The sequence below is a fragment of the Dendrobates tinctorius genome, unplaced genomic scaffold (genome assembly GCF_039654945.1).
Source record: "Dendrobates tinctorius isolate UK_male_01 unplaced genomic scaffold, ASM3965494v1 ptg000144l, whole genome shotgun sequence".
Classification (NCBI taxonomy): Eukaryota; Metazoa; Chordata; class Amphibia; order Anura; family Dendrobatidae; genus Dendrobates; species Dendrobates tinctorius.
This window is the reverse complement of record NW_027361811.1, coordinates 11,119,203-11,241,098: the sequence shown is the minus strand read 5'-3', so window position 1 is coordinate 11,241,098 and position 121,896 is coordinate 11,119,203. Positions and strand designations below refer to the sequence as shown.

Here is a 121,896-nt window from a genome sequence, read left to right as displayed (position 1 = left end):
TGAGTAAAATAGATAAAGTAAGTACACCCTCATCAGGTCAAAGATCTACTTAATATTGTATGCAGGTTTTTTATAGTGACATTTGTTGACTTTCGGCTTTAATCATTTCTCTGAAAGTTTCAGTAGCAATTCCTTCTTCATGTACAGCAATACAAGCAGAGGTGTATCTGGGAGGGGGGCAGCTGGGGAATGTGCAGGGGGGGCCCAGTCGAGTCGCATAATGTGGCGGGCCACAGTGTCTCCCCCTGCGGTGGCATTCTGCTGCCCCAGGACTGTGAGTCGCCCGTTCTCTGTGACGGCTATCAAGCTGACAGCCGGCACACAGAAACTGCAGTGCGCCGGCTCCCAGGGAACAATTGCACTCACGTCTTAGACGTGAGTAGAATTGAAGCGCTGACCGCCGGGTCTGAGTGTCGCCAGCTATGTGATCATGTCATGTGATCAAACTGCTGACATCACTCGCCCGCACTGCAGAGACCCACATTGGTGGTAAGTGCTCCAGTGGAGCTGAAGACACCAAAAATTAAGTGCATGGGGGTTGGAGATTTAATGTGTGTGGGGAGATTTGGAGTGGGGATGGGGGGATTTAATGTGTGTGGGGAGATTTGGAGTGGGGATGGGGGGATTTAATGTGTGGGGGACTTGAGGACATAAAATGAGGAGCAAAGGGAAAGATGCAGGGCATGTATGACAAAACAGTATGAGGGGCCTGTATTAGAAAACAGTATGGGGGAATGGGGGTATGGACGAGGAAACAGTATGGGGGATGAGTGCAGACAGTATGGTGAGTGGGGGGGATGGGTGCAGAGAGTATGCGGACACAGTATGAGTAGTGACGTGAAACATGCATATGGACACAGTTTTTGGAGTGATGGTATGGGTGGAGACACAGTATTTGGAGTTGGGGGTATGTGTGAGCAGGCAGTATAGAGAGTGAGGGGGTAAATAAGAGGAGACAGTATGGTGAACAGGGGGATGTGAGAAGAGACAGTATGAGGATGGGGGGGAATAGTGTGAGGAGACAGTATGGGGGGAGAAAAATGAGTGGGCACAAAATAGAGACTGAATAGTGGGGGTGTAGCATTGGGGGGACATTGTAAGGGATGATAGGGTACAGTATAGAGACTGGGCCCTATAGGGAGGAAACAGTGTGAGACGACAGTGTGAAAAGGGGTCCCAGTCTGGAAAGAAGAGGTCAGTGTGAAGAGCATGTACCATAAGAGGGACTGCGTGGGGTCAAATTTTGTGCAGACAATATGGTGAAAGGCAATTATTTATTCAGGGGCTCAGCGTAGGGCAGATATTTTTATTCAGGAGCATTATAATAATACTGCTACCTTTAAGGGTATCATGTGGAGATTTGCTGCAGAAGACCAAAGAAGATGGAAGTCTGCAAAGACGGCTGTGGATGAAAAAACTCATCATGGGGTCTGGACAAGATGAAGAAAAGAAGGAGAACGACTCCAGAGACGACGTCATCTATAAGGTACTTGAATGTAAATATTATTTGGGATACTGACTAATTCTCATGTTTTATTTATGTTAGGAGCAGTAAAGGGGTTGTCCAGGTTTGTGATGAGTCTTCAGTCAATCTATGTGACTGCAGACTTCTGAATTCTCACAGTGGGCACTTCACGCTGTCAGGATTCTCTTGTGCCGGTGATTTACATACATGCGGTCACAGGCTGACAAGGAATGTGTGGCCTCACTCAACAAAAATGAACTGATTGAGGCCGAGCACGTCTAGTCGGAATGTGGCCAGAAGTATACAAATAACTTGCTTGTGCTGAAATGACGGTGCACTCTTGCCACTGGCAAGGGAGAATCCTAAAAAGTGTGCAGTGCATTCGTTGTGAGAATTCAGAAGCTGCAGTGTCAGGATTCAGCTCTGCAGGTTCCAGTAGTCATCACATGGACACTTCACTCATATGTGACTTTCATACTTATGGTCCTGTGACAACGAGCTTCTCTTTCTGCTTCTCCCAGTTTTTCATTGCACATTGAGAGCATTAGGGTATGTGCACACGTAGTTTTTTGGGTGTGCGGATTTTGGAGAGAAAACCGCAGGTAAATCCGCAGGACAAAAGTCCTGCGGTTTATCACCTCATAATGGATGAGGTGTAAAACTGCAGCGTTTCTGCACCAAACAATTGACATGCTGCGGATTGTAAACCGCAGCAAAACCGCGCGGAAAAATCCGCAGCATATGCACTGTTTTTTTTTTTTTTCCCATTGAAAATAAAGATACTGTACAACACAGCAGAATCTGCTGCGTTTCCGCAGAGCCAAAACTGCTGCGGAAACGCAGCAGATTTCATTACGTGTGCAACGCAGCAGATTTCATTACGTGTGCACATACCCATAGGGAGAGCAGCTCGTCGGTACATGACTGAGTGTGCAAATTGCATGTGTGCTTGGGGGGGGGGCGCCAAAGTGAATTCTTGCCTCGGGTGCCAGAAAACCTAGATACACCTATGAATACAAGCATAGAAGCGGATGTTACAATGGATAATAAATATTACAGGTTCCATTCTGGGAGCTTTTTTTTAAATAATAAATATTAGGTTATGCCATAATAATTTGTCAGAGTATCATTTACAATGGTGAAGATAATGTCATCTAGAGTGCTGGTCTTTTGTGAATCAGTTCTGTTACAGCTGTCTGATCTGTACATGTTCACAGTGTGACAAGTGCTACATTTAATAAGTACCCCAAACTCTCTTATCTAAAATTTAAAAAGTCTCATGATTTCTGTGTTTCTTCAATTGAATCAGCAAGAATGGAGCCAACACTGGAACGTCGTGTGGAAAGCTCTAACTCAGAGATCTGTCGCACATCCCGGCGGGACAGTTTCACTGGACTGACCACAAGTGCTGCGTTATTAGCCTCTGATTTTGTTATATGGGATACAGATTGCCTTTGAAGTTTGAAAGTTTGTGATTCATCGGCATCGTCTGGGTCTTCTCCACTAGAAAAGTGCCTTCTCATTTGTCGGCGAGGTTCTGACTTGTGAGCTAAAGTGCCTGAGTTATCCCCAACAATTCTATAAGTGTTATGCTGAGATCTGGGGTCTTTTAACTTTCTACTGGATTTGCGATTTTCAAACTTTGATGCCCAGTTCTGTTCCTTAGATGTCACTGGTCCAAATTCATCTTGGTTCTGCGAGGCATCTCCAGAGCCCTCATCTAAAGAAATCAAACAGGAAAAAAATTAATGTAATGACTTCTGGGAAACCTTGGATTCTCTGTGTGTATCTATTCCAGACTACCCACAAACCCTGCGTAATCTGTCCCCTACGCCAGGGGTCCCCAACCTTTTTTGCACCAGGGACCGGCTTCAAGCAAGACCATTCTTCCATGGCCCGGCAGGGCTAAAATGGAGATGTGTCAGGGGCGGGGCTGTGGTCATAAGGGGGCGGGGCTATGGATATCCCATCCTGTATACATGACTCTGCTTCCACTCTCCCATCCTGTATACATGGCTCCGCTCCCACTCTCCCTCCCTTGTATATATGGCTCCGCTCCCCCTCCCTTGTATATATGGCTCCGCTCCCGCTCTCCCTCCCTTGTATATATGGCTCCGCTCCCGCTCTCCCTCCATTGTATATATGGCTCCTCTCCCGCTCTCCCTCCATTGTATATATGGCTCCTCTCCCGCTCTCCCTTCCTTGTATATATGGCTCCGCTCCCGCTCTCCCTCCCTTGTATATATGGCTCCGCTTCCGCTCTCCCTCCCTTGTATATATGGCTCCGCTCCCACTCTCCCTCCCTTGTATATATGGCTCCGCTCCCACTCTCCCTCCCTTGTATTTATGGCTCCGCTTCCACTCTCCCTCCCTTGTATATATGGCTCCGCTCCCACCCGTGTATGTATGGCTGGTCTCCCCCATCATACTTACCCTCACGTCGCTGAACTTCCCTCCCTGCAACTCGCGGCGCTTCAGCTTCTTTCTGTGCGGAGCGGTCACGTGCTACCACTCATTAAGATGCATGAATATGGACGCCACGCCTATGGGAGAGGAGTGGCGTCCATATTCATGACCTTAAATGAGCGGTACACTTGACAGCTCAGCGCTGGATGAAGCTGCCGCGCCGACAGGGACCGCTATGCAGGGTGAGTATCAGCTGCTACACAGCCGCCGGCTCCCCTTGTGTCCGCGGACCAGCAAGAGCACTGCAACGGCCCGGTGGTTGGGGACCCCTGTCCTACGCCATGCTGATGTCTATTTAGTAGGTTAGCAATAACTAGGAAACAGGCTAAAAGGAGTGTAATTGCAGGATCACATAGGTCTGTATAGGAGCTTTTATACCCAAAACTATAGTTTTTTATCGAGCATCGCTTCTCAGCTACAGGTCGACAAAACCCTCATTTACTTCATGTCCTAATAGAGTTATATGTGAAAAATAGCAGACAGCACTCAGTCATATCAGTAATAAATCCATACACACAAGCTTTTAAAAAGGAGATGTCCACTACTGGACAATTCCTTATTTATGACCCCAAGGTGCTGCATAAAATAGCAAAAATATATACTGCTCAAAGAAATAAAGGAAACACAAACAGCCTGTTGCAAATGGAATAGTGTTCCCTTTATTTTTTTGAGCAGTATATATGCTTAACAATCAGCCCGGCGCCACTGCTTTCTAAGCCTCTTAGCCCTCGCCAGTCTCGTGACATAAGAAAACAATGTCACGTGACTACAGTGGCCTTCACAATTCAGTCAGAGTGGAAGAACATTGTTTCCCCTGCACTAATAGACCTGTAGAGGCTTCTGATTGACTGCAGAGGTAATGTGATATTGTTTATATCATGAAACCGGCGGGGGCCACAGCACTCAAAGCAAAGGAGCGACCATGAGGCAAGTATTTATATAAGCAAATATACACAGCCGATGTCACAAGTTTTCTCATCTACAAAGAATGAAGAGGTCTGTAATTTTTCTCAGATACACTTCAACGTTGACAGATAGAATCTTACAAAAAAAATCCAGAAAAACACATTGCATGATTTTTGCATAATTAATTTGCATTTTATTACATAATTAAATTTGCATTTTATTGCATGAAATAAGTATTTCATACAATAGAAAAACAGAACTTAATATTTTGTACAGAAACCTTTGTTTTCAGTTACAAAGGTCTGACGTTCCTGTAGTTCTTGACTAAGCTTGCACACACTACAGCAGGGATTTTGGCCAATTCCTACATACAGATCTTTCAGGTTTCAAGGCTGTTGCTGGCAACATTGAGTTTCAGCTGCCTCCAAAGATTTTCTATTGTGTTCAGATCTCTCATGGACCTTGAAATGCTTCTTACGGAACCGCTCCTTAGTTGCCCTGGTTGTGTGTTTAGGGTCATTGTCGTGCTGGAAATCCCAGTCACGACCCATCTTCTATGCTTTTACTGAGGGAAGGAGGTTGTTGGCCAAAATCTTGCGATACATGACCCCATCCTCCCTTCAATACCGTGCAGTCATCATGTCCCCTTTGCATAAAAGTACACCCAAAGTATGATATTTCCCTCACCATGCTTCACGGTTGGAACAGTGTTCTTGGGGTTGTACTCATTCCCTCCTTCCTCAAAACACGGAGAGTGGAGTTGATATCAAAAAGTTCTATTTTGGTCTTCTCTGACTACATGACCTTCTCTCATGCCTCCTCTGGATCATCCAAGATGGTCATTGGTGAACTTCAAATGGGCCAGGACATGTGCTGGCGTGAGCAGGTGGACCTTGCGTGCCCTGTAGGATTTTAATCCATGAGGGAATAGTGTGTTACTAACGGTAATGTTTGAGACTGCGATTCCAGCTCTCTTCATGTCATTGACCAGGTCCTCCCGTGTAGTTCTGGGCCAATTCCTGAGCTTTGTCATAATCCTCCTTACCTCAAGAGGCGAGATCTTGCATGGAGCCCAGACTGAAGATTGACAGTCATCTTGTGTTTCTTCCATTTTCTAATATTTGTGCCAACAGTTGTTGCCTTCTCACCAAGCTGCTTGACTATTGTCCTGAAGCCAATCCCAGCCTTGTGCAGGTCTAAAATTTTGTTCCTGGTGTCGTTAAACAGTTCTTTGGTCTTGGCCATGGTGGAGAGGTTAGACTGTGATCGAGTGTGTGGATAGGAATCTTTTATACCGGTAACGAGTTTAAACAGGTGCAATTAATACAGGTAATGAGTGCACAGAAGGAGCGTTTCTTAAAGAAAAACTAACAGGTCTATGAGAGCCAGAATTCTTAATGGTTGATAGGTGATCAAATACTTACAAAAAAATGTGCTGAAAAACTTGGCTTGTACACGAGTATATACGAGATAATACCGCATTTTTTGGACTATAAGACACACTTTTTTCCTCCAAAAATGTTTTATAGTCCGATGTACCTGCTGTGGCTTTGGGTGGGGGAGCAGTTTCGGCGAGCAGCGGGTCACAGAGGCAGGAGCTGGCGGCTGCAGCCAACTCCTGTGCCCGCTGCTAAAGAGAAATATTCACTGCATTCCACGTCCATGGGCGTGGAGGGCAATGAATATTAATTTCTCTTTAATGGCATCCTGGTATGATTGGCCCCCATCCCAGTCCTGGTATGCATGGCACCATCATAAAACATTAAAAAAAACAAAACATTACACTTACCTTCCCTGCGCTCCCTCGCTGCATCCTGCTCCGATGTCAGCAGCTGCTTAATGCTTGTAAGCAGCGCATGGTAGGGACGTCATGCGCTGCTTGCAAGCTGAAGGGCAGGTGCCAGAATACTCAGTGCTCTGCATGCCGGGACTGTGTGCGCGCAAAGCAGTGAGTAATCATTGCTCTCTAGCGAGCTCAGTGTCAGCCGGAGCCTTTCTACTGCTGCCGGTGGTCACGTGTGCCGATACTTAAGAGAAATGAATATTCACCCCATTTCATGAATATTCATTTCTATTAAGTATTGGCACACGTGACCGCCAGAAGCTGCAGGAAGTCTCCGGCTGACACTGCGCTACTCAAGAGCAATGAATACTCACTGCTCTCTGCCCACACCGTCCCAGCGTGCAGAGCATTGAGTATTCCGGCAGCTGCCCTTCGGCTTACAAGCAGCAAATGACGTCCCTGCCATGTGCTGCTTACAAGCATAAAGCAGTTGCTGGCATCAGAACAGGACGCTGCAAGGAAGCACTGGGAAGGTAAGTGTAATTTTTTTTTAATGTTTTCTGATGGGGCCATGCATACCAGGATGGGGGTGGGGGCCAATCATACCAGGATAAGGATTGGACCATGCATACTAGGACCGGGATGGGGCCAATCATACCAGGATAAGGATGGGGCCCTACATACTAGGACGAGATGGGGGCCATGCATACTAGGTCGAGATAGGGACCCTGCATACCAGAATAGGGATGAGGGCAATGATTCCTGCCAGGATAGGGATGAGGGGGATCATATATACCAGGATAGGGGATATTAAGTACAGAATTGACCACATTTTTTGCTTCAATTTTTTTCCCCCAATTTCCTCCTCTAAAACCTAGGTGCATCTTATGGTCCAAAAAATATGGTAACTCTGGAATGGTTCAACATATCCCACTGATTCTGAGACTGATTTTTCATGACATATTGTATGTCATGACAGTAATAAAATTTATTCAATATGACTAGAATTTATCTGTTAAAAAAAGCTAATTTTGCCAAAGGTTTGCAATTTTCAAACTTAATTTTTATGCCCTTAAATCAGAGAGATGTGTCACACAAAATAGGTTATAAATAACATTCCTCACATGTCTACTTTTACATCAGCACAATTTTTTAAACATTTTTTTTTTGTTAGGAAGTTATAAGGGTAAAATTTCACCAGCGATTTCTCATTTTTCCAACAAAATTTACAAAAATTTTTTTTTTAGGGGCCTCATTACATTTTGAAGTGACTTTGAGGGGTCTATATGACAGAAAATAGCCAAAAGTGACACCAGTCTGAAAACTGCACCCCTCAAGGTGTTCAAAACCACATTCAAGAAGTTTGTTAACCCTTTAGGTACTTCACAAGAATTGACGCAATGTGGAAGGAAAAAACAAATATTTTACTTTAGACCCAATTTTTTTTTTTTGCAAGGGTAACAGGAAATAATGGACCACAAAATTTGTTGTGAAATTTCTCCTGGGCATGTCCACATGAGGGGGAAAAACTACTGTTTGGGCGCACGGCAGGGCTCAGAAGGGAACGAGGGTCATTTGACTTTTTGAATGTAAATTTTGCTAGAATCATTAGCTTTAGAAAGCCCCCAATGTGCCTAAACAGTGGAAATCCCCCACAAGTGACACCATTTTGGAAACTAGACCCCTCAGGGATCTAATCTAGATGTACGGTGTGCATATTGAACAGCCAGGTGTTTCACAGAAGTTTATAACGTTAAGTGGTGAGAAATAAATAAATAAAAAAAAACATTTTCCCCACAGAAATGTTGTTTTAGCTCCAAATTTTGCATTTTCATACGGGTAGCAGGAGAAATTGCACCTTACAATTTGTTGTGCAATTTCTCCTGAATACGCTGATATGTGAGAGTAAACTACTTTTGAGGCACAGTGCAAAGCACAGAAGGGAAAACAACCATAATGGAGATCAGATTTTGCTGGAATGGTTTGAGGATGCCATGTCACATTGGCAGAGCCCCTTAGGTGCCAGAACAACAGAAACTCTCCATATGTGAACTAATTTTACAAACTACACTCCCCAATGAATTCATCTAGGGGTGCCATGATCATATTGACACCACATGTGCCTCACAGAATTGTATGCCATTGAGTGGTGGAGAAAGAATATATTACATTTTTACCACTAAAATGTTGTTTTAGCCCCAGGTTTTTAATTTTTCTAAGGGCTAATAGAAATTTTTACAACAAACGGAGATCCATTTTTTCCTGAGGGCATCAATACCCTACATGTAATTAGGAAGTACTTTTCAGGCACAGTGCCAAGTTCAGAAGGGAAAGAGCTCCATATTATTAGCGCCATATTGTATGGTTATGGTTTACGGGAACCATGACCCACTGGGAGAGCCCCTGAGGTTCCAGAACAGCAGAACTCCCCCATAAGTGAGTCCATGTTCCAAACCACACCTCTCAATGAATTCATCTAGGGGTGCAGTGATCATATTGAAACTACGGGTGTGTCACAGAATTTTATACCATAGTGCAGTGAAGAAAAAATAATTCAATTTTTACCACAAAAATTTGGTTTGAGCCCCAGATTTTACATTTTCACACAAGAAGTGGGCAAAAAATGGCACCATAATTTGTCCCACTATTTCTACTGAACATGGCAATACCCCATATCTGGCAGTACAGTACTGCTTAGCCACACGGCTCACGAGGACAGAGCAAAATTTGCCTTCTGGAGTGCAGATTTTCCTAGAATAGTTTGCAGGCTCCATATACAGTACCCCTAAGTGAGAGAAGAGCAGAATCTCCCCTCAAGTGACCACATTTTGGAAATGATACCCCTTTGGAAATTTACAGGTGTAGTGACTATTGCACTGCGCGAATGATCTAACTAAACTTCCTAGTGCCTGGTAACCCGAATGTCATCATGATGACATTAGATCACCATGGCAACAATTGGGACCCTGCCACGACGTCGCAGGGTCTTCAATCAAAGGGCAGAGGGGCTTTCTTCTCTCTGCCTGGTCCTGAAATGCTGCGATCGAGTTCGATCACAACATTTAGAAGGTTAAAGCGCCCGATTCTGACAGCTGACACACGGCGGCGATCGCGCGCGAACAGTCTTCTGTGTGCGCAAAATTGCCTAGACATTTTCCATATGTCCCAAGTCAGTAAGTACCAGGCCACAGGGACATTTGGATATGTCTAAGGTCGGAATTCACACTTCAACTCTAATTCAAGTTGTCCTCATCATGATATTTTAGGGTGTTGTGTACCATGTTACTGAACTTTGTGTATGATCATGACTTATAAGAATATCTAGCCAACACTTACTATTGAGAAATGTCACATTTGCTTCCCCAATCAGGTCCCGTAACTTCTTTCTTAATTCTCGGCTGGTTGTTTTGTAGAAATAAAGCTCTTTTTCAAGCTCTTCTATTTTTGTTTCATACGCCTTTATGTTTCCTACAGGAATTACTCTGTCATTATCTAGATTGAAAAAGAAATAGGTCACAACTAATATCTGAATATAATATTCCGATAATTGGCAATCCGGCAGTTGGTATTTATCCAATGTATATTTGTACCTTCAATGGTAACTCTACTTCCAGAATCCTCACAGAATCACATGAATGGGTGCGGTGAAGCATAACATGTCCAAGTGAGGCCTAGTCAGAGCTCGAAGGTTGGGATTGAAAACCAATATGAAGTGAGCAGAGGACAAAGGAGGCGCTGTGGCGGCAGAGGGGTTGGCCTATGACCAATATATATTATCTTTTGATCCCTTTCCAGACCTTTCGATTATTATACTCTAGGGTCTGCAGAGACCTCAGAGCATCATTAACATCTTTTTGGGGGCAGATTTGATTCGTAGCAAAGTTTATTCAGGCAGAATGAAATCTTTTCACAGATTCAAGTGAATCTACCCAAAACAAATTCCTTGAGATTTTCTCAATTCTACTTTGCTGTTTTGTTTTTAAAATTGTTAATATCAAAACTGTCAAAGGCTTTTCCATGTTTTTCATACATTCAGAAACCAGCAGAGAACTATACTTCTTGTTTCACAGGCGAGAAATCTGCTTCCACTTTCAAAAATGTATTTTTTTCCCCCATAAGAAACCACAGGTATTGGATACAAATCCATGTCTACATTATGCAGAGTTAGTATAAAGAGAATTAGTAACACACAATATCCTACATAGGGTTTGGCATGCTTAACATTGCTTGTATTTCAATTAATTACAAAGCTCGCCATGTTGAGCAGTGTATCGAAATATATATACTCTCACCTCCATTAGTAACCACCTTACCGTTAAACTGCTGTAACAGAAGCTGCATCTTTTGTTCATGCTCCTTTTGCTGCTGTGTTAACCGTCTGTCGTTTTGCAACGTTAGATGTTCTATGGCCGACTCCAGCTCTCGTACCAAGTTCTCTTGCTCGGAAACCTTCATAGCCAATTCCTGTTTGTGTACCTGCAATTTCCGTTCAGTCTCCCGAAGGTTAACCACCTAAAATATAGGAGTCAAATTGGTGCCAATAACCAGAATATACTGAGGTTGGTCAGCCTGCTTTAATAGCTACTTAAAGGGGATGTCTGGTCTAAATTGATAAGTCTTCAGTCACTCAGCATGACTGCAGACTCCTGAATCCCCCAGCGCATGCACTCTGTAGTCGGGATATAACCACTGTAGCTAAAAGACAGAGACCGGATCAGCAGCTGAGAGCTTGTGCTAGACCCGGGGATGGTAAGTACGATCTGTGTTTGTTGTTTTTGAAATATGCAATTGTTTAGCCACACTTTTGTGAAAGTAAAAACCTCTGTCACGACTCTGTTGTCGGGTGTCCCAGGACCAGCGTCTTCATCCCTTTCCTTAATGATAGGGGGCACCCTAACTTGCCCTGTTCCCCGGATTACTTCTGATGTTAAAGACGCCGGGGCCTAATACCTTGCCTTAGCTCCTGAATCCTCCCTCAGTCTGTACCCTCTCCCCCCAGGGAAGAGGGGAGTAGTAGTGTACCGTAATACACCAACCAGACTAACAAGGTAATACGAACAGGGGTAATGAAAAATACCAACCGTACAAATATACAGTACTCACACATCTAACAGAGGAATGCACCGAGGAGTGGAGGATGGGTTTAAAGGGAAGGTGCCGCAATTTTATATAATTTGCAAAAAAAGAGTAAGTAACAAAACATGTTGTTTCAGCAAATGTTGTACTAACCAGGATTTATGGTTTGTTTGTAATAATGTTTTCATGTAGCCACTGGGCGCTGCCATCTTGATTTGCAGATCTGTGGAGGACTCATACAGTCTGCAAATATGGCCGTCCCTGGACATAGGAGACTGCGGTCGGCTCCCGACCCCACATTGCAGCCTCATTAGCAGTGAACTGGGCACGCCCCTGTGGGCTGCACCATTCACTGCTGTAGGTGTGGCTGGGCGCCATTTTACTGTAGCCCAGTGCTATCTGCTGAGCTCCACTTTCTGCACCGTGCTTCCTGCTCCAGCTCCACTGTCCTCCTGCTCTGTCTCCACCTCCTCACTCACACACAGCCCCAGTGATCTCCGGTAATCTGACACCTTTGCTTTTATAGTGACAGTGACATATGCAGCCCATAGTCTAGTGTATGGGGGGGGCAGTTACACCAGTGTGAGCATATCTGTAATACTGTCTCCTGTGATACTGCCTGCTGAGCCGTGTATCTAATCCTCTCCTGTGTGATACTGTCTGCTGAGCCGTGTAACTAATCCTATCCTGTGTGATACTGTCTGCTGAGCCGTGTATCTAATCCTCTCCTGTGTGATACTGACTGCTGAACCGTGTATCTAATCCTCTCCTGTGTGATACTGACTGCTGAGCCGTGTATCTAATCCTCTCCTGTGTGATACTGACTGCTGAACCGTGTATCTAATCCTATCCTGTGTGATACTGACTGCTGAGCCGTGTATCTAATCCTCTCCTGTGTGATACTGACTGCTGAACCGTGTATCTAATCCTATCCTGTGTGATACTGTCTGCTGAGCCGTGTATCTATTCCTATCCTGTGTGATACAGTCTGCTGAGCCGTGTATCTAATCCTCTCCTGTGTGATACTGACTGCTGAACCGTGTATCTAATCCTCTCTTGTGTGATACTGACTGCTGAACCGTGTATCTAATCCTCTCCTGTGTGATACTGACTGCTGAACCGTGTATCTAATCCTCTCTTGTGTGATACTGACTGCTGAGCCGTGTATCTAATCCTCTCCTGTGTGATACTGACTGCTGAGCCGTGTATCTAATCCTCTCCTGTGTGATGCTGACTGCTGAGCCGTGTATCTAATCCTATCCTGTGTGATACTGTCTGCTGAGCCGTGTATCTATTCCTATCCTGTGTGATACAGTCTGCTGAGCCGTGTATCTAATCCTCTCCTGTGTGATACTGACTGCTGAGCCGTGTATCTAATCCTCTCCTGTGTGATACTGACTGCTGAACCGTGTATCTAATCCTATCCTGTGTGATACTGTCTGCTGAGCCGTGTATCTAATCCTCCCCTGTGTGATACTGACTGCTGAGCTGTGTATCTAATCCTCTGTGTGATACTGACTGCTGAACCGTGTATCTAATCCTATCCTGTGTGATACTGTCTGCTGAGCCGTGTATATATTCCTATCCTGTGTGATACAGTCTGCTGAGCCGTGTATCTAATCCTCTCCTGTGTGATACTGACTGCTGAACCGTGTATCTAATCCTCTCTTGTGTGATACTGACTGCTGAACCATGTATCTAATCCTCTCCTGTGTGATACTGACTGCTGAACCGTGTATCTAATCCTCTCTTGTGTGATACTGACTGCTGAACCGTGTATCTAATCCTCTCCTGTGTGATACTGTCTGCTAAGCCGTGTATCTAATTCTCTGCCGTGTGATACTGCTCTCCTGAAATACTCTGTGCTGCTGTCACCCTGCTGGTTTTATGTGTGATCTACATGGTGGTATTGTGTATGATCTATATGGCGGTATTATTTGTAATCTGCTAAAAGGGGACCCATTCTAGGGTGGTTCTGGCTGAGCACCTGCACACGGGTCAGGGGTAAAAGGTGCAATCAGGGGAGGGCTGGTGAGGCAGCTGAAGAGAGGGGTCTCATTTTTATCGTTACTGTATGGCTCCATCCCCCCCCCAGCCTGCTTCCCAGCGTCACCCCGGACTGCGCCTGTCGCCTCGCTTTCACACATCGCCAGGACAGAATCTGAGGAGGGGAATGGGGTCTTTGCATGCAAAGTCTGGATCAGAACAGGCCATCAATCAGCAGAAATGTTTCCTGGATTTCTGTGCTGCTGTCTCCCTGCTCCTCCCCCATATATCTCCCTCTGTGCCCCCCATAGACCAGCGCACTGCTCTCCTGAAATACTCTGTGCTGCTGTCACCCTGCTCCTCCCCCATACATCTCCCTCTGTGTGCCCCCCATAGACCAGCGCACTGCTCTCCTGAAATACTGTGCTGCTGTCACCCTCCTCCTCCATATATCTCCCTCTGTGCCCCCCATAGACCAGCGCACTGCTCTCCTGAAATACTCTGTGCTGCTGTCACCCTGCTCCCAGAATCCTTGCTGCCTGCCATCCTCGGTGACCGAAGACCCCATTCCTCTCCTCAGATCCTGTCCTGGCGATGTGTGAAAGCGAGGCGACAGGGCCTGATATATGGTGGAGGAGCAGGGTGACAGCAGCACAGAGTATTTCAGGAGAGCAGTGTGCTGGTCTGTGGGGGGCACCCTGTTCGGTGCCAGGGATTGTACATAGAGCGCTGTGTTCTATACACATGGATGGACCGTCTTCTTGTCTGCTCCACAGAAATCCAGGAAACATTTCTGCTGATTGATGACCTGTTCTGATCCAGACTTTACATGAAAAGACAGTCAGTAACTTTGCAGGCCCCATCAAAATGGCTGCTCACTGTGTTCCTAAATGTCATCCTCTCTTTTCCCTTAGCAAACACCCAGAAGGGGAGGAGAGGAGTGACACCACACCCATGTCAGCAGATTCCACCCATACAGTGTCCATTTTAGGGCATGATCATATATCAAAATCAAACATCATGGACACTGTACGCCCATAATTACTGCAGGACAGTAATGTGAGCTAGTTGTACACTAGGTTTTTGTGCCAAACTTCAGTAGCTGCTCCCCCTAGTGTTAACAAGTGGAAATGCCAAACTTTTTAGAATTATTTTTCATATTTTACAAAATTAAAAACAAATGATAATATTTTTTAAGAAAATGTAAACATTAATTCTTTACATTTTTTCAATTGCTGAAAAAATTTTTTTGGGATGGCACCTTCCCTTTAAACCAAAGTAGAAGAAGTACAGGAATTATCACACGCTCAAAACCTAGCAACAGTCACAGATAAACCCACCAAAACTCACCAAACGCCTTCTCCTATAATAACCAACAACAATCTCCAGCCATGCAGCATAAGCTATCTCTGACAAGGAGTGCTAGCCAGGACCTAGTTTATATAAGAGATGGGAGTGGCTAACCGTCAACAGCTGAGAGCCTAAACCCCTGCAATGCCAAAAGAAATTGACACCGTTTAACATGAAGGTTAAGAGCTTCCAATAAATGCAGTAGTAAGAGAAATCAGATGCTGCGGTCTTCTGGCTTCTCTCTGTTGCGGTAAACCCGTGACATACTCCTTTACAAATAAATAAAGACCGTAAAGAAACTGTCCGGTCTTAAACTACAAGTTTGAAGTCACTCTATGTGACTGCAGACTTGGGAATCCTCACATCACGCGCATTGTGAGCTGGGAGGATTCTCTGGTGTTGGTGGTCATGTAGCTACAAGTATGCAATACTTATAATCCGTCAAAGTCCACATGAACAAAAAATAGCCTCTCTCTGGCTAAAAGGGTAGAAATAAACTGACTATGATGCAACAAAGTCAAGGGCTCACCTGCTTAGCGTCTAGTTCGTTGCTCTGGCAGGGACTGACCAGCACATCTTTCCACCTCACAACACAGACACTGAATGAGGCATTTGGTCTCCCTTAACTAGGCCATTTCAAGGCCTGGAACTTGAAGTATAGGAATGGCCAATCCCTACCAGCTCTACTGGCCGTCCCTAAAACCCGGACCCATCAAAAAAACTCTCAGCACTATATACACACATATATATATATATAGTTGTGCTCAAACGTTTACATACCCCGGAAGAATTTTTGCTTTCTTGTCCTTTTTTCAGAGAATATGAATGATAACACCAAAACTTTTTCTCCACTCATGGTTAGTGGTTGGGTGAAGCCATTTTTTGTCAAACTATTGTGTTTTCTCCCTTTAAATCATAATGACAACCCAAAACATACAAATGACCCAGATCAAAAGTTTACATACCCCATTTCTTAATACCGTGTATTGCCCTCTCTAACATCAATGACAGCTTGAAGTCTTTTGTGGTAGTTGTGCATGAGGTTCTTTATCTTCTCAGATGGTAAAGCTGCCCACTCTTCTTGGCAATAAGCCTCCAGTTCCTTGTAAATTTCTGGGCTGTCTAGCATGAACTGAGTGCTTAAGATCTCCCCAGAGTGGCTCAATGATAATGAGGTCAGGAGACTGAGATGGCTCCTCCATAACCTTCACTTTGTTCTAATGTAGCCAGTGACAGGTCTACTTAGTCTTGTGTTTTGGATTGTTGTCATGTTGGAACGTCCAAGTACGTCTCATGCGCAGCATACGGGCTGATTATTGCAAATTTGCCTCCAGTATTTGCTGATAACGTGCTGCATTCATCTTTCCTTCAACTTGGAACAAGTTTCCTGTGCCTTTGTAGCTCACACATCCCCAAAATATCAGTAGGAATAGTGTTATTTCATCATAGGCCTTGTTGACCTCTCTCCAAATTTAACGTTTATGGTTGTGGCCAAAAAGTTCAATTTTGGTCTTATCATTCCAAATTACATTGTTCCAGAAGTTTTTAGGCTTGTCCTGTGCCGTTTTGCGTACTGTAGGCGAGATACTTTGTGGCATTTGCACAGTAATGGATTTCTTCTGGCGACTCGACCCATTTTTCTTCAAGTGCCTCCTTATTGTGCATCGTGAAACAGCCACACCGTTAGTTTTCAGAGAGTCCAGTATTTCAACTGAAGTTATTTGTGGGTTTTTCTTTGCATCCCGAACAATTTTCCTAGCAGTTGTAGATAAAATTTTTGTTGGTCTACCTGACCATGGATTTATTTTTACAGAGCACCTGGTTTTCCATTTGTTAATCACAGTTTCAACGCTGCTGAATGGCATTATCAATTCCTTGGATATCTTTTTGTATCCCTTTCCTGTTTTATACAGTTTAACTACCTCTTCCCGTACATCTGTTGACAAAACTTTTGCTTTCCCCATGACTCACAATCCAGAAATGTCAGTGGCTGGATGAAAGATGCAAAAGTCTGTCTGGATCCCAGAAACTCACTCAGCTTTTATGCACAAACACTGATTACAAGAAAACAGGTCACAGGTGAGGATGTTACCTTTAGTAGCCATTCAAACCCATTTGTGTCAACTTCTGTGCATGTTATCAAGCCAAAATCATCAGGGTATGTAAACTTTTGTTCAGGGTCATTTGGATGTTTTGGGTTGCCATTATGATTTAAAAAGAGAAAACACAGTAGTTTGACAATAAATGGCTTCAAGCAAAACCACAAACCATGAATGGAGAAAAAGTTTTGGTGTTATCATTCATATTCTCTGAAAAAAGGCCAAGAAAGCAAAAATTCTGCCGGGATATGTAAACTTTTGAGCACAACTGTATGTCGTAGGCAGGCAGAAAGATGGCATCTTCTGCCGACAGATTCGGAAAGGAGTGGATGTGTTACTGAGGTACCTGGCCTCTGTCATATGTAGTGCACCGGTAGCACCATATTACAGTGAGGAGGCAGTGACCCACAAAGTTCAAACACAAAGTCTCTTTAATGTGTTATTTCACACATTAAATGTCCATTTCACACACAAGTGCATATAACGTTAGTGTCCATTTCACAACACTACATACTGCACGGCATCCTTTAAATTACAGTCACTAAACACGCCGGACTTCCCTTTGACCTCCCGTGGGCGACTGCACGCCGTGTCAATGTCTTCTACTCATAGCCGTACACAGTCCATGATATCCTCCGGATTACAGCCGGGAACCATATCCATCTGTTTGCAGCCGTTACACATGCCAGTTCTCCTTCGGGCACAGGACAGTCACAAGACCGTCCACATCCGAGACCAGTCACCATGGACGACAGCACTACTGTGTATGCTGTGGGTGCCAGGCTTATTGGCTCCGCTTTGTCCTGTGTTGCCTCACACAGGCCGTACTCTGCAAAACTAACTGCTCTGCACAGTAACAAGCACCAACTCACTCTGGCCCTGACACACCCAAACCCTTTCCTGCAGGGCTTTTAACTAAGGAACCTGTGGCCTTCAACCACATAGAAAACCCGGGTCTGGAATGATACGGGCCTGCACGACTATGATCCTGCAGTCTGTTTCACCACACAACATCCCCAAGCAGGTGTCACGCTGCAGCTATGCAGGTAACTGAAACCTCCACTAGATGGCAATAGAGTGGAAGGGCAGTAGCAAGTCTGCAAGAGCAGACCTGCAGTGCTGCATCAAAGCCACCACCAGGCGACCGCAGAATAGTCAAACAAGCCGAGTCAAAACCTAGACAGTCACGCAGTGCAAAGGGGAAAAACAAGCACAGAGTCAGTGGAGAGCCAAAGGGTCAATACCTGACAAAAGGCAGAAGTATCAGGGATCCATCTGAAATCCATTCAGATCTAGATGGATCCAATAAATTTGTATACGCTCAAACACATTGTCCACTACGGTGTATATAAATTGGGTAATGCCTTGTTTAAACTGGGTCAGAGAGCAAAATAGAAGTATTACTTAAACTTGCTAATATGGGTATGAAATAGCATGCAGATGGTATGCTGTACAGATATGTAATAGCCTATAGTTCATATACACAGTAGTGGACAAGTGTGTCTGTGCGTATACAAATGCATTGGATCCATCTAGATCTGAATGGATTTGTTCTTTCTGTATTTTATCTGATAGATTAAGGGATTTTCAGGGACTTAAGGGACAGCCATCGTGAAGCGGGGGCGCCACATCGCAAAATTAGGGTGCCGACCTCCGCTGTTCGGTAGGCCATCAGATTCCAGGGCCAACTAGGGGAAGTGTCAGGTGTATTGTACTACCTCCCAGCCCAGAGAACGCTGCCTGGATTCCCTGCATATTATATATATTTTTTTTTTGTAATATTTTTTGGCATTATCTTTTGATTATTAATGAAGTTATCTTTTTAGGGGTATTCTCTTTCTGGTGGTATTTTGGTATATGTTACCCCTCTTTGAATCCATTCACTTAGGTTTTTGATCCGATTAGAGGACCTGTAGGATACTGGTCGGCCTTGCAAGTGGGTGATAGGTCCTGCAAAGCCTGGATGTCAGGTGTATGGACATTTCTGTTGGTTTCATTGAATTACTCTGAAAAAGTTCCCACCTTGTTAAAGTATTTGATGAGGATAGATCTGGTCTCAGCAGCAGAAAGCGCACTGAACTTCTCGATGACGTTGGCTTCACTTTGTGTGAGAATCTGAGATGAGTCCTTTAAGACTTGTTGTCGACTCTGAATGCATTCATTCTTGTACTCAATGGCGGCCTCCAAAGCTTCTATTCCCTCTTCCAGCTGGAAAAAGATGTGCTCTTCCTGCGGAAGTAAGTATCGGACAATCTCAGCGTGTTTCAGCAGTACCCATTACAGAAAATATATACTGCTAACTAGATCCCAAGAACAGGTGAAGGAACAGAGAGCATGAATAAGCCCACGCTACTAATAATTATAGTAATTTGTTACATAAGTTTTTAATGCATAACCCAAACAATTACACCATATTGATATTAAATAGTGATGAGCAAACGTACTCCAGTGTTATCGGAGTATCTTGGGCACGCTCGGATAATATGTTTGAATCCCTGCAGCTGCATGCTTTGCGGCTGTTAGACATCCCCAACATATGCAGGGCTTGCCTAACAGCCGCAAAACATGCATCTGCAGGGGCTCAAACATATTATCCGAGCACTCCCGAGATACTCGGATAACACCAGAGAACATTCACTCATCACTACATGTTAAACCATCTTGTGGAAGAACTCTGCTGGCCATACACTTCCCACTTTTGCTATAAATATAAAATAAACAGCCAAGTTGTGGTAAGAATTTGTGTCATACACAGCCCCAATATCTCCAGCAATCCCAAAGATTTCATAAGAACTTCAAGGTGTAGGGAATGTTATAAAACAAAGAAATGACAATTACTTACCCTATGAACCCACTGCCATGGCTCTGGGGGGTACCGGAAGTAGCAAGTAATGTTGGTCTCATTGATCATACTGTCATATACAGCGTGTGACTGATGAGACCAATGATTGGCTGCAGCGGTCACATGAATGGATGTAATTCCATCACTGTAGGGTCAGCAGGGATTCAAGAGGTGAATAATTGTTGTGTTCCTAGTTAACATTTCTTACCTTAAGGCTAATTTTGTAAAATCAAAGAAACTCTTGTAGTCACTCTACAAGGCCCAGTACAAGCTTACCTCTGCTGACAGCACAGTGCCATTTTTAAGTTTTTCATCTAGGCTGTCTCTTCTCTGTAGGAGAAGGCCCCGCTCCTTCTGCAGGACTGTGACCTCCTCAGACACCTTCTCCTGCTCCTCACTGTTACCACTGTGCAGTTTCTTACTTTTGTCTGTAAGCTCATTCTCTAATGCATTTAGACGAGTGGATAATTTCAATATGTCACTGTTTAGAGCCTGCAAAAACAAGTGGATATTAAGTTGAGAGTGCATATAATTCACAGATGTGTATATTCATTGAGTATTAACGAAATAAGACTAGAAAAGTGCGAATCGATTTGTAGGAACTGCTCTATCAGCCACTTCAGTAGTCTGTCCCTCAGTGATGGAAGCCCTGAAAAGCACCTCCTACCTGCCAGCATCAACATCTTTTCTTTTGATTAGTCGGCCTGGCGCAACATCACACGTGCACTATGCCGAAATGTTGACATTGTGCCAGCCTGGCTAATCAAGACCCGCAAATGTTGGGAGGAACCAGGTGGTTCTCAGGTCCCGTGAAAACATGGATGTTTGTGATAACTCACCGTAAAATCCTTTTCTCCGAGACGCTCTTTGGGGGACACAGATACTGTGGGTGTATGCTTCTGCCGCTAGGAGGCTGACACTAAGTGAAAAAAAGAGGTTAGCTCCTCCTCCGCCGTATACACCCTCGCCCCTAGCAGGCGGAAATCAGTTTGGTGCCAAAGCAGTAGGAGGACAACAAAATCAGCCTTAATACAGGTACAACATGTCCAAAACACCACCCTTACATCAAACTAGTAAATGCATATAAATTTAAACAAAACAAGAGCCAACTGGCTAATAGGGTGGGTGCTGTGTCCCCCAATGAGCGTCTCGGAGAAAAGGATTTTATGGTGAGTTTATCACAAAAATCCCTGTTTCTCCTTCGCCTCATTGGGGGACACAGATACTGTGGGACGTCCTAAAGCAGTCCCTGGGTGGGAGATTGACTCACCGATCCAAGCTACATGCACCTCTTGTTTAAAGGTGCGCCACCGCTGCTTGGAGAATCCTTCTACCCAGGCTCGCATCCGCCGAGGCCTGAGTATGGATATTATAATGTTTGGCAAATGTGTGCAGGCTGGACCAGGTTGCTGCCTTGCAAACCTGTTCCGTCGAAGCCTGGTGCCGAAGCGCCCAAGAGGCGCCCACTGCCCCAGTAGAGTGTGCGCTGATCCCTGCTGGAATCGGCGTGCCTCCAATGCGGTAGGGCGCCTGAATAGTCAAACGAATCCATCTGGCTATGGTCGATTTTGAGACAGCGAGTCCCTTCCTGCGCCCTTCGGGGAGCACGAACAGCGTGTCCGTCTGACGAAAGGGTGCCGTCCTCGACACGTACCTCCGGAGGGCTCTTACCAGGTCTAACATGTGAAGAGCCTTTTCCACACGGTGCACCGGTGCTGGACAAAATGAAGGCAAGACAACATCTTCATTAATGTGAAAAGAGGACACGACTTTCGGCAGAAAAGGAGGAGCTGGTCTGAGCACCACCTTATCCTTATGGAAAGTGAGGAACAGGGCTTGGCAGGATAGGGCTGCCAGTTCTGAAATCCGCCTGATAGAAGTGATGGCCACTAGGAACACCACTTTCCAGGAAAGGTACCTCAAGGAGATATCCTGAAACGGTTCAAATGGAGCTTCCTGCAGAACACTTAGGACCAGGTTAAGGTCCCAAGCGTCCATAGGCGCCTTATAGGGAGGTACCAAGTGGGAGACTCCCTGGATGAAAGTCTTCACCTGCAGATTGGTAGCAATTCTTCGCTGGAACAGGACGGATAAGGCCGATATTTGTCTCCTGAGGGAACTTGGGGCTAAGCCCGAGTCTAGGCCCGACTGGAGAAAAGTCAATATGTTGGGGATTGAGAATCTCAGCGGAGAAACACCGCGGCCTCGACACCAAGCAAAGAACACCTTCCAGGTGTGGTGTTAAATTCGTGCTGAAGCAGGCTTCCGGGTGCTAATCATTGTAGCGACCACCTTGCTCCGGAACCCTGCCTGGGTTAGAATCCAAGATTCAATAGCCATGCCATCAAACACAGGGCCCCTGAGTTCGGGTGGAAAATCGGCCCTTGAGAAAGTAGATCTGGGCGCTCTGGCAGGCGCAAAAGGAACGTCGGCGAGCAGCTGCATTAGATCTGCGTACCACGCTCGACGGGGCCAGTCTGGGGCCAGCAGAATCACCGGGACCCCTTCCGTCTTGATCTTCTTGATGACCCTCGGAAGTAGTGGCAGCGAGGCAAATTGATATGGGAGGCGAACCTGATTCCATGGCAGAACCAACGCGTCCACAGCGATTGCCTGCGGGTCCGTGGCACGAGCGACATATGTGACATGTCATCCCCTGAGGAAGAAGTATAGACTTCGAAACGCGTTGGGAAATAAAAGTACAGTTCATAAAACCTGGAAGGATTGATTTGTCAAGCAGCGCACTTTTAATCCATAAACTTTCTCCTTTATAATCATAAGTGGGCACCTTGGCGTTCACTCTGGACGCCATCAGGTCCACATCCGGAGTTCCTCACAGCTGACAAATCCGCCGGAAGACTTCGGGATGTAGAGACCACTCTCAGGACGCAAGACCCTGCCGGCTGAGAAAGTCTGCCGCCCAATTTTCCACGCCCAGGATGTGGACAGCCGAAATCACCGAGTGGTTTGCTTCGGACCACTGCAGAACGTCCCCACTTCGCGCATGGTTGCTCTGCTGCAGGTGCCCCTTGGTGATTTATGTAAGCCACCGCCGTGGCGTTGTCTGACTGAATCCGGACGGGGCGGCCTGCAAAGAAAATGATGAAACTTATGCAGAGCCAGACGAATTGCTCGTATCTCCAATAAGTTGATCGGGAGGCGTGCCTCCTGTGGCGACAAGGGTCCCTGAGTCGTGTGGTGGCGAAACACTGCTCCCCAGCCGAGGAGACTGGCATCGGTTGTCATCACCAACCAATGGTCTGGGAGGAAAGGTTTCCCCTGGGTCAGAGAGGAACTCGTTAACCACCATCCGAGCGACTGCCTGACTTGACAGGACAGTCGGCACTGCCGATCGAGCATGACAAAAGGGCGTGCTGCAGGGGGCGAAGATGGAACTGGACGAACGGTACCGCTTCCATTGCTGCCACCATTTTCCCTAGACTCCTTCCTCATCCCGGATTGGATGATATGAGGGACTGGTTGCCGAAGTGTCCGGACTCCCTGAAGGAGCGCTAGCACCTTTTCCTAAGGGAGAATTACCAACCCTCGGCGAGTGTCGAGAATCATTCCTAGAAAGGAGATCTTTTGAGCTGGCAGAAGGGATGACTTCTTCACATTGACCAACCACCCTAAGCGGGCAAGAGTATCTAGCGTGATGTTGACATTTTCCTCGCATGCCCGTATTGAAGGGCCTTTGACCAAGAGGTCGTCCAGATAAGGCAAGACGACTATGCCTCGAGAATGCAGTATGGCCATGACAACTGCCATAACCTTTGTGAACACTCTGGGAGACGTGGCTAGCCCGAAGGGTAGTGCTACGAACTGAAAATGTAGATCGCTGATGGCGAAGCGTAGAAACCTCTGATGAGGAGGAAAAATGGAAATATGCAGATATGCGTCCTGGATATCTATTGAGGCCAAGTATTCTCCCTGCTCCATGGCCAATATGACTGACCGGAGAGACTCCATCCGGAAATGTCTGATCCTGATGAATTTGTTCTGAAGCTTCAGGTCCAACACAGGCCTGACAGACCCATCCTTTTTGGGAACCGCAAAAAGGTTGGAATAGAACCCCTGATTTTTTTTGTGTTCCGGCACTGGAACAATGACTCCGTTGTGCTGGAGCGATTTGATGGCTCCAATAGAGCCCTTGCCTGGGCATCCACTCTGGGAAGCCGGGAAAGAAAAAACTGTCTTGGAGGGTATTTTGTAACCTGAGGCCACCATTTCCTTTACCCATGCATCGTGAGCGACATTGGCCCAGACGTGGAAAAACCAGAGTAGGCGGCCGACCACCTTGCCGGTGTCGTCTGGTAAAGGCCTCGAGTCATTTGGCCGACGATCTTTGGGATCTGGATCCCCTCGATCTGGGCTGCTGAGTACGCAATCTCCCCAATGAGTTGGCTCTATATGAGACCTGCCGCTCCCTATCCTGGTTGGGGCGGCCTGAGGCGGCGGAATTGGCCGCTGTAGTACACCCGGTGTTGCAAAAGGCCTGAAAATGTGCCTGAAACGGGTGATGACCCTTTGTTGAGGGAGAAACCCGCTCTTTCCTCCTGTGGAGTCGGAGATAAGTTGATCCAACTTCTCCCCAAATAGGCGGCCGCACTGATAAGGCAGGGAAGTCAAGGACTTCTTAGAAGAAGAATCGGCTCGCCATGTCCTTAACCATAGGGCTCTTCTGATCGAAATTGCATTAGCGGCAGCAAGTGCCAAGCAATTGGCCGCATCCAAAGACGCACTGATTACATAGTCTCCGGCCATCGCCATCTGACCTGCGACCTCCGAAATCTCTGCAGGTAGATCCTGCTCCTGCGCGACCTTGTTTAATGTTTCTGACCATGATATCATAGCCTTGGCTACCCAAGTTGCTGCGAACGAGGGAGCGAGTGCTGACTCTGACACCTCATGTACTGAGCGAGCTAAGCTCTCAATAAGGCGATCCGTGGGATCCTTAATCGAGGAAACACTAGGGACGGATAGCAGGGTTTTAGTGGCTAGGCGCGAAACCGGAGGATCCACCATCGGGGATTCCATCCATCTTTTACGGAGGTCCGGAGCAAACGGATACCTTGTTTCGAGTGCCTTTTGACCCGAGAAACGCCTGTCTGGACGTTCTCTGTGCCGCTGCACTATGTCCTCAAACTGCGGGTGAGAGGAAAAAATTCTGTGCGGGCGCTTCACTCGCTTAAATGCCACTTTATGCCCCGTAGCTGCTGCGGGATCATCCTCAATCCCCAGGGTCTGATTGACGGCTTCTATGAGGCTGTCCACTGTTTCATGTGACCCTGGAGTGTCTAGGTCAAGGGGCTCGTCTGAGTCGCAATCTGAGGTCCGCTCGCTATCAACCACTGGTGACGGGGAGCGAGCAGAGCTTACGGATGCCAAGGCACCGGATGGACTGGGCGACACCGTGTGGATTCGTTTCCTACGGGTCTGTCTGGAGTGAGAGCGGCCCCTGCAGGCCGGAGGCTTTTGTGAGGTGGAGGTTCCCTCTAAGGCCGGCTAGCCATCGTCCTTGCCCCTATCTGGGGCTTGAAGGGACTCTATTGTTCTCGTAAGCGACGCCATGGACTGTGACAGTGATCGGGCCCACTCCGGGGGATTTGACACATTGGTCACGGTCGCAGGGGAGGGCTCCTGGGCGCGTTCGGATTCGCAGGCTTCGCATAATCGCTTGCTCTGCACCCGCGGAAACGCAGCCCGACAAGAGATGCATGCAGCGTAAAAGAACGTGTGCGTCTTTGCCTTTTCGGACATACAGTATCTGTCCGCTGCTGGGGATGTGGGGAGGAGGTAGCACCTTGTTTTCCCTGTAGCGTGGCCTCTCGGGCAGCACTTACCCCCAGTCCTGCGCTCCCCCTTCCTGGCTGCTTCCTTCAAATCGCACGCCACCAGCTGTGGGAGTGAGCCAGCAAGTAAAACCGCTCTAGGGGTGGTGCTTCCGTTCTGCGGCCTAGCCGCGCTCCGAAGCCGGGGCCTAAACTTCTTCGCCGCCACCCAGTACGGGGCGGGCCGCCAGAAGTGACGCGCGGCTCCAGGGGCAGGACTTCCGGCCGCGGCCTAGCTCCGGCTGCAGCCGCGGCCTTAATTTTTCTCCTACCCGACTGGGGGAGGGCGCGGTACACAAAAAGCATGGCGCCACTAACTGCGCGACGGATCCAGCCACCCTCATCTTTGCATGGCCGGTGGCTTCCGCTGGCAGGGGGCTCCAGCCCTGAGATCTTCGCAGGAGCCCTCCCAGACCCTCTCCTCACCGATGATCCTCTTCAGCCTGAGCGCAGGTATGTGAGGGGACCTTGATAAAGTAGGACGGTGCAGGCACCCTAGCTCCATCTAACCCCTTCAGGGGGTGAGGAGAGGGACCGTCCGCTACCTTGCAGCACCGCAGTCTAAGCATTGGTGGAGCAGTGGGGGCCGCACGGACTAGTCTTGTGCCTCTGTACAGCCCATTGTTTCAATATCTAGGGGTGGTCAGAGCTAAGTCCGGGATCGTGTCCCACGACGCGGGAGAGGATACGTGGAGGGACACTCGCACGTGCTTGCCCGTTGTTGATTTGGGGAAATCGGACCCTTTCAATAGGATCCGTTGCCCCTGTCACATCTTCATGGAAAAAAGAGGAAAAAAAGCAGACGTGTGCCTCCATGGACACTAAGCAAAAACCTGATTTCCGCCCGCAATAGGGGTGAGGGTGTATACGGCGGAGGAGGAGCTAACCTCTTTTTTTCACTTAGTGTCAGCCTCCTAGCGGCAGAAGCATACACCCACAGTATCTGTGTACCCCAATGAGGCGAAGGAGAAAATACATTTCTTTACCGGCAAGTACACATGATGTGCAATATAATACCTTATACAATGGCAGGGCATAACTATGGCTACAAGCCACCCTAGTGCAAGCATGGCAAGACGGAACCACATTGATGAATGTAATAATGTGCCACACCTGACTAGATCGCAATTTTTTCATCTCCAGATGGCTCTTTTCTTTCACCATGGCTTCCATTTTCATAATGCTCTCTTCCCTTTTCTTTAAATCCTCTTCTAACTCACTCAATGCTTGACGCTCCTTTAAGACCTTCTCCACCTCCTCATCAAGCCATTTCTTCTGCTCTTCCAACTTCTGAATAAAAGAAATGACAAAATTTAGAAGTTCTGAGTGTGAATGATTATATAGTTTCAGAAATGTACATACAAACGATACTGAAAGCACCCCCTGACGAAGGAAGCTCTATTCCGAAACGCGCATCGGGGCGCGTTCTTAGGCATTCCCAGGCACTCAATATCGGCTCATTAGGTATTTCTTTGCTCACTCTTAGCTCCCACTTCTCTTCTTCCACAATTGGTGGCACCGCAGCAGTGTCATCCTTCATTCGTGCACATCATCCATTTATTATTTTTATTATTCATTTTTTATTGCACCATTTCGTTTTATTGCACTTTGTATGCACAGCAGTGGTCATTATATATTTGTTGTTATTTATTATTGTATTCTTCTTTTTTGCACAATTTGATGTTATTGCACATTGTATACACTATTGTTTGGGGGCGTCAAGAAGTGTTCAGCTATTTTTTCTGTCTAGTATTGAGCCTGTTTGATACGGGTATTTATTTAACCCCTTGTTGAAGTTTACTATAATTCAACACTATGCATATATTTGGGATGCCTTTTTATTCATTGTATTTATTCTAAGTGTACACCCATTTATATTTTAATAAAGGTGTTTTTATCTATTTTCACGTGTTCTGCATATATTATTTTTATCTGATACCCTGTCGGCATCATCTTCCACCATACTCTGTGGTATTAGGTTCGATACTGAAAAAAGCATTGTCCCACGCTTTCTCACACCTTGCCGTAAATGCATGGCACAGGCACTAGTGCCAACAGGGATTATCCAGGACATTATTCATTTTTTACTGTGGGGTTAAGAATTAACAGACAGGTAGTTGCTAAGTACCTACCTGTTCTGCCCAGCGTAGATCTGTGTTGGTATAGAGCCGTCACTAACCTCTCCTGCTGGCAATTCTGTAGTTTACGCTAACTTCAAGTCGACAAAGCAGCTGCTTTTCTCTTCTGCTCTGTTGACGGGTTGCGACGGTTGATGTCACGCTGATTGACAGTTGATGCCAAGTGAATAACTGCATAAAGCCGGCTGTCAAGCAGCATGATGTCGGTAATCACACCCTGTCAACAAACCTGAAATAAAAGGAGTTGCTCTGTTGATATGTAGCAGCTGAATCACCGGCAGGAGCAGTCAATGACCGTTCTATGCCAGAGGCGGAGAGAAAAGGCGACTACTTGCCTGTCTTTTTGGCCCATAGTAGAAAATGATTTAGTTCTAGATAACCCTTTAAAAAGGCACTGTGCTGTATATTTAAGGCAGAGGAAAGGAGAGGGAGCATTACAATTGCTCTGGTTTTGTATTTTTTCCTACAATTTTGCAATTCTCAAAGAAAAAAAAACTACCGTACATACTCGTGTATAATAATGGAGACATTAAGTATAGTGTACAATAGTAATGTAGACTAAATATAAGGAACAAAATAGTTCTGCCAATGATGGACTCATTGAAGACTAATCGTCATAAACATACAAGAAAAAGAAAAAATTAGAGAAAAAAGAAAAAAAGGGGACAATCACATGGTCACAATAAAATACATAAATTTTATTTAGTATCAAAGATAAATTTAAAAGTAATGGGACACAGGTAAGGGAAGAACAAGGTGCACAAAACAGGCATTAACACTCAAGGGGCACAGGGGCAAGTGGACTGATAGCAGTGGTCACATCAGCTGCACATGATGGGCACATGGGAGGCTGTGGACTGATAACTTGCTGTACATCGCCAAGGTACAGTTTCTATGATGTGACTGTCACTATAGTACTTTTGACCATTGGGGACATTACATACAGAATCATTCCTGTTATTTTTCATTATTATCATGTGTTCTAGGGGTTCTCCAAGACCTTCTAATTGATGTCAGGTTCACTGGTGACATGGTTTCACTTTTTTGCAGTGTGTCCACTGCTATCAGTCCACTTGCCCCTGTGCCCCTTGAGTGTTAATGCCTGTTTTGTGCAACTTGTTCTTCCCTTACCTGTGTCCCATTACTTTTAATTTTATCTTTGATACTAAATTAAATTTATGTATTTTATTGTGACCATGTGATCGTCCCCTTTTTTTTTCTTCTTACACTCGTGTATAAGCCGAGTTTTTGAGCACATTTTTTGTGCTGAAAATGAAATCCCCCCCCCGGCTTATACATGAGTCAATTGTCCAGAAAGCCAGAGGAGGGGGAGCGACGGAGCAGCAGGTCACAGGAGGCAGACGCCTGCGGCTGTAACTGTGCCCTAAGCTGAAGAGAAATTAATATTCATTTCTCTTATAGCAGCGCACAATGACAGCCGCTTGCATCCAGAAAACATCCTACTCACCCAGCAGCATGCCGTTGCAGCGTCTCGGTGGTCCCGGCATCTTCGCAGCATCTCCATGGTTCCGGCTTCCAGCAGCTCTTCCGGCGAGATCACGTGGAAGGGACCCATAAGCGTGGAGGGCATTTTCATTACCTTAATGAGCGGGGCCACGTGATCGCGCCGGAAGAGCTGCTGGAAGCTGGAACCATGGAGATGCTACGAAGACGCCAGGACCACCGAGACACTGCAGGGCACGCTGGTGGGTGAGTAGGATAGGGGATGGGGGAACCATGCATAGCAGGACAGATACCGGGGAGCCATGCATAGTTGGACAAGGACCGGGTAGCCATGCATACAATGACAGGACCGGGGAGCCATGCATACCAGGACAGCGATGGTGGAGTCATTCATACTCGAGTCAATAAGCTTACCCAGTTTTCCGTGGCAAAATTAGGTGCCTCAGTTTATACTCGGGTCGGCTTATACTCGAGTATATATGGTAGATAATCAATGAATGAGAACCCCAAGTAGTCAATCAATATAGCTTGTCCGGCAGTTCAGCAAGGAGGCACAGCTCTGTTTAAGGAGCCATGTTTCCTGCACTGCTGTACAGGCTCCATGGCCGTGTACATGAGCCCAAGGTGGAATGAATCCGTGACATATTACTTGTTACCCACACGATGAACTTTCAAGTAAGCTATCACACAATTCTTGAATCTGCTCCCATTCCTTGTCAATGACAGGCAGTGGTCCCCTGAATAGAAAGCATTATCTGGAAAGTAAAGGAGGCCCTTACTAGCTGAAGATGGTCTGGAATATTTGAAGTACTCTTTCGCCGTCTAATGGCTGCAATCTCTTCATTTTTCAGTTTCAGCATCTTCTGTTGTTGCTGATTCTTCAGCTGAAGCTCCTAAATGCAGAAAAAGACATGAAATAAAGTTACTGTATATACAAGCAAGATGGATATTGTTTTACTTCAAAATATATATGTACCCTTTTTGGGGAATCATTGTGACGTATAAAAGTAAAGTAGCAAATGCATCCACTCTTTGGAGAATGGATTTTCATGCTAAAAAAATGTTCCCATTGTTGGAAAATAATAAAAGATTTAATCTGAATGGAGACGTTCATCAGGATAGCTTCCCTCTACCAATCTACATATGGGGCTTAAAGGGGTATTCCTATCTCGTACATCTATGGCATATCCACTAAATAGCTCATTCATGTATAGCAGATGCACATCCTACATCCATCATGATAATGGGACCCTGTTGTACGTCGCTTTCAGTGTGGTCAGGATTCCAGTACAAATAAATGGGGATTCTGACCACCGCTCCACTGTCATCAGCATACGATGGGATCCCATTCTTGAGATAGATGCAATTCTCATCTGTATCTACTATACTTTTATTGTATATTTATGGCATATCCCGAGGATATATAAGTTGGGAAAAACCCTTTAAGTTGTCTGACCTAAACAAAATAATAGGACTGTGACAATTTCCTTTTCTTCTCTAAAGCTTAGAATGGTATAAAATAATAAGATATTGTGTAACTGATCCCCCAATGATCTGGTACCACAGCTTCCAAGGTCCCAGGTAGAACTTTGTGTCCTGAGCCCCAGCAATGAGGTTTCGACATAGACATGAGACCACTGCAGCCAACCAATAGTTGTAGAACTGACCTCAGTGGTGTTCAGTCGCATGTAAGCGTGAAATCCACCTTGCTATAGGCCAGAATATAGAGACTGATGAGGAACCTGGGACGAGGTGTGGGGAGGGACTGATAAGATAATCATTACTCAAACTTCTACATTGGACTGGACAACTCATGGGTCAGATTTCACAGGACAGGTCATAACTTGTTCCAACTGGACACATATACCGTGGGGGAAATCAGTATTTGATCCCTTGCTGATTTTGTAAGTTTGCCTACTGACAAAGACATGATCAGTCTATAATTTTAAGGGTAGGTTAATTTTAACATTGAGAGACAGAATATCAAAAATATAATCCAGAAAATCACATTGTATAAATTATATAATTTTATTTGCATTTTGCAGTGAGAAATAAGTATTTCATCCCCTACCAATCATTAAGAGTTCTGGCTCCTACAGACCAATAAGATGCTCCTAATCAACTCGTTACCTGCATTAAAGACAGCTGTCTTACATAGTCACATTTATAAAAGATTCCTGTCTACAGACTCAGTCAGACTCTACCATCTACAACATGGGCAAGACCAAAGAGCTTTATAAGAATGTCAGGGACAAGATCATACACCTGCACAAAGCTGGAATTGGCAAAACCATACCTAAAACGATGGGCGAGAAGGAGACAATTGCTGGTGTAATAGTAAGAAAATGGAAGAAATGTAAAATGACTGTCAATTGATATTGATCTGGGGCAGCATGCAAATTTTCACCTCGTGGGGTATCCTTAATCATGAGGAAGGTGAGAGATCAGCCTAAAACTACAGGGGACGAACTTGTTAATGATCTCAAGGCAGCTGGGACCACAATCACCAAGAAAACCATTGGTAACACATTACGCCGTAAAGGGTTAAAATCCTGCAGTGCGCGCAAAGTCTCCCTGCTCAAGAAGGCACATGTGCAGGCCCATCTGAAGTTTGCCAATGAACACCTGGATGATTCTGGAAGTGATTGGGAGAAGGTGCTGTGGTCAGATGAGGCAAACATTGAGCTCTTTGGCATTAACTCAACTCGCCGTGTTTGGAGGAAGCGAAATGCTGCCTATGACCCAAAGAACACCGTACCCACTGTCAAGCATGGAGGTGAAAACATTATGTTTTGGGGGTGTTTTGTCTAAGGGCACAGGACTACTTCACCGCATTAATGGGAAAATGAATGGAGCCATGTACCGTAAATTCCAGAGTGACATCGTCCTTCCCTCCGCCAGGACATTAATAATGGTTCGTGGCTGGGTCTTTCAGCAATGACCCAAAACATACAGCCAAGGCAACAAAGGAGTGGCTCAAAAAGAAGCACATTAAGGTCATGGGGTGGCCTAGCCAGTCTCCAGTCCTTAATCCCACAGAAAACTTATGGAGGGAGTTGAAGCTCTGAGTTGCCAAGCAAAGCCTCAAAATCTTAATGATTTAGAGATGATCTGCAAAGAGGAGTGAACCAAAATTCCTCCTAACATGTGCGCAAACCTCATCATCAAGTACAAAAAATGTCTGACTGCTGTGCTTGCCAACAAGGGTTTTGCCACCAAGTATTAAGTCTTGTTTGCCAGAGGGATCAAATACTTATTTCTCTCTGCAAAATGCAAATAAATTTATATAATTTATACAATGTGATTTTCTGGATTTTATTTTTGATATTCTTTCTCTTAATGTTAAAATAAACCTACACTTAAAATTATAGACTGTTCATGTCTTTGTAAGTGGGCAAACTTAAAAATCAGCAAAGGGATCAAATAATTATTTCACCCACTGATATATATATTTGGCAATCATATTTTAGACCCTTGAAATTCATGAGGCTCAGCCTTTTCGTGTACCTTGATTTGTTGCTGGTCTTTTTGCACCGCTAACTCCAGCTTCCGCTTTATATCACTTTCTTCTTTTAGCTTTTTCTGAAGCTGTGCCTGTTGTTGTCGCATGTTTTGTACATTTTGTTCAAGATCAGATGCGCACTTCTCATTCTGAGCGGAGAGGTTTGCAAGCTTCTTTGTATCCTGCTGCTTTTTCTGTAACACCTGGTTACCAATGAACATAAAATATGGGGGGATATTTACTAAGTAAAACAGGACAGAATTCCCCAAAATTCTAAATATGCAAAAAGTATTTAGTATTTAATTAGCGACTGTTTCGGTATTGTAGACATGCATGTTTTACTTTGTGTTTTTCAGAAAGCATACAAATGCCCACCAGGGACAGGTTTACTAAGTCACAGAGGTATGTCTATGCTGGCTTTTCTCCACCCAAACTTCACCATTCGGTCACTGGCGAAGCTGCTGGGGACTAGAGATGAGCGAACAAGTTTGAAGAACGTTCGCCAATCTCTAATCCGACAAGAACGTAGCACATTCGGATTCGGGTTCGCTTTCACAAGCATTTTTACACAATGCTTTTGTTATTACTTTGGCTAAGATAGAAGTGCTGGGGGTATGGAGAGGTAAGAGGAGCATCTGAAGAGTTTACAGGAGCGGTGTGCTTTTTTTTTCCCCCTTTAACTTTATGTGTGTCGATTCCAGCAACCAATAAGAACCATCCTCAACGTCATGACACAAGGTCTTCTTTGATTGGCTGCCAAACTCACATGTCTCTGGCCACATAAAAAGAGGACATCTTGTTTTGCTGGTGCCACTTGCTCAGTGTCACAGTGCAGAGAGGTTGCTCCTGCGCTAGTGCTGAAAGTGAACTCAGTGAAATAGATAGTATCCTGTCCTATGTGAAAACGATCTTCCAGCATCAAAGTAGATTGCCACACAGTTTTTGCAGTCTCCGGAAGCCCCATTTGCTACTCATCTTTTCTGCTAAAACTTTGTTTCAGAGGCAAATCAGAAGACCAGATTTCCACTTAAAAATCATTAGGCATTACAGTGTTGTTCAGGCACACTATCTAAGAAAATAAATATTGATTGTTCATTTAGTGACAGGTGACTGACAGCTGTGGGCCTAAGGTTGTGAAGCAGCAGGGTACAAGAGGGGAAGGCTACTTAGAACATGAGTGGGAGAAAGTGAGGTCGTGGGGAAGGGGGAATAGGCTTGGTGTTCGACGTGTACATGGGTAAGGTTTAACATGCATGAGAAAGCTCAACTGAACAAACACTGTCTCGTCTTATCCAAACACCACTGACAACATCTGTTACCGGCCAGGCTACTCGACTCCCTTTCATTGGCAGCCGCACAGCTGTACATCCTGTAGATGAGGCTCAGAAACCGCATGTTCTCCAGTGGATGGCAAGCGCTGCTTCCTGTGGCCTTTCCTCCTCTACTGCCTCCTTAATATCACATAAAGTACAATCCTCAGAGGTGGCCCCCCCAATCACCCCCATTTCCAACTGGGTCAAAAATTTCCAGACGCCAAAATGACTGGGGGAGGAGGGCGACTCTCACAGGGTGATGAGTCAAAGAGAAGGCTGGTAGTGCAATAAGAGACTGCGCTGTATCAGGATGCCCTGATGAAGTGAGCTGGGACTGGCTCAGGAAACGCGTTGGCAATAAAGATACCTTGAATTCTACCACAGCAGCGCAGTCTCTTATTGCACTACCAGCCTTCTCTTTGTACCAAGTCCTTGGACCTCGTGCAGACTGATGCAGCGGTTTTATGCGATTATAGGTGTTGTGACTCTCACAACCCTATCAGGTGAGCCTAACACTTGCTGTGCACTCATCTACTTTCCATACAGACCTACGCATTGGAAGCGCCCTGTCTCCCCCTTTTCTTTTCACAGGGTGATGAGTATGACAAAGGATGACGATGAGGTTGTAGATCCCACTTGGTATGAACCCAGTGGTAAGCAGCAGAGTAGCTCAGCAGAGGAGGTGGATGAGGAGTAAGATGAGAAGGTTATGCTGCGGCTTCCCACACAGACACGAAGTGATGATGCAACCATGATAAGCACTTCATCCTCAGCCCCAACTCTGGCTATAGCCAGCACCAGTCGGAGTGTGAAGTTCGCAGGGGCGGCAAGGGTTTCCTAGCCTGGGCATTTTTTGAGACCACAAAGGATGACCCAACACGTTATCTGTCAAATATGCAAAAAAAAAAAAATTGCAATAATTTGACAAGTACATGCATGAAACGGCACATGCGTGATAAACATGACTTAGTGTAGGGATTAGTGATGAGCGAGTATACTCGTTGCTCGGGTTTTTCTGAGCATGCTCGGGTGTCCTCCGAGTATTTTGGTGTGCTTGGAGATTTAGTTTTCGTCGTCTTATCTGCATGATTTGCGACTGCTAGACAGCTTGAATACATGTGTGGAATGCCTGTTAGGGAATCCCCACATGTATTCAGCCTGTCTACAAGTCGCAAATCATGCAGATGAGACGCTTACACCGCTCCCTTAACCACCAGGTCCTCATTGAAGCTTCAGTTCCAGGCTGTAAATGCTGGGTCATACCCTGTCTCATGCATGGCCCATGCCTGCGCCACTATAAAATTTCCACTGTGGGTCAATTGTTGCCACTTTTCCTGGGGTGTGCCCCTAATTTGAGCAGCTTTTTGCCCTCCTGAAGGTGTTTATGTGTTTGATTTTGCCTCCCATTGAATTCAATGAGGTTTAGATACATTCGACGAACTGTTTGGCGAACATTGGTCCGTTCGGCGAAACCGAACCTTGCTCATCTCTTCTGGGTACAGGGTCGGTCTAGCCTGGCAGGGTACGTGGGAAATCCCCAGTGGGCCCTTGGCTGTGGGAAGGAGAAGAGGAGGAGTCATACGCTGGTAACGACGGTCGTACACTTTCCAGTATCAATCAGGACGTGAGTCGCAGTGGTTCAGGTAATGATGAGATGGGCGTACACATTCACAGCCGACCTCTGCTATGTCGGCGGCCATTTTTCCATGAGCGTGCCGACCTGCAGAGGAAGACGATGCCGCCGGGAGCGCAGGCAGGTAAGAGGAATGTTTTTTTTTTTCTTCTCTCTCTCTCTCCCTCAATCGCGGGGGTCAGGATGGATACACATACGGGGGGATGGGGGCCAGGATGGATACACAAGGGGGGTGTAAAGGGGGCCAGGATGGATACACATATGGGGGGGGTGGGGGAAGTGGGCCAGGATGCCAGGATGGATACACATACGGGGGGGAAGGGGGCCAGGATGGCTACACATACGGGAGGAAGGGGGCCAGGATGGATATACATACGGGTTGAAGGGGGCCAGGATGGATACACATACGGGGGCCAGAATGGATACACATACGGGGGCAAGGGGGCCAGGATGGATACACATACGGGGGCAAGGGGGCCAGGATGGCTACACATACGGGAGGAAGGGGGCCAGGATGGATATACATACGGGTTGAAGGGTGCCAGGATGGATACACATACGGGGGCAAGGGGGCCAGGATGGCTACATATACTGGGGGGAAGGGGCCCAGGATGGCTACATATACAGGGGGAAGGGGGCCAGGATGGCTACATATACAGGGGGAAGGGGGCCAGGATGGCGACATATACAGGGGGGAAGGGGGCCAGGATGGATACACATACGGGGGGGAAGGGGGCCAGGATGGAAACACATAAGGGGAGCCAGGATGGATACACATACGGGGGGGCCAGGATGGATACACATACGGGGGGCCAGGATGGATACACATACAGGGGGCCAGGATGGATACACATACGGGGGGCCAGGGGCAGGACAAGAGGCCCGGATGGATACAAATGGGGGGCTAGGATGGATACACATGGAAGGGCAGGACAAGGTGGCCGGATGGATGTGGCCAGGATGCATATATATGGGGACCGGGATGCATATATTGGGTGGCTAGGATGGAGTTATGGGGGGCCAGAATGCATATATGGCGCGACTAGGATGGATATATGGGGGGTGCCAGGATGCATATATGGGGGGGGGGGCAGGATGGATATATATGAGAGGGCAAGAATGCATATATGGGGGGCCAGGATGGATATATGGGGGAGGGGCAGAACAAAGGACCAGGATGGATATATGGGAAGCCAGGATGCATATATATGGTACAGCCAAGATTCATATATATATATATATATATATATATATATATATATATGGGGGGCCAAGATGGATTTATGGGGGAGGGGGGCAGGACAAGGGACCAGGATGCATATATATGGGGGGAGGGGCCAGGATGGATATATATGGGGGGGGGGGGCAGGTTGCATATATGTGGGGCCAGGATGGATATATGGGGGGCAGTACAAGTGACGAAGAAGCAAATATATATGGGGGGGGCAGGATGTATACATATGGGGGAGCCAGGACAAGGGACCAGGAAGGATATATGGGGGGTCCAGGAGAGATATATGGTGGGGCAAGGCAAGGGACATATGAGGGCCAGTATGTATAGCTGGAGAAGCGGGATGGATATCTGGGGGCCAGGCTGGGGTATATTATAAAATAAAGGGGGTCAGGCTGGGGCATATTATAAAATATAGGAAGCCAGGCTGGGCGAGATTATTAAAAGGGGGCCAGGATAAGGGACCTAATTACTGTTAGAGGGCCAGAATGAGGAACATGTTATATTAGTTTATGGTGACAAGTGGGTAACATAATTTCTTTAGGGTCCAATGAGAGACATTATTACTACTGTAATGTAATTTACTTTTTAGAAAACAGTTTTCCATGGAGGGAACAAAAGGGAGGTCCTGTTACTGTGCAGGGCGGTACTATATCGCTTTTCTTCTTCATCTAACGTAGTGTAGAAGTCAGGGAAAAAGTGGGGAAAGTGCTCTGGAAGCGATCAGCTATTGATGACTTATTTTTTGCAGAGACGAGTCCTGGCTGGAAGAACTGACGGCGGTCTGTGCTGGTTGAAGAAGAAAAGCGAAGATCAAAGACTTCAACTACAGACGTCACTGGTGAGTCAGAGTATTACATATACACGCACACTATATACTGTGTACAGAGCTTCTGTGTATAATGTCACTGGTGATCACTGTATTACATGTACACTGACACTATATACAGATCTCCTGTGTATAATGTCACTGGTGATCCCTGTATTACCTGTACACTGACACTATACACTGAGCTCCTGTGCATAATGTCACTGGTGATCACTGTATTACCTGTACACTGACACTATATACAGATCTCCTGTGTATAATGCCACTGGTGATCCCTGTATTACCTGTACACTAACACTATACACAGAGTTCCTGTGTATAATGTCACTAGTGATCACTAATCTGTACACTGACACTATATACAGAGCTCCTGTGTATAATGTCACTGATGGTAATAACAGTGTTGTTAGTATTGTGGTTTGCATTCATAATCAGTATTGTAGTATTCGGTCACTATGTGGTGGTAATTTGCGGTCTGGTCACGGTGTGGCAGTATTTCTCATTGTATGTGGTATTATTTGGTCCCTATATGTTGACAATATGTCATATTATTCAGTCACTATGTGGAGGCAATATGTGGTCTGGTGATGGTGTGGTGGTATTTGTCCCTTGTATGTAGCATTATGCGGACACTATGTGGTCTGGTCATGGTGTGGTTGTATTTCTTCCTGCATGTGGTGGTATTGTTCTTGGTATAGGGGATTGTGTTGTGTATGGCGGTCATTTGTTCTCTCTAATATTAATTAGGAGAAGATTCTTTATTTCCATTAGAGATTAAATACTTTGTCCACAGTGGCAGAAATGCACTTATAGGGGTTTCCTGTGGAACAAAGTACAGGATAAGTGATAACATATTGATTGGCAGAGGTCCAACTGCTTGGACCCATTCAGCAAAATGTGGAACTTTTTATCCCCATTAGACTGGAGTGGCATGTCCGACTTGACCACTGACCTATTCATTCCCTCAGTGACTGCACTTGTTTTCTACTAGAAGCTCAAAAGAGAATGAATGGAGCTGCGGTCAGATATCCCACCTGCCGCTCCATTTTAAAATGGGGATAAGTGTCCTATCAACGATAAAGCTTCCTCATTCTTCCAATTGGTGCAGTTTCTAATGGTGGGACCTAAGCAATCACCTATTCTGTGGAGCCCATGGATCGGTGATAATTTGTTTTAACCAAAGAACCCCATTAATGTAAACTACCGTAATTATACATCTCAGTTATGGGAGCGCACAGTAGATGTGCAGGAGCCGCCTGTGTTTTACAGCCGATGGTCCACTATAATGGGGACAACGACTGACAGATATTTGCATATAGATGTAGGGTGGGCCCCTAGAGTCCATTCCCCTGGTGGGCCCTAGACACCCCAGTGCGACCCTGTCTGGGTACGTACTTTGGGCACTGGGTAAGCTGCTGGGGACATAATTCGGTGACTGAAGAGTTTTTAAAAATCTCATACATATTAAATAACAGCTTTTTACAGAGAGATGCGCATGAGAATATAATTTCTATGATAGAAGTGTCTTATAGAAATGTGAAGACAGATTCTAATTACATCGTACCTGCATTTTTAATTTTGCAGTCTCCATTTTTTTACGGAAATCTTTCTGGAGTTTGGTTTTCTGGGCCTGATCTCTGAGCTCTTTGCTTTCCAGTTCTTGTAACAGCTTCTGAGCTTCGGCCAATTCAGCTTTTGCCTGTTCTGCCTCCTGTTCCAGCTGTGTGATCTTTAGAGAATACTGCTTGTTCACAGACTGAGCGTCATTGCCTAGAAGTCAAAGTCTTGTAATTATTTAGTTATTTTTTGTGAGAGCTGATAACAGTAAAAACAGTTGCGGTATCCCAATATTTTATTAATCATACATAGAAAAGAGAGTGGTAGGCCAGGTATTTGCCAAAAAGGCGTCTCCAGATGACGATAATGATCACATGGAGGAACACTTAGGCTGTGTGCCCACGTTGCGTTTTTTAAGCGTTTGCGCTGCGGAAATGCTTAAAAAACGCTAACAAAACGCATGACATTGATTTTCAATGTAATCCGCAATTGCTTTGCCCATGCTGCGGATTTTTCCGCTGTGGAATCGCACTGCGGTAAAATCCGCAGCATGTCCATTAATTTTGCGGAATCGCGGCGATTCCGCCGCCATAGGATTGCATTGAAACGCTCACTTTACGCATGTGGCCATGCCCACCATGCGAAAAGTGAGTGTTTCACGTGCAGATGGTATCCAGGGTCTGGAGGAGAGGAGACTCTCCTCCATGCCCTGGGTACCATATTCCTGTAAAAAATAGAATTAAAATAAAAAATAGGGATATACTTACCCTCTGTCGGTCCCCGGAGTCCTCCCGACCCTCAGCGATGCTGCCAGCAAGTTCCGTTCCCAGGGATGCATTGCGCGAATGACCTCTGATGACGTTGCGGTGTGTTTGTGATACAAAAATATGCTCCTAGCTGATTCTACAATTACTATTCCTGTGGATTTATTATTATTAGTATGTTTAGGATCGTTGTACAACAGGAAGGTGAAACTACACTCCAGTCTCAAGTCCAGGACTACCCTGCATTTAGCTCCATCTATGTTCGCATCAACTCTGACCAGCTTTCCTGTCCCTGCTGAAGAAAAGCATATCCACAGTATGATTCTGCCACCACCATGTTTGATGATGTGGATGGTGTTTTCAATGTGATGTGCAGTGTTAGTTTTCCAACACACATAGTGTTTTGCATTTAGCACAAAAAGTTCTACTTTGGTCTCATCTGACCAAAGCATTTTCTTCCACATGCTAGCTGTGTCCTCTAATAGCATGGATGGGATGCAGCATGGTCATGCCTGCCCATCAAATTCGTAAGTTATTCCACTAAATCTGGCGTACATTTCTGGAGACGGCACACACTGGGTATCAGACGCTTGATTCACTGCAATGAATGAACTGCCCCCATACTGTGTGTGCTCAGCCAACTAGAGATGGTTACATCCAAAGAGACGGAAGACAGGCAATATTCACTAGAGGCTGCAGATGGAGAGGCATGTGACCAGACCTGTCTATCAGTGGCCTTCATAATTAACACTGCACATGGCATCAGAACCCAGCACATGTGCAGTGCTATCATATTCACTAGAGTATGCAGATGGAGAGGCTTGCCATGATTATCTTTGCACATGGTAGAGGACAGCCATATCATGTATGCTTCGCTATACAGCAGAGGTCTATGAATAGTTTCCATGATATTTCCCTTATGGAAATGCTTAGAACTAAAGTGTTTACGGTTGTTTTATATTGTCTTCTGAACAGAAATAAAGTGCTTGACTTAAGAATTGGAATACCGCTTCTGTAAATGATCATTGTCCTAACCACTGAAGGAAAGATAAAACCAATGAGCACATCTCGAGTGCCTTTGATCTGTAAGTATTCAGGTGACCATCTGGATGGAAGAGTCATTTCTCCATTTATCTAGAAGGGGCATCTTCAATTACATTATTAGAATTGTAAGAGCTCAAAGGTTCTCACAAAGAATAGCATCACTTCACGGTGCCAAGTACTTCAATAAACCATAAACTATTTATGTGTAAGGACAAGCATTATAGGCTTCAGCCCTTCTGAAGAAACATTTTCACTGAACATCTGCTACAGAAGAAGACACGCTACGGCAAATATATTCGCTGGGAGTCAATTTTTCGACATCAGCATGTGTTAATATATGCATAGAAACTTAGGCGGTTATTACATTTTGCGAGTCATAATCGTATCGGAAAAAAAAGTCACAAATTTTCCGTTCTTTTTAAAATAAAAAGAGGGGAGGGTTCGGGAGGAGAGGCAGAGGCTCCTCTGCCACAAAAACAGCGTAAATTATATCGCAATCCTTCACTAGAACATAGTTGACATCGGCCAGACCTTTTGGATTGCATATAGCCAGAGATGCATTCTGTATCAGGAAGTGTGCCCCCTTAATAAATTGGATGCATCATACCCTAGCACATCTTAAATGTAGACTTACTTGTCTTTGCCAATTCGTTAATAAGCTCCTCTTTCACTTTGATGTTTATGGTCAGTTCCCTTAGTTTTTGCTTTGCCTCGGCCAGTCGAAGCTCCGTGTTTTTTAGTTTCTTCAGATTAAGACTTTGGTTTTCCTGAACCGATTCCATTGCGATTTCTGGAACATAAGAAGCAACAAGCAGTGACCTACATGTTCCATATAAATACTTTGGATTCTTTTTAGCATATAAATCAATATATTACCAGACATATCGTCTCTGATGGTGGACGATTGTTTTGTGCCATTACTCAATGCTCTGGCTTCCGGGACCTGTCGACGTGTCCATGTCCGATTGATGGAACGTCTGCAGCAAAGTCAACAACAAAATTATTCACCTTTATGCAAAGATATCACATTTTGTTACTCCATTCTCTGCATTTGTTTGCAGAGTTACTTTATGAGTTGATATGGATAAATGGGACTAACAGATGAACAGGTTGGTACACAAGAAGAACATTGAGGGGCTTTCATGAGGACCATTATGATACACTTTTAAAGATACCTGTCTCGGACCCTAAGCCTCAAAAAACGCCACCATGACACTTCAATACCATTTTCTACATTCTACCACTGCCCTAGTCACAGGCCAGCCTTTATCTTATCAAAACAACTTGTCCAGTTAGCCTTTACATTAGCCATCTTAGTCCTGCCTCATTTCTTGTAACTCAAGTCATTCCAGCAGCGCTGCACTTCTCGCGCACCCGCAAAACGAGCTCTTGAAGCACCTATTCATGAACAGGACTGTGGCCGAATGGGCATGTGCAGTATGCTGCTTGAAGCCAGCTTCACTGCACATGCTCAGGAAGGGACACTAGGGAAGGGCATTACGATCATGAGGGAGACTTGCAGCGATACTGGAATGATTTGGAAAACCGATGGGCGGACAACTCCTTTCAGCTTCTCCTGCTCTATAATGTGCCGTCTGTAGATCATACAAGAATGGGGTACTGTTGCACAGTTCTGGATGGAGAAGTGGCTGCGCATTCTCCCTTTATACATTTCTATAGGGGTCCCATACACGGCTGAGCACACGTGCTTGAACATTTTCTAACCTCCTGTAGAAATGATACCCAGATTTAACATTGCTAGAATTTTCAGTCAGTTCATCACCTAAACGGAGACTTTGGAGGATTACGCTTCAGGTTTTTATTTGGCTTCTCAATTTCCTCATCACTGTGGTCCGAAAACTTTTCATGTGAAACTTCATCTTTTTCTTCTATTAAATCCAGAAGAATCTGGCTACGTGTTCGAAAGCCTGCGACCACTCGTTCCAAGGAGTATGATGGTGGACTGGTGCGCACCTAGAATAGAACAAAGGCTAACAGTTACCCTACAGACCCCCTTGTATGAGAAACTGCCCAATCTAAAGAGGGCTGTCATCACTCTTGTCATGTCTGTCTAAATATAAAGTCCCCATGGAATAACAATGCTGTAGAGTCTTTTCTTTTCTGCTAATGGTCCTCTGTTATTCCTCCTAAAAAACAATACAAATAAATTACCAACTTGGCATTACCAATCAATAGGGGGTGCCAAGGGTGTATTGCTTCATGGCGGCCACCGTCGGAACTAACCGGACAGTATCACACCTCAGGTAGAAGTTTCTGCATCCAGTTCTGGTAGGAACAACAGAGTAGTAATACAATGCAGAGTTCTTGTAATAAATGCTATTCAATTAAGAATAAAGGTATTTACTAAAACTGACAAGTCAGGAGAGCTGCTGGGCCCTCTTTAAAGGGAACCTGTCATCGCCTGTTTTACAGTATTCTAGGAAGATCTATGAGTTGCAAACCCACCCTCTGCATAGCCCCAAATATTTATTTTATAATTTCTCCATACAGCGCGGTCAGGCCTAATGGGAGCCACTAATCCTGATATGACGTCTCCTCTCTGATCGCAAACGCAATCCTCCTGCACAGCTTCGTGTAGATGATGTGTCCTATATCATCCACACAGTGTCCCAAAATCACGCTCCTGCGCAGGTGTACTTCTCTCTGCTCTGCTGAGGTCAGAGCACAGTGATGTCGTGCACTTGTGCCGGCTTTACTTCTGGGTTATCGGTGCTCTTTGGCCTCTCCTGACGCATGGGCATTACAGTACTTTGCTCTGTGCAGAAGCGTGATGGGGGGACGGGACATTCTGTGGATGTAGGACACGTCATCCACATGGAGCAGAGCAGTGGGACGTGACGTCGCTAGATCAAGATCGAGATGCCCATCACACCGGACCACGACGTATGGAGGCATTCTAAAAGATATTTTTGGGGCTGGGCAGAAGGGGTTGAAGACTCATATACACGTTCCTAAAATACTGTAAAATGGGCGGATACGGTGTGATCAGTACTTTATATTGGGAAAAACTGGTGACAGGTTCCCTTGAAAGAAGTTTTCTTGTGAAAACAATGTATCACCTCAGAATTTCAAAATTTTTATATATGGAGGGGCAGAGAATATGCTTCGCCCACCATTTCATTTATTCTCTACGGGCTGCTGGAAAAAGCCAAGCGCAGTGCTCGGAAGTCCTATAGGGAATGAATGAACGTTCTGACACTCCATTCTAACGGGGATAAAACTTCCCCATTCTGCCACGGATTAGTGAAGTCCAGTGAAAACAAGCTGACTTCTTTATAACAGAAGCAAATGACTGAGCATTCATGTATGTCACCCTTATCCATACCTTCCTGGGCTCTGACTGCTCACTCGACTGCCTCATGCTGGAAGACAGCATCTGTAGCTGATGATTTAGTGGAACACTGTGAGGTCTCCTAGAGGTTATCTTCTGCTTCTCTAATGGACCCTGTGAGGACTGCTTCTGCGAAAAACCTTCAACCTTGTACCTCAGCTCATCAATCTGGATTTGTTGTTCCACAAGTTTATCTGTCTATATAAAAACAGTTCAGTAAATATTGGTTATAGATTTCTGGGTAGGTTTCAAGTCTTGCAGGGGGTTTTTGGGATTAAGTTTCTTCAGCCTCTCCTGCTCCAGCAATACATCCATCATATAGCATTAGGAGGTTAAAGATGCATCAAGGGAAAAATGAAAAGCATCTTGAAATGTCTACAAATAATAAAATCCATATTGTTTTAAGGCAAAACAGTCATGTTATCCACAATATTCTGATTGAGAAAAATGGGAGACAAAGTGCGGTACCTGCAGAGTCTTGATGTGCTCGGCCTCTTCTAAAGATTTCTGGTAATGCTGGTTTTCTTCTAGCAAAGATTGAATGTTCTCTTGTAACGCCTTCATCTCCAACTCCTTCTTAGCAAAGACCTCTTCATCAGCTGCAAGAGAATCCTTGAATGAACAGCAATTAAACAGTATGTTAGTCGCATGTGACCCTTCCATTATCAGTAAAAGGAAGGCCATATTCTTCCTCACCAAAAGAAGCAGATGGGTGCTGCAGGCCTACTTAGTGCCTATGAGACTGACGAAGACAGCCGAGTGCTATATCCCCGTCAGTGCTATAGGCACCCAAAGGAGTCATTCAGCTCCCTTCAATCCAGATCACACTGAAGAGGAAAACTGCAGTGGGCCTTGGTAGAGGTCCCAGTGATTGGACATTTATCGCCCATCCTGTTGATATTTGGTAAATATCTCATTTGGGAAAACGCTTTCAAGCCGATTTGCTGTTATAGGAGACCCAGGAAAACCCCTTAGAGACCTGTAACGATGTCCAAATTGGTTGTCACCAAGAAATGGCTGAAGTTTTCTAGCGATGTTAATAATTTGAGAATATACTTTAATTATGCAAATTGTCTCTTCAGAGAGGAAGAGGACTAGAACTCTAGTGCCACCTATTGGAGGTAGCAATCCTAAAAGTCAATGTTGACCCTTTAACGAGCCTAGTTACATGACTTAGGATAAAAGCCAAGCCATAATCTTCATTTGCAGACACTGTGTTTCGGGGTATTGCCCCTCGTCAGTGCAAAGTGGGAGATCTGGTTTGGCTGTGAGAGAGGCGTCTGACCGATATCCAAGTAGTATCATTTCTCCTTGCGGAGAATGACATTGTCCGCAAGGAGAAATGATACGTCTTGGATATAGAATATACTTTAAAAACTACACAAGATTTTGGGCTATGTAAAAGTCAATATATGGCTTCAACCACCAAGAGTAAGTCTCGACTCAAGCTCTGTTGCTGGTCCACGGCAACGGAGCAGGGGCAGAAAGTAAGGGTTGTCATTCTTGGCCTCATTGTATCTAAATAGATCTGTGCTACAATACCTGACATTTCTTCAGTTCCCTTCTTAGCTGTAGTATGGTGATGTGATAAGGCTCCTCTCGGCTTTCACCATCTGCACCATCTGCACCGTCAGTTCCAGACATGGCAGTGATATTGCTTCTTAATTCCTCTGTCATGACCAGCCAACTCTGAAATCTGTTCTTTTGGGCTTTTTTAAGACCAGAAATATCCTTAAGTTCATTTAGCAGCTCCAAAGCTTCTTCTATACATACTCGATGGTTAAAGCATTCCAGCTGATACTGGGCAAGCTGCTCTTCTAGAACCTGAATTCTGGACTTGTCCTGGCTCCAGTCTTGAGACGCTTGACTGATTCGACTTACCCTACTGCTCTGCTGGTTTTGCAAAGCTTCCCGAAGTGCCTTTATCTCCAGCTCCATTTCATCAATTCTATCCCAGTCAGGGTTATAATTTACAATTGGCTTGTTTTTGATATTCCTGGCTCGGTTGGAGTACTTAAGGGAATTCAAAGATTCATCAAAGTCAGACGTAGAAGGACTAATGCAAGTAATCATGACTGTTTTGGCATTTCCACCTAGGGAGTCTTTAAGAATACGAGTAATCTTAGCATCCCTGTAAGGAACATGTGCATTTTTCCTTTTTTGATCTGCAAGTGCACTTATTACATTCCCAAGAGCAAGCAAGCCGCTGTTAATTTGGATGGACTCTTTAAATCTCTCTCCTGTGTTCCCCGTTTTTGTGACTCTTTCTGAACCTGCCAAATCTACAAAGTGAAATTTTGAAGAGATCATCTGGACCAACATCTTGGATCCATTTTCTGCATTCCCTTCCCTTTGTTGGCTTATACTTATGGTGAAGATGGCATGAGAGCGGCTGGAGCGCTCATTCATCTGAGTGGTGCTAGTGTGGCGGACAGCACTGCCAGCTTCCAGAAGACTCATGACCTCATCTGCACTTTCAACTTGGCATTCCTTGGCACCGACAATAACTGGAGAGAACAGGATAAAAGATCATTTATTAAAAAAAAAATCATACACAAAAAAGTATAATGAAGAAACATTAAATAAATATAAAGGATAGATACAGTGCCTGCAAAAGTATTCACCCCCAACCACCCCACACCCCTTGGCATTTTTCGTGTTTTGATACCTCACAACCTGGAATTTCACTGGGGTTTTTTTTTTTTTTTTTTGGAGGGTTTGCATCAGTTCATGTAAAGAACATGCCTACAACTGAGAACATTTGGTTTTCTTCTTGATTGTGAAGCAAGCAACAAATAGGACAAAATAACTGAAAACGTCAGTGTGCGCAGCTATAAACCCCCTAAAGTCAGTACTTAGTAGAGCCTCATTTTGCGGCAATTACAGCTGCAAATCACTTTGGATAAGTCTCTGCGAGCTTTCCATATTTTGCCACTTGGGTTTTTTGCTCATTCCTCAAGGCTAAACTGCTCCAGCTCATTTAAGTAAGATGGTTTCCTCTGGTGAACAGAAAAAGTCTGACCACAGATTCTCAACTGGATTAAGATCTGGGCTTTGACTACACCAGTACAAAACATTTATACATTGCCCCTTAAACCACTTGAATATTGCTTTAGCAGTATGCTTTGGGTTTGTGTGGTTGGCAGGTGAACCTCCGTCCCAGTCTCAAATCAATGTCAACTGAAACAGGTTTTGCTCAAGAATATCCCTGTATTTTGCACCTTCCATCTTTCCCTCGACTTGGATCATTTTCCCTGTCCTGCTGCCGAAAAACATTCCCACAGCTTGATGCTGCCACCATGTTTCACTGTGGGCATAGTGTTCTTGTGGCAATGAGCTGTGTTTTTTTGGCACCAAACATTGCATTTACCTTTATGGGCAAAAAGTTCAATTTTGGTATCATCTGACCACAACACCTTCCACCATACATTTGGGGAGTCTCCCACATGTCTTTTGGCAAACTGAAAATGAGCCTTACACACAAAAATTGTAAGCAAATGCTTTTTTAGAATCATAGAATCGTAGAGTTGAAAGGGACCTCCTGGGCCATCTAGTCCAACCCCCTGCTCAAAGCAGGATTCGCTAAATCATCCCAGACAGATGTCCGTCCAGCCTCTGTTTGAAGACTTCTATTGAAGGAGAACTCACCACCTCTCGTGGCAGCCTGTTCCCCTCATTGATCACTCTGTCAAAAAGTTTTTTCTAATATCTAATCTGTGTTTCCTCCCATTCAGTTTCATCCCATTGCTTCTAGTCTTTCCTTGTGCAAATGAGAATAAAGATGATCCTTCTACAATGTGACAGCCCTTGAGATATTTGTAGACAGCTATTAAGTCTCCTCTCAGTCTTCTCTTTTGCAAGCTAAACATTCCCAAATCCTGAACCTTTCCTCATAAGACAGGGTTTGCAGACTGGTCACCATTCTGGTCGCTCTTTTCTGAACTTGCTCCAGTTTGTTGATGTCTTTTTAAAATGTGGTGCCCAAAATTGGACACAGTATTCCAGATGAGGTCTGACCAAAGAGGAGTAGAGGGAAATAATGACTTCACGTGATCTAGAATGTATGCTTCTGTTAATACATCCTAGAATTGCATTTGCCTTTTTTGCTGCTGCATCACACTGTTCACTCATATTCAGTCTGTGATCTATTAGTATACCCAAGGCTTTTTCACAAGAGCTGTTGCTTAGCCCTATTTCTCCCATTTTGTATATGCTTTTCTCATTTTTATTGCCCAGATGTAGTACTTTGCATTTTTCCCTGTTAAAAACTATTCTGTTAGTTGTTGCCCACTGCTCCAATTTATTTATATCTTTTTGAATCCTTTCTCTCTCATCTCTAGTATTAGCTATACCTCCTAGCTTTGTGTCATCAGCAAATTTTATCAGTTTACCCTCAATTCCTTCATCTAAATCGTTGATAAAGATGTTGAACAATACAGGGCCTAGGTCAGAGCCCTGTGGTACCCCACTTGAGACATTCTTCCAACTGAATGTGCAGCCATTTACGACCACTCTTTGGGTCTGATCACTAAGCCAGTTATGAATCCACCTAACAGTTGCCTTGTCCATTCCATACTTAGTCATTTTTTCAATAAGGATTGTGTGAGATACTTTGTCAAATGCTTTGCTGAAGTCACGATATACTATATCTACAGCATTTCCCTGATCCACCCAATCAGCTATTCTGTCATAGAAGGAAATTAAGTTAGTCTGACATGACTTATTAGTTACAAACCCATGCCGACTCTGGTTAATCAATTCATTCTTATCCAGGTACTTACATACATGTCAACTGTTTAATAATTTGTTCAAACATCTTTCCTGGTATAGAAGTCAGACTCACTGGCCTATAGTTGCCTGGGTCTATCTTCTTCCCCTTTTTGAAGATAGGAACAACATTTGCTCTTCTCCAGTCTTTGGGGACTTCTACTGTTCTCCAAGAATTTTCAAAGATTACGGAGAGGGGTTCAAAAATTTATTCTGCTATCTCCTTCAGTACTCTGGGGTGTAATTCATCTGGACCTGGACACTTGAATTCATTTAGTTTAGCCAAGTGCTTCCTCACTATCTTTCTGTCTATAGATATCCTGAATTCTTCTATTCCCTTAATAGGACAGTGAAGAACAGTTGATGTTACATTTCCTTTCTGAGAGAAAACAGATGCAAAATAGGAATTTAAAAGTTCGGCCTTCTCAACATCCTGTCTTACCATTTCATCATTTTCATCCTGTAAAAATCGTATAGCATCTTTGACTTTTCTTTTACTTTTGACATATCCCCAAAATCCTTTATTATTGCTTTTGACGTCTCTTGCAAGCCTCAATTCATTGTCAGCTTTAGTAATCTGATTTGTTCCCTGCAGGTTCTGCAGACAGCATTATATTCTTCTTTAGATATGCCTCCCTCTTTCCATTTTATAAACATTTCTTTCTTCCTTTTTAGCATGTGCTTAAGTTCTGTGTTCATCCATCCTGGTTTCCTTAAACGCTTCCTATTCTTCCCTCTTTTCGGAATTGTTAACAATTGTGCTTTGAGAATTTCATTTTTCAATATTTCCCATCCTTCCTGGACATTTTTGTCCTTAAGGATATCCAGCCATTGGATCCCTCCAATTCTCTTGCTGAGTCCCTTAAAATCTGCCTTTCTGAAATCAAACCTTGACGTCTGAGTCTTCACAGGTCTTCCTCCTCTAGTTATCTAAAATTCTAAAATAGTATGGTCGCTACCTCCTAGGGTCCCAGCCACTTTTACCTCCTCAACCATTTCCTCCCTGTTTATAAGGATTAGATCCAAGGTAGCAGATCCCCTTGTTTTCTCCCCTACCTTTTGGAAGATAAAGTTGTCAGCAAGAGAGGATAAGAACTTTCTTGACCTGTTAATTTTGCCTGAGAGAGATTCCCAACAAATGTCTGGATAGTTTAAATCTCCCATGACAACTAAGTCATATTTTTTGGAGAATGGCCATTTGATGCATAAAGAGTTCATCCATATCTTCAGCTTGCACAGGGGGCCTGTAGTAAATGCCTACAATGGTGTCCTTTCGATTGTTCTGTCCTTGTATTCTTACCCAAACAGTTTCCACAGAACTCCCAGTCTTTGAAGCTTCAATCTCTGTGCAGATATACGCGTTTCTAACATACAATGCGGCACCTCCTCCTCGTTTATCAAGTCTGTTTCTTGCAAATCAGTTGTATTTTTCTAGCCTTGTATTCCAATCATGTGTATTGTCCCACCAAGTTTCAGTGATTCCAATGACATCATATTTCTTTTCCTGTGTTAGTAGTTCCAGTTCTCCTTGTTTGTTGCCCATGCTTTGTGCAATAGTATAGAAACATTTTAGTTTGTGATTGGTTTCTCTTTCTCCAATATTTTTATTATTTAGATTCTTTTGTCTTTGTTCTTCCTTTCCACTTCTAATAACAGAGTTCTCAATAGCATTTGTCAGGTGTATGGCTTTTTCTGGCCTTTTGCTTCCCTTCCCATGTTGTTCTAGTTTAAAGCTCTCCTGATGAGTGTAGCAAGGCGACTTCCAAATACATGTTCTCTGCCCACTCTTCCATAAAGGCCACCTCTATGGCGTGTATGGCTTATTGTGGTCTTATGGACAGGTAGTTCTGGCTCTACTTGTGAACGCTGCAGTTCCTTCAGGGTTACCTTTGGTCTTTTTGCTGCACTTCTGCTTAATGCCCTTCTTGCCTGGCCTGAGCGTTTCGGTGGGCAGGCCTCTCCTGGCAGGTTTGTTGTGGTATTATGAAAACATAGCTAGAATCAAAGATAGATGTAACAATCATATTCCTTGATAAGAGATACTCTCCATGAATCATGAACAGCAATAAAGAACCTTTGGGAGATTAAATCCCTAAAACAGAGTCAAAATAAGGTGTGTATATAAATAAAGTCACAAATTCAATCTTAACCCTGCTTATGCCAAAGTATAACAAAACTTTTATTTAAATTTACCAAAACAGGGTATATAAATATACATATAAATTGCTCCACACAATATGTACAAAAACTAATAAAACCAGGTGGACAACAATATGACCATGGTGCGGCTACACAGGCATGAGGTAATTAGGACAGAGAGCCACACGACGTAATAATAACCTAAAAGGAGTATTACATGACCGAGGCTCCCTAATCACAAATGAACATGAAAAGAGGTGTTTAGAGGCCTCGGAACGACGCACAGGCATCTTTGAACATGGGTAAGAGGGTTTGGTTCAATCTCATGTGAGCACTGGCTGTTGTATTTATATTTATTTATTTTTTCCGCAATGCATGTGTCTCTGGCAATATATTACGGAACGTTTCTCTGTCATTTTGTCAATATGTGGTGTGCATACTTATTTCTATATTTGCCTTTGTTTATTTGCTAACTTTGATTGTCCCTCTAAATACCACTTTTCATGTTCATTTGTGATTAGGGAGCCTTGCAGATGCAATACTCCTATTAGGTTATTTTCACATTGTGTAGGTCTCTGTCCTAAATACCGTATTTTGCGAATTATAAGACGCACCGGATTATAAGACGCACCTCAAATTTTGAAAAATAGGAAAATGAACTTTTTTTTTTATAATAAAATGGTGGTGTCTCTTATAATCCATGCGTCTTATTGCTTACCGGGGGAGGTAGCTGCGGTGAAGTGAGGTCCCAGGGTCACTGTTGGAGGAGGCAAGAGGGGAGCGTTGCTGCAGGCTGGGATGAGGGGGTGTTCTGATGAGCGCTGCTGTGGGTGAAAAAGGCTGCGGTCCTCTGTGGTGCGGGGGGCTCCATCGGCATTTTGTGAAAGCCCGGAGCCCTCCAGCACATCCATTACTGTGATGCAGTGGCCTCCGGGGCGGTGCATGCTCAGATTGAGATGTCGGCAACGAGATCTTGGAATGAGATCCCGAGATCCTGCACCACAGAGCACCGCAGCCATTTTCACCCACAGCGGTGCACATCGGAACACCCTCCTCACCCAGCCTGCAGCAACGTGCCACACTTTCCTCCTCCAGCAGCGATTCTGGGACCTTGCTCCACCACGGGCAGTAAGGTATATCCACATTATAAGACGCACCACCATTTTCCCCCCCAAATTTTGGGGAAAAAAAGTGCGCCTTATAATCCGAAAAATACGGTACCTCATGCCTGTGTGCCCACACTATGGTTGTATGGTTATCCACCTGGTTTTATAAGTTTTTGTAAATAAGGTGTGGAGCAATTTATATGTATATTTAGATGCCCTGTTTTGGTGAATTTAATTAAAGGCTTTGTTATACTTTGGCATAAGCAGGGATAAGATTGAATTTGTGAATTTATTTATACACACACCTTCTTTTGACTCCATTTTAGGGATTTAAGCCCCCAAAACTTCTTTATTGCTATTGTTGTGGTATTATGTTCTTTCCATTTGATGATACTTGATTCGATGATGCTCCGAGGCATCATTAGAGATATCTCCAACCCTGATTCGTACTTCTTAAAAACTTCGTCCCTGACTTGTTTGGAGATCTTCTTGGTCTTCATGGTATTGCTTGGTTAGTGGTGCCTCTTCTTCAATGGTGTTGCTGCCTCTGTGGTCTTTCAGAAAAGGTGTGTATATACTGATAGACATGTGATTGTACATAGGTGGACTTCCTTCCACTAAGCATGTGACTTGCAAAGGCAATTGCTTGCACCAGAAATTTTTAGAGGCTTTATAGCAAAAGGAGTGAATACATATGCACATGCCAATTTTTAGTTATTTGATCCTATAAATGTAATGCCTATATTTTTATCAATTCACCAACTTAGATTATTTAGTGCTGAACCATCACACACAAATCGGAGTACAAAAATGTTTAAACACAGGTTGTAATGTAATAAAATAGGTAAAAAGTCAAGGGGGTGAATACTTTCACAAGCCACTCTATTAAGGAAACTTAATACTCCTTTTCGACGTTGCATATGGAGCTTGTCTAATTTTAGGATTTACGTCAAACCAAAGCTGTACACCAAAAGAATCAAAGAAACAAAATGGAAAACTATATTCAATTTTAAAGTTTTCTTCAGAGATCACAAGAAAAATATTGTAATGGAGAACTACAATGGTCATCTCAGAAAAAAATAAATAAAGAAAGAAAACCTGAATCAGGCCCCCAAACCGCCACATTATCCAGGATGGTAACAGGTTCCAAATGAAGCCCTTTTCATTTCTGGTGCAGATGAAAACCTGTATTCCCAAGTCCATATACAGTCAAAGGGGTGGAGCTGTCATGCTGGACAATCTCACTCCTTGGTGTCACCTCACAGGATGGGCATGTCATCACAAGCCATCTACTGTGGCACTAGCACAGGTGTGGTGTGCAGATCAAGCCAAGACCAGAAGATCTCATTTCATTGAGCATGGGCCAGATACAGCTTTTGACGAACTTGGTCTTCAGGACATCATCCAAGCCTGGAGGTGCACCAGCCAATTTAACTTCTCCAGACCATAGCTTCCAAAAATGACAGCACACTAGGGAATAAACTTCTTTTCTTCTTTTTCACATGTTGCTGCTCCCAGTAGAAAGTAAAAAAGTATCACTGGGAACCTTTTACCCTCCTGGATTGGGGACCTGATTCCTGATATTAACTAGAACGAGCACTGTGTAGAAGGAGCACGGCTTAGAAGGAGCACGGCGTAGAAGGAGCACGGCTTAGAAGGAGCACGGCGTAGAAGGAGCACGGCTTAGAAGGAGCACGGCTTAGAAGGAGCACGGCGTAGAAGGAGCACGGCTTAGAAGGAGCACGGCTTAGAAGGAGCACGGCGTAGAAGGAGCACGGCGTAGAAGGAGCACGGCTTAGAAGGAGCACGGCGTAGAAGGAGCACGGCGTAGAAGGAGCACGGCTTAGAAGGAGCACGGCGTAGAAGGAGCACGGCGTAGAAGGAGCACGGCTTAGAAGGAGCACGGCTTAGAAGGAGCACGGCTTAGAAGGAGCACGGCTTAGAAGGAGCACGGCGTAGAAGGAGCACGGCGTAGAAGGAGCACGGCGTAGGAGCACGGCGTAGAAGGAGCACGGCTTAGAAGGAGCACGGCTTAGAAGGAGCACGGCTTAGAAGGAGCACGGCTTAGAAGGAGCACGGCTTAGAAGGAGCACGGCTTAGAAGGAACACGGCTTAGAAGGAACACGGCTTAGAAGGAACACGGCTTAGAAGGAGCACTTTCGTTTCCTTTTACATTATATTATTCATTTACATATAACCCACCCGTGTTTCCCTTTTCATCTTCCCGGATGTGCATATCTTTTACATTTGTTTCCAGCTCCAGGAGGTCCCGCAGATCTTCCTTGTATACTTCTATGTATGACACTTTAACGGTGAAGTCGATGTTGTGATTTTCAGAGATTGTGTGGAAAAGTTCCTGAATGGCACGTGGTATAATACCCTTCTCTTCCTCAGCAACAGACGCTATAAATGCAGTGAAATGCTTGTTCCATTATGAAGGTCAGTGACACAGAAATATAAACATTTGATACATTTTCATTATTCAAGGCTACATGAAAAAACATTAACAATGTAAAGAAGCCCACAGTAAGAATTATTAATAGGTAAGAGTTAATGATGATCTAGGCCATTTGTAAGGACTGCCTATTTCTGTCCTGCCAACACCCCAAATAGCCCACCTGGAGTACAGTGGACTCACAGTTTAGGAGTCTGCGGTATTGAAACTACACAGTAAATGACACCTGTGTTGGCGCACTCTCCTCATGAGTCCACTGTATTCCATTTTGGCTAACGGGAGAATGAACTGTAATATTGATTCTGTAATAATTTGCCTTTATTTGATAGTTCCCCCACCAAAAAAATATGCCATCTGCAGGCATTATAACTGTAAAAAACACCAATCATTCCAAAAGTCATATGCCATGTTTACTTGATCTGCTGATAAATATAATCTACTAGCTGAAGAGCCTGGTGTTGCTCGGGCATAGTAACTAACTGTGGTTAGTTATAACAAATTATAATGGACTATCCTCCATCACATATACCCATCACACATCCTCCATCCCATAGTCCAGTGCCCATATACCCATTATACAAATCCATCCCATAGTCCAGTGCCCATATACCCATTATACATATCCATGCCATAGTCCCATGCCCATATACCCATCAAACATCCTCCATCCCATAGTCCCGTGCCCATATACCCATCCTCTATCCCATACACCAGTGCCCATATACCCATCATACATATCCTCCATCCCATAAACCCATTACACATCATCCCATAGTCCAGTGCCCATATACCCATCACACATCCTCCATCCCATAGTGGCGCAGAGCAGGAAGTTCCGGGAGAGGGAGAGGGAGAGAGAGATTTTTTTTTTTTTTCCAGGCGCCAGAACAGACTTTAGGGTTAAATTTCAGGCTGAGTGAAGACTTTCGGGCATGCGCAGTGTGAAGTGTGGATCCGGCCGCCCGAAAAAACGTTACATGCTCCGTTCGGGCATGTCGGCGGACGGCAACATTTTGGCGGATCCGCAAAAAAAGGATCCAACGGATGGCCGTCCGTCAAGATCCGCCGGTAATGCACCTCAATGGGAAAAAAACGGATCCGCCAAACAAAATAGCGGATCCATTTTTTTCCAAAACGGCGGATCTTGACTGATGGACAAAAACTGAAGTGTGAAACAGGCCTTAATAACAATAAGCACCCTAGATCCATAAATCTACAATGCCATAGCTAACAACCTTCCAAACTCTGTTGCCCATCCGATCTTTCAAGCTGTTGCACTCGCCTAGTTTAAGATCTCTAAACCAAAGATAGGATCCCATAAAACGACCATCCTTAAGAAACTCCCCCTAACACTCATTTACTCTATGACTAACCATTCATTATCCCCCCCCCGGGCAGATTTAAAAATATCAAAACTTAGAAGACATTTTTAACGGGACGGAATTTTTATCCTTTCAAACACTAAAAACTAAATATAATATCTCCTCGTCCCAGTTTCTCGAATACCTTACTCTTAAGGATAATATAAAAATATTTCTCGGCAAGAAACTAAACTTCACTGAGTCATCTATAAAAATACTAGATAATTGTGGTCATCGTATTTTGTGGAGTCATGGCTTTGTTTATGATAACTACAACCAAGATACGGCCTTGACAAAAAGCCCTTCAATGCTGAGTTGGGAGAAAGACTTAAACTCATCCTTCACTGTAGAAGACTGGGAGGACTCTCTCTCTCTTTATCATATCACTCCGTACTCTCCATGTCCTTGCAGGAGACCCATTTTAAGGTTGTATCTCGTTGGTACTATACCCCCAATAGACTTGCCCATATTGGGACTACGAATTCGCCTCTATGCTGGAGGGACTGCGGTCAGAAGGGAGACATCCTACATGTTTTCTGGAGTTGCCCAATGGTTAATTCCTTGTGGTCGCAGATCTCCTCCCGCATTATTAGCAAACTTACAGGCAAAACCACAACCCTCACACCTCACTCGGCCCTACTTTCCCTTAATCTAGAGGAATTGGACCCTGCCTTAAAAGATATAGTCATCCATGTTTGTCTTGTGGTAAAAAAATTCCATTGCATTCCACTGGAAGAACCTTTTCCTTCCCAAAGTTGATGATATCTTACAGTTGATCACTCAACACAGATCTCATGAGTTGCATTTCGCATTGGCTAACGACCAATTCAGTAACTTCTACAGGAAATGGTCTAAATGGGACCAAACTTTCCCTACTCCTATTACTTGAATGAATCCTTTAACACTTAGTAATCTCGATAAAAGCGGTTTTAGTTTTGCCTCTGACATAACTGATCTTGTATCTACTATTTGACATAGGGTTAGATCTGTAATGACACTCATTATGCTCATTTATGTTCTTTATTACTATTATCATTCTATTGTATAATCTTGTATTCTACGTGTTTAGGCGTTGGCAAGATACGTTTGTAAAATGACATCATTAATGCATGTTTTGCATTTTCTTTACATGTTGTCAACTTGTAATTTCCCTACTTCCCCTTATCTTTCCTTCTCATCCCCATCCCCCCCCTTTTTTCTTTCCCCTGTCTTCCCCTCTCCCCATTGTTTAAAAGAATAAAATCTTTGGAAAAGAAACACCTTTTAACCTAAGCATAACGCTTCCTTACTCCTCAATGAATTCTGGTACCTGACATAAATTCACCAGCTCAAAGTAGCCTAGAAAACAAGTAAGATAGTTTAACATACCAACATGGCCTCCACCAATTGTATAGGTCTTTCCAGATCCAGTCTGTCCATAGGCAAAAACGGTGGCGTTGTAGCCTTCAATTAAAGACACTAAAAGTGGTTTAATGCAGGAGTCGTAGACGTCATCTTGGGTGGAGCTTTTCCCGAAGACGTGGTCAAAAGTGAAGACTCTGTCCTTTCCGATGATGATTTGCTGAGTGTTGGGGACAAGCCTCACACATACTTGGTGATTATGAAGAATCTCCTTGGATAACAGAGGACGGACTCTCACTGCCACCTTCACCGGGATTTCAGCCATTGTGTTGTCTATGACAAACGTTTTCGACGTCTATCCTTCCACCTCATGACATTGTCTGAAAGAAGAACAGACTGTGACAATCTGATACTCTGTAACAGTCATGGGCGAACGGCCAGAGAGAAATGTACCAAGACCTTCACAAGTAGCCATCCAGTAAATCGCAACATCCAAACTCGGGACTTTCACCATCTGCACGCACTGTTGTCAGGCCTAAATTACCCCATAAAAATACTCCCTTTCTATAGAATCCATCAAAATACTACAACTATTATTACGGTAGTGGACATCAGATAGTCCTGTTCTTGACACTGCGTATTTATAATAAAAGTCCACAAATGGAAAATCCTAAAGGGGCTCAGCATAGATTTGGGGCCACTAAGCCACGAGCATCTCGTTATGCCACCAGGGTTTAGGTTTCCATACATGCCCGTGGAAAAACCATACGATATTACGGAGACAGATCTGGGACGTTGGTTTTCTGGCAAAGGTCCATGCACATGATGCAGATGAGGCTGAAGGACAGGTCCCTCGCTTCACTGCCCATGTGTACCATCACCAGGCTTCATCTGCTCAATGTGCCAATGGACTCCTCACTGGGCCATTTAGGATTCATTTTATTACCAATGCAGAAATACCCAGCCTAAACTCCGGGCAGATAATGACATTCTGGAGGTTTAGTGACTACCTGCCCAAGGGACAGCATATAAAATGACCTGGATAAAGTGGGCATTTTTTTCTTACTTAAATGCATGTATTTGGGACTAAAAATCTTTTTTTTTCAAAAGGGTTTCAATAAAATCTTTGCTCTGTTTGGTTTTTAGGGATCATGTTAATGTCCGTGCAAACAAATCTTCGCTCGGACCGAGTCGCATGAGCCTTTATAGGTTCTTCTTTTTGCTGCACACTCAGTTTTATGTGGCCTGAGGTCATAAATCAGTTGCGGGGAGCTCAGTGAAAAAAAGACAAATAAGAGTTTATTAGACCATCAGAAAGTGCTCACTGATCGATTCTCAGTTAACTCATTCTGCAGCCAGACAGTGCAACAGATAGGCAACAGCAGGCAAACTGCAAACATTTTTAATGAAGCCCAATTGAAAAAAATTGATTTTTTTTTTACCCCAAAATAAGTACATTAAGAGAAAAACAAATAAATATATCCCCAAAAGTGGACAACCCCTTTGAGCCACTGACATCTGTGTATGTATATAAGGTTTGGTCCCCATGACAAGGCCTGCGAGTCAGAGAAATGTCAGGGCATTACCTTGACTTCAATGTTTCCCTATCGGAAAGACAAATCCCTGATGTCCTAATAACCATGTCATCTGTATCTCCTACATGGAAACCCCAATATGGTGGAGAACGTCATCGGAATATCACGAGATTACAGGAGACATAGTACATGGGTATGGGGAGATGTGACCACGAGAGGAGTATACAAAGTATGGAGAACGCTTTACTGGAAATGGGTTTTCGGTGGGAAATCGAGGCTGGTTAGGGTTTTAACACTGTGATCAACCCACAAATGGACACTTTGGGAGATGCTGCAGGTATCAATTGTTCCAAAATGGCAAAGCTATAAAATTGGTTACAAGCTATAATCTGCTGTTCGACATCGAATTGAATATGGAAAGGCAAAACAGCAGTGTAAAGCATGGGGGATAGCATGAGAGAGGAAGTGGGTTGATCTCGGTGCTGACATGGCTCTGTAAGGGAGCAGTGTATTCGAAGTGAAGAATGAGATGTTCTCATCAGGAAAAGAGCTTTCACAAGGGATTCAATTCTTTTCTTGGCAGTGAGAGCAGCCGCCACTCATAAGGGTGTCCTACTCCGAGGTCCGGACTTATGGGGCCATTCGGGGCCCAGACCCACAGCTCTGCATTAGATTGACATTCAGTAAATTGTATGTTCACATGTAGCATTTTAGGTGTTTTTTACAGAATGAAAAATGCAATCTAAAGCCCGGAAACCACAGTAAAAATTACGCACTTTTTGATGTGGATTTTGACGCCAAGTCATTTTGAATGGGGAAAAACTTGAGTAAAAACTGAAAGAACTGAAAATCATAATAGAGCAAAAATTGCATAGGAAATAAAAACGCTCTATGTGAATGACATTTTCAAAATCCTAATCATTTTGCTGTTACTACGAAATGCTGGGTTTTTTTCTGCAAAAAAATGCACATAAAAAACCCACAATACTAAAAAGGCTGCAGAAAATAATACCAGATAGTCAGATGTGATCCAAACAACTGGGAACGAGAATTGGAAAAATAAGACGGTGCAACAGTGTTACAGAATCTGCCAATTAATCACAACCGTAGGCGAACAGACCCTTAAAGGGGTTGTCCCACATAGAAAGTACACTTTAATCAATAGATCGTGCAATATTAAAAGAACCACAATTGGCATTGTTGAAAAAAGTGCCACTTTTATGTGCTGTGTAATGGCTGTGTACTACCATGCAGAGCTGTTCCAGTTCCTGGTCATCACATACCACAGCTCCTGGCCAGGGGTGAAAGCATTAGTCACTTATAGGCCGGGATCACACATGCGAGAAACTCGGATGAGTCTCACATCTTAAAACCCGGCACTGCCGCCGGCACTCAGGAGCGTAGCATGCGGCTGCATAGAAATACATGGAGTCGCACGCTCCGCTCCAGAGTGCTGGTGGCAGTGCTGGGTATTAACATGCAAGACGCATCCGAGTTTCTTGCATGTGTGATCCCGGCCATAAGAGAATATACAGATGAAGCACCAGGGGTGTACAACTGCTACTTTCTGCGGTAAAACGTTTACCTGGCCTCTTCTATCACAGGAGTGAGTGTTTCTGCTACCGTCACCAGTCCTCTGAGCTCATCACAAATCAAGTGAGTGACATGTAAGCTCTGTGGCTGCTAGAGCTCCTATGTCACTGACTTGATTTACCATGGGTTCACATGACTGTTGATGGCGGCAGAAACACTCACTCCTGTGATAAAACAGGCAGGCAAAATTGTCACTGCAGATATGATGTGAGCCACAGCTGTTTCATCTGCATACTCTCTTATCATAAGTGACTTATGATTCCTCCCCTGGCTACGAGCTGTGGAAGTGCAGCAATCGTGATCCTCTGACAAGAGAGTACACATTACAAACATCCCAGCACCTTCAAGCTCTGCAGGGCCATTTTAGTCTGTGATCACACTTGCATGTCTCCAGACACACATGACGATATGTGCGTAGGAAGTAAAATGTCAAAAACGTACGCAAGCGTGCATCATCAAACTGTGTCTGTCTGAATTTCCAAGTAAGCATCAGTATTTGTAGCCAAAACCAGGAGTGGGTGATAAATACAGAAGTGGTGACGTGTTTCTATTAGGCTGGTTTCATACGTCCTGATATTTCCGGTACCGGAGATGACAGTGTCCGTGTGTGTAATACTTGCGGCACATGTGTGGCAACCATGTGCATCAGTACCACACAGATGGGCACCAGGGAAGAAGCGTTACAGTAAGCGTTGTTCCACGGCACCGGATGTGTTAGCGTGCTCGCTTGGCGAGGCAAGACTCCAGGAGTGGACCCTCTGGACCGTGGCACCGAGGGGTCCCCGGGCGAGCAACCAGGTGGAGCCGACCCCTATACAGGGACCGTTAGGAGCAGGCCCATGGGTTCAAATGCCACGGCGGCCTGTACCAAGAGGGGCGGCTCGGAATGAACTGGAGTAGGACTGAGTACCAAGTACCACGAGCACAAAGACAGCGTAGGGCTCGGGTGGCGAGACCGGAGTAGGACAGCAGGACGGAGCAAGGGCACAGAACCAGAGTAGAATGACAGGAATCAGGCGCGGGCAGGACGGAGCAAGGGCACAGGCCCGGAGTAGGATGGCAGGAAACAGGCACGGGCAGCAGGACGGAGCAAGGGCACAGGACCGGAGTAGGATGGCAGGAAACAGGCACGGGCAGCAGGACGGAGCAGGACATCAGGAAGAAAGCACAAGGGAAAGGTGAACACCGGGCACAGAGCACAGGGCAAGGGGAGCCTAGCGTGCAGGTAGGAACACGACGGTCAGGCGCCTCCATTACAGGAGGGCGGCCTGAAATACCTTAGGATCGGCCCCCATTTGTCCCGCGGTGCTTCCGGGTCAGGGCATTGCCGGAGCATAAGATGATGAAGGGAGAGGCGGCCGCGGTCTACGGCGCATGCGCAAAGCATGCAGTGATGTCGCAGGCCGGTCACAGGAGGACGCAGTGGTGCGGGAGCGAGCAGGTGAGTATACAAGGGCGCAACGGGGGCCGTGACAGTACCCCCCCTTAAGCCGCCACTCACTGCGATTGGCAAAAAATCTCCTGAGAATGCGGGGAGCATTGATGTTCTCCCGGGGTTCCCAGGACCTCTCCTCGGGACCAAAGCCCTTCCAGTCAATAAGGAAAAAGGGCCTCCCCCTGACTCTTTTCATGGCAAGAATATCTCTTACCTCGAAGGTGAAACCGATTTAGTACCACAGGTTTCAGGAGAGAGAAGTGGAAGGTGTTCGGGACTCGGAGCAAAGCAGGTAACCTCAACTTGTAGGCGACTTCATTGACGCGTTCAAGAATCTCAAAGGGACCTATGTACCGGGGACCCAGCTTGTATGAGGGCAATTTTAGCCAGATATACTTGGATGAGAGCCAGACTTTATCCCTGATGTGAAACGGTGGAAGATCCAATCTCCTCTTGTCAGCGTGATTCTTCATCCGCTCACTGGCTTTCTTGAGTGCTGTGTTGGTCTCGGCCCAGATCTCGGAAAATTCCAGGGATAAGGAGATGGCTGCAGGTACCTCGGAAGCAGGGGCTACAGGGAGAGGAACACCGGGATGTTTGCCAAACACCACAAAAAACGGAGACTTGGTCGAGGACCTGCCGGTATGATTGTTGTAGGCGAACTCCGCCCAAGGAAGCAGGTCAACCCAGTCGTTCTGGTGGACGTTGGAAAAATGACGCAGATATCCAGTCAATGTCTGGTTAGTTTGCTCCACTTGCCCGTTGGTCTGTGGATGGTAGGCAGAAGAAAAATCCAGGGATATATCCAAGAGTTTACAAAGTGCCCTCCAGAACTTGAAGTAAACTGGACCCTCGGTCAGACACAAGACGTCGAGGTAGACCATGAAGCCTGAAAATCTGATGGATGAAGATTTTGGCTAGTTTGGGCGCTGAGTGGAGTCCGGTCAGAGGGATAAAATGTGCCATTTTGGAAAAGCGATCTACTACCACTAGAACCACCGTACAACCGGATGAGCGGGGCAAGTCGGTGATAAAATCCATGGTGATGTTTTCCCAAGCTACCGTAGGAACCGGCAGTGGAAGCAGCAAGCCTGACGAAGGCCATCGTGGTACTTTGTTTCTTGCGCAGGAAGGACAAGAGGCAACGAAATCCGCAAAATCTTGGCAGAGGGTCAGCCACCAGTAGTACCGAGAAATGAGAGCGAGAGACTTCTTAGTTCCGGCATGGCCTGCCAGTCTGGAGGAATGACCCCAAAGTAGGACTCTTCCTTTGGCATCCTCAGGCATGAGAGTCTTGCCTGGGGGTGGAGAAAGCAGATTGACAGGAGCCACGGTGATAATTTTGATGGGTTCGATAATATGAGATGGTTCCTCCCCAACCTCGGACGGCTAGGAGACTCTGGATAAGGCATCGGATTTGGTGTTCTTGTCACCAGGGCGAAAATGGAGCTCAAAAATCGAAGCGAGTGAAAAACAAGGACCACCTAGCCTGTCGAGGATTGAGTCTCTGGGTGGACTGAAGGTAGGCCAAGTTTTTGTGGTCCGAGTAAATCACAAGAGGGTGGACAGCCCCCTCCAGAAGGTGACGCAACTCCTCCAAGGCCAATTTTATGGCCAAGAGTTCACGGTCGCCAATTGAGTAATTGCACTCGGATGGAGGAAAGGCCTTGGAAAAGAATCCACAGGGGCGTAGGCGACCAGAGACGGTTTTCTGAGACAGTACAGCCCCGGCTCCTGTTGAGTAGGCATCCGCCTCTAGCACGAAGGGTTTGCTGCTCTCGGGACGGGACAACACTGGAGCACTGGAAAATGCCCGTTTTAGTGTCAGAAAGGCCTCTTCAGCTTCCGTGCTCCAAGAATTGGGACTCGTCCTCTTTCGGGTGAGGGCAGAAATAGGCTTGGTGATTGAAGAAAAATAAGGAATAAATTGACTGTAGTAATTGACAAATCCAAGAAACCGTTGGATAGTTCTTATGCCGACCGGATGGGTCCACTTGAGAATGGCGGACAGTTTCTCAGGATCCATCCTCAGTCCAGCGTCGGAGATGATGTAGCCCAGAAATGGTAACGAGGTTTGTTCAAACAGACATTTCTCCATCTTAGCATACAAGCGATTCTCTCGAAGACGCTGAAGAACCAAGTGGACACTCCTTCTATGATACGAAAGGTCTGGCGAGAAGACAAGAATGTCGTCCAAGTACACTACCACACAGGAGTACAAGAGGTCCCGGAAGATCTCATTGACGAACTCTTGAAACACAGCGGTGGCATTGCACAGACCAAAGGGCACGACTAGGTACTCATAGTGACCGTCTCGAGTGTTAAAAGCGGTCTTTCATTCATCGCCTGCGCGGATGTGGATCAGATTGTAGGCTCCTGTGAGGTCCAACTTGGAGAAAATCCGCGCCCCTCTGAGGAGATCAAACAACTCCGGAATGTGTGGAAGGGGGTACCTGTTCTTGATGGTGAGGTCGTTCAAGCCCCTATAGTCAATGCACGGCCGCAGAGAACCGTCCTTATTTTGGCAAAGAAAAAACTGGCTCCTGCGGCAGAGGAGGATTTCCCGTATGAAACCTTTGGCAAGGTTCTCCAGGACGTACTCGGACATAGCTAAGGTCTCTGCAGGAGACAGTGGGTAGATCCTACCCCGAGGAGGGGTAGAACCGGGGATTAGCTTGATTGGACAGTCAAAAGGCCGGTGCGGGGGAAGGATCTCCGCTTCCTTCTTATCAAAGATGTCTGTGTAGCACCAGTAGGCTGAGGGAAGCCCCGAGAGATCAGAAGGTGGACGTGAGGGAGCAGCAGGACGAATAGGGTTCAGGCACCGGTCATGGCACGAGTGTCCCCAGCGAAGAACCTCCCCAGACGACCAGTCGAGGACTGGCTGGTTTGTCCGTAGCCACGGAAGCACAAGTATAATCGCGTGGGAAAGATTAGGCAGCACGTAGAAGGCCATTCTTTCACGGTGTAGGACACCGACTTGCAAGTCTACCTCCTCGGTGACCATGTTGATGGATTCCTGTAGTGGTCTGCCGTCCACCAAAGCAATTAGTCGAGGATTCTTTAGAGTGACCACACGAATCTGGTACTTGTCCACCTCTTCACGCCGGATGAACTTACCCGCTGAGACCGAATCCATGTAGGCCACCACGGAGCCATGCCTCTGCCCCGAAATCAAAAGAACAGACATCGTAAGAGGTTGAGAGGAATCATTAACACCTAGGGATGCCTCTCTTACCTGGCCTAGGTGGAAGTTTCCCGGTCTCTCAGGACAAGAATGGATGAAATGCGAGGCTCCTCCACAATAGAGACATAGACCTTGCGCCTGCCTCTCTCTCTGACGTAACTCAGCCAACCTGACACGGTCAACCTGCATGGGTTCGGAAGGAGTATGGGCGGCCCCGGCTGGGCGTGGACTAGAGGACCGATTGGCGGAAGGAACTGGTCTGGTGGGTCTCCTGTCTCTAGCCGACTCCCGGGCGCGCTCCTGAAACCGGAGATCTATGCGAGTGGCCAGGGAGACAAGGTCCTCAAGAGTGGTGGGGGTATCCCGACCTGCCAGCTCATCTTTTATCCTGCCCGATAGGCCACACCAGAATGCCCCTACCATTGCCGCATTATTCCAACCTAGTTCAGAGGCAAGCTTGAGGAACCGGATAGCATACTGTCCGACAGTGAGGGCGCCCTGGTGGAGGTTGAAAAGAGACTCCGTAAGAGAGGCTAACCGGCCTGGCTCATCAAAGACCCTACGAAAAGTATCCAAAACGACCGGAAGGTTCGAAACCAAGGGATCGTCCCTCTCCCAGAGAGGGTTTAGCCATGACAGATGGGACATAATAAAGGCCACTTTCGCCTTATTGGAGGGATACTGGTGAGGTAGCAGCTCAAAGTGAAGGCTACACTGGTTTAAGAACCCCCTGCAGAGTTTAGGGGACCTCGCGATTAAACCGGGGTGGCTTGGCGAGGCGATGAAAAAGAAATGGGACCGGGAGATGAAGTAGATGCTGCGGCGGTGGACTGGAGAGCAACCATGCAATTGTCGACAGAGGCCATATAGGTTAAAATATGGGCCTGAGTGTCACGCTGCTGGCCAAGCTCCTGCTGGAGACTGGCCAGCTGAGTAGCATCTCCCGGATCGGCGGCCTGAAGGGCTGAGAGGCGAGAGTCCATGGATTTCATTACAGACATTATACGCCCCTGGTTCTCTCGCAAAAAAAAAGAGCAACTCCTTTTGAGCAGGAGCAGAGGTACCGGCAGAATCCATGGCCTGACCGTACTGTTAGCGTGCTCGCTTGGCGAGGCAAGACTCCAGGAGTGGACCCTCTGGACCGTAGCACTGATGGGTCCCCGGGCGAGAAACCAGGTGGAGCCGACCCTTACACAGGGACCGTTAGGAGCAGGCCCAGGGGTTCAAAAGCCACGGCGGCCGGTACCAAGAGGGGCAGCTCGGAATGGCCTGGAGTAGGACTGAGTACCAGGTACCACGAGCACAAAGACAGGGTAGGGCTCGGGTGGCGAGACCGGAGTAGGACAGCAGGAAATAGACACGGACAGCAGGACGGAGCAAGGGCACAGGACCGGAGTAGGATGACAGGAAACAGGCACGGGCAGCAGGACGGAGCAGGGCTGCAGGAAGAAGGAACAAGGGAAAGGTGAACACCCGGCACAGAGCACAGGGCAAGGGAGCCTAGCGTGCAGGTAGGAACACGACGGTCAGGCGCCTCCATTACAGGTGGGCGGCCTGAAGTACCTTAGGACCGGCCCCCATTGGTCCGGCGGTGCTTCCGGGTCAGGGCACCTCCGGAGCATAAGAAGATGAAGGGAGACGCGGCCGCGGCCTACAGCGCATGTGCAAAGCGTGCAGTGACGTCACAGGCCGCGAGCCGATCAGAGGAGGATGCCGCGGGTGACGGGAGGAGACAGGCTGCGGCGTGGGAGCGAGCATGTGAGTATACAAGGGCGTGACGGGGGCCGTGACAGGGTGCTGAAGATAGCTCATCATTCTCCCCTGCTCTGCCAGCGATTGGCGCGAGCAGGGGAGAATGATGAGAGTTACATTCAAGAGAGAATAATGAGAGCAGGCAGGGGCTGATGGGACTATTACTGCCATCAGACTACCCCTGCTGCTGCTAACAACAGTGACAGCAGGAGTAGCTGATGAGAGAATTCCTCACAAGCCGCCTAGGCTATAAATAAATAAATTAATGAATGAAAAAACCCGGCATGGGTTTCCCTCTATTTTCTATAACCAGCCAGGCAAAACTCTCCGCTGGGGGTTGCAACCCTCAGCTGTTAGCTTAAGCAAGGTTGGTTATCAAGAAGCTATAAACCTGACCTTCCTTTGAGCTAGTTGAGAATCTGGAGCATTAGATTTGTTGGTTCCATTAAACTCTCAAAATAGCCAGAAAAAAAGAACTTTCATGTGAAACTCGACAGTCTATTCTTGTTCTTAGAAATGAAGGCTACTCCATGCGAGAAATTGCCAAGAAACTGAAGATTTCCTACAACGGTGTGTACTACTCCCTTCAGAGGAAAGCACAAGCAGGCTCTAACCAGAGTAGAAAGAGAAGTGGGAGGCCCCGTAGCACAACTTAGCAACAAAACAAGTACATTAGAGTATGTAGTTTGAGAAATCGACGCCTGGCAACTGGCAGCTTCATTAAATAGTACACGCAAAACGCCAGTGTCAATAACTACAGTGAAGAGGCGACTCTGGGATGCTGGTTATCAGGGCAGAGTGGCAAAGAAAAAGCCATATTTGAGACTGGCTAATAAAAGGAAAAGATTAATATGGGCAAAAGAACACAGACATTGGACAGAGGAAGATTGCAAAAAAGTGTTATGGACAAACGAATCCAAGTTTGAGGTGTTTGGATCACACAGAAGAACATTTGTGAGATGCAGAACAATTGAAAAGATGCTGGAAGAGTGCCTGACGCCATCTGTCAAGCATGGTGGAGGTAATGTGATGGTCTGGGGTTGCTTTGGTGCTGGTAAAGTGGGAGATTTGTACAAGGTAAAAGGGATTTGAATAAGGAAGGCTATCATGCCATTTTGCACCACCATGCCATACCCTGTGGACAGCGCTTGATTGGAGCCAATTTCATCCTACAACAGGACAATGACCCAAAGCACACCTCCTAATTATGCAAGAACTATTTAGGGAAGAAGCAGGCAGCTGGTATTCTATCTGTCATGGATTGGTCAGCGCAGTCACCAGATCTCAACCCCATTGAGTTGTTGTGGGAGCAGCTTGACCGTAGGGTACGCAAAAAGTGCCCATCAAGCCAAACCAACTTGTGGGAGGGGCTTCTGGAAGCTTGGGGTGAAATTTCTCCAGATTACCTCAGCTTATTAACTGCTAGAATGCCAAAGGTCTGCAACGCTGTAATTGCTGCAAAGGGACCATTATTTGACGAAAGCAAAGTTTGAAGGAGAAAACTATTATTTCAAATAAAAATCTTTTTTCGACCCTTGTCAATGTCTGGACTAGATTTTAAATTTATTTGGCAACTCATTTGCTTAATAAAAGTATGAGTTTTCATGGAAAACACAAAATTGGGTGACCCCAAACTTTTGAACGGTAGTGTAATTTAAAAAACGGAGTGGGGTCCCCATCATTTTGACAACCAGCCTTGCTAAAGCAGACAAACTGGGGGCTGGTAAGGGGCCATGGATATTGACCCCCCCAGCCTAAATAGCAGCCCGCAGCTGCCCAGAAAAGGCACATCTATTAGATGCCAATTCTGGCGCTTTGCCCACCTCTCCCCACTTGCCCTGTAGTGGTGGCAAGTGGGGTAATATTTATCGGGTTGATGTCACCTTTGTATTGTCAGGTGACATCAAGCCAACAGCTTAGTAATGGAGAGGCGTCTATAAGACAGCCGCCTGCTGTCGCTGTTATCAGTTGAATATAACTCATCATTTTCCCCTGCTTGTGCAGATCGCCGGCAGAGCAGGGGAGAATGATGAGAGCCGTCTTCAGCACCCGGCGCCGGGGAACAGCGCTTACTGTATTGCTTCTTTCCTGGCGCCGGTGCGTGTCACACGGATAACATCCATGTGTGTTATGCGTATGCACGTGTGCTGGATGTTTTGCGGCCCGTGCTGACGGTAAAACGGACATGTCAGCGTGTTTTGCACACGGACGCATGGTCCGTGGAAACACACTGACATGTGCACAGACCCATTCGCTGGAATGGGTCTACGTGTGTCAGTGTATCCAGTATGTGTGAAAACTGTCATCACACATACCGGAGACATGGACGTGTGAAAAAGGCCATATACTTTTCCTCTGATTGTCCCACTCCTGGTTTTGGCTTACAAATACTGATGTAATACTGACCAAGTGTAGAGCTCATGGGAACATTGGACTGAGTTAAAAAAAAAAAAAAACAAGAATTGGTCATTGTGTGTGTCTTTCTCAGAGTTGCATTAAGGGTTAATGAGAATATCTGAAGACTTACTGGGCAGAAGTGAGACGCCTGGATGTGGCTTTTTCTGAAATTTCTGGCCCAGATGAGTGGAGGATGCCGCAGGAAGGAGGGGGGGAGGGTATTTCTCCGGAACATATTTAACCCTTGGATCCAGGACTCTCTGCGCAATCTTATCAAGAACTAAAGGTTTTCACGTCCCACCCTCCCCCTAGCCTTATTCCGTCGCTCTGCTGTAGGGCGGCGACACCCGGCCCTCTAGCTGCAGGTTTATGATTTTTATGAATAGACTGAATGATCGGCTTAGGTCAATTAAGGACGTTCTCGGCAGGGCTGTGGAGTCGGTAAGCCAAACCTGCGACTCCGACTCCTCAATTTCCCTTACACCGACTCCAACTCCGACTCCGACTCCACGACTCCACGACTCCCACACATATTGCTTATATTTAAGTGAAAAATTTATTGTAGTACAACGTGAACCTCAGACATTTAATCATTTTTATGATCCAATAATCAAGATATTTAGATAGAACAGAATATATATTGGTGTACTACCCGGTTTTCATTCTTTTTGGTACAGATGCGATATGGATAGACAGATATGGATAAATGGATAGATAGAGCAGATTTCTAATCTGCTTTTGCTATTGAAAACATTATCTATGAGCTCAAAAACCTTTCAGGTGATGCAGTTTTTTAAAAAGATGATCTGCTTTTGCAACTGAAAAACGTATCCTCAAAAAACACAGGAAAAACGCTGTGTGTGAATGTAGCCTTAGATCAGGAATAGAACAGCCATTTATAGGACATTTCATAACTTTCCCAAACTCCTATGAAAAAATATTCAGCACATCCTGCATTGAACTACTGTACCCAATTTATTATATATTTTAGGAGTCGGAGTCGGTCCATTTTATACCGACTCCAACTCCGACTCCACCAAAATGAGCACCGACTCCGACTCCACAGCCCTGGTTCTCGGACCGGATTTATGCTCTGGTTTCATTGATTCAGTTGAATTCACTATTTCCCCCTAATAAAGCATGGCGGCCTGCGTTATCCTCCGTGGTGTCATGTCTTTAGTCAGGGTAGCCCGTGTATTCCCATGTGTGACGTGGCCTTACAGCCGCACACGGACTGACGCGCTGAGACACCTGTCAATATGTCTCCCATTGAGAAAAATGGGGGGAAAAAACGAAGACGTCTTTTGGGGACGAGAAAAACACAATTCGACACAAACGCGACAAAATATAAGAAGAACATTTTTGTTACTCCGTCTTGCCCCCTTTAGTCCACGGATCGCCTCCATACACATCTGAAGGCAGCGGCCAGCACTGGTAACAGGTGATCACTGCGGGGGGTCCGCACACGTCATTAATGGGGTCCACAACCCATCATGTGAGCGGGGAACGAGTGATGGAGAGCTATCACTACAGCACATAGGGACTGACGGGCCACCAATGCCAGGCTCTGACGTGCATCACAGCTAGGCTCATCTGTGCTCGGACCCCATAATGGAGGCTGCAGGAGTGATAGACCACCGCAGCCGTCACGGCACTACTCACCGGCCTCACAGGATTGGCAGCAGCTCTGTTTACTTCCGGCCGTGATCTCCTGTTCTGTTTCCACTCGTTGTCTTGGAGACGGCGAAGAACGTTGCGAACCGCCCGCTCCGCCGCCTGTGTCTACGGGAGCCTCATCTGGTCAAAAGTTACAAAAAGCGAAATCCCAGTGCACAGCGCCCCTAGCGGTCATACCGAGGTACCGCTGATATGTAGTAACGATTGAGGAAATAAGCTGCCTGTTACACGGGTGACGATGATTCGTGGGGTGGAGTGGAGATGCAATGGTATTATACCACGTGTCCTGCTGAAACTGTGGTGAATGTACTATGTGACCATTAGAGAATGTGTACAGGGTCCTTGGCCAAACGGTGCTGAACTTGGTTTCTTATTCGGCAGTTTCTTATTCTTATTTATTATTTATTATTTATTTCTTATTCCACTTTGATGCCAGTTCTGATGCCCAGAACCCATTTGTGCCAGGCTGGATTGACATGAACTTGATGTGTGGCATCGCAAGGTATGTAAATCAGGCGTCAGATCAGTGGCACAGAGCCATTTTAACCCCTTCAATACCATACCTCAGTGCCCACTTTGATGCCCATTTTGTGCCAGCGTTCTATTTTTTTTATCTGTTTTTAAGTTTATTCACTAAACGACACATGATTGCATATTATTATGTACTTAGAATGTTTTATTTTTATTGAAAAACCTGAAAAAAACAGAAAATAAAAAATAGACGAATAAGAAACTGCCGAATAAGAAACCAACTTCAGCACTGTGAGCACCGTGACAGGGGCCGGTCTGCCTGGCAGAGTCCTCCCAGACAATGAGTCAAAGAGCAGCAGCTGCCGCCACCTACTGGAGGAGGAGAGGCCCAGCAGCCAGCACCGGTGCCCGCAATACAGTCACCGCACACCGGGGGTATACACTGTATACAGTCACCGCACACCGGGGGTATACACTGTATACAGTCACCGCACACCGGGGGTATACACTGTATACAGTCACCGCACACCGGGGGTATACACTGTATACAGTCACCGCACACCGGGGAGTATACACTGTATACAGTCACCGCACACCGGGGAGTATACACTGTGTACAGTCACCGCACACCGGGGAGTATACACTGTATACAGTCACCGCACACCGGGGAGTATACCCTGTATACAGTCACTGCACACCGGGGGTATACACTGTATACAGTCACCGCACACCGGGGAGTATACACTGTATACAGTCACCGCACACCGGGGAGTATACACTGTATACAGTCACCGCACACCGGGGAGTATACACTGTATACAGTCACCGCACACCGGGGAGTATACACTGTATACAGTCACCGCACACCAGGGAGTATACACTGTATACAGTCACCGCACATCGGGGAGTATACCCTGTATACAGTCACAGCACACCGGGGGTATACACTGCATACAGTCACTGCACACCGGGGGTATACACTGTATACAGTCACCGCACACCGGGGGTATACACTGTATACAGTCACTGCACACCGGGGAGTATACACTGTATACAGTCACCGCACACCGGGGGTATACACTGTATACAGTCACCGCACACCGGGGAGTATACCCTGTATACAGTCACCGCACACCGGGGAGTATACACTGTATACAGTCACCGCACACCGGGGAGTATACACTGTATACAGTCACCGCACACCAGGGAGTATACACTGTATACAGTCACCGCACATCGGGGAGTATACACTGTATACAGTCACCGCACACCGGGGGTATACCCTGTATACAGTCACTGCACACCGGGGGTATACACTGTATACAGTCACTGCACACCGAGGAGTATGCACTGTATACAGTCACCGCACACCGGGGGTATACCCTGTATACAGTCACTGCACACCGGGGGTATACACTGTATACAGTCACCGCACACCGGGGAGTATACACTGTATACAGTCACCGCACACCGGGGGTATACACTGTATACAGTCACCGCACACCGGGGAGTATACACTGTATACAGTCACCGCACACCGGGGAGTATACACTGTATACAGTCACCGCACACCGGGGAGTATACCCTGTATACAGTCACCGCACACCGGGGAGTATACACTGTATACAGTCACCGCACACCAGGGAGTATACACTGTATACAGTCACCGCACACCGGGGAGTATACCCTGTATACAGTCACTGCACACCGGGGGTATACACTGTATACAGTCACCGCACACCGGGGGTATACACTGTATACAGTCACCGCACACCGGGGGGTATACAATGTATACAGTCACCGCACACCGGGGAGTATACACTGTATACAGTCACCGCACACCGGGGGTATACACTGTATACAGTCACCGCACACCGGGGAGTATACACTGTATACAGTCACCGCACACCGGGGGTATACACTGTATACAGTCACCGCACACAGGGGAGTATACACTGTATATAGTCACCGCACACCGGGGAGTATACACTGTATACAGTCACCGCACACCGGGGAGTATACCCTGTATACAGTCACTGCACACCGGGGGTATACACTGTATACAGTCACCGCACACCGGGGAGTATACACTGTATACAATCACCGCACACCGGGGAGTATACCCTGTATACAGTCACTACACACCGGGGGTATACACTGTATACAGTCACCGCACACCGGGGAGTATACACTGTATACAGTCACCGCACACCGGGGAGTATACCCTGTATACAGTCACCGCACACCGGGGAGTATACCCTGTATACAGTCACCGCACACCGGGGGTATACACTGTATACAGTCACCGCACACCGGGGGTATACACTGTATACAGTCACCGCACACCGGGGAGTATACACTGCATACAGTCACCGCGCACCGGGGAGTATACACTGTATACAGTCACCGCACACCGGGGAGTATACCCTGTATACAGTCACTGCACACCGGGGGTATACACTGTATACAGTCACCGCACACCGGGGAGTATACACTGTATACAGTCACTGCACACCGGGGGTATACACTGTATACAGTCACCGCACACCGGGGAGTATACACTGTATACAGTCACCGCACACCGGGGAGTATACCCTGTATACAGTCACCGCACACCGGGGGTATACACTGTATACAGTCACCGCACACCGGGGAGTATACACTGTATACAGTCACCGCACACCGGGGAGTATACCCTGTATACAGTCACTGCACACCGGGGGTATACACTGTATACAGTCACCGCACACCGGGGAGTATACACTGTATACAGTCACCGCACACCGGGGAGTATACCCTGTATACAGTCACCGCACACCGGGGGTATACACTGTATACAGTCACCGCACACCGGGGAGTATACACTGTATACAGTCACCGCACACCGGGGGTATACACTGTATACAGTCACCGCACACCGGGGAGTATACACTGTATACAGTCACCGCACACCAGTATGTATACACTATACAGTCACCGCACACCGGGGAGTATACCCTGTATACAGTCACCGCACACCGGGGAGTATACCATGTATACAGTCACCGCACACCGGGGAGTATACCCTGTATACAGTCACTGCACACCGGGGAGTATACACTGTATACAGTCACCGCACACCGGGTGTATGCACTGGATACAGTCACCGCACACCAGGGAGTATACACTGTATACAGTCACCGCACACCAGGGAGTATTCCCTGTATACAGTCACCGCACACTGGAGAGTATACCCTGTATACAGTCACTGCACACCGGGGAGAATACCCTGTATACAGTCACTCACTGCACATCGGGAAGTATAGCCTGTATACAGTCACCGCACACCGGGGAGTATACCCTGTATACAGTCACTGCACACCGGGGAGTATGCACTGGATACAGTCACAGCACACCGGGGAGTATACACTGTATACAGTCACCGCACACCGGGGAGTATACACTGGATACAGTCACCGCACACCGGTGAGTATACACTGGATACAGTCACCGCACACCGGGGAGTATGCACTGGATACAGTCACCGCACACCGGGGAGTATACACTGGATACAGTCACCGCACACCGGGGAGTATACTCTGTATACAGTCACCGCACACCGGGGAGTATACACTGTATACAGTCACCGCACACCGGGGAGTATACACTGTATACAGTCACCTCACACCAGGGAGTATACCCTGTATACAGTCACTGCACACCGGGGAGTATACCCTGTATACAGTCACTGCACACCGGGGAGTATACACTGTATACAGTCACTGCACACCGGGGAGTATACAGTCACCGCACACCAGGGAGTATACCCTGTATACAGTCACCGCACACCGGGGAGTATACACTGTATACAGTCACCGCACACCGGGGAGTATACACTGTATACAGTCACCGCACACCGGGGAGTATACACTGTATACAGTCACCGCACACCGGGGAGTATACACTGTATACAGTCACTGCACACCGGGGAGTATACCCTGTATACAGTCACTGCACACCGGGGGTATACACTGTATACAGTCACCGTACACCGGGGAGTATACACTGTATACAGTCACCGCACACCGGGGGTATACACTGTATACAGTCAAAGTACACCGGGGAGTATACACTGTATACAGTCACTGCACACCGGGGAGTATACCCTGTATACAGTCACTGCACACCGGGGGTATACACTGTATACAGTCACCGTACACCGGGGAGTATACACTGTATACAGTCACCGCACACCGGGGGTATACACTGTATACAGTCAAAGTACACCGGGGAGTATACACTGTATACAGTCACCGCACACCGGGGAGTATACACTGTATACAGTCACCTCACACCAGGGAGTATACCCTGTATACAGTCACTGCACACCGGGGAGTATACCCTGTATACAGTCACTGCACACCGGGGAGTATACACTGTATACAGTCACCGCACACCGGGGAGTATACCCTGTGTACAGTCATCGCACACCGGGGGTATACACTGTATACAGTCACCGCACACCGGGGAGTATACACTGTATACAGTCACTGCACACCGGGGGTATACACTGTATACAGTCACCGCACACCGGGGAGTATACACTGTATACAGTCACCGCACACCAGTATGTATACACTATACAGTCACCGCACACCGGGGAGTATACCCTGTATACAGTCACCGCACACCGGGGAGTATACCATGTATACAGTCACCGCACACCGGGGAGTATACCCTGTATACAGTCACTGCACACCGGGGAGTATACACTGTATACAGTCACCGCACACCGGGTGTATGCACTGGATACAGTCACCGCACACCAGGGAGTATACACTGTATACAGTCACCGCACACCAGGGAGTATTCCCTGTATACAGTCACCGCACACTGGAGAGTATACCCTGTATACAGTCACTGCACACCGGGGAGAATACCCTGTATACAGTCACTCACTGCACATCGGGAAGTATAGCCTGTATACAGTCACCGCACACCGGGGAGTATACCCTGTATACAGTCACTGCACACCGGGGAGTATGCACTGGATACAGTCACAGCACACCGGGGAGTATACACTGGATACAGTCACCGCACACCGGGGAGTATGCACTGGATACAGTCACCGCACACCAGGGAGTATACACTGGATACAGTCACCGCACACCGGGGAGTATACTCTGTATACAGTCACCGCACACCGGGGAGTATACACTGTATACAGTCACCGCACACCGGGGAGTATACACTGTATACAGTCACCGCACACCGGGGAGTATACATTGTATACAGTCACCTCACACCAGGGAGTATACCCTGTATACAGTCACTGCACACCGGGGAGTATACCCTGTATACAGTCACTGCACACCGGGGAGTATACACTGTATACAGTCACTGCACACCGGGGAGTATACAGTCACCGCACACCAGGGAGTATACCCTGTATACAGTCACCGCACACCGGGGAGTATACACTGTATACAGTCACCGCACACCGGGGAGTATACACTGTATACAGTCACCGCACACCGGGGAGTATACACTGTATACAGTCACCGCACACCGGGGAGTATACTCTGTATACAGTCACTGCACACCGGGGAGTATACCCTGTATACAGTCACTGCACACCGGGGGTATACACTGTATACAGTCACCGTACACCGGGGAGTATACACTGTATACAGTCACCGCACACCGGGGGTATACACTGTATACAGTCAAAGTACACCGGGGAGTATACACTGTATACAGTCACCGCACACCGGGGAGTATACACTGTATACAGTCACCTCACACCAGGGTGTATACCCTGTATACAGTCACTGCACACCGGGGAGTATACCCTGTATACAGTCACTGCACACTGGGGAGTATACACTGTATACAGTCACCGCACACCGGGGAGTATACCCTGTATACAGTCATCGCACACCGGGGGTATACACTGTATACAGTCACCGCACACCGGGGAGTATACACTGTATACAGTCACTGCACACCGGGTGTATACACTGTATACAGTCACCGCACACCGGGGAGTATACACTGTATACAGTCACCGCACACCGGGGGTATACACTGTATACAGTCACTGCACACCGGGGGTATACACTGTATACAGTCACCGCACACCGGGGAGTATACACTGTATACAGTCACCGCACACCGGGGGTATACACTGTATACAGTCACCGCACACCGGGGAGTATACACTGTATACAGTCACCGCACACCGGGGGTATACACTGTATACAGTCACCGCACACAGGGGAGTATACACTGTATATAGTCACCGCACACCGGGGAGTTTACACTGTATACAGTCACCGCACACCGGGGAGTATACCCTGTATACAGTCACTGCACACCGGGGGTATACACTGTATACAGTCACCGCACACCGGGGAGTATACACTGTATACAATCACCGCACACCGGGGAGTATACCCTGTATACAGTCACTACACACCGGGGGTATACACTGTATACAGTCACCGCACACCGGGGAGTATACACTATATACAGTCACCGCACACCGGGGAGTATACCCTGTATACAGTCACCGCACACCGGGGAGTATACCCTGTATACAGTCACCGCACACCGGGGGTATACACTGTATACAGTCACCGCACACCGGGGGTATACACTGTAAACAATCACCGCACACCGGGGAGTATACACTGCATACAGTCACCGCGCACCGGGGAGTATACACTGTATACAGTCACCGCACACCGGGGAGTATACCCTGTATACAGTCACTGCACACCGGGGGTATACACTGTATACAGTCACCGCACACCGGGGAGTATACACTGTATACAGTCACTGCACACCGGGGGTATACACTGTATACCGTCACCGCACACCGGGGAGTATACACTGTATACAGTCACCGCACACCGGGGAGTATACACTGTATACAGTCACCGCACACCAGGGGGTATACACTGTATACAGTCACCGCACACCGGGGAGTATACCCTGTATACAGTCACTGCACACCGGGGGTATACACTGTATACAGTCACTGCACACCGGGGGTATACACTGTATGCAGTCACCGCACACCGGGGGTATACACTGTATACAGTCACTGCACACCGGGGAGTATACACTGTATACAGTCACCGCACACCGGGGGTATACACTGTATACAGTCACCGCACACCGGGGAGTATACCCTGTATACAGTCACCGCACAGCGGGGAGTATACACTGTATACAGTCACCGCACACCGGGGAGTATACACTGTATACAGTCACCGCACACCAGGGAGTATACACTGTATACAGTCACCGCACACCGGGGAGTATACACTGTATACAGTCACCGCACACCGGGGGTATACACTGTATACAGTCACCGCACACCGGGGGTATACCCTGTATACAGTCACTGCACATCGGGGGTATACACTGTATACAGTCACTGCACACCGAGGAGTATGCACTGTATACAGTCACCGCACACCGGGGGTATACCCTGTATACAGTCACTGCACACCGGGGGTATACACTGTATACAGTCACCGCACACCGGGGAGTATACACTGTATACAGTCACCGCACACCGGGGGTATACACTGTATACAGTCACCGCACACCGGGGAGTATACACTGTATACAGTCACCGCACACCGGGGAGTATACACTGTATACAGTCACCGCACACCGGGGAGTATACCCTGTATACAGTCACCGCACACCGGGGAGTATACACTGTATACAGTCACCGCACACCAGGGAGTATACACTGTATACAGTCACCGCACACCGGGGAGTATACACTGTATACAGTCACAGCACACCGGGGAGTATACACTGTATACAGTCACAGCACACCGGGGGTATACACTGTATACAGTCACCGCACACCGGGGGTATACACTGTATACAGTCACCGCACACAGGGGAGTATACACTGTATATAGTCACCGCACACCGGGGAGTATACACTGTATACAGTCACCGCACACCGGGGAGTATACCCTGTATACAGTCACTGCACACCGGGGGTATACACTGTATACAGTCACCGCACACCGGGGAGTATACACTGTATACAGTCACCGCACACCGGGGAGTATACCCTGTATACAGTCACTGCACACCGGGGGTATACACTGTATACAGTCACCGCACACCGGGGAGTATACACTGTATACAGTCACCGCACACCGGGGAGTATACCCTGTATACAGTCACCGCACACCGGGGGTATACACTGTATACAGTCACCGCACACCGGGGAGTATACACTGTATACAGTCACCGCACACCGGGGGTATACACTGTATACAGTCACCGCACACCGGGGAGTATACACTGTATACAGTCACCGCACACCAGTATGTATACACTATACAGTCACCGCACACCGGGGAGTATACCCTGTATACAGTCACCGCACACCGGGGAGTATACCATGTATACAGTCACCGCACACCGGGGAGTATACCCTGTATACAGTCACTGCACACCGGGGAGTATACACTGTATACAGTCACCGCACACCGGGTGTATGCACTGGTTACAGTCACCGCACACCAGGGAGTATACACTGTATACAGTCACCGCACACCAGGGAGTATTCCCTGTATACAGTCACCGCACACTGGAGAGTATACCCTGTATACAGTCACTGCACACCGGGGAGAATACCCTGTATACAGTCACTGCACATCGGGAAGTATAGCCTGTATACAGTCACCGCACACCGGGGAGTATACCCTGTATACAGTCACTGCACACCGGGGAGTATGCACTGGATACAGTCACAGCACACCGGGGAGTATACACTGTATACAGTCACCGCACACCGGGGAGTATACACTGGATACAGTCACCGCACACCGGTGAGTATACACTGGATACAGTCACCGCACACCGGGGAGTATGCACTAGATACAGTCACCGCACACCGGGGAGTATACACTGGATACAGTCACCGCACACCGGGGAGTATACTCTGTATACAGTCACCGCACACCGGGGAGTATACACTGTATACAGTCACCGCACACCGGGGAGTATACACTGTATACAGTCACCGCACACCGGGGAGTATACACTGTATACAGTCACCTCACACCAGGGAGTATACCCTGTATACAGTCACTGCACACCGGGGAGTATACCCTGTATACAGTCACTGCACACCGGGGAGTATACACTGTATACAGTCACTGCACACCGGGGAGTATACAGTCACCGCACACCAGGGAGTATACCCTGTATACAGTCACCGCACACCGGGGAGTATACACTGTATACAGTCACCGCACACCGGGGAGTATACACTGTATACAGTCACCGCACACCGGGGAGTATACACTGTATACAGTCACCGCACACCGGGGAGTATACACTGTATACAGTCACTGCACACCGGGGAGTATACCCTGTATACAGTCACTGCACACCGGGGGTATACACTGTATACAGTCACCGTACACCGGGGAGTATACACTGTATACAGTCACCGCACACCGGGGGTATACACTGTATACAGTCAAAGTACACCGGGGAGTATACACTGTATACAGTCACCGCACACCGGGGAGTATACACTGTATACAGTCACCTCACACCAGGGAGTATACCCTGTATACAGTCACTGCACACCGGGGAGTATACCCTGTATACAGTCACTGCACACCGGGGAGTATACACTGTATACAGTCACCACACACCGGGGAGTATACCCTGTATACAGTCATCGCACACCGGGGGTATACACTGTATACAGTCACCGCACACCGGGGAGTATACACTGTATACAGTCACTGTCATGATTTGTAGTCTTGCCCTGTCCTGTATTTTGTATAATAGGTCATTTAACTTTCCTCTGATTCATTTGCTGTAAATTAACCATGTCTCCTTCCCCCAATACTTTGCAATGTCTTGTGATGTACCTGGACCATAATCTAATTTAGGCTTGTGTCAACAGCTAGTGGAACTTTGGCTATTGTTTTCCTAAGCAGAAGATAACCTACAATACACATCCTGTAGACTCAGTGGAGCCCTTACATTTCTAGAATCTTCTGATGGACCAAACCATTGAATAGTAGGTGTGACCCCTACCCCCCTTCAGATGGACTGATCCCAGGAGCCCTGACAATACATTCTTGCTTTAAGATCAGATGTGAGTTGGATGCTAAAAGAGAAGGATGAGGCTGTCTGAGGAAGCTTCGGCCTCTGTGTGATCGTGGTGGATTTCTGGGACTCTTAAAGGACTATGGTTTTGTGATCTGGCACAAGGATTGTCGGGAGGTGCCCCCGAATCAGTTTCCTGTGGACTTATTTTGGGACTCTGCAAATTACCTTCGTGTTGTTCCTGTTTTTTGGTCAATAAATCTGTTGGATTATTCCCAGGCCTGTTGTCCCTCCTTGCTCTGGAGAATACTCCCGTCACAGTCACTGCACACCGGGGGTATACACTGTATACAGTCACCGCACACCGGGGGTATACACTGTATACAGTCACCGAACACCGGGGGTATACACTGTATACAGTCACCGCACACCGGGGAGTATACACTGTATACAGTCACCGCACACCGGGGGTATACACTGTATACAGTCACCGCACACAGGGGAGTATACACTGTATATAGTCACCGCACACCGGGAGTATACACTGTATACAGTCACCGCACACCGGGGAGTATACCCTGTATACAGTCACTGCACACCGGGGGTATACACTGTATACAGTCACCGCACACCGGGGAGTATACACTGTATACAATCACCGCACACCGGGGAGTATACCCTGTATACAGTCACTACACACCGGGGGTATACACTGTATACAGTCACCGCACACCGGGGAGTATACACTATATACAGTCACCGCACACCGGGGAGTATACCCTGTATACAGTCACCGCACACCGGGGAGTATACCCTGTATACAGTCACCGCACACCGGGGGTATACACTGTATACAGTCACCGCACACCGGGGGTATACACTGTATACAATCACCGCACACCGGGGAGTATACACTGCATACAGTCACCGCGCACCGGGGAGTATACACTGTATACAGTCACCGCACACCGGGGAGTATACCCTGTATACAGTCACTGCACACCGGGGGTATACACTGTATACAGTCACCGCACACCGGGGAGTATACACTGTATACAGTCACTGCACACCGGGGGTATACACTGTATACAGTCACCGCACACCGGGGAGTATACACTGTATACAGTCACCGCACACCGGGGAGTATATCCTGTATACAGTCACCGCACACCGGGGGTATACACTGTATACAGTCACCGCACACCGGGGAGTATACACTGTATACAGTCACCGCACACCGGGGAGTATACCCTGTATACAGTCACTGCACACCGGGGGTATACACTGTATACAGTCACCGCACACCGGGGAGTATACACTGTATACAGTCACCGCACACCGGGGAGTATACCCTGTATACAGTCACCGCACACCGGGGGTATACACTGTATACAGTCACCGCACACCGGGGAGTATACACTGTATACAGTCACCGCACACCGGGGGTATACACTGTATACAGTCACCGCACACCGGGGAGTATACACTGTATACAGTCACCGCACACCAGTATGTATACACTATACAGTCACCGCACAACGGGGAGTATACCCTGTATACAGTCACCGCACACCGGGGAGTATACCATGTATACAGTCACCGCACACCGGGGAGTATACCCTGTATACAGTCACTGCACACCGGGGAGTATACACTGTATACAGTCACCGCACACCGGGTGTATGCACTGGATACAGTCACCGCACACCAGGGAGTATACACTGTATACAGTCACCGCACACCAGGGAGTATTCCCTGTATACAGTCACCGCACACTGGAGAGTATACCCTGTATACAGTCACTGCACACCGGGGAGAATACCCTGTATACAGTCACTGCACATCGGGAAGTATAGCCTGTATACAGTCACCGCACATCGGGGAGTATACACTGGATACAGTCACCGCACACCGGGGAGTATGCACTGGATACAGTCACCGCACACCGGGGAGTATACACTGGATACAGTCACCGCACACCGGGGAGTATACTCTGTATACAATCACCGCACACCGGGGAGTATACCCTGTATACAGTCACTGCACACCGGGGAGTATGCACTGGATACAGTCACCGCACACCGGGGAGTATACACTGGATACAGTCACCGCACACTGGGGAGTATACCCTGTATACAGCCACCGCACACCGGGGAGTATACCCTGTATACAGTCACCGCACACTGGTAGTATACCCTGTATACAGTCACCGCAAACCGGGGAGTATACCCTGTATACAGTCACTGCACACCGGGGAGTATGCACTGGATACAGTCACCGCACACCGGGGAGTATACACTGGATACAGTCACCGCACACTGGGGAGTATACCCTGTATACAGCCACCGCACACCGGGGAGTATACCCTGTATACAGTCACCGCACACTGGTAGTATACCCTGTATACAGTCACCGCACACCGGGGAGTATACCTTGTATACTGTCACCGCACAACGGGGAGTATACCCTGTATACAGTCACTGCACAACGGGGAGTATACCCTGTATACAGTCACTGCACACCGGGGAGTATACCCTGTATACAGTCACTGCACACCGGGGAGTATACCCTGTATACAGTCACTGCACACCGGGGAGTATATCCTGTATACAGTCACTGCACACCGGGGAGTATACCCTGTATACAGTTACTGCACACCGGGGAATATGCACTGGATACAGTCACCGCACACCGGGGAGTATACACTGTATACAGTCACCGCACACCGGGGAGTATACACTGGATACAGTCACCGCACACCGGGGAGTATTCTCTGTATACAGTCACCGCACACCGGGGAGTATACCCTGTATACAGCCACCGCACACCGGGGAGTATACCCTGTATACAGTCACCGCACACTGGTAGTATACCCTGTATACAGTCACCGCACACCGGGGAGTATACCCTGTATACTGTCACCGCACACCGGGGAGTATACCCTGTATACAGTCACCGCACACCGGGGAGTATACACTGTATACAGTCACCGCACAGTATGCAATGGATACAGTCACCGCACATCGGGGAGTATACCCTGTATACAGTCACCGCACACTGGGAGTATACCCTATATACAGTCACCGCACACCGGGGAGTATACCCTGTATACTGTCACCGCACACCGGGGAATATACCCTGTATACTGTCACCGCACACCGGGGAGTATACCCTGTATACTGTCACCGCACACCGGGGAGTATACCCTGTATGCAGTCACCGCACAACGGGGAGTATACCCTGTATACAGTCACTGCACACCGGGGAGTATACCCTGTATACAGTCACCGCACACCGGGGGTATACACTGTATACAGTCACCGCACACCGGGGAGTATACACTGTATACAGTCACCGCACACCGGGGGTATACACTGTATACAGTCACCGCACACCGGGGAGTATACACTGTATACAGTCACCGCACACCAGTATGTATACACTATACAGTCACCGCACACCGGGGAGTATACCCTGTATACAGTCACCGCACACCGGGGAGTATACCATGTATACAGTCACCGCACACCGGGGAGTATACCCTGTATACAGTCACTGCACACCGGGGAGTATACACTGTATACAGTCACCGCACACCGGGTGTATGCACTGGATACAGTCACCGCACACCAGGGAGTATACACTGTATACAGTCACCGCACACCAGGGAGTATTCCCTGTATACAGTCACCGCACACTGGAGAGTATACCCTGTATACAGTCACTGCACACCGGGGAGAATACCCTGTATACAGTCACTGCACATCGGGAAGTATAGCCTGTATACAGTCACCGCACACCGGGGAGTATACCCTGTATACAGTCACAGCACACTGGGGAGTATGCACTGGATACAGTCACAGCACACCGGGGAGTATACACTGTATACAGTCACCGCACACCGGGGAGTATACACTGGATACAGTCACCGCACACCGGTGAGTATACACTGGATACAGTCACCGCACACCGGGGAGTATGCACTGGATACAGTCACCGCACACCGGGGAGTATACACTGGATACAGTCACCGCACACCGGGGAGTATACTCTGTATACAGTCACCGCACACCGGGGAGTATACACTGTATACAGTCACCGCACACCGGGGAGTATACACTGTATACAGTCACCGCACACCGGGGAGTATACACTGTATACAGTCACCTCACACCAGGGAGTATACCCTGTATACAGTCACTGCACACCGGGGAGTATACCCTGTATACAGTCACTGCACACCGGGGAGTATACACTGTATACAGTCACTGCACACCGGGGAGTATACAGTCACCGCACACCAGGGAGTATACCCTGTATACAGTCACCGCACACCGGGGAGTATACACTGTATACAGTCACCGCACACCGGGGAGTATACACTGTATACAGTCACCGCACACCGGGGAGTATACACTGTATACAGTCACTGCACACCGGGGAGTATACACTGTATACAGTCACCGCACACCGGGGAGTATACACTGTATACAGTCACCGCACACCGGGGAGTATACACTGTATACAGTCACTGCACACCGGGGAGTATACCCTGTATACAGTCACTGCACACCGGGGGTATACACTGTATACAGTCACCGTACACCGGGGAGTATACACTGTATACAGTCACCGCACACCGGGGGTATACACTGTATACAGTCAAAGTACACCGGGGAGTATACACTGTATACAGTCACCGCACACCGGGGAGTATACACTGTATACAGTCACCTCACACCAGGGAGTATAACCTGTATACAGTCACTGCACACCGGGGAGTATACCCTGTATACAGTCACTGTACACCGGGGAGTATACACTGTATACAGTCACCGCACACCGGGGAGTATACCCTGTATACAGTCATCGCACACCGGGGGTATACACTGTATACAGTCACCGCACACCGGGGAGTATACACTGTATACAGTCACTGCACACCGGGGGTATACACTGTATACAGTCACCGCACACCGGGGAGTATACACTGTATACAGTCACCGCACACCGGGGGTATACACTGTATACAGTCACTGCACACCGGGGGTATACACTGTATACAGTCACCGCACACCGGGGAGTATACACTGTATACAGTCACCGCACACCGGGGGTATACACTGTATACAGTCACCGCACACCGGGGAGTATACACTGTATACAGTCACTGCACACCGGGGGTATACACTGTATACAGTCACCGCACACCGGGGAGTATACACTGTATACAATCACCGCACACCGGGGAGTATACCCTGTATACAGTCACTACACACCGGGGGTATACACTGTATACAGTCACCGCACACCGGGGAGTATACACTATATACAGTCACCGCACACCGGGGAGTATACCCTGTATACAGTCACCGCACACCGGGGAGTATACCCTGTATACAGTCACCGCACACCGGGGGTATACACTGTATACAGTCACCGCACACCGGGGGTATACACTGTATACAATCACCGCACACCGGGGAGTATACACTGCATACAGTCACCGCGCACCGGGGAGTATACACTGTATACAGTCACCGCACACCGGGGAGTATACCCTGTATACAGTCACTGCACACCGGGGGTATACACTGTATACAGTCACCGCACACCGGGGAGTATACACTGTATACAGTCACTGCACACCGGGGGTATACACTGTATACAGTCACCGCACACCGGGGAGTATACACTGTATACAGTCACCGCACACCGGGGAGTATACCCTGTATACAGTCACCGCACACCGGGGGTATACACTGTATACAGTCACCGCACACCGGGGAGTATACACTGTATACAGTCACCGCACACCGGGGAGTATACCCTGTATACAGTCACTGCACACCGGGGGTATACACTGTATACAGTCACCGCACACCGGGGAGTATACACTGTATACAGTCACCGCACACCGGGGAGTATACCCTGTATACAGTCACCGCACACCGGGGGTATACACTGTATACAGTCACCGCACACCGGGGAGTATACACTGTATACAGTCACCGCACACCGGGGGTATACACTGTATACAGTCACCGCACACCGGGGAGTATACACTGTATACAGTCACCGCACACCAGTATGTATACACTATACAGTCACCGCACAACGGGGAGTATACCCTGTATACAGTCACCGCACACCGGGGAGTATACCATGTATACAGTCACCGCACACCGGGGAGTATACCCTGTATACAGTCACTGCACACCGGGGAGTATACACTGTATACAGTCACCGCACACCGGGTGTATGCACTGGATACAGTCACCGCACACCAGGGAGTATACACTGTATACAGTCACCGCACACCAGGGAGTATTCCCTGTATACAGTCACCGCACACTGGAGAGTATACCCTGTATACAGTCACTGCACACCGGGGAGAATACCCTGTATACAGTCACTGCACATCGGGAAGTATAGCCTGTATACAGTCACCGCACACCGGGGAGTATACACTGGATACAGTCACCGCACACCGGGGAGTATGCACTGGATACAGTCACCGCACACCGGGGAGTATACACTGGATACAGTCACCGCACACCGGGGAGTATACTCTGTATACAGTCACCGCACACCGGGGAGTATACCCTGTATACAGTCACTGCACACCGGGGAGTATGCACTGGATACAGTCACCGCACACCGGGGAGTATACACTGGATACAGTCACCACACACTGGGGAGTATACCCTGTATACAGCCACCGCACACCGGGGAGTATACCCTGTATACAGTCACCGCACACTGGTAGTATACCCTGTATACAGTCACCGCAAACCGGGGAGTATACCCTGTATACAGTCACTGCACACCGGGGAGTATGCACTGGATACAGTCACCGCACACCGGGGAGTATACACTGGATACAGTCACCGCACACTGGGGAGTATACCCTGTATACAGCCACCGCACACCGGGGAGTATACCCTGTATACAGTCACCGCACACTGGTAGTATACCCTGTATACAGTCACCGCACACCGGGGAGTATACCTTGTATACTGTCACCGCACAACGGGGAGTATACCCTGTATACAGTCACTGCACAACGGGGAGTATACCCTGTATACAGTCACTGCACACCGGGGAGTATACCCTGTATACAGTCACTGCACACCGGGGAGTATACCCTGTATACAGTCACTGCACACCGGGGAGTATATCCTGTATACAGTCACTGCACACCGGGGAGTATACCCTGTATACAGTTACTGCACACCGGGGAATATGCACTGGATACAGTCACCGCACACCGGGGAGTATACACTGTATACAGTCACCGCACACCGGGGAGTATACACTGGATACAGTCACCGCACACCGGGGAGTATTCTCTGTATACAGTCACCGCACACCGGGGAGTATACCCTGTATACAGCCACCGCACACCGGGGAGTATACCCTGTATACAGTCACCGCACACTGGTAGTATACCCTGTATACAGTCACCGCACACCGGGGAGTATACCCTGTATACTGTCACCGCACACCGGGGAGTATACCCTGTATACAGTAACCGCACACCAGGGAGTATACACTGTATACAGTCACCGCACAGTATGCAATGGATACAGTCACCGCACATCGGGGAGTATACCCTGTATACAGTCACGGCACACTGGGAGTATACCCTATATACAGTCACCGCACACCGGGGAGTATACCCTGTATACTGTCACCGCACACCGGGGAATATACCCTGTATACTGTCACCGCACACCGGGGAGTATACCCTGTATACTGTCACCGCACACCGGGGAGTATACCCTGTATGCAGTCACCGCACAACGGGGAGTATACCCTGTATACAGTCACTGCACACCGGGGAGTATACCCTGTTTACAGTCACTGCACACCGGGGAATATGCACTGGATACAGTCACCGCACACCGGGGAGTATACACTGGATACAGTCATCGCACACCGGGGAGTATACACTATATACAGTCACCGCACACCGGGGAGTATACACTGTATACAGTCACCGCACAGTATGCACTGGATACAGTCACCGCACACCAGGGAGTATACACTGTATACAGTCACCGCACACCGGGGAGTATGCACTGTATACAGTCACCACACACCGGGGAGTATACACTGTATACAGTCACCACACAGTATGCACTGGATACAGTCACCGCACACCAGGGAGTATACACTGTATACAGTCACCGCACACCGGGGAGTATGCACTGTATACAGTCACCGCACACCGGGGAGTATACACTGTATACAGTCACCGCACACCGGGGAGTATGCACTGGATACAGTCACCGCACACCAGGAAGTATACACTGTATACAGTCACCGCACACCGGGGAGTATGCACTGGATACAGTCACCTTACACTGGGGAGTATGCACTGGATACAGTCACCGCACACCAGGGAGTATACACTGTATACAGTCACTGCACACCGGTGAGTATACCCTGTATACAGTCACTGCACATGGGGGGAGTATGCACTGGATACAGTTACCGCACATCAGCGAGTATACACTGTATACAGTCACCGCACACCAGGGAGTATACACTGTATACAGTCACCGCACACCGGGGAGTATACCCTGTATACAGTCACTGCACATGGGGGGAGTATGCACTGGATACAGTTAACGCACACCAGGGAGTATACACTGTATACAGTCACCGCACACCAGGGAGTATACACTGTATACAGTCACCGCACACCGGGGAGTATACCCTTTATACAGTCACTGCACAGCGGGGAGTATGCACTGGATACAGTCACCGCACATCGGGGAGTATGCACTGTATACAGTCGCTGCACACCGGGGAGTATACAATGTTTACAGTCACCGCACACCGGGGAGTATGCACTGGATACAGTCACCGCACACCGGGGACTACACACTGTATACAGTCACTGCACACCGGGGAGTATACACTGTATACAGTCACCGCACACCGGGGAGTATACCCTGTATAGTCACTGCACACCGGGGAGTATACACTGTACACAGTCACTGCACACTGGGGAGTATGCACTGGATACAGTCACCGCAAATCAGGGAGTATACACTGTATACAGTCACCGCACACCGGGGAGTATACACTGGATACAGTCACTGCACACCGGGGAGTATACACTGTATACAGTCACCGCACACCGGGGAGTATACACTGTATACAGTCACCGCACACCGAGGAGTATACCCTGTATACAGTCACTGCCCACCGGGGAGTATACACTGTATACAGTCACCGCACACCGGGTGTATGCACTGGATACAGTCACCGCACACCAGGGAGTATACCCTGTATACAGTCACTGCACACCGGGGAGTATACCCTGTATACAGTCACTGCACACCGGGGAGTATGCACTGGATACAGTCACCGCACATCGGGGAGTATACACTGTATACAGTCGCTGCACACCGGGGAGTATACACTGTATACAGCCACCGCACACCGGGGAGTATGCACTGGATACAGTCACCGCATACCGGGGAGAATGCACTGTATACAGTCATCACACACCTGGGACTACACTCTGTATACAGTCACCGGGGACTACACACTGTATACAGTCACTGCACATCGGGGAGTATACACTGTATACAGTCACCGCACACCGGGGAGTATACCCTGTATACAGTCACTGTACACCGGGGAGTATACACTGTACACAGTCACTGCACACCGGGGAGTATACCCTGTATACAGTCACTGCACACTGGGGAGTATGCACTGGATACAGTCACCGCACACCAGGGAGCATACACTGGATACAGTCACTGCGCACCGGGGAGTATACACTGTATACAGTCACCGCACACCGGGGAGTATACACTGGATACAGTCACTGCGCACCGGGGAGTATACACTGTATACAGTCACCGCACACCGGGGAGTATACACTGTATACAGTCACCGCACACCGAGGAGTATACCCTGTATACAGTCACTGCACACCGGGGAGTATACACTGTATACAGTCACCGCACACCGGGTGTATGCACTGGATACAGTCACCGCACACCAGGGAGTATACACTGTATACAGTCACCGCACACCGGGGAGTATACCCTGTATACAGTCACTGCACACCGGGGAGTATGCACTGGATACAGTTACCGCACACCAGGGAGTATACACTGTATAAAGTCACCGCACACCGGGGAGTATACCCTGTATACAGTCACTGCACACTGGGGAGTATGCACTGGATACAGTCACCGCACAACGGGGAGTATACACTGTATACAGTTGCTGCACATCGGGGAGTATACACTGTATACAGTCACCGCACATCGGGGAGTATGCACTGGATACAGTCCCCGCACACCTGGGACTACACACTGTATACAGTCACCGCACATCGGGCAGTATACACTGTATACAGTCACCGCACACCGGGGAGTATGCACTGTATACAGTCACCGTACACCGAGGAGTATACACTGTACACAGTCACCGCACACCGGGGAGTATACACTGTATACAGTCACTGCACACCGGGGAGTATGCACTGGATACAGTCACCGCACACCGGGGAGTATACACTGGATACAGTCACCGCACACCGGGGAGTATACTGTACACTGTACACAGTTACCGCACACCGGGGAGTAGGCACTGGATACAGTCACCGCACACCGGGGAGTATACACTGTACACAGTCACCGCACACCGGGGAGTATATACTGTACACAGTCACCGTACATTGGGGAGTATACACTGTATACAGTCACCGCACACCGGGGAGTATACACTGGATACAGTCACCGCACACCGGGGAGTATGCACTGGATACAGTCACTGCACACCGGGGAGTATGCACTGGATACAGTCACCGTACACCGGTGAGTATACACTGTATACAGTCACCACACACCGGGGAGTATACACTGTATACAGTCACCGCACACCAGGGAGTATACACTGGATACAGTCACTGCACACCGGGGACCACACACTATATACTGTACAATCACTGCATACGGGGGACTACACACTGTATACAGTCACTGCACACCGGGGACTACACACTGTATACAGTTACTGCACACCGGGGAGTATACACTGTATACAGTCACCGCACACCGGGGAGTATGCACTGGATACAGTTACCGCACACCGGGGAGTATACACTGTATACAGTCACGGAACACCTGGGACTACACACTGTATATAGTCACTGCACACCGGGGACTACACACTGTATACAGTCACTACACACTGGGGAGTATACACTGTATACAGTCACCGCACACCGGGGAGTATGCACTGGATACATTCAACGGAGAGTATACACTGTATGCAGTCACCACACACCGGGGTGTATACAGTCACCGCACACCGAGGAGTATACACTGGATACAGTCACCGCACACTGGGGAATATACACTGGATACAGTCACCGCACACTGGGGAGTATACACTGGATACAGTCATAACACACAGTCGTCGCTGCTGGATCCACCACTGGACCCCCGCCAGGACCTGCCGCCGTATCACCGCCAGGACCCGCCGCCCGACGGCCGCCAGGATTTCATAGTATAATGCACCCCTATAATGTAATGCACCCCCATAGCAAAATACACCCCCATACTGGTACAATGCACCCCCATAGGGGTATAATGCACCCCCTCCCCATAGTTGTATAATGCACCCCATTAGTGGTATAATGCCCACCATAGTAGTATAATGCACCCCTTAGGGGTATAATGCGCTCCATAGCAGTATAATGCAGCCCCATAGTAATATAATGCAGTCCCATAGTTGTATAATGCGCCCCATAGCAGTATAATACACCCCATAGTATAATGCAGCCCCATTGTAGTATAATTCACCTCCATAGTAGCATTATGCAGCCCCACAGTAGTATAATGCACCCCATATTAGTAAAATGCACCCTCTAGTGTATAATGCAGCCCCATAGGGCTATAATGCAGGCCCATAGTAGTATAATGCACCCCCACAATGGTATAATGTATCCCCATAGTAGTATAATGCACCCCACTAGTGGAATAATGCACTCTCATTTAAAGCACTCCATAGTATAATGCAGCCCCATTGTAGTATAATGCACCCACAAAATATAATGCACGTCCATAGTATAATGCACCCCCATAGTATAATGCATCCCAATAGTGGTATAATGTAACCCAATAGTAGTTTAATGTACCCCCATAGGGGTATAATGCACCCCATAGTAGCATATTGCACCCCTTATAGGAGTATAATGCACCCTATTAGTGGTATAATGCACCTTCATAACAGTATAATGTGTCCTACACTAGTATAATGCACAACAATAGAAGTATAATGCACACCCATAGTATAATGCACCACCATACTGGTATAATGCACCCCCATAGGGGTATAATGCAGCCCCATAGTAGTATAATGCAGCCCCATGGTAGTATAATGCGCCCAGTAGTAGTATAATGAACCCCATAATTTAATGCACATCATTAGTGGTATAATGCGCCCCATAGTAGTATAATGCACCCCATAGTATAATGCACCCCAATAGTGGTATAATGCACACCCATACGGGTATTATGCAACCCCATAGCAGTATAATGCAGCCCCATAGTAATATAAGGCAGCCCCATAGTAGTATAATGTGCCCCATAGTAGTAAAATACACCCCATAGTATAATGCAGCCCCACAATAGTATAATGCACCCTATAGTATAGTGCACCCTCATAATATAATGCACCCCCATAGTATAATACTGTACACCCCCATACTGGTACAATGCACCCCCATAGGGGTATAATGCACCCCATAGGGTTATAATACAGCCCCATAGTTGTATAATGCACCCCATTAGTGGTATAATGTGCCCCATAGTAGTATAATGCGCCCAATAGTAGGATAATGCACCCCCATAAGGGTATAATGCGCCACCATAGCAGTATAATGCAGGCCCATAGTAATATAATGCAGCCCCATAGTAGTATAATGCGTCCCATAGTAGTATAATACACCCCATAGTATAATGCAGCCCCATTGTAGTATAATTCACCTCCATAGTAGTATTATGCAGCCCCACAGTAGTATAATGCACCCCCATAGTAGAATAATGCACCCCATATTAGTAAAATGCACCCTCTAGTGTATAATGCAGCCCCATAGGGCTATAATGCAGGCCCATAGTAGTATAATGCACCCCCACAGTGGTATAATGTATCCCCATAGTAGTATAATGCACCCCACTAGTGGAATAATGCACTCTCATTTAAAGCACTCCACAGTATAATGCAGCCCCATTGTAGTATAATGCAGCCACAAAATATAATGCACGTCCATAGTGTAATGCACCCTCATAGTAGTATAATGCACCCCCATAGTATAATGCATCCCAATAGTGGTATAATGTAACCCAATAGTAGTTTAATGCACCCCCATAGGGGTATAATGCAACCCCATAGGGGTATAATGAACCCCCAGTATAATGCACTCCCTTAGGGGTATAATGCACCCCATAGTAGCATATTGCACCCCCTATAGGAGTATAATGCACCCTCTTAGTGGTATAATGCACCTTCATAACAGTATAATGTGCCCTATAGTAGTATAATGCACAACCATAGAAGTATAATGCACCCCATAATATAATGCACACCCATACGGGTATTATGCACCCCCATAGCAGTATAATGCAGCCCCATAGTAGTATAATGTGCCCCATAGTAGTAAAATACACCCCATAGTATAATGCAGCCCCACAATAGTATAATGCACCCCATAATATAATGTACCCAAATAGTGGAATAATGCACACCCATACAGGTATTATGCACCCCCATAGCAGTATAATGCAGACCCATAGTAATATAAGGCAGCCCCATAGTAGTATAATGCGTCCCATAGTAGTAAAATACACCCCATAGTCTAATGCAGCCCCACAATAGTATAATACACCCTATAGTATAATGCACCCCCATAATATAATCCACCCCCATAATGTAATGCACCCCCATAGTATAAGACACCCCCATACTGGTACAATGCACCCCCATAGGGGTATAATGCACCCCCATAGGGTTATAATGCAGCCCCATAGTATTATAATGCAGCCTCATGGTAGTATAATGCACCCCATTAGTGGTCTAATGCGCCTCATAGTAGTATAATGCACCCCATAGTAGTATAATGCTCCCCATAAAATAATGCACCCCGATAGTGGTATAATGCACACCCATAGGGGTATAATGCGCCACCATAGCAGTATAATGCAGCCCCAGAGTAATATAATGCATCCCCATAGTAGTATAATGCGCCCCATAGTAGTATAATAAGCCCCATAGTAGTATAATTCACCCCATAGCAGTATAATTCACCCCATATCAGTATAATTCACCCCATAGTAGTATTATGCACCACCATAGTAAAATGCACCCCATAGTAGTATAATGCACCCCATATTAGTAAAATGCACCCCTTAGTGTATAATGCAGCCCCATAGGGCTATAATGCAGCCCCATAGTAGTATAATGCACCCACATAGTAGTATAACACACCCCAATACCATAATGCAGCCCCATAGTAGTATAATGCACCCCCATAATGGTATAATGTATCCCCATAGTAGTATAATGCACCCGTATATGAGTATAATACACCCCACTAGTGGAATAATGCGCTCTCATAGGGTTTTAAAGCACTCCATAGTATAATGCAGCCCCATTGTAGTATAATAGGGGTATTATGCTCCCCATAGTAGTATATTGCACCCCCTATAGGGGTATAATGCACCCTCTTAGTGGTATCATGCACCTTCATAATAGTATAATGAGCCCTATAGTAGTATAATGCACCCCCATAGTAATGCACCTCCATACTGGTATATATATATGGAATGCACCCCCATAGGGGTATAATGCAACCCCATAGGGATACAATGCACCCCGTAGTATAATGCACCCCCTATACAATGCACCCTCTTGGTATAATGCACCCCCCATAGTAATGCACCTCCATACTGGTATAATGCACCCAAATAGGGGTATAATGCACCCCCATAGGGTTATAACGTAGCCCCATAGTAGTATAATGCACCCCATAGTAGTACAATGCATCCCATAATATAATGCACTCCCATAGTAATATAATGCAGCCCCCAAGTAGTGTAATGCACCCCATAGTAGTATAATATGCCCCATAGTATAATGCAGCCCTATATCAGTACAATGCACCCCCATACTGGTACAATGCACCCCCATACTGGTACAATGCACCCCCATAGGGTTGTAATGCAGGCCCATGGTAGTAAAATGCACCCCATAGTTGTATAATGCACCCCATTAGTGGAATAATGTGCCCCATAGTAGTATAATGCACCTAATAAAATAATGCACCCCAATAGTGGTATAATGCACACCCATAGGGGTATAATGTGCCACCATAGCAGTATAATGCAGCCCCATTGTAGTATAATGCGCCCCATAGTAGTATAATACACCCCATAATATAATGCAGCCTCATAGTAGTATAATTCACCCCATAGTAGTATATTGCACCCCCTATAGGGGTATAATGTACCCTCTTAGTGGTATAATGCACCCCATAGTAGTATAATGCAGCCGAATAGTAGTATAATGCACCCCCATAGTAGTAAAATGCACCCCCAAAATATAATGCACCTTCATATTATGAAGTACCCCATTAGTAGTATAATGCATCCTCATAGCATAATGCACCCCATAGTAGTATAATGCACTTCCATAATATAATGCACCCCCCTTAGTGTTATGAAGCAGCCCCAATAACAGTATAATGCACCCCAATAGTATAATGCAGCTCCATATTAGTATAATGCACCCCCAAAATATAATGCACCCCGATAGCATAGTGCAACCCTATATCACACACACTTATAAGCCTCCATAGACTTTATTACACAGGCGTATCTGGGATCTCATTGGCTGCAGGGCACATTCTAGAAAGTTGTGTCACCTCTTATGACATCATAAAGGATAAATACGCAGACGCTCGGCCAGAACTCCTGTGAGTCTTATAGTAGGAGCTGAGAGTGAGTATGCGTGTCTTCTACTCTATGGCATAGTGGTGACTGCAGTGCAGACAAGAAATAACAGAAATAAGGCTAGTTTCACACTAGCGTTTATTCCACGAAGCGCACGGTGCCGCTAAGCCCCGCCCCCTGCCGGCTCCCTGCCCGCCCCATCTGGTCATCGCCGCCTACTATCGCACATGGACGCTTGCGATCTGCGCACCCTATCTTTAGCATAGGGTGCACAGATCGTGCGCTGGCCGTGCGCTAGTAGGATTTTGGCGTGCGCTGCGCACTTTTGAAGGTGCGCCCGTGTGCGCCGAACGCAGCATGTTGCATTTCGACGCGCTCGGCACACCTTCAAAAGTGCGCAGCGCACGCCAAAATCCTACTAGCGCACGGCCAGCGCACAATCTGTGCACCCTATGCTAAAGATAGGGTGAGCAGATCGCAAGCGTCCATGTGCGATAGTAGGCGGCGATGACTGGTGTATTTATCGGCTGTATACTGGACGGTATGGTTCCAGGTGCTATGTCGTGCTGTGAAATGGACGCTGATGCTATACGACTTCCACTTGTATGTGAATTGGACTTTAATACTGTGAGGAAACAGATTAGTGAGACTTTTGTGTATAATGCAGCCCTATATCAGTATAATGCACCCCCATAGTATAATGCACCCCCATACTGGTACAATGCACCCCCATAAAGGTATAATGCACCCCCATAGGGTTGTAATGCAGCCCCATAGTAGTATAATGCAGGCCCATGGTAGTAAAATGCACCCCATAGTTGTTTAATGCACCCCATTAGTGGAATAATGTGCCCCATAGTAGTATAATGCACCCAATAAAATAATGCACCCCAATAGTGGTATAATGCACACCCATAGGGGTATAATGTGCCACCATAGCAGTATAATGCAGCCCCATTGTAGTATAATACACCCCATAGTATAATGCAGCCCCATAGTAGTATAATCCACCCCCATAGTAGAATAATGCACCCCATATTAGTAAAATGCACCCCTTAGTGTATAATGCAGCCCCGTAGGGCTATATTGCAGCCCCATAGTAGTATAATGCACCCCATAGTAGTATAACACACCCCCATAGCATAATGCAGCTGCGTATCAGTATAATGCACCCCAATAGTGGAATAATGCACTCATAGGGGTTTAAAGCACTCCATAGTATAATGCAGCCCCACTGTAGTATAATGCACCCCCAAAATATAATGCAACTCCATAGTGGAATAATGTGCCCCATAGTAGTATAATGCACCCAATAAAATAATGCACCCCAATAGTAGTATAATGCACACCCATAGGGGTATAATGTGCCACCATAGCAGTATAATGCAGCCCCATTGTAGTATAATGCGCCCCATAGTAGTATAATACACCCCATAATATAATGCAGCCTCATAGTAGTATAATTCACCCCCATAGTAGTATTATGCAGCCCCATAGTAGTATAGTGCACCCCCATAGGAAAATGCACCCCCATAGTATAATGCAGCCCCATAGTAGTATAATCCACCTCCATAGTAGAATAATGCACCCCATATTAGTAAAATGCACCCCTTAGTGTATAATGCAGCACCATAGGGCTATATTGCAGCCCCATAGTAGTATAATGCACCCCATAGTAGTATAACACATCCCCATAGCATAATGCAGCCGCGTATCAGTATAATGCACCCCCATAGTAGTATAATGCCCCCTATAGGGGTATAATGCACCCCAATAGTGGAATAATGCACTCTCATAGGGGTTTAAAGCACTCCATAGTATAATGCAGCCCCATTGTAGTATAATGCACCCCCAAAATATAATACACCTCCATAGTGTAATGCACCCTCATAGTAGTATAATGCACGCCCATAGTATAATGCATCCCAATAGTGGTATAATGTAACCCCATAGTAGTATAATGCAACCCCATAGGGGTATAATGCACCCCTTAGTAGTATATTGCACCCCCTATAAGGGTATAATGTACCCTCTTAGTGGTATAATGCACCCCATAGTAGTATAATGCAGCCGAATAGTAGTATAATGCACCCCCATAGTAGTAAAATGCACCCCCAAAATATAATGCACCTCCATATTATGAAGTACCCCCATAGTAGTATAATGCATCCTCATAGTATAATGCACCCCATAGTAGTATAATGCACTTCCATAATATAATGCACCCCCCTTAGTGGTATGAAGCAGCCCCATAACAGTATAATGCACCCCAATAGTATAATGCAGCCCCATATTAATATAATGCACCTCCAAAATATAATGCACCTCCATAGTATAATGTACCCCGATAGCATAGTGCAACCCTATATCGCACACACTTATAACCCTCCATAGACTTTATTACACAGGCGTATCTGGGATCTCATTGGCTGCAGGGCACATTCTAGAATGTTGTGTCACCTCTTATGACATCATAAAGGATAGATACGCAGACGCTCGGCCAGAACTCCTGTGAGTCTTATAGTAGGAGCTGAGAGTGAGTATGCGTGTCTTCTACTCTTCTTCTGTCCTTATTAGTTCCCATGTCCTATCTATAGAAGTCTCCGATTTCTTATGTCAAGCTTCCTCTACTTCCCAATTCTCATGTCCCATACATTATTAATGAGAAAACCTTATATTTGTTAATTAGTTCGTTATGGCAATATTTACTATTGATAACATTGGCATTTAAGATCAGACTATTTATATGGAAACGTCTCTTTGTCCCATTCCAGATGTTGTGTTAATTTCTATTATAAAATGAGCAAAAATCAGAGAGCGATTCATCTAAGTTCGAAAGAAGGTAAGTCCTGTAATCAGAATAGTGACTGTAAAGGTGTCTGTATACGTTGTGAGGCAGTGACTCCTGTTACAGCTAGGGGGCGCTGGATGTCCTCCCCAGGATGTGCATGGAGGCGTAGGAAGTCCAAAGGTGTGCATGGCAATCACGGGCAATGGCATAGTGGTGACTGCAGTGCAGACAAGAAATAACAGAAATAAGGCTAGTTTCACACTAGCGTTTATTCCACGAAGCGCACGGTGCCGCTAAGCCCCGCCCCCTGCCGGCTCCCTGCCCGCCCCATCTGGTCATCGCCGCCTACTATTGCACATGGACGCTTGCGATCTGCGCACCCTATCTTTAGCATAGGGTGCGCAGATCGTGCGCTGGCCGTGCGCTAGTAGGATTTTGGCGTGTGCTGCGCACTTTTGAAGGTGCGCCCGTGTGCGCCGAACGCAGCATGTTGCATTTCGGCACGCTCGGCGCACCTTCAAAAGTGCGCAGCGCACGCCAAAATCCTACTAGCGCACGGCCAGTGCACAATCTGTGCACCCTATGCTAAAGATAGGGTGAGCAGATCGCAAGCATCCATGTGCGATAGTAGGCGGCGATGACTGGTGTATTTATTGGCTGTATACTGGACGGTATGGGTCCAGGTGCTATGTGGTGCTGTGAAATGGACGCTGATGCTATACGACTTCCACTTGTGTGTGAATTGGACTTTAATACTGTGAGGAAACAGATTAGTGAGACTTTTGTGTATAATGCAGCCCTATATCAGTATAATGCACCCCCATAGTATAATGCACCCCCATACTGGTACAATGCACCCCCATAAAGGTATAATGCACCCCCATAGGGTTGTAATGCAGCCCCATAGTAGTATAATGCAGGCCCATGGTAGTAAAATGCACCCCATAGTTGTTTAATGCACCCCATTAGTGGAATAATGTGCCCCATAGTAGTATAATGCACCCAATAAAATAATGCACCCCAATAGTGGTATAATGCACACCCATAGGGGTATAATGTGCCACCATAGCAGTATAATGCAGCCCCATTGTAGTATAATACACGCCATAGTATAATGCAGCCCCATAGTAGTATAATCCACCCCCATAGTAGAATAATGCACCCCATATTAGTAAAATGCACCCCTTAGTGTATAATGCAGCCCCGTAGGGCTATATTGCAGCCCCATAGTAGTATAATGCACCCCATAGTAGTATAACACACCCCCATAGCATAATGCAGCCGCGTATCAGTATAATGCACCCCCATAGTAGTATAATGCCCCCCCTATAGGGGTATAATGCACCCCAATAGTAGAATAATGCACTCATAGGGGTTTAAAGCACTCCATAGTATAATGCAGCCCCATTGTAGTATAATGCACCCCCAAAATATAATGCACCTCCACAGTGTAATGCACCCCCATAGTAGTATAATGCACGCCCATAGTATAATGCATCCCAATAGTGGTATAATGTAACCCCATAGTAGTATAATGCAACCCCATAGGGGTATAATGCACCCCTTAGTAGTATATTGCACCCCCTATAAGGGTATAATGCACCCTCTTAGTGGTATAATGCACCCCATAGTAGTATAATGCAGCCGAATAGTAGTATAATGCACCCCCATAGTAGTAAAATGCACCCCCAAAATATAATGCACCTCCATATTATGAAGTACTTCCATAGTAGTATAATGCATCCTCATAGTATAATGCACCCCATAGTAGTATAATGCACTTCCATAATATAATGCACCCCCCTTAGTGGTATGAAGCAGCCCCATAACAGTATAATGCACCCCAATAGTATAATGCAGCCCCATATTAATATAATGCACCTCCAAAATATAATGCACCTCCATAGTATAATGTACCCCGATAGCATAGTGCAACCCTATATCGCACACACTTATAACCCTCCATAGACTTTATTACACAGGCGTATCTGGGATCTCATTGGCTGCAGGGCACATTCTAGAATGTTGTGTCACCTCTTATGACATCATAAAGGATAGATACGCAGACGCTCGGCCAGAACTCCTGTGAGGGTTATAGTAGGAGCTGAGAGTGAGTATGCGTGTCTTCTACTCTTCTTCTGTCCTTATTAGTTCCCATTTCCTATCTATAGAAGTCTCCGATTTCTTATGTCAAGCTTCCTCTACTTCCCAATTCTCATGTCCCATACATTACTAATGAGAAAACCTTATATTTGTTAATTAGTTCGTTATGGCAATATTTACTATGGATAACATTGGCATTTAAGATCAGACTATTTATATGGAAACGTCTCTTTGTCCCATTCCAGATGTTGTGTTAATTTCTCTTATAAAATGAGCAAAAATCAGAGAGCGATTCATCTAAGTTCGAAAGAAGGTACAGTAAGTCCTGTAATCAGAATAGTGACTGTAATGGTGTCTGTATACGTTGTGAGGCAGTGACCCCTGTTACAGCTAGGGGGAGCTGGATGTCCTCCCCAGGACGTGCATGGAGGCGTAGGAAGTCCAAAGGTGTGCATGGCAGTCACTGGCAATGGCATAGTGGTGACTGCAGTACAGACAAGAAATAACAAAAATAAGGCTACTTTCACACTAGCGTTTATTCCACGCAGCGCACGGCGCCGCTAAGCCCCGCCCCCTGCCGGCTCCCTGCCCGCCCCACCGGTCATCGCCGCCTACTATCGCACATGGACGCTTGCGATCTGCGCACCCTATCTTTAGCATAGGGTGCACAGATCGTGCGCTGGCCGTGCGCTAGTAGGATTTTGGCGTGCGCTGCGCACTTTTGAAGGTGCGCCCGTGTGCGCCGAACGCAGCATGTTGCATTTCGACGCGCTCGGCGCACCTTCAAAAGTGCGCAGCGCACGCCAAAATCCTACTAGCGCACGGCCAGCGCACAATCTGTGCACCCTATGCTAAAGATAGGGTGAGCAGATCACAAGCGTCCATGTGCGATAGTAGGCGGCGATGACTGGTGTATTTATCGGCTGTATACTGGACGGTATGGTTCCAGGTGCTATGTCGTGCTGTGAAATGGACGCTGATGCTATACGACTTCCACTTGTCTGTGAATTGGACTTTAATACTATGAGGAAACAGATTAGTGAGACTTTTGTGTGTAATGCAGCCCTATATCAGTATAATGCACCCCCATACTGGTACAATGCACCCCCATAAAGGTATAATGCACCCCCATAGGGTTGTAATGCAGGCCCATAGTAGTATAATGCAGGCCCATGGTAGTAAAATGCACCCCATAGGTGTATAATGCACCCCATTAGTGGAATAATGTGCCCCATAGTAGTATAATGCACCCAATAAAATAATGCACCCCAATAGTGGTATAATGCACACCCATAGGGGTATAATGTGCCACCATAGCAGTATAATGCAGCCCCATTGTAGTATAATACACCCCATAGTATAATGCAGCCCCATAGTAGTATAATCCACCCCCATAGTAGAATAATGCACCCCATATTAGTAAAATGCACCCCTTAGTGTATAATGCAGCCCCGTAGGGCTATATTGCAGCCCCATAGTAGTATAATGCACCCCATAGTAGTATAACACACCCCCATAGCATAATGCAGCTGCGTATCAGTATAATGCACCCCCATAGTAGTATAATGCCCCCCTATAGGGGTATAATGCACCCCAATAGTGGAATAATGCACTCATAGGGGTTTAAAGCACTCCATAGTATAATGCAGCCCCACTGTAGTATAATGCACCCCCAAAATATAATGCACCTCCATAGTGTAATGCACCCTCATAGTAGTATAATGCACGCCCATAGTATAATGCATCCCAATGGTGGTATAATGTAACCCCATAGTAGTATAATGCAACCCTATAAGGGTATAATGCACCCCTTAGTAGTATATTGCACCCCCTATAAGGGTATAATGCACCCTCTTAGTGGTATAATGCACCCCATAGTAGTATAATGCAGCCGAATAGTAGTATAATGCACCCCCATAGTAGTAAAATGCACCCCCAAAATATAATGCACCTCCATATTATGAAGTACCTCCATAGTAGTATAATGCATCCTCATAGTATAATGCACCCCATAGTAGTATAATGCACTTCCATAATATAATGCACCCCCCTTAGTGGTATGAAGCAGCCCCATAACAGTATAATGCACCCCAATAGTATAATGCAGCCCCATATTAATATAATGCACCTCCAAAATATAATGCACCTCCATAGTATAATGTACCCCGATAGCATAGTGCAACCCTATATCGCACACACTTATAACCCTCCATAGACTTTATTACACAGGCGTATCTGGGATCTCATTGGCTGCAGGGCACATTCTAGAATGTTGTGTCACCTCTTATGACATCATAAAGGATAGATACGCAGACGCTCGGCCAGAACTCCTGTGAGGGTTATAGTAGGAGCTGAGAGTGAGTATGCGTGTCTTCTACTCTTCTTCTGTCCTTATTAGTTCCCATTTCCTATCTATAGAAGTCTCCGATTTCTTATGTCAAGCTTCCTCTACTTCCCAATTCTCATGTCCCATACATTACTAATGAGAAAACCTTATATTTGTTAATTAGTTCGTTATGGCAATATTTACTATTGATAACATTGGCATTTAAGATCAGACTATTTATATGGAAACGTCTCTTTGTCCCATTCCAGATGTTGTGTTAATTTCTATTATAAAATGAGCAAAAATCAGAGAGCGATTCATCTAAGTTCGAAAGAAGGCACAGTAAGTCCTGTAATCAGAATAGTGAATGTAATGGTGTCTGTATACGTTGTGAGGCAGTGACCCCTGTTACAGCTAGGGGGAGCTGGATGTCCTCCCCAGGACGTGCATGGAGGCGTAGGAAGTCCAAAGGTGTGCATGGCAGTCACTGGCAATGGCATAGTGGTGACTGCAGTACAGACAAGAAATAACAAAAATAAGGCTACTTTCACACTAGCGTTTATTCCATGCAGCGCACGGCGCCGCTAAGCCCCGCCCCCTGCCGGCTCCCTGCCCGCCCCACCGGTCATCGCCGCCTACTATCGCACATGGACGCTTGCGATCTGCGCACCCTATCTTTAGCATAGGGTGCACAGATCGTGCGTTGGCCGTGCGCTAGTAGGATTTTGGCGTGCGCTGCGCACTTTTGAAGGTGCGCCCCTGTGCGCCGAACGCAGCATGTTGCATTTCGACGCACTCGGCGCACCTTCAAAAGTGCGCAGCGCACGCCAAAATCCTACTAGCGCACGGCCAGCGCACAATCTGTGCACCCTATGCTAAAGATAGGGTGAGCAGATCACAAGCGTCCATGTGCGATAGTAGGCGGCGATGACTGGTGTATTTATCGGCTGTATACTGGACGGTATGGTTCCAGGTGCTATGTCGTGCTGTGAAATGGACGCTGATGCTATACGACTTCCACTTGTCTGTGAATTGGACTTTAATACTATGAGGAAACAGATTAGTGAGACTTTTGTGTGTAATGCAGCCCTATATCAGTATAATGCACCCCCATACTGGTACAATGCACCCCCATAAAGGTATAATGCACCCCCATAGGGTTGTAATGCAGGCCCATAGTAGTATAATGCAGGCCCATGGTAGTAAAATGCACCCCATAGTTGTATAATGCACCCCATTAGTGGAATAATGTGCCCCATAGTAGTATAATGCACCCAATAAAATAATGCACCCCAATAGTGGTATAATGCACACCCATAGGGGTATAATGTGCCACCATAGCAGTATAATGCAGCCCCATTGTAGTATAATACACCCCATAGTATAATGCAGCCCCATAGTAGTATAATCCACCCCCATAGTAGAATAATGCACCCCATATTAGTAAAATGCACCCCTTAGTGTATAATGCAGCCCCGTAGGGCTATATTGCAGCCCCATAGTAGTATAATGCACCCCATAGTAGTATAACACACCCCCATAGCATAATGCAGCTGCGTATCAGTATAATGCACCCCCATAGTAGTATAATGCCCCCCTATAGGGGTATAATGCACCCCAATAGTGGAATAATGCACTCATAGGGGTTTAAAGCACTCCATAGTATAATGCAGCCCCACTGTAGTATAATGCACCCCCAAAATATAATGCACCTCCATAGTGTAATGCACCCTCATAGTAGTATAATGCACGCCCATAGTATAATGCATCCCAATGGTGGTATAATGTAACCCCATAGTAGTATAATGCAACCCTATAAGGGTATAATGCACCCCTTAGTAGTATATTGCACCCCCTATAAGGGTATAATGCACCCTCTTAGTGGTATAATGCACCCCATAGTAGTATAATGCAGCCGAATAGTAGTATAATGCACCCCCATAGTAGTAAAATGCACCCCCAAAATATAATGCACCTCCATATTATGAAGTACCTCCATAGTAGTATAATGCATCCTCATAGTATAATGCACCCCATAGTAGTATAATGCACTTCCATAATATAATGCACCCCCCTTAGTGGTATGAAGCAGCCCCATAACAGTATAATGCACCCCAATAGTATAATGCAGCCCCATATTAATATAATGCACCTCCAAAATATAATGCACCTCCATAGTATAATGTACCCCGATAGCATAGTGCAACCCTATATCGCACACACTTATAACCCTCCATAGACTTTATTACACAGGCGTATCTGGGATCTCATTGGCTGCAGGGCACATTCTAGAATGTTGTGTCACCTCTTATGACATCATAAAGGATAGATACGCAGACGCTCGGCCAGAACTCCTGTGAGGGTTATAGTAGGAGCTGAGAGTGAGTATGCGTGTCTTCTACTCTTCTTCTGTCCTTATTAGTTCCCATTTCCTATCTATAGAAGTCTCCGATTTCTTATGTCAAGCTTCCTCTACTTCCCAATTCTCATGTCCCATACATTACTAATGAGAAAACCTTATATTTGTTAATTAGTTCGTTATGGCAATATTTACTATTGATAACATTGGCATTTAAGATCAGACTATTTATATGGAAACGTCTCTTTGTCCCATTCCAGATGTTGTGTTAATTTCTATTATAAAATAAGCAAAAATCAGAGAGCGATTCATCTAAGTTCGAAAGAAGGCACAGTAAGTCCTGTAATCAGAATAGTGACTGTAATGGTGTCTGTATACGTTGTGAGGCAGTGACCCCTGTTACAGCTAGGGGGAGCTGGATGTCCTCCCCAGGACGTGCATGGAGGCGTAGGAAGTCCAAAGGTGTGCATGGCAGTCACTGGCAATGGCATAGTGGTGACTGCAGTACAGACAAGAAATAACAAAAATAAGGCTACTTTCACACTAGCGTTTATTCCACGCAGCGCACGGCGCCGCTAAGCCCCGCCCCCTGCCGGCTCCCTGCCCGCCCCACCGGTCATCGCCGCCTACTATCGCACATGGACGCTTGCGATCTGCGCACCCTATCTTTAGCATAGGGTGCACAGATCGTGCGCTGGCCGTGCGCTAGTAGGATTTTGGCGTGCGCTGCGCACTTTTGAAGGTGCGCCCCTGTGCGCCGAACGCAGCATGTTGCATTTCGACTCGCTCGGCGCACCTTCAAAAGTGCGCAGCGCACGCCAAAATCCTACTAGCGCACGGCCAGCGCACAATCTGTGCACCCTATGCTAAAGATAGGGTGAGCAGATCACAAGCGTCCATGTGCGATAGTAGGCGGCGATGACTGGTGTATTTATCGGCTGTATACTGGACGGTATGGTTCCAGGTGCTATGTCGTGCTGTGAAATGGACGCTGATGCTATACGACTTCCACTTGTCTGTGAATTGGACTTTAATACTATGAGGAAACAGATTAGTGAGACTTTTGTGTGTAATGCAGCCCTATATCAGTATAATGCACCCCCATACTGGTACAATGCACCCCCATAAAGGTATAATGCACCCCCATAGGGTTGTAATGCAGGCCCATAGTAGTATAATGCAGGCCCATGGTAGTAAAATGCACCCCATAGTTGTATAATGCACCCCATTAGTGGAATAATGTGCCCCATAGTAGTATAATGCACCCAATAAAATAATGCACCCCAATAGTGGTATAATGCACACCCATAGGGGTATAATGTGCCACCATAGCAGTATAATGCAGCCCCATTGTAGTATAATACACCCCATAGTATAATGCAGCCCCATAGTAGTATAATCCACCCCCATAGTAGAATAATGCACCCCATATTAGTAAAATGCACCCCTTAGTGTATAATGCAGCCCCGTAGGGCTATATTGCAGCCCCATAGTAGTATAATGCACCCCATAGTAGTATAACACACCCCCATAGCATAATGCAGCTGCGTATCAGTATAATGCACCCCCATAGTAGTATAATGCCCCCCTATAGGGGTATAATGCACCCCAATAGTGGAATAATGCACTCATAGGGGTTTAAAGCACTCCATAGTATAATGCAGCCCCACTGTAGTATAATGCACCCCCAAAATATAATGCACCTCCATAGTGTAATGCACCCTCATAGTAGTATAATGCACGCCCATAGTATAATGCATCCCAATGGTGGTATAATGTAACCCCATAGTAGTATAATGCAACCCTATAAGGGTATAATGCACCCCTTAGTAGTATATTGCACCCCCTATAAGGGTATAATGCACCCTCTTAGTGGTATAATGCACCCCATAGTAGTATAATGCAGCCGAATAGTAGTATAATGCACCCCCATAGTAGTAAAATGCACCCCCAAAATATAATGCACCTCCATATTATGAAGTACCTCCATAGTAGTATAATGCATCCTCATAGTATAATGCACCCCATAGTAGTATAATGCACTTCCATAATATAATGCACCCCCCTTAGTGGTATGAAGCAGCCCCATAACAGTATAATGCACCCCAATAGTATAATGCAGCCCCATATTAATATAATGCACCTCCAAAATATAATGCACCTCCATAGTATAATGTACCCCGATAGCATAGTGCAACCCTATATCGCACACACTTATAACCCTCCATAGACTTTATTACACAGGCGTATCTGGGATCTCATTGGCTGCAGGGCACATTCTAGAATGTTGTGTCACCTCTTATGACATCATAAAGGATAGATACGCAGACGCTCGGCCAGAACTCCTGTGAGGGTTATAGTAGGAGCTGAGAGTGAGTATGCGTGTCTTCTACTCTTCTTCTGTCCTTATTAGTTCCCATTTCCTATCTATAGAAGTCTCCGATTTCTTATGTCAAGCTTCCTCTACTTCCCAATTCTCATGTCCCATACATTACTAATGAGAAAACCTTATATTTGTTAATTAGTTCGTTATGGCAATATTTACTATTGATAACATTGGCATTTAAGATCAGACTATTTATATGGAAACGTCTCTTTGTCCCATTCCAGATGTTGTGTTAATTTCTCTTATAAAATGAGCAAAAATCAGAGAGCGATTCATCTAAGTTCGAAAGAAGGCACAGTAAGTCCTGTAATCAGAATAGTGACTGTAATGGTGTCTGTATACGTTGTGAGGCAGTGACCCCTGTTACAGCTAGGGGGCGCTGGATGTCCTCCCCAGGATGTGCATGGAGGCGTAGGAAGTCCAAAGGTGTGCATGGCAATCACGGGCAATGGCATAGTGGTGACTGCAGTGCAGACAAGAAATAACAGAAATAAGGCTAGTTTCACACTAGCGTTTATTCCACGAAGCGCACGGCGCCGCTAAGCCAGGGGATGGGCTTAGCGGCGGCCGTGCGCAGGCCGTCGCTGCGCTCCAAAGCGCTAGTGTGAAACTAGCCTAAGTGTAATCTTGGACATGCTGTTGTCCAAGACAAATTTGGGGAAAACCTGCTCTGGGTTTTGTGTTTTGAAAGTGACTGCAGTATGTTAGTGGTGCAGTCCGTTTTAGTTCCGGTCCGGGTTTTCCATGTGGCCTAAGGCCACAGATTTGATTGTAAAAACCCCTGCAGCAGAGCATTGGGTGTGTCAGTATCAGAGTGGAGTTTGCTTGGTGGGGAGCAGACTGTCTGCAGGGGCACGGCCTGTGTGAGAGTAACGCTGGCACCTATAGTGGTGCGGTTGACTGGTGTATTTATTGGCTGTATACTGGAGGGTATGGTTCCCGGCTGCGATCCGGAGGATACCAGGTGCTATGTGGTGCTGTGAAATGGACACTGATGCTATACGACTTCCACTTGTGTGTGAATTGGACTTTAATACTGTGAAGAAACAGATTAGATAGACTTTTGTGTTTGAGCTTTGTGTGCCACTGCCTCGTCACTGCGTACGGTGCTACCGCTGCCTTACAACGTGTATAATAACTTCTATTGTCTGATGTTCGTTCTTTATGCTCAGCTAAGTGCCTGGACCAATCAGGTTGGTACAATTACAATGATACCAAATTTGCAATTTTTTTTTTTTTTAAGTGGTGGGAAAAAAATTTGTATAGAGAGAGGGGAAAAAAAAAAAGCCTGAGCAGCAATTTTTTAACTACCTGTAACATTTTTTATGTTGTGGTCGCCGGATCTGAGTGACGGCTTTTTTTTTTTTTTTTTAAACATTTTCTCTTCACTTCCGAAATGGCCGATGTACTGATTGGTAGAAATGGACACAAGGACCAATAAAAAAAAAAAAATGAAAATCGGAAGCAGCGCAATAATGAAAATTTTAGTTGGCTTGGTTTTGTGCAGACGTGAAAAAAATGACGTGTGAATAGGGCATAAAAACAAGTTGTCTGCTGCAACTGAGGGACTGTTAAGGCCTGTCACACTAAGCGATATCACTAGCAATATCGTTATAACGTCACTGGTTTTGTGACGCAGCAGCGATATCGCTATGTGTGATACTTGCCTCCGACGGCTCCCCCCGCTGCTGATCGCGCGAGAACGTCCTGGACCATTCCTCGTCGGTCACTTCCTGCTGGGCTTCTTGTGGCGCCGACGAGCGAAGCGTGGACACAGGTGGGAGGACGCAGGATCGCCTAGTGTGACAGGTAAGTAGCGACCCCCGCTGCCTGTGTGGCAGCTCACTAGCGACCACTTAGCGATGTACCAGCGATCCTGACCGAGTCATAACGCTGGTCGGGATCGCTGGTGCATCGCTAAGTGTGACAGTACCTTTATTAACTACGTCAGGAAATCTAATTGTGATCTGTTTGTGCTTCAGCTTGAGATGTTAATCACAGGTAATAGTCTTCTCATTGCACAGTGCGCATGCACCACCGCAGCTCCATTCTACAGGGGCATTTCAGAGCTGGAGGGTCCATCAGATGGACCCCAGTAACCAGCCCTGTGAATTCATGTTATTCAGTCTGACATTCACATCAGAGGTTAATCAGAGTGTTATAATTATCAGACTGCTTCTCTCGGATGTGAGAATCTACGGCCTTGTGACCCTGGCATTAAAGGGAACTTGTCACCAGGTTTTTGCTCCCTCATCTAAAGGCAACAATTCCAGCAATGTGTCACTTACTGGGCTGCTTGCTGTAGTTTTAATAAAATCCCTGTTTTCTCTGCTGCACTTCTCTAAATCCTGAGTGCTGTATATCCCTAACCACACCACTGATTGGCAGCTTTCTGTGTATACTGTGCATAGGCAGAAAACTGCCAAACAGGAGTGGGTGTAGTTACACAGAGCTCATGAGTATGGAGGAAGACATGGCCGCAGATTTAGGGTGTGTGCACACGCTGTGGATTCTGCTGCGGATCCGCAGCAGTTTTGGCTGTGGTGTACAGTACCATAATATCCTATGGATATTAAAAACCGCAGTGCAGACGGCGCGGATTTTTCCAAACTGTTTTCCTGCGGTTTCTAAACTGCGGAAAGAATTGACAATTCCGCTGCGGTTTGCCATCTCCTCCATTGTGAAGATGTAAAACCGCATGTCTTTTGACCTGCAGATTTACCAAAACCCGCTCGACCAAATCCGCACCCCGTGCACATACCCATACTAGTCCTTTTAATGATGATCTGCTGATAAAGCAGTGATTTTTAACAAAACTACAGCAAGCAGCCCAGTAAGTGACGCATCACTGGAAGCAAGACTTGGCAGTGCACTGAATGCTGAGTCCTGTGTAAACCCGCCCACCACTGATTGGAAGCTTTCTGTGTAAATTGTACATTGAGAGCTGCTAATTAGTGAAGGGACTGGAGTTATACAGAGCAGGAGGACTAGATGACGAGTGAGAATTAGTCCTCTAGTGATCTCCTGCTGATAAAACTCTGATTTTACTGAACTTTTACAGCAAGCAGTATGGGTTCGACCTGGGTCGCGAGGGTCCACCTTCGACCTGGGGCGCGAGGGTCCACCTTCGACCTGGGGCGCGAGGGTCCACCTTCGACCTGGGGCGCGAGGGTCCACCTTCGACCTGGGGCGCGAGGGTCCACCTTCGACCTGGGGCGCGATGGTCCACCTTCGACCTGAAGAAGTTGCCAGATCACCATTGCATGATGTGCACAACTCAACTTGGATCATCTTCTGTTGAAGCGGCCCCTCATCGAACAGACGCAGTGCCACTCATTCACCAGCAATGTAGCATCCTGTCAGGCCTCACGGGCTGAGGAACAGGCAGCCAACGGTCCTTCAGGTTTTCTCTTCTCCCAGCTCTCTGGGTCTTCTTGTCAGCGGCAGAGGGCTTGGGAGAGGTCACTCATGCCTAAGTTTATGCACTTAAGCTCGGTCTTCCAGGATGGGATTAAGGTGCTTGGTGACAGACAGAAGAGTGGGTTCAACCATGTGAACACACTTATACAGGATGTTAACAAACTCCTTGACTGCCTGGAAGCCGCCCTTGGGAGACCGGCACACCTTTTTTTTCAGCAATAGAGCACAAAGTGTCAGAAAACATTATATCTCAATTCCAGCTCAACGTCATGCAGGCCTGCCAGGCTGCTTACAGTTCCAAAGCTAGAAATCCACAGGCTGGAGGATATTACCAGCAGCCGAACAAATACTTTACAACTCCCACAGCACCGAGCTATCCTCCGCCACCACTGCTGCCGACTTCATCATTCCTGCAGCCAGCAGCATCCACCATGCTCACAAATTCATCATCCCTGCAGCCAGCAGCATCCACCACGTTGCCCAGTCCAGCAGCACGCCAGAAGACTGCTACAGAGGCCAAGAAAACAAAGGCCAAAAAAACAGATTACCACCAGGACGAAGACCCAGAGGCAAAAAAACCTGCCAAAATTGGACCCTCCACCTTCTCCTAGCAATGTGTCCCTGTTGTCAAATTTGTCACTACCTTCCCTTGTGTGTATCTTTCAGTTTGTCTATCCATTCCCATGATTCCATCCATGATCCAATCCTTCAATTTGTTGCCCCTTCCTCATCAACTACTACCCAATCCTCACAGCTCTACACCCCCCCCCCCCCCCCAAGGTCCACCCCATCTCACCCTCAGATAGACCCCGATCCTAAACCCAATTTTTTTATTAAATAAAATTTGTATTTACTTTGCAATATCTGTGTTTTTTTTGTTTTATTTAAGCGCCGCTGCAAACACATACGTGTGTATTGTGTTGTTGAGGGACCTTGTAACAGGTGTTTTTACTACAGGTATTTTATTTAATTCTGCAAACATTACAGGTGCATATTACTTAGCGGCTTAAACCATTCTGTCTTGCCATGCCACACGTCCATTATCAGAAAGTATGCAGCAAACTTATCCCTCATCTGGGCAACTTCCACTGTAGTTCTCAGAGGGTGTTCTTGGTAATCATGCAATGTAACAGGTTTCTCAGGTTCTAAGTTGGGTCGCTCTTTTGCAAGAATGAAATTGTGCATAACAACACATGCTTTCACAACCTCATCAATTGTCTCCATTTTGAGATTTATGGCTGTTCCCAAAATGCACCATTTCTCTAGTCACCTTCCACGACAGCCATCTTGGAGGTTGTCTCCCCGCCCTAATAGGGGACAGGAACACAAAGAGGTTAAATAACCCTCCCCTTCCTGCTACCTCAGTGTTTTTCCTGTCCCCTATCGGGGCATGAAGAGGTCACAAGGGGCTGCCGTGGCCAGCGAGCGGAGCCCCTATGTACTCACCGAGCTGGGCAGCCGAGGTCGGGGGGTTCGCCTCTCCTCCTTCCCCATGGGCTGCTCCCGTCTCCACGGCGGTGTGACTCGGGACAACTGCCGCCTCTCCCGCGCCCTCCGGGGTAAAGCGGGGCAGTATGGTGCCTGCCGGGGTCCTGCATAGCATCCCGGCTTCCTCCTTCCAGCGCCGCATTGGAGCAGTATGCGCGTGTCAGAGGGGGCGGGCAATAGACTGGAAGTAGCGTTGATGCACACTTCCGGTTTGCAGCCTCCGATGTCCTGTAAGGGGGAAACGCGCGCCGGGACCCAGGAAATGAATCCAATGGCGGCGGGGGTCGAGCGGTATCCTCCCCAGGGGCGGGGGAGGAGGGAGGAGCACCCAGCAAACGAACGCAGCATCATCCTTAAAAGGGTGCAGCAGCTCCAGGTAAGCGCAGTGTGGCTGTGGTGTGTGCAGACATGGATGGTGAGAAGCCCTCAACTGCAGCATCTGCGGAGCCCAGCGTTCCCCCTCCTACAGTGAGTAGCAAGGCCGGTCCCTTGCCTGTCAAATAGTTGGTGGCACAGGTCTGAGTAAGCCTTTTTCTTCTTCTTGCAGGAAGACAAGGCCTCTGTCCCTAAAAACCCCCTGCAAGTGTGGTATATGTGGTGCCAGGTTTCCTTCTGACTACAGAAAGAAGTTATGCTAACCTTGTACGCAAAATATCCTGCGTACTGAGCAACTCTCCCTGTTTGACAGCATAAAAACTCTCATTCGGCAGGAGGTTCAAACCTCCATAGCAGCCCAAACCCCGGTGGCCTAGGGCCCAGCCCCGAAAAAGAGGAAAAAGGCTCCTATGGAAGCCAACTCAGGAGAAGTCCGTTACTCGGGATCGGAGGATATTTGGGAAAATGAGGGCTCCACGTCCGCCTCCAGTCATGATGCAAAAAAATACTATTTCTCCTCAGAGGATATGGAGGAGTTAGTCTCCATGGTAATAAATACCATGGGGTTGGAGGAGGTCAGGCTCTCAGTCCAGGATGAGATGTTTGGAGGGTTGAAACCCAGAGGTAGAAAGGGTTTCCCGGTTCATGAGGTTATACAGGACCTAATAGCTCAAGAGTGGTCCTCCTCCGAGAAGGCACTTACGGTGCCTTGTGAGCTAAAAAATCGGTTTCCCCTACCTAGAAGGTGATAGTTCTATTTGGGAGATCCCTAAGATCGACGTCCAAGTGTCTAAGGTCACTAAGAAAACGTCCTTGCCCTTTGAGGATGCTTCCCAATTGAAAGATCCAATGGATCGCAAAATAGAAAGCCACCTTAAGTCCTGGGAAGCTTCTACGAACCTGCTCAAAGCAAATATTGCTTCCACCTGCATAGCTAGATCTTTTTTTTTCTGGCTACGTACGTTGGAAGACCACCTATCAGGGGTACCCCAAGAGAGGAAATCTTAGACTCCCTGTCAATCCTCCAGAAGGCAACAGGTTATTTAGCTGATACTTCAGGAGAAACGGTACGGGTGGCAGCAAGGTCTCTAGTCCTTTCAAACTCAGCCAGGAGAGCCTTGTGGCTGAAGTCGTGGGGGGGGGCGACATCACCTCCAAGACGAAACTCTGCGCCATCCCCTTCCAGTGGCACCACGTGTTCGGGCCTGTCCTGGATGATATCCTTGAGAAGGTTTCCGACAAGAATAAGTCACTGCCAGAACAGAAATCCACCAAAAGGTGTTTTTTCGTCCCTCAAGAGAACAGACCTCTCAGAAGGCATTCAGAGGGAAGGGCAAGACGGGTCATTGGAGCTACCCGAAAGGGGGTAAAGGAAGAAACATCATTGTGCCCCAACAGCAGCAGCCCCGGAGAAGCAGTGACTCCCGGGTCGGGGGTCGACTCACACAGTTTCTCACCCAATGGCAGGCCACGACTTCGAACCGGTGGGTCCTGCACACTATACAATTTGGGCTGAAACTGGAGTACGAGCCCCCCCCCCCTCCCCGCATGCCCTAAGAATTACCCTGGCACAGTCCCCAAGCCTGCAAAAAGGCCTGCTGCTTTAGATAGAAGAACTTCTACGGGAAGGAGTGGTCTCATATGTACCTCCACAAGAGGCGGGCAGAGGACATTACTCTCGCCTGTTCCTGATAAAGAAACCCTCAGGGAAGCACAGGCTCATAATAAACCTAAAGCCCTTGAACCACTTCATCAAGTACTGAAGGTTCAAAATGGAGTCAGTGAAATCAGTGATCCTTCTTATTGGACGAGGCTGGCAGATGGCTACAATAGATCTAAGGGACGCGTATTACCACGTTCCCATTCATCCAGATCACCGGAAGTTCCTGAGGTTCGCGGTCTCCCACGACCAAGGAATCAGCCACCTCCAGTTCAATGCCCTGCCGTTTGGAGTATCCCCAGCACCAAGGGTGTTCACGAAGATCATGAAGGAAGCAGTCATCTCCATTCAACTTCAGGGGATATGCATTGTGCCGTATCTAGACGATCTGCTGATCGTCGCCCCATCGGTAACCTGGCTGAACCAGGACTTATCAAGAACCCTACAGATAATCATAGAATCATAGAATCGTAGAGTTGGAAGGGACCTCCTGGGCCATCTGGTCCAACCCCCTGCTCAAAGCAGGAATCGCTAAATCATCCCAGTCAGATGTCTGTCCAGCCTCTGTTTGAAAACTTCCATTGAAGGGGAATTCACCACTTCTCGTGGCAGCCTGTTCCACTCATTGATCACTCTGTCAAAAAGTTTTTTCTAATATCTAATCTGTGTCTCCTCCCATTCAGTTTCATCCCATTGCTTCTAGTCTTACCTTGTGCAAATGAGAATAAAGTTGATCCTTCTACAATGTGACAGCCCTTTAGATATTTGTAGACAGCTATTAAGTCTCCTCTCAGTCTTCTCTTTTGCAAACTAAACATTCCCAAATCCTGCAACCTTTCCTCATAAGACAGGGTTTGCAGACCGGTCACCATTCTGGTCGCTCTTTTCTGAACTTGCTCCAGTTTGTTGATGTCTTTTTTAAAATGTGGTGCCCAAAACTGGACACAATATTCCAGATGAGGTCTGACCAAAGAGGAGTAGAGGGAAATAATGACTTCACGTGATCTAGACTGTATGCTTCTCTTAATACATCCTAGAATGGCATTTGCCTTTTTTGCTGCTGCATCACACTGTTGACTCATATTCAGTCTGTGATCTATTAGTATACCCAAGTCTTTCACATGTGCTGTCACTTAGCCCTATTCCTCCCATTCTGTATAAGCTTTTTTCATTTTTATTGCCCAGATGTAGTACTTTGCATTTCTCCTTGTTAAAAACCATTCTGTTAGTTGCTGCCCACTTCTCCAGTTTATTTATATCTTTTTGAATCCTCTCTCTCTCTTCTCTAGTATTAGCTATCCCTCCCAGCTTTGTGTCATCAGCAAATTTAATCAGTTTACCCTCAATTCCTTCATCTAAATCGTTGATAAAGATGTTGAACAATACAGGGCCCAGGACAGAGCCCTGTGGTACCCCACTTGAGACCTTCTTCCAACTGGATGTGCAGCCATTTACGACCACTCTTTGGGTCCGATCACTAAGCCAGTTATAAATCCACCTAACAGTTGCCTTGTCCATTCCATACTTAGTCATTTTTTCAATAAGGATTGTATGAGAGACTTTGTCAAATGCTTTGCTGAAGTCAAGATATACTATATCTACAGAATTTCCTTGATCCACCCAATCAGTGATTCCGTCATAGAAGGAAATTAAGTTAGTCTGACATGACTTATTAGTTACAAACCCATGCTGACTCTGTTTAATCACTTCATTCTTATCCAGATACAGACATACATGGTGTTTTAATAATTTGTTCAAAGATCTTTCCTGGTATAGAAGTCAGACTTACTGGCCTATAGTTGCCTGGGTCCACCTTCTTCCCCTTTTTGAAGATAGGAACAACATTTGCTCTTCTCCAGTCTTCTGGCACTTCTCCTGTTCTCCAAGAATTTTCAAAGATTATGGAGAGGGGTTCAAAAATTTCTTCTGCTATCTCCTTCAGTACTCTGGGGTGTAATTCATCTGGACCTGGAGACTTGAATTCTTTTAGGTTAGCTAAGTGTTTCCTCACTATCTTTCTGTTTAGATATCCTGGATTCTTCTATTCCCTTAATAGGACAGTGAAGAACAGTTGATGTTACATTTCCTTTCTGAGAGAAAACAGATGCAAAATAGGAATTTAAAAGTTCAGCCTTCTCAACATCCTGTCTTACCATTTCATCATTTTCATCCTGTAAAAATCCTATAGCATCTTTGACTTTTCTTTTACTTTTGACATATCCCCAAAATCCTTTATTATTGCTTTTGACATCTCTTGCAAGCCTCAATTCATTTTCAGCTTTAGATAATCTGATTTGTGCCCTGCAGGTTCTGCAGACAGCATTATATTCTTCTTTAGATATGCCTCTTGAGAATTTCATTTTTCAAGATTTCCCATCCTTCCTGGACATTTTTGTCTTTAAGGATATCCAGCCATTGGATCCTTCCAATTCTCTTTCTGAATCCCTTAAAATCTGCCTTTCTGAAATCTAACCTTGACGTCTGAGTCTTCACAGGTCTTCCGCCTCTAGTTATCCAAAATTCTAAAATAGCATGGTCGCTACCTCCTAGGGTCCCAGCCACTTTTACCTCCTCAACCATTTCCTCCCTGTTTATAAGGATTAGATCCAAGGTAGCAGTTCCCCTTGTTTTCTCCCCTACCTTTTGGAAGATAAAGTTGTCAGCAAGAGAGGATAAGAATTTCCTTGACCTGTTAGTTTTGCCTGAGAGAGATTCCCAACAAATGTCTGGATAGTTGAAATCTCCCTTGACAACTATGTCATATTTTTTGGAGAACTTGGCCATTTGATGCATAAAGAGTTCATCCATATCTTCAGCTTGCACAGGCGGCCTGTAGTAAATGCCTACAATGGTGTCCTTTCCATTGTTCTGTCCTTGTATTCTTACCCAAACAGTTTCCACAGAACTCCCAGTCTCTGAAGCTTCAATCTCTGTGCAGATATACGCGTTTCTAACATACAATGCGACACCTCCTCCTCGTTTATAAAGTCTGTTTCTTGCAAATAAGTTGTATCCTTCTAGTCTTGTATTCCAATCATATGTATTGTCCCACCAAGTTTCAGTGATTCCAATGACATCATATTTCTTGTCCTGTGTTAGTAGTTCCAATTCTCCTTGTTTGTTGCCCATGCTTTGTGCATTAGTATAGAAACATTTTAGTTTGTGATTGGTTTCTTTCTCCAATATTTTTATTAATTAGATTCTTTTGTCTTTGTTCTTCCTTTTCACTTCTAATAGCAGAGTTCTCAATTGCATTTGTCAGGTGTATGGCTTTTTCTGGTCTTTTGCTTCCCTTCCCATGTTGTTCTAGTTTAAAGCTCTCCTTACAAGTGTAGCAAGGCGACTTCCAAATACATGTTTTCCAGTCTTCGTAAGGTGCACCTCATCTCTAGCAAGTAGTCCATCGTATAAATAATTCACTCCATGATCCAGAAATCCAAATCTTTGCTGACGGCACCATCGACGTAGCCAGTTGTTCACCTGCAGAATCTTATTCCACCTCCTTGTTCCATGGCCATCCACTGGGAGGATGGAAGAGAAGACCACCTGCGCTCCCAGTTCTTTCACTTTCTTGCCTAAGTCTTCAAAGTCTCTGCAGATGGTTTCCAGGTCATTTCTTGCGGTGTCATTTGTCCCCACATGTAGTAGCAGGAATGGGTAGTCATCTGTAGGTCTGAAGAGTCCTGATATCCTGTCAGACACATCTTTAATTTTTGCACCTGGAAGACAGCACATTTCTCTTGAAGTTATATCCGGTCTGCAGATAGCGGCCTCTGTTCCTCTCAACAGGGAATCCCCCATGACCACCACTCTCCGTTTCTTCTTCACAACATTTTTCTTTCTCCATCCAGGAGGACTCTGAAGGCGTACAAGGTTGCTGTTTGTTGGCAAAGTCTTATCCTGATGTATTTCTTCGTTTTCCTGCGTGAGAGCCTGGTACTGGTTCCTGAGCAGTATGGGTGCTGACTGCCTCCTGATCCTCCTGCTTCTCTGGGTCACATGTCTCCATTCCTCTGTTTCTTCAGGTGCACTTCGAATTTCTTCTCTTTCTGTAACATGAAGAGAAAATTCTGCTCTGTCCAAGAACTCTTCACCTTCCTTAATGATCTTCAACATAGCTAACCTCTCTACGAGATTTTGCAACTTTTCCTCCAACAGGGACACAAGCTTGCATTTGTGGCATGTGAAGTTTGGCTTGTAGCAAGAAATGCAGCTCACCAAATGGCTCCTGGCCTCATCCATATTGAGATTTCTTAAAAACAATGAAAGATGAGCCAAAATTCGCGCGCCGACAGGCACTGGGAATATGTAAATGATCTCCAGTCCTCAAGACTCTTCCCCTGGTTTTCCGATTTCCTCTTTTCAGCAGCAACGGCCAAAACCCAGTGATCCTTGAGCTCGCAGAGACTCTTCACTTATCCCAGAAGGCACTGGGAATATGCAAATGATCTCCTCAAGACTCTTCCCCTGGTTTTCCGAGTTCCTCTTTTCAGCTGCAACGGCCAAAACCCAGTGATCGTTGAGCTCGCGGAGACTCTTCACATATCCCAGAAGGCACTGGGAATATGCAAATGATCTCCTCAAGACTCTTCCCCTGGTTTTCTGATTTCCTCTTTTCAGCTGCAACGGCCAAAACCCAGTGATTGTTGAGCTCATGGAGACTCTTCACTTATCCCAGAAGGCACTGGGAATATGCAAATGATCTCCTCAAGACTCTTCCCCTGGTTTTTGATCGAAACCCAAGGGTGGATACTGAATCTCCAGAAATCGGCCCTCTATCCTTCCCCGAGTTAAAAATTCCTGGGGATCCTCTTGGATTCAGAAAAGAGGACGTCCTTTCTTCCCGAAGATTGTCAAAAAGACCTTCGGAAGAGAATAATCCGGTTCAGAGACCAAAGGGCACCGATGCTGAGGGACGCCATGTCCATCCTGGGTTCCCTGACAGCGTGCATTCAGGCGGTATCCTGGGCACAAGCTCGCACGCAAGTCCTTCAGTCATACGTCATGATAAACACGAGGAAGCACCCAAACAACCTATCAAAGAGGGTTCCACTTCCAGGATATGT

The 121,896-nt window shown here is 46.7% G+C and overlaps 1 protein-coding gene across 1 annotated transcript; it reads right to left on the bottom strand.

Moving 5' to 3' along the window:
• Positions 1–2,499: 2,499 nt before the first annotated feature.
• On the bottom strand, positions 2,500–71,511 carry KIF27 (kinesin family member 27). The gene is made up of 18 exons (XM_073546025.1): positions 71,362–71,511; positions 57,828–58,180; positions 54,846–55,046; positions 46,174–47,138; positions 45,100–45,243; positions 44,626–44,829; positions 43,063–43,253; positions 42,156–42,256; positions 41,914–42,069; positions 39,479–39,684; positions 32,914–33,111; positions 30,186–30,299; positions 26,918–27,094; positions 20,250–20,465; positions 19,154–19,360; positions 10,934–11,132; positions 9,957–10,112; positions 2,500–3,185 (listed from the first exon to the last, which is right to left on the bottom strand). Exons 2-18 carry the CDS (start codon positions 58,123–58,125, stop codon positions 2,743–2,745), a joined length of 4,176 nt encoding a protein of 1,391 aa, XP_073402126.1. The 5' UTR covers positions 58,126–58,180; positions 71,362–71,511; the 3' UTR covers positions 2,500–2,742.
• Between the last annotated feature and the right edge of the window lie 50,385 nt (positions 71,512–121,896).

What these genes read in the sequence shown, in the direction of transcription:
- KIF27 (XM_073546025.1), bottom strand. Translation starts at nt 58,125, where the DNA reads ATGGCTGAAATCCCGGTGAAGGTGGCAGTGAGAGTCCGTCCTCTGTTA. An exon ending in AAAAATTGCGATCTAGTCAG is followed by an intron (nt 20,466 to 26,917) that starts GTGTGGCACATT and finishes TTGTTTTTGCAG; the next exon opens with GCTCTAAACAGTGACATATT. An exon ending in AAATGTGACATTTCTCAATA is followed by an intron (nt 3,186 to 9,956) that starts GTAAGTGTTGGC and finishes TGATTTCTTTAG; the next exon opens with ATGAGGGCTCTGGAGATGCC.